The sequence below is a fragment of the Hydra viridissima genome, unplaced genomic scaffold, assembly GCF_058129835.1.
Source record: "Hydra viridissima isolate aposymbiotic clone 2 unplaced genomic scaffold, HvirCarnegie_v1 scaffold_18, whole genome shotgun sequence".
Classification (NCBI taxonomy): Eukaryota; Metazoa; Cnidaria; class Hydrozoa; order Anthoathecata; family Hydridae; genus Hydra; species Hydra viridissima.
In genome coordinates this window covers 1,986,045-2,130,223 of record NW_028324317.1, presented here as the reverse complement: position 1 = coordinate 2,130,223, position 144,179 = coordinate 1,986,045, and the positions used below count along the sequence as shown (strand labels likewise).

The 144,179-nt window shown below is 29.6% G+C and overlaps 9 protein-coding genes, 1 long non-coding RNA gene, 2 other non-coding genes and 4 pseudogenes across 16 annotated transcripts in view; 11 read left to right on the top strand and 5 right to left on the bottom strand.

Moving 5' to 3' along the window:
- The first annotated feature begins 9,465 nt into the window (after positions 1 to 9,465).
- Positions 9,466 to 9,537, top strand: Trnae-uuc (transfer RNA glutamic acid (anticodon UUC)). The gene has a single exon. It is a non-coding gene; the product is annotated as a tRNA-Glu (tRNA).
- A 4,165-nt stretch (positions 9,538 to 13,702) lies between these two features.
- On the top strand, positions 13,703 to 19,516 carry LOC149876807 (dymeclin-like). Its single transcript, XM_090074945.1, has 17 exons — positions 13,703 to 13,945; positions 14,175 to 14,227; positions 15,001 to 15,097; positions 15,200 to 15,324; positions 15,506 to 15,572; positions 15,867 to 15,992; positions 16,103 to 16,203; positions 16,306 to 16,488; positions 16,605 to 16,674; positions 17,069 to 17,171; positions 17,463 to 17,588; positions 17,666 to 17,779; positions 18,013 to 18,107; positions 18,354 to 18,426; positions 18,656 to 18,838; positions 18,992 to 19,108; positions 19,199 to 19,516. Exons 1-17 carry the CDS (start codon positions 13,806 to 13,808, stop codon positions 19,343 to 19,345), a joined length of 1,920 nt encoding a protein of 639 aa, XP_089931071.1. The 5' UTR covers positions 13,703 to 13,805; the 3' UTR covers positions 19,346 to 19,516.
- Positions 19,517 to 23,292: 3,776 nt separating this feature from the next.
- On the top strand, positions 23,293 to 36,298 carry LOC145181948 (uncharacterized). Of its 2 annotated transcripts, XM_090074896.1 has the most exons (17): positions 23,293 to 23,525; positions 23,960 to 24,062; positions 24,635 to 24,693; positions 27,345 to 27,435; positions 28,605 to 28,667; positions 29,439 to 29,518; positions 29,854 to 29,926; positions 30,016 to 30,108; positions 30,193 to 30,399; positions 31,297 to 31,637; positions 31,879 to 31,977; positions 32,167 to 32,215; positions 32,473 to 32,555; positions 32,697 to 32,804; positions 32,935 to 33,095; positions 33,191 to 33,340; positions 33,424 to 36,298. In XM_090074896.1, exons 1-17 carry the CDS (start codon positions 23,398 to 23,400, stop codon positions 36,117 to 36,119), a joined length of 4,584 nt encoding a protein of 1,527 aa, XP_089931022.1. In that variant the 5' UTR covers positions 23,293 to 23,397; the 3' UTR covers positions 36,120 to 36,298. The 2 variants fall into 2 exon arrangements, with proteins under 2 accessions (XP_089931022.1, XP_089931023.1); XM_090074897.1 differs by lacking the exons at positions 23,293 to 23,525; positions 23,960 to 24,062; positions 24,635 to 24,693 and adding an exon at positions 26,048 to 26,168.
- A 484-nt stretch (positions 36,299 to 36,782) lies between these two features.
- On the top strand, positions 36,783 to 37,632 carry LOC145181963 (uncharacterized). The gene is made up of 3 exons (XM_080057177.2): positions 36,783 to 36,991; positions 37,119 to 37,224; positions 37,386 to 37,632. Exons 1-3 carry the CDS (start codon positions 36,891 to 36,893, stop codon positions 37,533 to 37,535), a joined length of 357 nt encoding a protein of 118 aa, XP_079913303.2. The 5' UTR covers positions 36,783 to 36,890; the 3' UTR covers positions 37,536 to 37,632.
- A 5,258-nt stretch (positions 37,633 to 42,890) lies between these two features.
- LOC145181013 (uncharacterized) lies at positions 42,891 to 48,594 on the bottom strand. Its single transcript, XM_090074916.1, has 15 exons — positions 48,358 to 48,594; positions 46,988 to 47,321; positions 46,257 to 46,347; positions 46,045 to 46,111; positions 45,357 to 45,708; positions 45,037 to 45,107; positions 44,835 to 44,920; positions 44,628 to 44,676; positions 44,484 to 44,535; positions 44,197 to 44,318; positions 43,995 to 44,055; positions 43,808 to 43,881; positions 43,506 to 43,729; positions 43,290 to 43,381; positions 42,891 to 43,144 (listed from the first exon to the last, which is right to left on the bottom strand). Exons 1-15 carry the CDS (start codon positions 48,436 to 48,438, stop codon positions 43,137 to 43,139), a joined length of 1,764 nt encoding a protein of 587 aa, XP_089931042.1. The 5' UTR covers positions 48,439 to 48,594; the 3' UTR covers positions 42,891 to 43,136.
- A 2,172-nt stretch (positions 48,595 to 50,766) lies between these two features.
- Positions 50,767 to 57,299, bottom strand: LOC145181951 (uncharacterized). 4 transcript variants are annotated; one of them, XM_090074900.1, is made up of 6 exons: positions 56,925 to 57,299; positions 56,168 to 56,256; positions 55,737 to 55,911; positions 55,576 to 55,630; positions 55,239 to 55,493; positions 51,433 to 54,944 (listed from the first exon to the last, which is right to left on the bottom strand). In XM_090074900.1, the coding sequence occupies exons 4-6, from the start codon at positions 55,601 to 55,603 to the stop codon at positions 51,694 to 51,696; spliced, it is 3,534 nt and encodes a 1,177-aa protein (XP_089931026.1). In that variant the 5' UTR covers positions 55,604 to 55,630; positions 55,737 to 55,911; positions 56,168 to 56,256; positions 56,925 to 57,299; the 3' UTR covers positions 51,433 to 51,693. The 4 variants fall into 4 exon arrangements, 3 of the variants coding, with proteins under 3 accessions (XP_089931026.1, XP_089931024.1, XP_089931027.1); XR_016448452.1 differs by lacking the exons at positions 56,168 to 56,256; positions 56,925 to 57,299 and adding an exon at positions 50,767 to 51,363 and having other exon boundaries at positions 51,619 to 54,944; positions 55,737 to 56,123; XM_090074898.1 differs by lacking the exon at positions 56,168 to 56,256.
- An 8,486-nt stretch (positions 57,300 to 65,785) lies between these two features.
- LOC145181140 (uncharacterized) lies at positions 65,786 to 70,894 on the top strand. The gene is made up of 3 exons (XM_080056152.2): positions 65,786 to 69,250; positions 69,593 to 70,052; positions 70,332 to 70,894. Exons 1-3 carry the CDS (start codon positions 65,886 to 65,888, stop codon positions 70,812 to 70,814), a joined length of 4,308 nt encoding a protein of 1,435 aa, XP_079912278.2. The 5' UTR covers positions 65,786 to 65,885; the 3' UTR covers positions 70,815 to 70,894.
- A 527-nt stretch (positions 70,895 to 71,421) lies between these two features.
- On the bottom strand, positions 71,422 to 71,493 carry Trnad-guc (transfer RNA aspartic acid (anticodon GUC)). Its single transcript has one exon. It is a non-coding gene; the product is annotated as a tRNA-Asp (tRNA).
- A 10,244-nt stretch (positions 71,494 to 81,737) lies between these two features.
- Positions 81,738 to 82,949, top strand: LOC149876805 (uncharacterized). Its single transcript, XR_016448572.1, has 4 exons — positions 81,738 to 81,774; positions 82,306 to 82,396; positions 82,705 to 82,750; positions 82,815 to 82,949. It is a non-coding gene; the product is annotated as an uncharacterized LOC149876805 (long non-coding RNA).
- Positions 82,950 to 86,238: 3,289 nt separating this feature from the next.
- LOC149876800 (uncharacterized) lies at positions 86,239 to 128,209 on the bottom strand. Its single transcript, XM_090075128.1, has 7 exons — positions 127,915 to 128,209; positions 120,610 to 120,660; positions 108,437 to 108,467; positions 108,070 to 108,350; positions 89,335 to 92,545; positions 88,627 to 88,673; positions 86,239 to 86,934 (listed from the first exon to the last, which is right to left on the bottom strand). The coding sequence occupies exons 1-7, from the start codon at positions 128,198 to 128,200 to the stop codon at positions 86,696 to 86,698; spliced, it is 4,146 nt and encodes a 1,381-aa protein (XP_089931254.1). The 5' UTR covers positions 128,201 to 128,209; the 3' UTR covers positions 86,239 to 86,695.
- Positions 94,232 to 95,149, top strand: LOC149876804 (uncharacterized; annotated as a pseudogene).
- LOC149876803 (uncharacterized) lies at positions 95,331 to 98,797 on the bottom strand (annotated as a pseudogene).
- On the top strand, positions 99,838 to 101,546 carry LOC149876802 (uncharacterized; annotated as a pseudogene).
- Positions 101,569 to 106,063, top strand: LOC149876801 (uncharacterized; annotated as a pseudogene).
- A 5,450-nt stretch (positions 128,210 to 133,659) lies between the features above and the next one.
- On the top strand, positions 133,660 to 136,511 carry LOC149876799 (uncharacterized). The gene is made up of 4 exons (XM_090075121.1): positions 133,660 to 133,752; positions 134,141 to 134,306; positions 134,508 to 134,933; positions 135,157 to 136,511. Exons 2-4 carry the CDS (start codon positions 134,150 to 134,152, stop codon positions 136,509 to 136,511), a joined length of 1,938 nt encoding a protein of 645 aa, XP_089931247.1. The 5' UTR covers positions 133,660 to 133,752; positions 134,141 to 134,149.
- A 6,690-nt stretch (positions 136,512 to 143,201) lies between these two features.
- LOC149876798 (uncharacterized) overlaps positions 143,202 to 144,179 on the top strand; it is a 1,961-nt gene continuing 983 nt past the window's right edge. Inside the window, exon 1 of the mRNA XM_090075017.1 lies at positions 143,202 to 144,179. This exon is cut by the window's right edge and continues 760 nt beyond it. Coding sequence (XP_089931143.1) covers positions 143,228 to 144,179 — 952 coding nt within the window. The 5' untranslated portion in view covers positions 143,202 to 143,227.

Sequence of the window (144,179 nt, the reverse complement as noted above, 5' to 3'; positions counted from 1 at the left end):
TTTTTCTTTCGTACCGTTCGAAACCTAATGCCGTTCGATTTCCGATTCTTTAAAATACACCAAACCAGCACTCTTGTAAACTGTCGGTTTTACCGAACTTAAGGGGGGTGCGCCGATTACATCATCGCCCATAATTATAAGTTTCGATTAAATAGTGTTTTATGCATAACACAGTTGTTTACCAAAAAGTAAAGTGAATAATGCATATAATTCATATTCTTCTATAAAAGTACTTACTCTAAAGAGGAAACAAAAGTTGTAAGAGTATTTGTTTTGACAGCTTGTGACATAACTAAAATGCAACATTTATAATAGTAGTTCAAATTAAAGACAAAACAGTTGCTTTAAACGTATAAATGCTTGGAAAAGTCATCAAAGTTGTTAAGAATTAAATTTTTTTAAACATTACAACGTAGCATATAAAGATATTTCTTAGCGTACACTTTAGTTTATTCACATTTTTTAATAGAGATATCAATATCATGATTTTTGGCATAGAGGATGGAGGAAAAACAATAATGGCCGCAAGTTTAAAAGAAGGTGATTTAATTTAGTTGAATATATTATATATATATATATATATATATATATATATATATATATATATATATTCATGCAAAATCATATTTGAACATACCATGGTTTCTTTTATTGTAAATTTAAAAGTTAGTATGACCCCTGGAAGATTTCTATTGGGGCATTGGTGCACTACTAAGCCTTGTTCTACCGGTTTGAAAGTCACTTTTATTGATAATGATGTTGATGATGATGTTGATGATCATGATAATGATAATAATGATGATGATCATGATGATCATGATGATCATCATGATGATGATCATGATCATGATCATGATCATCATCATCATCATGATCATCATGATGATGATGATCATGATCATCATGATCATGATGATCATCATCATGATCATCATGATCATAATTATCATCATCATCATCATAATAATAATAATAAATTTTGTAAAAGCAATAAACAAAAGATGCTTACATTTCTTTGGAAAAATCTAAAGTTTATCTTCTTTCCTTTTTCTTTTCAGTTGGTTTCTTCTTTTTCTCTAATTTATATTAAGAATAAAGTTTATATTGAGAGTAAAGAGAAGTTGTATATAATTATATTGAAACTAAAGTTTATATTGATATATTAATTACATCTATTATTTTGAATAAACATCCAAGAAGTGAAGACTCAGTGCAAGAGAGGTTTAATTTTCATATGAAAATAAATTGAAAAAAGTGATGTATATACGCATATTATTCTATTGTATAATACCTTCTATCGCACCTCCACCGGTTTATTCTTACTGCGACTCTTCTCACTATTTTCAACAGCTATGATAAATGTTGCGTATTAGTTATTATAATTGCTGGCAAAGCTAACACACTGAAAACTTTTGTCTTATCTTAGAACAAAGAACTTTTATAGAAGAATGTAAATTTTATACATTAATCACTTTACTTTTTGGTAAACAACTGTCTCATGGATAAATAGCTTGTATGCAAAGTATACAGTATATTGCTAGATTGTTCAAACAATAATGACGCAGAAACATATAATAATACTATAAAACAAGCAAAGTAATACGTTTTTTACCATTTCTCAAAATCTCTCTTCTCTATTCAACTTTTCTATTCTTTCTCTATTAAACTTTTTCTTTTCTTTCTATATTCAACTTTTTGCTATTTAACTTTTTAAACAAATAACAACCAATTTGATGGCAACTTTGTTTGACGTTATGTTCGTTTGTAAGTAACTGATTACTGTAAACTGTTGATAGCTCGATATGGATGAAGCAGTAAAAAGGAAATTTTTATTTTTAATATCCTCATGTTTCCTAAAGTGGACGGCATTTTAGCAATCTTGATGGCATTGCAAATACAAATGTTCTCCGTCCTTGGAAGCATGAGGATATTATTTATCCATATAACAAAACTCCGATGGCAAACAAGATTTCAGGAACATGATTTTTCTTTTTGTAAAAAAAATAACGTTGATGATGATGATGGTGATGATGATGATGATGGTGATGATGATGATGATGATGATGATGATCATCATCATCATCATCATCATCATCATCATCATCATCATCATCACCATCATCATCATTTACAATTTTCATATTGCATTTGATGGAAATAAGAAAATCATTACTTTTAATTATTTTCACGAAATGCTTTTGATTTTTTCCATTTGCTGGCCTTTTTTGCTTTTAAATATTGCTAGCCCGTCGTCACGATATAGCTCGAAATCTTCTCTTTTATAATGTTGCGAAAGTTGAAATAATAGAAAGATTCCTACTAATTCACATAAATTGAAGTTAAAAACAAATTTAAAAAATTGAAGTATATTTCTATATTTTATATTACTTTTCCAACAGTCAATCCATTGAAAGCAACTTCTCATTAATTTGAACAGCTTTTTTAAATGTTGCATATTAGTAATGCTAATAGCTCTCAAAACTAACACTTTTAAGACTTACATGTTTTATCCTTGAGCAAACAATTTTCATAGAAGAGTATATATTATATACATTATTTACTTTACTTTTTGGTAAACAGCTGTCTGGTGCATAAATAGCTCGTATGCAAATTATGTATAGCTAGATTAAACAAAACAAAAATGACGCAGGTGTAAAGCTAGATTAACCATTAAAGGACGGGGAAAAAAGCTACGCTAAGGACGGCTGGGGTGTTAAACTACCACATCTCAAAAACTAACTTTTTGCAAATATCTTTGTATTTTTATTAAAGTTAATTGTTTAACTAGCACCAGCAATCGTTTTTCTGTGAGTTTAAAAAAAACAAACCATTAAAACATTTTTCTCCCAAATAAGACAACTCTTACTCACAATCTTGTTATGAGCCTTGCAAACTGAATGATTGCATGAAACACATTGCATCGCAAGTTTTTCTGTCACTTACATTAGGACAGATATAAAATCTTTTAATCAGCTGTCTTTGTATTGATCGCGCTGGTTGCTGTTGGTGTAAAAGATTACTATTTGCAGCTATTTTTAAAGAAAACTTTTAGGTAATTCTTTTTAAAATTCTATTTTTTTAGCCCCATTTTAAAAATTTGAATGAATCAGCTAACAACAATTCGAAGCATTTCTGGTGTTATAAAAAGTTTAAAAGAAGTATCCACACTCATACCACGAATTTGAGCTGCAAGCTGTTTTGGGCCACTAGGTTTTCAAATAATATTTTGTGTACGTGGTTGAGTAGCACCTACCACTGGAAATGAACTCCTTACTTCCTTACCATTCTTTGAAACCGTATTTTGATCTAAAGTTTGATTATCATGATCACTTTCTTGTCATTGTCATCAGAAATAATAGAATCTTCTTCATAATCTAAGTCATCATTTGAGTCATCACTTGAAGATATTCTTTTTTAACATTCTCTTTAGCAACGAAAAGATCCGCACGAGAGTCCAAAATTGCTGATCTACTTGTAGGCCTCTCCAGCACGGAGTTTCATCGCTTGGATGAACACGTGTCCAAGACGTTATGTTTATTTCTATTAAAATAGGAAACGAAATTAATAAAGCTAAAGAAAATCCCTATTAATTTAAAAAAGATGCTTATGATGATGATTGTTATGATGGTGATGATGACAATATTGGTGATGGTGATCTTCTGCTCTGAACTATTTTAAAATACCAAAGTGTTATCTTTCCTCTTTCAACTAGGATCATCATCACCATCATCATCATCATCGCCATAATTATTGCGTTTTGCATTTTGCAGCAGACTAAACTTGTTCTGTTTATTCTAAACATTTATTAACTGATCTTAAACATTTCTCGTATAACTATAAAAATGACGTTCACATCTTAGCTTAATTTATACATACTCTGCTCTTTCTATTTATTTTCGAAATGCCTTTACTCCTTTTTTCATGTATATCTCAAAATCAAAATGCTTATATATGTTTGTGTGCGCAAAAGCTAACCGATCACCGTAGATTTTTAGATGAATGCAATGTGGAGGTCGTAATCGTCAGATTTTTCTTTGGAAACTCTGAGGAATGAGTTAGTTTTTTACTTTTCCTTTAGCCAACAAAAGTATGAAAATACCTTTTTGCGCAACGCAGTAATTAGAAAATCTATACCCTCCGTTCATGCAAACGTTAAAAGATAGTCTAATCGAAGTATCTTAGCTTAAAATGATCAATTTTGTCGTTGGTATGGATGGGTATTGCTGTAAATGTTCAAAGATGCTGTTTTTTAACTTGAGTTTGTACGCTTTAAATTGTTATTTGATTGTTTTCTTATCCCAACATACAAAATTATCAATAGTAAGAAAATGGGTTTAAGATTATTACATCACGTGCTTAAAGCCATTTTATTAACAGTCGTGATAACAATAAACGGATCTCAAGTGATGCTTTTTTGGCTGTTTTTTCCATTTTCACACTCTCGCTGACTAGCTGATAGGAAGAATTAGTCTTTACTTCTATTTAACATATCCTAAATAAGTTTAATGAACAATATTCGTTTTAATTTGATAATCCTTAATCAAAAAAACCGGTTAATTTATTTGATGAATTGTTTTTTCATATCAATTAAACATGCTAGAAACTTTTTAAGACAAACGAGGCTAATATAACATACGATGGTGACGTCAATATAAGACATTTCTATCATCAAATTTCTTTCATTAAAAAACATCTAAAACATCTTGTCTCGCTTGTAGTTTCTATTACTTTTGATTTCTCTTTGTTTTTTCTTTACTGTTCTTGATCAAATATATTAACCATAAAACTAAAGGACTCTTTTTTAGTTATTTATGCTAAATATAGTTAGTTTTACGAGTGCAATAAGTTACTTTTTCGTGAAAACAGTTTTAATAAAATGAAAAATGACGGCGAAAAAGTATATTCGCAAAGATATTGTTCTTTCTGATATTTTGATGAAGTTTCTTCTCAATACTCCTAAGTACTAATAATTTATTACAACGTTTCTTGTAAATTGAGAAAATGTTATAAATTATCGTGTTTTAGTTTTGCTTGCAGATATAATTTTTATACCTTCCTCAATCTAAATTTTTATCACATAAACGTGATAACAAAAATTTGATTTAATTACATAGGATACATGCATGCAAGTTTTTAATTACATAGATACAGGCATCGAAGTTTTTAATTATATCAAAAGTTTCTATGCAGCTAAAAATAACACCCTATAAAGACCCTTTCCGTGTTTACGTTTTTAACAATCTTAAACACTGAAAGGGTCTTTGATTACATATGATAAGTATCTCTTGTTCTGGGTCCAAGAAGACCAAGAGTATAATTGATAAAAGGAGAAAAGTTGCATATTTTATTTGTGTTGGGGTAATTCCTATATTTGTAACAAGCTTTTTAGGTAGGAAACAAACCAAGATTTGTTTGAGAAAAAGCAATTGAGTTTACAATTCGAAATACGCAAATTTTACATAAACGATACTTACCAACAATGCTGGTTTGTTAAAATATTTTCTGCTGTGGCTACATTTTTTTTGTTTAACTTTTTATGAACTTATCTTTTAATATACTTTTTGAAGATATTAGAAAACATCGGAGTATTCACTACATTTTTTCTCAAGAGTATATGTAAGAGTAAGTTACCTTCTAAGCCTAGTTACACACCAAGTTACCTTCTAAGCCTAGTTGGAAAGTATTCAACCGTTTATTACCAAGGATGATACCTAGAAAGGAATTTATGCCAACATCTAGGATTAGAAAGTTTTGACTTGCAACAAATAGATTTGCAGTACGATACTTTGGCATCGAAATTATCCATTCAAAAGGTAAGTGACGTTTACCATCTTTACACTGTACCCACGAAATGCAATTTTAAACAACACAAGGAATCACGGATATTTATTCACTGTCCACTAACTGAAGTCTATGTTTTGAAACAAGAATTTCTACAATTAGGATATTTATCTCTAGACAAGACAAATGAATGACAATGACGAACAATATTTTTGTGTGAAATGCAATACTGAGGTTTCAAATGAGTTAATCGAATTTTGCATTTCACCTTTTTAAACTTAATTTTTCTCGAGGCACATTTTTTAGGTTTTAGCCCTGGCTACTCAGTGCCTATGCATTTTATTTTTAAGAAGATTTGCTTATTTTCTTTTTCTAATTATCACATTACGTTTTCCAGATTTTTATTAAACTGTAAGAGGCAGCATATTTTAATTGTACTTTAAAGAAATTTATTGAACGTATATGTAATTGAAAGTATATGTAATTGAAAGTAAATGTAAATTGGAAGTATATGCACGACGTTATAATATTGGAGTATTTAAGAATATACTTACACGGTTTAAAGCATTTGTTGAAAACGCGAATCAATGTCTACTCAAACATTCTCGAAGCCAACATGAATAGCAGACAGACAATGCCAACTTCAAATCTCAAAGTCTATAGGAATAGAATACAAATTATGCCAACTTCAAATCTCAAAGTCTAGATGAATAGAAGACAGATATTGTCAACTTCAAATCTCGAAAAGTTAGATCTTGATAATCAACACGATAAACAGTACACGCATACCACTTACATTTGAACTATTTTTGTAATCAAAAACCAAGTGACGATTCTTTTCGAAAAACGAGAAAACTTTTTTACCCAACTCAAACATATAACATTCGATCGAAGAAAAGAACGAGTCAACCAAAACACCAGGAGGACACCCATGTTCAATTACATGCAAAATGAATAAGTCTCACCATTAATGTTTAAAACTGTTTTCGCAAACACGACTAAAAATACAATTATATGAGTTTAATTAGTAAAGTTCTCGAAAGTTCTGTAGCTATTCTGAGACAAAGACTAATCAACTAGACTAATCAAAAAGAAAACGTGTAAAACCTGTTTTAGAATACCATGACTCAGAAGTTGAAACAAAAGTACTAAACGAACTTGAAGAAAAAGAAATCTATTGTCTATACGAGAATTCAAAATAATATCTGCGGACAGATAGAAAAAGAATGGTTGAAAAATTCTTACGGGGTTTTTGGGAGATTTTTAAGGTTTTTATTTCAGATCATTTTAGGGGAGATTTGATGAAGTGTTTCATTTTAAAGAGAGTTTTTGAAGATGTATTAAGAAAGAGTTTTAAGAGATTTTGAGTGATTCTCTTTATGAGAGAAAAAGATTTAAGAGACTTTAAAGAGGATTTTATGAAAAAAAGAGTTCTAAGAGATTTTAAGAAGAATTTTGAAGATTTAAAGAGAGTTTCATGAGAAGAATTTATGGAAATTCTATAGAGAACCTTATGAGAAGATTTGGTAAGCAAAGATATTTGAGTGACTTTAAATATGCGTTATTATCTGTATTAATGTATTGTTATTTGTATTAGTTAATATTAAGAGAATATATATATATTGATGAGAAGTAGTTGAGAATATTTATTAAGAAAAATAAATAAGAGAAGAAAAACCAGTAGTAAGTATTTTTATTTTTGATTACATTTCAATTGAGGCAATATTATTATTATTACTACATGCGTCAATAATTGTTATTGAGAAATCTGATGCTCTTACCGCGCTTCTACCATACCTGCGCTACACACTGACAGTTCTACCTCGCCCTATCATCTTCTATCATATCTGCCCACCTCTCAGACTTAAATCATCACACAGAATCACAAGTATCTTCACACAGTATCATCACACATCACACAGAATCACAAGTATCATCACACAAGTATCATCACACATCACACAGAATCACAAGTATCAAATAAATCATATAAAACCCCGCCCTCACATTTCTTAGTTTGCAAAAGGTAGTTTATCCATTTAAAACCATACAATCAACAACGTCAAAGAATATTTTGTGCCACTATCTGTTCGATTTCCTGTCCGAGCCGTAGAGACTTTAAAGCATATCAGTTTTATCAACTCTTTCCATAATTAAATATGGTTTTAGTCTCTGATGGCTACAGTACATCTGACAGTTAGTTGTGTGCTATATTGGGTATTGCCTACTGTTGTTTTCTCTGTGCCATGGAAATGGAACAATAACGTAACCAGCATATTGTCTTTGCAGCCAAATAATACTAAATCATTGGGTGTCCTGAAGTCAAGAATCACCACTCTGAAGCTTTTTTCCTTTTTTAAGTTTGTAGGAAGATCATTTCTATTTCAGTTGATTGTTCCACCCGTAGAAACACCGTTGTTTAATAAATGCTCCAATAGAGGGATACAGGTAAAGTAATTGTCAAAAAACTACTTATACCCTTTTTTTTCTAGCTCTTGGCTCATACCACTGATCCACCTAACCCAAAGAAGATATCAAATTTTGAAATGTAGCCATTTACATCAGTCCTAGTCATTATCTTCTCTGTAATAATAGAAACAGTTCTTTGACGCTGATGAATATACAAGTTTGTCTGAAAGAGAATCGACTCAATCGTATTTTTATAAAAAACCTTGAAAAAGAAGCTTTCTGGCGTGGTACAATCGCTAAAATATTCTTTAATGGGTCCTGAAATGTTTTCCTGCAAAGACAAGAAAGAGTGAAAAAATAATAAAAAAAAGTGTTACCTTAATAAAGTAAAAACTGAAATTTTAAAATATTAAAAGCATAAAAAGTTGAAATCTACCTCCATCTCATGTGAAATTCCCTTATGGTCTTATTAACATCTCTCTTTCTCCAATGATAGTTACTGACAGGCCTTTGATTTACTGATGAAATATCTTCAGACATTACTGATAGACCAGCTTACAACTGTTTGTTGTTAAAATTGAACTCAAAAATCAAATGCAGCACAAACAGATGCAATCAAAAAGGAAATGGCTTAATGTTTTAAAACCGTTAAAGGGAAGTTTAAGAAGTAAAAACTGAAGTTTTAGCAAATTAAAAAAGTGACGGGTACTTGCAAGTCCCTTCAATAAAGAAAGGGTTAATGTTATCCTTTAAAATAAAAAAAGATTTAAGTGGCCTATAAAAACTACCAGAAGTCTCCTACCTCTAGTAAAAATTGCCAATTTAATACTATTCTATAAATTATAACTTGATATTATAATTATAATTTGCTAATTTAATATTACACTATAATCTATGAAAAATTGTTAAGTGAAAACTATTTATTATATCATTAAGGACGTGCAAAATTGTATACCTTATTTTCTAATAGCAGTACCTAGTTTTTGTTGTCAATCAAGAATTTAAATGCATTTTTTATTCGTTACTAAAGTCTTTTAACGTAAAAATTTCCGAAGCATTTAAATTATCAAAAAAAGGGGAATCATTAAATGAAACAGCAAAATAATATTCATCATAACTAGAACAATAAAGTTGTTGAATAAAATGCTTTTTGCTTGTTGTAGACGGATTCAGTGTTCGACCCAACAAAAGCACTCTTTTTAAGTTAGTTATTTTATAAAAATAAGTTTAATTTAAAAGTAAAATAAACTTTAAATAATTTCTTCATAAATAACATCCCGCATGGTCTAGTGGCTAGGATTTCTGGTTTTCACCCAGGCGGCCGGGGTTCGATTCCCCGTGCGGGAGAAGTCATTTTATTCACTTTAATAGAGAAAGAAGTATTCTTTTTATTATTTCTTTCTTTCATCATATTTTCAAAACTATTATATAAGTTTGTGTAAAGCAACATCATCATAAGTATCACAAGCAATGTGTCAACGATTAGGCTAAACCAATCTGCAAAAACGAAGAGATGTTACAAAACTAAAAATTTAAAGTTATTTTAGAAGTTTTTTGTATAAAAGGTTATCCATAAATCTATAAAAAATGCTCTTAAAAGCTCGCGAAGAAACTCTATCTTTTACAATAGTATCCTTTGAAAATAATGCAAACTTCTTTTCGGAACTCCTTTCCAGTTAGACAGTAAAGCATAAAGTTTGAAGACGAATTAAAAACTATACCCAACAATCCAAAGTCATATAGCTGATCGAGAATCAGCCAATCACCTAAACTTTGGTTCTTAAACCCCATTATCCAAAAACACTGTGCAGCGCATTGCCACATAAGGAAAATCAGAAAACAGAAGGACACGGTGAGAAGTATGACCGTCATTTGCTTCTCTTGAAAAGGGCTTCCTCTTCTGTTTTTTTCACGCCTTCTTTGACAAAGTCGGAAAATCGTGGCCGTGTTCAATATGATAATCAGTATAAACGGAGCAACTAAGAGAAACATGCAGTGCACTCCGAAGTCATAAATATGGAACATCGTCATGTGTTGGTTGTGGTGTTCCTTAAGAACAGTTTCGTTATTTGTATTGCTGGGTAGAAAGATAAAGCGAGGAATATTCACGACAAATGAAAATAAAAAAACCACAACAATGAGTGCATAGGTTTTCTTAAGACTGTTGAGAACCTTTGAGCGAAGAGGAAGCAGTACAGCAATAAAACGATTTAATGTTATGCATGTTACCGTCCAAACGCTGGCTGTTAAAAAAAAGTAGAACATGGGAAATCCAAAATAACTATAGAATGGCATATAACAGGACTCAATTATGTTTGGTTTTAGCGTCTGCAAGACCTCTGTGCATAAAAATAAGAGCAGCAAACAAATATCTGTAACAGCAAGCACGATTAAATATACCCCTGCACTTTTTCTTACATCACATCTCTTTCTGTTTATCCGCTTCCAAACAACAGTTGAGAGTATGTTTCCTATCAGTCCAAGAATCGAGATACTCGCTCCAATATAAACAATGCAAATGTGATGGAGATCTATGCCACTATAAGTTTCTTCTTCTAAAAACTTATATAAATGAAGCATTATTTTCAGCTATAGAATCCAAGCAACTTTTTAAATTTTATGTGAACCCATAGTTTTGCTTTACTTTTTATTATTATGTAAAGAATGTTTCAATTGAAATTACATAACGCGACCAACAAATAAAACAATCATCGCAATCGGAAGTCAAATCGACAGTAATTTGTTCCAGATTGAAAGGTTTTTAAAAAATTCGTGGCTAATTTTAAATATTAACTTCCTTTAGCTGCAATAGCAACAATAACAACGACGTCGTTGCGCAAAGGATACGTCGTTGTGCATGTAGATAAAAATCTCAAATTGTATTCAAAAGAAAAGTTGTTAATTATTTGTTTCTTCTTGTTCAGAATCAATCGAGTCAAGAACCATGAACTAAGCAAAGCAAGAATTGACATCTAGTCTCCATTTAGTTTTTTTTTTTTTGTATCAAAATAAAAAAAATAAGACTTCTTCAAAGAATTTATTTTCGTTGACAAACTTGCATAAACATTTTATTTAACCTTAAGCTTACTTTAAAAAAGCATCCTTGTCTCAATTTTTCTCTTATGATTAAGTAAATAGAGTGTCTCAGAGTCAAACATAAAATTTTCATCAGAACTTGATTAGCAATTTTCTGTTGATAGAAAATCATGTTCAATCGGACGTAAAGGAAGGATTTCTTCCTCATCTAATTGCAAAAAACAAAGTTGAAGGAGTATCCATTAAGGGAGGGAGGGGGGCGATTCTCCATCTGAGTCATTTAGGGGGTGAAACTGGGCGTAATTTTAACAATACCTAATAAACAAACTTTTACTTAAAAGCGCAAAGATAAAATGTTTAACCATTATTCTTTAATTTTGAAAAGTTCAAAAAACATATGAATTAGCATGTAACTTCTAAGTACACTATCAAAGCAATGCAATAAATTGTTTTTTTATAATGTAAGCGATACAGTCGGAAGGGTACCTAATAAGGTGCTAAAACTCTTTCTCACCCCGATAATTTACTGAAATTTATTTCAGCTGTAAACTTGCTTACTATCAGGTTTCCATCAGATGTGTAAATGGATGTTGGTGTCATCAAGAGAAAGTTAATGTTGCTTGTTATAGAATAGTGTGGTGCTCATTCCTATTAACTTATTTTGAGGAGTTTGTAAAGCTATTCTGTGCCTCTTTGTATAATTTACTTTCCCAATAGTGCATAAAACCTGTTATAGTGTGCTTGCAACTTAATAGTCTAATATGTTCATAAATATACAAAAATTAATAGGTTAATTTGGCTAGATAATAAAAATATTTAAGATCTGATTATACTTGTTCCAAAAAATGTGATTTCTTTTGAAGTAATTTTATTCTATATTCTTTTTATGTGTAAAATACTGACATAATTAACTAAACATTAATCATAGTCAAGGTGTCTGGAACTTGGGTGCATTAAAATTTTTTTTTTGTCTATTAAAATTTATTAATTATAATGTTAAAAAGTTACAAAAATATAAGTTTACTAAAATATAAAGCTTTCTCTAAATAAAAGAATTTTCTCAATACTTTTTAACTCATTTGTCTCTGAGTAATTTATCTAGAGATAGCTTTGAAATTGATGTTAAAAAGATAGTCATTAGAAGATAGAAATTTCTATCAGAAGTTTCTATAAAAGGTTGTGTTGATGTAAACAGTTAAGGAGTATGTAAATTCACAACAGAAAGAGCTGTCTATACACAAGGCCTTCTAGCTTCTTTTGTTTAAAAAAAGATATATTACTAAACCAACATTGAAAGTTATCTGCTGTTTACAAAAATCAAGATTTAGTTTTGTAATAATTTCTTTTCAATAAATAAAATTTTTTTTCTTTTTTAAAAAAATAAAAAGTCACTGCTCAAATTTTAAAATTTGCGATATTAAATATACTGTAAAAAGATAATTAAGAAAGTATAGTAGTGAAAGAATCATGTTTTCATTCCGTTCTAAATATTTAGTAAGTGCAAATTTAATAAAGTGGCTATAAATTGGTTATCACCTAACAGTTGGTGGCTGTTAATCTATTAATTAGTTATAGTATTACTTAAAATAAACTTGTTATATCTAAAAATTGTTTTTCTGCTTACTCTGATTTCATAGTTTCCAAACCTTTTTATTTTACTAACCTAAACATTAGCTATCCTAGACATGAGGAAAAAAAGTTTATGTGTATTATGGTTTATGATGCATATTATAGTTTATAGTATTATGGTTTATGATGCATACACTTCATTATATATTTTCTTTAACATTTATTTCAGTGCTAACAAAAAATACAATATAAGTGCTAATTAGTACAACAAGAAATACGAATAACATACACATGCCAACAACATTTACATTTTTGTTAGCATATGTGTATATTTTATTCGTGTATGTTATTAACATATGTGTATATGTTATTTGTACATGTTAAAACGTGATCAACTTTTTTGCGATGAAAAGTAGGACAAATAAAGTTTTTAAAAAGTATCATAAAAGAAACATTTACCTGATTGCACAAAAATAATTACATACTTATAATACACTGAAAGTTTATGTGTTAATTCAATTTTTCAATATATATTTAACAAATAATACACTGAAATATGATAATAAAATAAAATTCTGTTCTTTCAGTTACTTAAATTTATGAAATTGTTAAATATGAGTAATTGAAGTATTTCTTATAACCAAGGTTACAGGATTAAAGATCAGCAGTTTGTGCTGTGTTTACAGCTTGCTTACAACTTATGACTTTAAAACTTAAAACAGTTTAAACTTAAAGTTTACTATTGGTATCAGATAAAAATATGTAAGAACCATGTAAAAAAACATATTTGTAATGTTTTATATTGTAATTATGCTTACACTATTTGAGGGAGGACAACACTTACAAAAGAAGGTCTGTTTTCCTAGGAGTATTTATGTTATTTTTATATGTATGGTTTTTTTGACCAGTTACAAAAAAATAGACCAGGCTAGTTACCAAAAAATTTTAATTAAAAACAAAGTTTTCCATAGCATTAAAAAAGTTCCTCTGGAAATTTATTATGAATAAGAATGGGAATAAAGCAATCATCATTAGAAAACTTGGATTCCAACAAATTCCTTGGACAATTTGCTGGGGATCAACAGATTTTACGAGAAGATATGTTTTGGGATGAATTCACACAATTTTCTCTATTTATACCACTTGAGAAGTAAATCTTTTTTTTACAGTTTTAAATAGATATTTTTATTTATATACTTATAAACATAAAATATCTTTGAAACTATTTATTATCTTTACATTGTCTTAGTATTTTCTATCTATTATATTATATTCTATTATCTTATCTTCTATTTTATTCTATTATCTTATCTTCTATCTATTATCTTCTATCTATTATCTGTTATCTTCTATCATTATCTTAAGTAACTTCTATTTAGAGATGCATTAAAGTCATTTAAAAAAAATGTGGAAGAGTTATGCAAAAAATTGTGTAAGTTTTGCAATAGTTGATTACTTTCTTGAGCCCTATTGAAAATAGTTTCTTTGCAATAATCAACTACTTGATCCATTTAATCCTTTAAATAGTCTTTTTTTATTTTTAATATTGGTCTCCTTGAAAATGTCTAATAAAAATTGTATTAGGAATTTATTGATACAAAAATTAAAATTATTCTTCAAGCAACAAAATTATTGTTAATGTCTTGATTAACCTATTTAGCAAACAACAACTTAAAAATTTTGCTATTGCAATCATTTCAATGTCATCTAATTATTAATGTCATCTCAAAGTAAGAACACACATCATCTTGATTTTTTGCTCACTGAAGAAATTGTGATTCATGTTGACTTAAATTTTTTTTTATTTTAATTCAACATTTAGAAATATTTATACTCAATGCATAAGAGATGTTTTTGGTTTTTTAATTAATGATAATAATAATAATAAAAAGTAATTGGAAATAATATAAATAATATAATAGTTGGTGCATTCTACCTTTAAGTTTTTATGGAGGGTTTTATAAATTTTTATGAAAACTGATAAAAAATCAAGAGCGTGCGTTCTTACTTAAAGGTGACTATATATTTGTTAAATATTTATTGCATTTATTAGTTGCATTTATTTATCACATTTTTTTCATTAGAATTTGTTGCATTTTTTGTTATTGTGAAAGATTTTAAAATTGCAAAATTGTTTTCTGATATGGCATGGTGTAAGTATTGTTTTATTAACTTACTAATTAATTTTATTCCTCCACCATTAAGCAATAAACAGCAAAGCAAGTGGGAATTTTACAACGCTTGTCTGTATTGGTAATTACTGTGCACGTGAACTCATATCTAATACTAACAACACAATTAAGTAAGATTTAAATTTTTAATCAATGATTTCTTATTAATTTGTTATTAATTTTATTAATTTATTGAGATTATTAATTTTTGTTTTGTTTTGTTTTGTTTTTAGCTCGGAAGCCCTAAATAAATGTAGGAATGTTTTATTCATCATTCGTTGTTGTTGTGAATACTTTTCGGAGTATCTTTTAGAAGATGAGTTGATCAATTTATTCAACACCATGCCGCTTTTCGATGGTGTGTTGACAATATTAATTAATTACTGAATTATTAAATTGTTCATCTGTTTTAGTTAGAAATATATAAATTAATTGTTAATTTTTTTTTTTAATTATTTTTTCTTATATGGAAGTGTGTTTTACTTAAAATGTGCTTATTATGAATAAAATTATTTAATTAAAATTAAATTTGTATACAGATCAACCAACTGTTTTTGAGGAATATCTTTTAGTCTTATCTGAAGTCATTTCTTTCATGCCTGTAAAGTAAGTCAGTTACATTGTTTTATCTCATTTGATTCTTTAAGAAAGAAATTTATGAGCATGAACAAAACAAAACATTTTTGTATTTGCAGTTTTTGGTTTGCTCATATCTTTTCTTGATGTCACTGCATGTGGCTTTTTGATGTCACTAAAAATTCTTATTGAAATGATATTCAATAATTTCAACAAGAATTTTTTAAAAAAGTGTTTGATATAATCTTGTGCTTTTTTTTTTTGTGTTCAAATTTAAAAAACTTATAGTAATTTAAATTGACTTGGTTTTTCTCATCTTTATAGTCCATCTACATACCATATACATCTAGAATCAATTACATCCTTCCTTACTCTACTATCTTCACAGATGTTTCAATCCAAAACAAAAGATTCTAGCAAGATATTTTTGACTATGCTTCATAGTAAATGGTAAGTTTTTTAAACAAACATTAAAGTTAGTTACAAACCATTGATATAATATATCTATATGTATTTGTGTGTTTACATACATACATTGGTTATTTTAATGTTCTTCTTAGTTCGGCAAATGCAATATCAGTTGTTCAGGGCTGTTTACATAATTATATAAAAAATGATCCTCCACCTACAGATTTGCAGAGCATGGTTTCATGGGCTGCTTGTAAGTACATTTACTTCTAAAATTACGCAAAAAGAAAAAAAAGAAAACTGTGTTTTATTTAACTGTGTTTATCAAGCATCTAAAAAAAAGTTCTTCTTTCAGCTGGCATCTGGTCCATGTTCTCAAGTAGCAGCCAACCAAATGATTCAAGCAATTTACTTCTTTATCCTCTAGCAAATAATAGCTTCTTTCTTCTTTTATTATTATCATTCAATTCTTCAAAAGATCACAATGTGTACAGAAAAGCTCTTCTCAATTGTAAACCAGGAAAAACCTCTGGTGGTGGTTAGTGCATAATTTTTGATTATTAGGTTTTAAAAATGACAATAAACTCTCTAAATTATTTGAAATATTCATCTGATTTTTAACAAATTATTTGTTTCAATCATTTATTTTTTTAGATGAAGAAATTTCAACCAATGAGTGTTCATTTACTCTTAATTTCAATAGACTATTTTTAACTTTTGCAAGGTAAGTTATAATTGATAAATATTAAAAAGCATTAAATTTGTATTTTTAAGGAAATCTGTTGCTGTAATGGCAAGAATAGATATCCTGAATATATTTTTTTAGTTTAAAAGAGGAATTATTAAGCTAAATTACTGCATAAGGATTATAACTTAAAAGACCAATCATAAATTATCATAATTATAATAATCTGTGAAACCTGTGCTTGAGGACTAATTTAGTCTAGTTTTTGTGATTTTTATGTAAATTACTTAAGAAGTTAAAGTCTATTGATCTCCCTCCTCTGACAATTATCCCTCTGATGTTCTTTTAAGTTCTCTGACTCCATTCTCTTCTGAAAAATAATATGATTTGGAGTTTTTCTCATAAGATTATTTTTTATAACATTATTTTTTAGGGACCTTCATATGGAACAGACAGTTTTATTGTTGTATATTATGCTGCATAAGAACAAATCTTTTGTTAAACATTTGTTGCGCCAGAAAGACCTGGAGAGTGTGGTATGTGATGTAATTGGTGAAATATTAAAATGACTGAGTGACGGCTTTGTGGCAGGTCAACTAACTACACTCATCAGACTAACTTTTTGATCAATGTCTTTAAGTTAGGGATCAGACTTAAATTACATCAAGTTTAAAGACATTGATCCTGGAAGAAATCAAACGGATTAGTGTGAAAAAAAACGCAGAGAGAGCAAAAATTCTTACTTCAGAAAACATTTATGTTTTCAGTACATTGCAAGTTTGAATATGCTGTGAGTTATTTTTCAAGGTTTTTTTTCTGTTTTCTAGGTCTTGCCTTTACTAAAAGTATTGTATCACGCTGAGAAGAGCAACGCACACGGCATCTACATGGTGCTGATTTGTATCCTCATTTTTACACAAGAAAGTACTTTTAACAGCGCCGTTCATAAAAAGGTTTTTATTGGTTGATTAACTTCTATGATCTTGTTAATTTTAATTTATTGGAACGTTCATTTCCAGTCCTTTTTTAGAATGTGGTGGATCTATCTTGGTATAAGGAAAAAAAATTGTCTGGAATTAGTCTGGGTAGTTCCATGGTGCTTATTATATTGCGTACTATCCAATTCAATATGGCAAAAATGAGAGTGAGTTTTTTCTTTTCATTATTAATAGAGTTTTCATCAAATGTTGTTCTGTAAAGTCTGTGGTAAATTTGTAATTTTTTTAATTTGAGATAAAAATTTTAAAAAATCGTATTTCTCTTCCATTTTTATTGTTTACTGCTATTTTATTTTTTTTATGTTCAATCGAATAGCTTTTTTTTCTCTCATCGTTTTAATTTTTTTATTTTAATTTTTTTTTTTTTCATTTTATTTAGGATAAGTATCTGCATACAAACTGTTTAGCAGCATTGGCCAACATGGCGAGCAACTTCACAAACTTACATCCTGTTGCTGCACAAAAGCTAACCATGTCAGTTTAATTAGCTCATGTTTCTGGTGCTGTTCGGCGTTCAGTTTTTTTATTGCGCTATTTTTTTTTTTATTTTTTTTTGTACATTTAAGCATTGTTCGGTATTTTGCGGTAATCGCTTAAAAGTGGCGTTCGAAATTTGAAAAAATAAGTAATAAATTTTTAGCCTGAATTTTAGAAAGTGATTAAATTAACTTTTAATTTTTTAATACTTACAAAAAAAAAATTTTTTTTCTTTTTTTGCAGCCTACTTGAACAGCTCATTAAAAAACTCTCCAAGTTGTCGGTTCAACCCATCAAAGGAGCTCAACCTGATGAAGTAATTTAGATCACACCTCATTATTGTGTGCAGCATTTAAAAGTTAATGAACCCCTTTTGAGGTTGTTAAATTCTGAAACCTAATCTACGGTTGTTAAATCTCATGAACTTGCGTTCGTTTATTAAGCTAGAACTTTCCCATAGATTAAAATTTCTTTGAATTAAAATTTCTGTCATTCATTTTTGTTTTATAAACGAACTTGGGTTCGTTTATAACATTTTTCTTTAGGTTTCAGACGTTGAAGTTGTTGAGGAAATCATTTACATGTTGCTGGAAATTCTCAACGCATGCTTGTTTGCTAATATAGAGGACAGTTCGAATCTCATACTTTCTTTACTTCGAAACAAAGAACTGTTTGATCAGTTAAGAGCGAAGCCTAAGTTCCAAAACATCGTTCAAAATATTGATGTGGTAATTTGCATTTGTTCGTGTATGTTTTAATCTAAGAAATGATGCGCGTTTGCTATATCTTGTCAAAAAACATTGGAAAAATGTTTCGGTGTGCCGTATGTTTTGTCCATTCTTTGCATTTTTTCAAATTATTTGCCTTTCTGTTTGCGTTAGATATTTGCTTACTTCGGGAAGCATGTTGACGAGAGAGCAGAATCCGGAGAAAGTCCTGATGATATTTTAATTGCTATAAAAGAGTCTTCTAAACTTTTTCCTAAAGAGAAAATGACGGTCAGGACAAATATTTAAGTCACATTTTTATGTTTACTATAATTAGTAACAAGAGTTGTTGTTTTTTTTTTAATTTGTTATTTGTTTTAGAAATTTCCTGCGTTGATGTTCCGATATTTGGAAGAGGAGTCGGCTGAAGAGTTTTTTGTTCCGTATATTTGGTCTATAGTTTATAAACAATCATTTTTTTATTGGAATCGTGATCGTATATTGCTTTTTTCTACGAACTCTTTATGATAAAATTTGAAATCCTCATTTCACTGTATGCTATTCGATAATATGCTCCACCCACAGATTTCTAACTCGGCACTCGGTTTTTCTCAACGAGACTTCCTGTTCCATTAAAAGCATTTCCATTGAGAGTCTTTGAATATTGTAAATTTTCAGTAAATTATATTTAATTGCTTACTTCTTCTTTTTTTTTTTTTTTTTTTTTTTTTTTTTTTTTTTTTTTTCATACTTCTGAATACATAATTTCGTTTATTTAAAATATAAATTTATAATGCGCTGTTTTTATGACAATGATTTATTTCTATTTCTAACTGCGGTATTTTAAGTGCTTTTTATTGGTTCTTTTTTCCTGCTATTAAAAGTGAACGCTTGAGTGAGTTGCCTTTTAAGGCTCATGTTTTACGGTTTACCTTATACGTGAACTTGTAATAAAATATCGCTAAGGAACTTTACGTAAACACGATAGCCTACAAAAACGTAAAAACAATTCATCACTATATCTTTTAATTGTTTCAAAAATTAAAACGCACAACTTTCTTTTGTCACAGTAATATTACAAATATTAAGCTGAAAATGTTTATATAAGAAAAACCTCCGCGAGCAAATTTTTGACTTTCGCAAGAAGTTAATGCCACTAAAAGTAAAAATTTATAATTTAAAAATATGAAACATTTTTAATGCAATAATTCCAAAAGTTCGTTTCTGAACATTTTTAAAAATGCTCTGTATAGTAGAAAGGGTAAGATCGGTGGATTGCGAAATTAGATTTTATCACCAAGCTAAATTCATTCTTTCAAAAGCGGATAAAATTCCATGTCGCAATATTTCTAGTAGTCAAGTCGCGGGCTTTTGTAATGACGCAAGATCGCTATGTTTTTTTGTTTGTTTGTTTGTTATAAGAAACATTTTCCTTCTGTGTTCCAAAATGCATTCTGGAGGAATGAGTCCGACTTTATACTGTTGTAAAGATTTTTGTGTGTTAATAAAATCTTTTTTTTTTTCCCCTAACTTTTCTGACGGACTAAAGAGATGTAGGGAGTTTTGTCACGTGATTTTTGTACCAACACACCTGGTAACAAGTGAATTTCTCTGTCACGGTAAAGGTTACTTAGTAACCGATTTGCCTGATTGAGATTAACGTTAAGTCATGCGATAATAAATGTTGAGCCCAGCGTACGGAGTTTAGTCACGTGGCTTTTATCTAAAAAAAAAAACATCGCTGTTTTTGAAAAACTTAAACCAAAAAACGGAAAATATGATTTTATGTTGGTGCCAAAGAATTAAAACCCTCCTATGAAAATCAATAATATATATGTTTTGGTGTTGCTTTTTTTTTTTTTTTTTTTTTTTTTTTTTCCCATAAAAGAATATGGAACATCTATGCGAAAACGACCTTTTATTTTTTCTGCAACTATTTATTTATTTAGTGCTTTGTAAAGTTTGTCTCGTTTTATTTAGGCTCGTAAGAGCAATCCAAGTCATCTGCTGGTTTCTTAGTTTAAAACATTCTTCCTCACGTTGAAATTTTAAAATTTTTTTAAACGTAATTCAATATAAATATACGTTGATGTGATTGATATTTCTAGCTGAAATTTTTTGTTACTTCTAGTAGAGTTTTTAAATAAATTTGTTAGCACCGCAAAAAAAAAAAAAAGAAAGAAAGGTACCCAAAAGTATTGTTTTCTTATTTTTAATTTTTGGTGTCAAAAGTTTAACAAGATACTTCAAGCAAATATTTCTTAAAAGGTCCAAATACTAGAAATATTAAAACACCCCTTTAGAACTAAATAAACTGCTGAAGTGGTTGTAACCATTTTTAAAATAATATATCTTAAGGAATGCAATCTATTTAAAATAAACAAGTTTAAGTTGGCTGAATAAATTGCCTAAATTTCCTAAGGCCATTTTTTCTTTATAAAATTTTTATTTTTAAACTTCTTGCTGTTTGCTTCATGCTTTAGCTGTTTCTGAAGACGTTCTTTTGGTCAGTGGTTATAAGAATTCTCCTCACGTTTTGTTTTTACTCTTTTAAATACATTTTCCACACATGGTTATAAAGATGTTTCAACACACAATTATGAAAATGTTTACACTGACGCAATTTTAACTCAAATTAATAATGCTGAAGTCAAAATATTGCTAAAAAATCTCTTCATTAAGTGCTCGTTTCTAAATGTTAAATTGTGAAGCAAAGAAATGATTTTTACTTTCATAAAAATTTTGTTTGCAGTTTACAAGCCGAGATTCCGAATTTATGTGATTCGTCAAACGCATCTTAAAGTCGTCTATTGTTATAGCAATCTATTGTTACGATAAATTGATGATAAATCTTTTTGAAGAACAAATAATTTAAAAAACTTAAGAACCCTGAATGAATTTATTTAAAACTCAATTAACGCCATTTTTTTTTTTTTTTAATTGAAGTTATCAAGTGTTAAAAACTTTCTTAGCATTTTTCGTGCCACTCAAGATCCCTGAAATTTCAACATGACTAATATACCGAAAATGTAAAGCTACCAAAGGAAAAATTATTACGTAGATAAAAAATTAACTCCATTATAAAGCGTGTTGTATGTAAACAACATAAAGCTTTCGTCAGTGAAATGCAAAGAGTAAATGTAGAAATGTGCAACTAATTTATTTTCCATGACTTTAAGTTGAAATAAATGAGAGCTTGAAAATCAAATTACCATGATAAATCAAATTTGATGGTTGTTTTCCCTTTAAAGAAATAGAATTGTATATTATTAGTTCGATTGTCTTACAGTTTAAGAGTAATATTATTTACAGATTTCTCCAGAGAGAATCAGATTTTGGGTTTTTATATGTACAAACTTATTTGATGCAAATAAAGCTTGTTAGTTTAGCAATATCCTTCAAATACATGTCTGTCAGATTTATGTTACAGCAGAATGCATAAAGATTTTTTAAAAGTTCTTGTGATGTTTATGTGTGTACAGCATTCTTGATGCTTTTAAAAAACCAAGCTCCTAAAGTACTGTACTTACGTATGTTCTTAAACTATGGACTAAAATTTTTTTGTTCAGGTTGGACAAAAAAGTTGACATTTAAGCTAAAAAATTGTTTTTTTGCTAAATTTCAGTTGTTAACTGTAACAACTGAATGTTAGCAAAACAAATTTTAAATACTTTTCAAGTGTGCACTGAAAACTTCATCTTTAAAATTAAGGCTGATAGATTTTATCCATAGAGTATCAATTCTTAATGTTAGGAAATGTTGTTAAAGTAGCATAAAAATAAATAAGATAAAGAATATTAGTGTAATAAAAGATTTGATCATTACTTCTACTTTCATTTAAATATTGTAAATGGTGTTGTAAATATTTATTCATGAAATTTTAAGCTTTGAGTTAAACTTTTTGTTAAATAATTTAAGGAAAAATGGATCTGGGTATTAGAATATATTTTTTATGTTAAAGATTGCTGTGTGCAGGGGAGGGAAAGAGGTACAGGGCTTTAAGTCATGTTTTATATGCCCTTTGATTGAATAATACAATCTTATCTCACAATGCTAATAAAAAATTTCTAATATTGTGTATATTTTTTGAGGCTTTTCCTTTTTTTTGACTTCTTTAAATTGTGATATATTTAAAAGTATTTGAAAAAAAGAATCTTAACTTTTGTAATAGTCAATGTAATAGTTCAGATCACATTATTACTTCAAACATAATTTGCAGCATTGTGACATTACTTTGTAAATTATGTGGTATTTTTAGGCATAATTTTCATAAATATTTTTAATTCTTGTTGATTGTTTGGACAATCTTTGTTTTTGTTTGGTGTTGTTAAATTTTACCTTACTTATTTTATAAATAAATGTGGTTTTTAATGTTGATTCAAATTATGAATAACACAAATTTAAAAATTTTTAAATTGAAAAATATTAGTGGTATGAAAAGTAATAATAACTGCAACAATTAACTTTTTCTTTTTTTTAAGTCTATAATGAATTACAAAATATAAGTATTTTATATGACATCAAGTCAATTATCACATCTTTGGTATGTAAATCTCATAAAATAAAATCTGAGCATCATAATGAAGGTGCTTTCGCAGAATGCAGTAAGTGAACCAAAGATGGACTATTGTGAAAACCATAAAAGTGTCCTTGATGATGGACTTGACAGCCAAGAAATTAGCAATATACGAGATGTGAATTGGACAAGGTATGTCTAAATATATTTTATGTAATTTGTTCAATATGTTAATAACTTCAAATTAAGGAAATCATCTACCATTCATATGAGTATTTGATAGATCCAGTATTACTGTTTGAATAATTAAATGAAATTGTTTGTATTTTAAAAATATTTTCAATAAATGATTTTTTAAATATTTTTATTATTCTATTATTGTTTTCCAATGTATACTGCCTTTCTATTATCTGTAAATCTGTTTTAATAATATGGTTACCAGACAGTTTTTAAATTAATCCATCATACTCTTAGTGAAAACTAACTAGAAAAAATAGTATATCTTTTGTTAAAGTATTAAAGTGTTTATCTGTGTGTATGCATGCATATGTGTGTATATTACAATATATGTTATACATATATAATTATATCTTCTTTAATTTAAAGTAATTTTTTAATGTACACAGTGTCAACAAGAAGCTAATGCGGCTAGCTGTAGATTCACGCATGAACTCTAAACGACAAAGCTATTTGCATGATGATGATACCCCTCTACTTAGTAACTCTAAGGTTTAAACATATTAAAGTTTATTTCATATAAAACTTTATGTGTCTTATAAAGTCTGTTGTTCATGGGTATATGCATTTAAATATATCATAAGAATGCTTGTAATAAATAATTTCACTTTTATATTTATATACTTAAATCCCATTTCTTGTATGCGAATATTTGGGAATTTTTGAAATTTTAAAAATCCAATCATTTAAAATCGTGAGGTCAGAAATTGGACTTTGAATGGAAATTTTTTTGTTGCTTTGGTTACTTTCAATACATTGTAATAATTTTTAATCTATAATTTTACTTGTTTAAATCTAAGAAATTTCTCTCATGAGTAATAGTTAATTGTTTTAATTGTTAATTGTTTTGTAATAATGGTATGGGAATGGGAATTTGAGGAAACAGGAGTAAAAATATAAATCTTTGTATAGGAGGGAATGGGTAATTGAATTATTTTTATTGTAAGAAATGGAAATGAAATGCGACAAAAAGTATCATTCTTGTTAAGCTTCTTTATTTCACTTTTTTATGTTTTTTTGTCTTATGTTCAATGACCATAAGATTTTAACAATTAATGTTTTAGTGTAAGTTCACAGATTCTTTGAAAGAGCAGCCTCAAGTATCCATCTTGTCCATTACACAGTAAGTTCTCACTTTTTTTTTACATATACATATAAATTCATATATATATATATATATATATATATATATATATATATATATATATATATATATATATATATATATAATATATATGTATATTATATATATATTATATATATATATAATATGTATATATACATATACATACATATATATATGTATATATATGTATATATATACTTATATATACATATATATGTATATATGTATATATATACATATATATATATGTATATATATGTATATATATACACACATACATATGTATACATATACATGTATGTATAAATATCTATTTGATGTATATATGTATGTGTATAAATATTTATGCATGTATATATACATATGTATATATATGTATGTGTATGTATGTATGTATGTATGTATGTATGTATGTATGTATGTATGTATGTATGTATGTATGTATGTATGTATGTGTGTATGTATGTATGTATGTATTTATATATGTATGGATCTTTGCAGTTGGGTATTAGCTTCTTTTTTTTTGTGTTATTGAAATTATAACAAATTTTTAATGAATTTATTAACAACAAAGAATTTATAATGAATTTAATAAACGAATTTAAAGAACTATATTTAATGAAGGAGGTTTTTTTTGCATTAACTTCTATAGGCATTTATAAAAAGAATAAATCATTTGTTGGTTTTTCTTTAAAATTATGATAAGGATCTGAATTGGACAACAAGATTATATTTTGAATAATTTATGAGATATTTTTAAATTTATATTTGAAATTATTGCTGTTAAAACAAAAGTTCAAAATTTTTTTACAAGTTTTTTTTTTTATTTCTAATAAATGAAAAGTCCACTAAGAACTCCAAATTAAAGATGGGTTTCTTGATTATTTTTTTTTATAATAGAGATTTTATTATACAGTTTTGTGAAAAAATGGCGTTGAATGACAATTTTGCAATTCTTCAGTCATAATCTAAGAACAAATATTGCCACTCATTGTTTATAAAAAGTTTTTATGAGGTTTAAAGTATCAAGTTTTACTTCATTTGACATCTTTTTAAACATTTTTTTCATTAAAAGTATATGGAAAATTTTATTATTATTTATTAGTGTTCTTTGCATAAATGATAGTTTAGCTTATTTCAATACTTTGTGAAAAATTAATATTTATGTTTAAAATATTTCTAAAAGTTAGTAACATTGTTGAAGCTAGTGTTATTTGAAAGAAAAAAAATTTTTTTTTTGCAATGAAATTTTTTCATAAAAAAATCAGCAGTTTTTATTTGAGTGTAAGTTGCAGTTGCCCAATATGAATATATGAATAGATGGTGTAAATGTTAAATATTATAAATATTAAAGATGGTAGATCGTAAATATTAAAGATGATAGGCATAAAGAATACCATGAAAGTTTCCTTCAATTTTTGGTACAGAAAAAAAAAACTTACAACAGAAAATACGTTTGAAGATCATTTGAGGTGAGCAGAAAACTGTAAGATGCACTTTTAAAATTTGCAGCATATCTTTTATAGATAGAAGACTTTTATATGGAAATAACACAATCCTTACAAGTGGGAAATATTTGCAATCTGAATTTGCATCAACATTGTTTCAAAGATTTAATATAATTTAGTATAATCTAGTATAATTTAGTATAATTTAGTATAATTGCTACAAATGTAATTAAGTTACAGATTTTCTTCATATTTTCTATTATAATGGATAAAATTAGAATTAGATTAAAATTAAAATTAGAAAGATAAAAAAATTTTGTGTTTTTGAAGTAAATACAAAAGTTTTAGATTTTTAGTCAATTTAACATTATAAGCTCAAATTTTATATTGCAATAAAAAAAATAGTTTAAAAGTGACATCCAAACAAACTTTTTTAACCTGCTTGGTACTGGATAAAATGTGTATGTAATACACAGATTCACAGGTGTTTTTTTAGCCACAAATGTTTGTGTCAATATGTAAATGTTTACTAATAAATGGCATGTACAGTCATAGTACTTTTCATATGGTATGGTCCAACCATACATGTATGGTTATTATTTGTTGTTGTTGTTGTTGTTCTTATTCTATATTATTCTTTTTCTTCTTATCGTTTTTGTTATTATTGTTATTTATTATTATTATCATTATTATTATTATTATTATTATTATTATTATTATTATTATTATTATTATTATTATTATTATTATTATTATTTATTATTATTATTATTATTATTATTTATTATTATTATTATCATTATTATTATTATTATTATTATTATTATTATTATTATTATTATTATTATTATTATTATTATTATTATTATTATTATTATTATTATTATTATTATCATTATTATTATTATTATTATTATTATTATTATTATTATTATTATTATTATTATTTATTATTATTATTTATTATTATTATTATTTGCATTTTACACAGTAAAATAAAGTTAACAAGTTAACATCCTGCTTTGACTTGATTGTTCAATGTGCTTTTTTCTCATCTTTTCTATGAGAAATATATGATTCAAAATATCTGTGAAAAATATTTTTCATTTTTTCAAATCAAACTTTGTGCTAAAATTCTTAAAATTTTTTGCAAATTTTTTTGTTTATAAAACAAGAATTTAAATGCCTGATTTTTTTCAGGAACATTGGTGGTCAGGATTCTCGCTTTCCTCGCATAGAAGAAATGTCACATTTCCATTACAGTAATGTTGATTTTGGCGGCACTATTACAGTATGTAATTATCCTTTTGTAAATTCATGCCCATGAAATTCATTTCTCATTTATTCAATTTTTTATGTGATGTGAATCACATAAAAAATTGAATAAATATAAAAAAAAATGACATTTTAAAAATCAATATCACTGTGTTTCTAGTTATATTGTTTAGAATTTTTATTAAGTGTTAATTTTTAAGATAAAAATAATTTTCATTTGTGCAGTCCATTTTATTGTTGCATTAATCAGATTATAGGTGACATTTTTGTTTTAACAATTGTGAAGTTTTTTCATACCTGATAAGCAATTAAATATTTACTCAGCTAATTAGTCAATAAACAGTTCATTGAGATTAAAGGAAAAAACTTTTAAAGGGACACTTTTTTTTAAAAGGTTTTAAACAATAAAAATGAAATGTGAAAAACTGCACTTCATATAGAAAGGTTTGATATTATTACATGTAAATGTGGGTTCCTATTTCTTATTCATTTGATGAATGACTTGAGTGCAAAATCCAATAATAAAGTACAATTATAATACAAAAATGGAAATGTTTTAAGGAGGTTTTTCTTTTATGAATGTGTTTTTAAAAAAACACATGCTTTTTAAATAGTTAGATGCTTTATAAATAATACTTTAAAAAACATTTAGAATTATTTCTTTAGTTTTTACTCTTTTACTGTTTTTTTCTGATAGCACAATTAACTCCTTGTTGAATATAAGTGGAACTATATTTTCCTTAATTGCATTTTAGTATATAATTAGTTCTTAACATATATTTAATATACTTTAATTACATTTTAGTATTTAATTACTTCTTAACATATATTTAGTATACTTTAATTCAATTATTCTTTAATTGTAACTTCCTTCTTAGTATCCTTAGTAAAGATTTTTAATTTTTGGAAGAAAATCAAAATAAAATTCTAAATCTTTTTATTTAAGAAACTTTTTTTTTTTTTTTTAAATTATTGTATTGAAATTTACATTAGCATATAGTGGATATCAGTAGATATTTTTTGTAGTTTTAAAATACTATACATAGCTGTAATTAATTGAAATTTAATAAAATCATTATTTTAAATCCATAAAGTGCAATCTTATAATCATTATATTTACAATCTTAAGTTAACTTCAGTTAAATTTTGTTTTGTTTTGAAATGTGTTTTTTAAAAAATATTTAGATCAGTCTGGACATAGACCAAAGTACACAGCTGTCTAGTTTTGGATCGTGGCAAATATTTGCAGTATGTTCTATTGTTATTTTTTTATTTTTTGTTTGTATATTTAGGAATTTTTTTACATGTTTGGCCAAATATAGTTTGTATTAGACTTTCAAATAGTTATGATTGAAATTCCGGATTTGTTTTTTTAGCGGCATTTTTTAAAAAGAAATATTTATATACACACATATATGTATCTGTGTATGTATGTATGTATGTATGTATGTATGTATGTATGTATGTATGTATGTATGTATGTATGTATGTATGTATGTATGTATGTATGTATGTATGTATGTATGTATGTATGTATGTTGCATTTACTAACATGATTATCTAGACATAGTTAAGTAAAGGTGGTCATTTATCATCAGTATTTAAAAAATAAAATTTTTATAAAAGATTAGCTTATGTGTTTATTAATTTCTTCTGCCAATATTTATTTGATTGAAAGAGAAAAAACAATATTTTTGGCATTCAAAATTACAAAACTTATTAATAACAAATAAAAGTGTCAAAATTCAATAAACAATCCTCTCTTATATAATTATGAAATAAGTGCATATTTTTCATTTTTTTGCTTGAGCTAGTTCAATTCTGATTATTATAATTATACAAAAAGTGTTGACACTTGTATAAACTCAAAAGTGTGCATTTCTTGAGTTAATTTGAGCATGAGCATTAAGAGGCTGAGGAAACAAGCTTTTAAATAGATTTCAAAGATTTAAAAAAAAAAAACAACACATTTTTATTCTTTGCTGAATAAAAAAAACTCCAATTCTATTTTGCTTTTAGGTTGAAGTAGTTAGCAAAGAATCGTGGACTTTGAAACGAAGTTATGATGATTTTGTTGGTTTAGATCGGCAGTTACACAGGTTTCTTTTACTTTTTTTTTTTTTTACATATATGCATTAAAATGGGTAATTTTCATTAAAGTTAAAGTACTAGAAATTACAGTGTATATCAAAAAATTATAACTACCTAACTGTTTTTTTTTTTTGATACTAGTTTAACATTAATAACTTCCAACTTTTTTTACATTTTTTTTGAGATGGGTAACCAGTTTAACACAATAAAAGAAACTTATATTGTCATGATAAAAATTTTTATTGTGATTTGTAGGAACTTTTTACTCTGTTATAATAATCCAAATATAATATAAATGTTGCATAAAATTTTCATTTATTCGAGCTCAAATAATCCTTTTAAGGTGTCTTTATGACAGAAGATACAGTAAGTTGCCACCTTTAAAAGAACTAGAAGACGGCGAGTCTGCATCATTTGTAAGTAAAAAGTATTAAAATCAAGTACTTGTATCTTGTAACAGTTTTTCAAACCTAACTTTTTTTTAAAATATTTTTTGTTCTTAAAGGAAATGGTGCAATTACTTCAAACCTATGTGAGACGTTTTTCAGATGTGTCAGGAAACAATATAAACTGTGGGCCAGTTTTAAATTGGCTAGAGGTTTTTTTTTTTTTTTTTTTTTTACTTATTTTACTTCTATATTTTGTTATTTTTATGTTTTTTTAAAAAAATGTTTTTTAATAGCTTGATAACCATGGGAATCACCTTGTTGTCATGGAAGCTGATGATTCTGCATTAAATGTTCCAGCAATAGCAGCTGGGCGAGTTATCAAGCGTTATCAAGCTCAAGCACCTGATGAAATGACATTGGATGTTGGTGAGTTTTTATCCATTATTGATATGCCTCATGTTGAAGAAACAATATGGTGGAGAGGAAAAAAAGGTTTTGAGGTAAATAAAATGTTTATAAAATTTTAAAATAAAACCTAGAGTTTAATCTATAGATGTTTAAACTTATAATTATATTAGAATTTCCGAACCCTAAAAGTTATATAACTGTTTTCTGAGTTAGCAATAATGTCTGGTTTCCAATAAGCTCATTTTTTTGTTTAAGTGTTAACACAGTTGGCTACACAGCAGGCCCAAAAATCTCTCTGTCTTAATATTTCATTTGCCAAATAGGTGCAAAACTGAAACAAAAAAACCAGTGGCTTTGTGATTAATTGTTAAATTTTTCCTATTCCTTTATTAATTTTTATCACTGATTATTTTTAAAATTAATTATTTACAATATAAAATAAAAAAATCAATTCTACTATTTATATGTCCGACATTTTTTTAATGCTTAAATAATTATTGAAAAATATTTAAAAATATATATATTCATTAACCATGATCACAATACTATCACTTTTTCTACCAACAATATATATATATATATATATATATATATATATATATATATATATATATATATATATATATATATATATATATATATATATATATATATATATGTATATATATATATATATATATGTATATATATATGAATATATATATATATATATATGTATATATATATATGTATATATATATGTATATATGTATATATGTATGTATATATATGTATATATATATAATATATATATATATATATATATATATATATATATATATATATATATATATATATATATATATATATATATATGTATATATATATATATTGTTGGTAGAAAAAGTGATAGTATTGTGATATATATATATATACATATATACATATATACATATATACATATATATGTTAATGGTGTTAGGATTTTTGTAACAATAATTCATTAACAGGTTGGATTTTTTCCATCTAATTGCATCGAAGTTCTTGGTGAAAAAGATGTCAATGATAAAATTATCTCTCGCCTTCAATCTAAACCGGTGATCAAACGCCGTGGAAAGTTAGTTAGTTTTCTTCGTTTTTTTTTCAAATCACGTCCTAGTAAAGATGAACTTATGCAGCATGGCATTCTGCGTGAACGTGTTTTTGGATGTGATCTCGGAGAGTATTTAGCTCTAACCGGGCGTGATATCCCTATTGTTTTACAAATGTGTTCTGATGTGATTGAGGAGCATGGAATTGTTGATGGAATTTACAGATTATCAGGGATTACATCAAATATCCTTAAGTTGAGGTGAAACAATTTTTAAAAGATGCTGATGATTATATAGATTATAATTATTATTTGATACTTATATATTTATTATCTGTCAATATTTTTAATATTCATGTCTATTAGAGTATTAGAAAACAGATCATGTGATTCACTATGTGATATTATTTTTAAAAATTATTTCATTTCATTATGTGATAAAAAAAAAAAAGATAAGAAAGTAATAAGAAAAAACAATTTGGTTATCTTTTTTTATTTTAAGGGTTGCATTTGACAGTGAAGAGGAACCACCAAATTTGAATGATTCAAAATTCCTAAATGATATACATTGTATATCATCCCTTCTGAAAACTTACTTTAGGTAGTACCTTGTGACAACTGTTAACTTTTTTTCAAGTTTTTATTTTATTTTATATATGTATGTATGTATGTATGTATGTATGTATGTATGTATGTATGTATGTATGTATGTATGTATGTATGTATGTATGTATGTATGTATGTATGTATGTATGTATGTATGTATGGTATGTATGTATGTATATTGTAGGGAGTTACCAAATCCACTTTTTACATATGAACTTTATGCAAAGTTTGTTGTAAGTGTTAACTTTTGATATTTATATACTTTTTCAATTATACTTGGAAAAAACTATTTTTTTAAACCTTTTATTCCTTTTTATATGTTTTTATTCCTTGTTTATGTTTTCATTTCTATACATTTACTCTGTTGTTAAGGGATATTTAAAAGCAGTTTCTCCAAACTTTATCTATACTTTTTTTTTTTTTTTTTTTTTTTTTTAAATGGCCAAATTTGCTATACGATTCTCTCAATTTTTTGGATCAAATTCTTTAGGCTGCTATAAATAAAGAGGATGAAACTGAGAAAACAGTCGCTTTTCATCATGTAATCCAAAGACTTCCTCCTCCCCATTACAGGTAATTACAGGTATTGTTACAGGTATTGTTAAAGGTAAATATTAACAATTGGAACTCTTATGTCAATAGAATAATCAGCTTTTATAACGAACTTTAGACCAACGTTTTGGATTTTGTACCTCAATTAGTTTTTTTGTGTAGGACCATGCACTATTTGTTTCGACATTTGAATTTTTGTGCACAGCGTTGTAAGGAGACAAATATGACGGCAAAAAACTTGGCCATTGTTTGGGCTCCTAATTTGCTTAGGTGAGCCAAATATGTTTTCCTCATTTAAAGAAGATACTTTAAAAGTAGATATTTTAAAAATCTTATGTAACATATGCTCGTCGTGTGTACTTTTTTTTTCGTTGCTATTCTTTTGCTTAATTTTCATCAGATTAAACGTTGACGACTCAGTTGCTGCTTTGGCTGAGTTTCGCACTCAAGCAATCATAGTAGAATACATGATTCAAAACGTGGACGTTTTCTTTGATAAAAATATCGCCTCTGCTGCTATCGCTTATTACCCTGAGAATGAAGAGCAGGATCAACCAGATGGTTAATTATTAATATTTTCTGGATTCGAATATCACTTTAGTTGTAGACTTCAATTCGTGTTGTTGTTTTACTCAAGTTAATTTTTTTTTTTTCAGAACCTCGCAAATCTATTTCTGGATCGGTTTCCCGCATTTTCCAAGCAAATGCCGTCGCAAAGTTGATTTCGTTGGAAGAAGCACGCGAACGTGTACGCACTGTAAATGTTCGCAAACCGTCGTATTCTCCATCAACTGGGAGCTGCTCGTGTAAGTTTTCATTCGCTTTTCGTTTGTCGTATTGTTATCAAATGCAGCACATTTTTAACACAAAACTTTTTTAACCGTTTTAGCTTCTAACAGTACTTTTCCTAAATTCCATTCAACTGTGCAGCCTCGAAGCGTGGCTGCTTCACCAATATCCCCTCTGCCCACTCTATTATCTCTTGAAGAGGCTCAGGCTCGAAGTAAAGCTGTGTTTTTAACAAATCAACGATTTTCAGCAGACGTTGCCGCGCTTCAAACCCCCAACATTACAATGTCTCCTAAACGAAGTCGCAAGTGGCTCGGGTTGTTTTCGCGTGCTAAATCAACTAGTCCGAGTCAATCAGTGGAAAAAGTAAAACATCCCAATGTATACAAGTTGATCAGCTCTCCTCAACGTTCACTAAGTGAGGTAGATATTCACGATCTTCGTAAAAAACAGATAGAGCATCCTTCTCTACAATATACAGCTTCAGTGGATAACCTGCAAAAAAAGGAAAAAGTACCGGATGTTAAACAGCGTCAAAGGGCATCTTTACAATCTATCTCGGTAGATCACTCTTCTGTAAACGATTTAATGAAAGGAGATTTTTGTTCCAAAGAAAGTGATGATGACGATTCTTCGATCATGTCAGCTATAGAAGTTGTTAGTAAGAAGTACCTTGGAGTTTCTGGTTCTGACCTAATTGCTAATAGTGATTTACCAAAAACAGCTTTTAATAAGCACGATTTGTCCGAAAATTCCACTGTTGTCGACTCAAAAGTATCCGAACCTAAAGTTAGACTCTTTAAAAGCGTTTCCATTCAGTCTGAAGATAATGTATTAGAAAAGAACAAGTATACGAATACTTTAGATGTCGTCACTCAAGAAAAGAATGATCAGCGAGTATCTCCTGAGCGGAAACATCGATCGTTTACATATACTAACGATGATAATTTACCGATCAAAAAAACACGTTCTCTTTCACCTGGGGAAAATAAATTATTATTTAACAACGGTTCTTCAAAGAGGGGAAGTTTAGAATGTAGCTCCATCGATAAGATCGATGGCGAATTAAAAACCAATCACTCAAACGATCAACCAACTTCAAGAGTTTCTTTGTCATATCGAGAAAATAAATCTCCTTTGAGAACACTTTCGCCTTTGTTCTACCAACATAATGTACACGTGGATTCATCGATCGAACTTTCAGAAAATCTTCAACCTACCGTAGACTTAAGTTGTTCTACGACATCAAAGACGTTTGGAAGTGCTTTTCAACTAGTAGCTTCCCCTCGTTCTCCAACTGCAGATGTTTCCACTTCAAACGGTGCTAGTTTTCAATATGGTAACGAGAAAATACAGCAAAGTGCGGCTTTGTCTCACCCACCTAATGTCTCAGTGATTCATCCTTTATTAGCAAACAGAAAATCCAGTTCTGCTAGTAAGTCGCGGTCCAACTCACTTCACTCTTCGAGAACTTCGTTAAATGATCTACAAGAAAATAAACTTGAAACGCATATACCAAAAACTCCCTCAAACGCTGAACAACCAATTCAGACTGTTAACTCATCGGTTCAAAAAACAGCAGATGGCGTCATTAGCAGCGATTTAAGAAGCCTGAGAACGATTTCTTTAGACTCTCAATCGTATATTACAAAAAAAAACGAGTTATCCAAAAAATCTTTAACCAATTTTGATGAAAAACCAGTGACTCATCTAAATAATCAGCTTAATCTTGGTGTATATAGACCCTTGATCGAGTCGTCTGACAATTCGCAAAAAGAACACTCGGTCAACAAGCAAAGTGTACTGGTGAGGTCTACTGAAGAGAGAATGAAGCAAAACAACACTAATATTAGGCAAGATCCTTTAAATGGTATTACACTTGTTAAAGCAAGATATATTGACAATAACCAAACTCAAAGCAATCCGGAGAATTTCAATCCAATTTCAAGACCAACTGAATCCTCAAAAAGTAATCTCATCAACGGTCCGTCTAGTCTTATCAGTAAAACAGGGCAATCGAGATCGACGTATGTTAAAGAACTCACGAACGAGATTAATAAAATATCAGCAGCTGCGTCTAATGACGTCAGAGATTCTCATTTAAAAACGAAAAGCTTAAGCAGCGTCGATGTGACGCAATATTCTCACAATTTTAACACCAAATCCTATCAAAAATTCTCTAACCCCCTGAAAAACGAATCTAAAAATGGGATAGACAAAAGACATTCCAGCTATGACCTTGATATTACAGACTATGGACCCGTTCACCGAACGTTTTCTTTAATACAACAAAGTAAAAATCTTGAAGAAAAGAGCAGAGGATCTTTAACTTCCACGGACTACCGTTTAAAAAACAATAGTGAAACGTCTGTTTTGTTGCCAATGAACTCTGACCTAAGATCTACGTCCAGTAGGTCTGAGTCTCCCGAAAATTCAAATAATTCGAACTTTGTAACGCCTGTTACACACCCTTTAAAGTCTTTTTCCAAAGAACACTCTTCAAATCCAGTCCAAAGAAATTTTTGGGACTCAAAAATGATAACTAATACGAGCGTTTATAACAAAAGACCATCATCCGAGTATATTGCTTCAAATAACGCTCATTTAACATCGTTTCGAACTCCTCTCAAGTCACTATCGACTCGTCAGTTACTTGACAACGATAATGGTCAGCGAATCGGAAACTTTCAATTGACATTGAAAGACGGAAGCAGTCGTAGGTCACGCCCATTGTCAATGCACGATAAGATTGACCACATGCATCACGACAGCCACCTGAAGTATGAAATGGTGTGATTTCTTTTAGTATCAAAAATTCCAAAGTAATACAACAGTTTAAAACTTGAAATGGAAAAAAAAACATTTTTTAAGGTTCTTTGAAAAAAACATTTGCGTTTCTTTTCAAGTTTTATAAATATGTCGATATATCTGTGTTTCTATACCTGATATCAAAGTAAACGTGCATGTATATATATAAGTTATGTGTATATATATATATATATACACATATAGGTATACATATGTATATTTATGCGTTTGTGTGGATGAAAAATAATTTTTTACATTTTCTAAAAGAAATCAAATGTTTAAGTGTTAAATTTTTATTTAAAAAGAAATTTTTTTTGAAATTATTTATTAACGTTTTTCTAATTTTTTCCTGGTAACTTAATGACTTTAGATCATATTTTTTGTTGTTGTCGTTTTGTTTGAGGCCACTTTCTTAACGAAAGCCTGTCTGCGGTTCGTTCTGCTCAATCGTTTCAGCAATTCATTTTAAAATTAAGTGCGCTGTAAAAACGATGAAGTTCAGCACAAAGTTTCTTTAAGCTGAAAAAAACTCGATTACTTTTCGCTTAAGTACTTATTAAGGTGAAAGTAATATTTTGATTGGTAACTTGGATAAATTATTTTGTCTGCAGTTGTTATTTGCAATTTGGGTTCTTAGTAGGGTTTTTCTAATTTTTTAATTTTTCTTTATCTACTGTGTGTTTAACAATTATGATGTACGAAGTTGCCTTTCCAAGCTTGCCTTATTAAACGTAAAAGAAACATGTCGGTTGCCTGACAATGGCTTTGGTGTTCGGGATTGGGAGCGGTTTGTTCGCATTGTGCTTTATCTGGTTTTTTGGCATGGCTGCTTGTTTGTTTTTATCAAGATCAGGAAAAGGGTGAGTTTTCGTGTTGCGCAAATTTTCGTCCGTTACGTCCGTAATGATAATTTATTTTACTAATTTCTTTTTGCTCTTTTATGAAGATCTTAAATCTGTTTTATTTCAACGTTTTTATCTTTTATAGCATTGGATCATTTGGTATCGTTCTTCTCCTTGTTTTAATTACTGTGACGTTGGTTCTTTTTCCCAGGAAGGGTCTTAATGAAGTGGATGCTGTTCCGAAGAGCGAGGTATTTTCTTTTTTAAAGTTCTCTCTCGCATGTCTCCTCGATGTTCCGTAAATTTCCACCGCTGTTTCCTAGTTTCGTTGGATCTAGTGCCAATATCTTGCTTACTTGTCATTATTATCGGCTTATTTCAATTTTTTAAAGCAGTTTGTTTTTGCTTTTAGAAGCTTGATATGATTACCATACCTAGAGTGGTGTATGCTATATTTATCATACTGTTTGTTTTAATTGCAATGGTTGCTTATTTCTTGGACCACGTCCTCATGCAAAATGTGGCAATGGCAGTAAAGAATAAGAAGACATTTACATTTTAAGATGTTCAATGACCACGGTTTTGATTTTACTAATAAAGTTCCAGGATTTAAAGAAGAACCGTAAAATTTAAAAAAGAAACGATTTTCCTTTCAAAAATCTGTTTGCAATTTTTTTTTTCGTAAGTAGAAATAAGTGCATGACTCATTCTTTTGTCCAGATCTCTGAACAATATGCGTTAAAAGCGCGATCTCAAAACAAAATCTTATTCTTATATGACTTTCAATAAGATGTGCATTCATTAAAATGCCCAAAATAACTGTTAATTCATTCCTAATTAGCCATCACTGGAACCTTTCAACTTTACATTACTTCACACGAGTATAACTTTGTTAGTAAAAGATAACCCAGAACGATAAATAAAACATAATTGAACAATTTAAATTTTTACTTGACAGTATTTCTCAATACAAAGCAATCGCTGAATATTTTTAAAATCCTTAATTATCTAAGCTTTGTATGCATTTCCTACATTTTATTCACATTTCTTCAATACCGATACAATACCAATACAATTAATGAACTATTTTAGTAGTCGCATCCTGCAGCGAGCTATTACGACCAGTTTTAAATGAAGTCGGAAGAGAAAATAATTGAACGGTCATTAAAATCTCATCACAAAGATCGTGAGAATCTTGCTTTAAAACAATTGTTAGAATATAATTGCATTTAAACATTATCTCGGTAATTTTCGTGCTCTTGTTATATGAAATTTTTAAAGGGAATGTTAAAAATAAAGAATACCAAACTGATGGCAACAAATCTGTGTTATATTTTCAAATTTAACTAGCGAGATAATTCCAAATTTTCCGCGATAAAATGTCACGTGACAAAACTCCCTATCCAAATTGCTAAATTTAAAAATCACTTCAAAAAAAACTGCTCTATTTTATCTTCAAAAAAAAAAAAATAATAAAGTTTGCTAAAAATGCAATGCCACAAAAATAGGTAGAAAAAACTGTTAAAAATTTAAGAACAAAACTGAGTTTACGGGGTCCACGCTAGAAAAGCAGTTTCAAATGCAAACCCAAATTGAGAACTGTGAAAAGTATTCTCTTTATTCTGGGTAAACAATTAACAGGTGCATCGAGAAAGTTGACTAAGTAAGCAACGAAAACTTAGACTTCATTTCTATTTCAAAAAATTTCAAAACTGAAAGTTAATGAAACTGCGGTTTGCGGTGGTTCCTGCACATAAAATGAAAAATTTAAACTTCTGACTTCAAATTTTTTAACTTTTTTATGTTTGGATAACTTTTCACATCAAGTTTTTCTAAATAAAAATCCAATGCAGCAAAAGCATGATAAAATATATGTAAAATGTTAAGTGAATTTAAATCTTCAGAACTAATTTAAGTTTACAACTCAATAAGTGGTTTTAAAAAAAAAAAGCATGAAAATGTTTTTTTTTTTTAAACATTAGAATAGAATTTCATTTCTTTGCTTCTGAAGCACTAGTTGCTATAGTAACGCATTTTTTCTACATTTAAAATTAACATTTAATTAAAAGAAAAAGAAAAGGTTTACACTAAAAAAACTTTGAAATTTTATTTTCGATTTCTTTTTTTCAACAAACTACGGTTTATTTTGAAGTTAATTATGTAATACAATATTAGTTTTTCTGAATGAATAATATTTATATATTACACCATGTAACAACATTTTTGTTTATGTTAATTTTTTAATGTTTCTTACATAATTTTTGTATGCTGATTTCAGTGGTACCATTGGTTTTTCTCTATCATCAAGATTTCCTGAGAAAAAGCATAAAGTATATTTCGGAGTTTTCGTATATGTGTAATGCAATTAAAACATTATATATATATGCTGATTTTAACTATATTCGTGTGTTTATTTTCAGTTTAACTAATTACAACTGTTACATGAAGTGGTGAATATGTCTAGTAGATCCTGCAAGCTTTGTCCTGACTCATTCTGTTATGTTTGTGGTTACTATATTAGTCCAACACAAGCTAAACATAAGATTGTCAGTGGTACAAAATTCTTTACTGCATATCATGCTTATTTTGGCATGGCTATGGGAGATCAGGACAAATCGTGGGCACCACACTACAGTTGTGGTAGCTGCAGATCAACTCTGGAAGGATGGCTGCGTGGAATCCGAAAGTCAATGCCCTTTGCGATTCCGAGAATATGGAGAGAACCGACGAACCATCATGATGACTGCTTTTTCTGCATTGTTGACATTTCAAAGTATAAAAAACCGAAAGATAGGCTGACTCTAGTTTATCCAAGTACACCATCTTCTATTGGACCAGTTCCACACAGTGATGAATTGCCTGTTCCTACTCCACCTCAATCCGAAGAAGCAGCTGCATATCATTCTGAAGTAGACTCACCGGATGAACTCAATGATGACTGTGATTTCAGGGAACCGAATGATTCACCTCATTTCCCTATCCAACAAGAACTTGATGACTTAGTACGAGATTTAGGTCTCACTAAATCAAATGCAGAACTTCTGACATCACGTTTGAAAGAATGGAATTTATTAGATCCAAGCTGCAGAACCTCGAAATACCGAAAAAGACATGAAACATTCGCATACTTTTATGTAGTATCAGAATCACTGTGCTATTGTCATGACGTTCGTGGTCTTTTCAATGACATTGGCATTGTTCACAATCCTGAAGAGTGGAGATTATTCATTGACAGCTCAACAAGAAGTCTAAAGGCAGTTTTGCTCCATAACGGAAACCGATTTCCTTCGATTCCAGTTGCTCATTCCGTTCATCTAAAGGAAGACTATAAGAACGTGAAGTTGTTGCTTGAGAAAATCAACTACGACAGTTACAAGTGGGATGTATGTGGAGACTTTAAGATGCTAGCATTTCTTCTCGGTCTGCAAGGAGGATACACAAAGTACTCGTGTTTTCTTTGTTTATGGGATAGCAGGGCTGCAAACCAGCACTTCACAAGACGTGAGTGGCCAGTGAGAGAACATTTACAGCCTGGTTCGCACAATGTTATTAATCAATCTCTGATACCTGTTGAAAAGATCTTACTACCACCCCTTCACATTAAACTTGGTCTTATCAAACAATTTGTCAAAGCATTAAACCCAGATAGTGCAGCATTCCAGCATATTCGGCAGATGTTTCCAAAGGTGTCAGATGCAAAAATTTCAGCAGGTATATTCGTTGGTCCACAGATTAAAGTTATGTTGGCATGTAAGGAGCTTGAGGACAAAATGTCTGCTGTTGAAAAAGAAGCATGGACTGCATTTAGACATGTTGTTCATAGCTTTTTAGGCAACAATAAGAGTGATAACTACAAAGAGATAGTGGAAAACTTAATTGTACGGTACGCAGATATGAAATGCAGAATGTCAATAAAGCTGCATTACCTGCATTCACACTTGGAATTTTTCAGACCAAATTTGGGTGATGTGAGTGAAGAGCACGGGGAACGTTTCCATCAGGATATTCTTGCAATGGAGAAAAGATACCAGGGCAGATGGGATGCAGCTATGATGGGTGACTACATCTGGTGTTTGATACGCGATGACGAGAAACTTCATAAAAGAAAACCTCGTTCTACTGTTCACTTTTAGTGTTTTTTGAGATTGTGAGAGACTGTTACAATACAATATAATGTAACATGATTGCAAAACGATTTATATTAATTATATGTTTAATTGATTTTTTTTTTTTTTACGACCAAACGATTGATGCAATAAAAAATCCAATGTCATATTCAGACTCAGCATACTCAAATTAATTAAGAAACATCAAAAAACTTTGATAAACAGAAATTTTTTTTTTTTTTGTTACATTGTGTTATTATATTTATGTAATATTTATGTATTATTTATTATATTTTTTCGTTATTTATTAATGGTAAAATATCCACGATTCTGTAATGTAAATTTTTACAGGAGGGCGAAAACAAAATATTCAACAGAGCTTCATGAAATAGAGAATTTATAAGCATTATAAGAAATAGGTCGCACATTTGAGAACAGAGTGCACATTACTTACAAATAATACTATTTATAACAAAAACTCATAATTATGCGAATGAATGAATACAAATAAATGAGTCGGACAAAAAATTTCCTTTATTTGCTTACCGTTTCTGCGATGTTTCAGCTAAGTTATGATATAATTTTTTTGCCTTTTTTTTAAAAAAATCTAAAAACTAAATAATGGCTGCTATTTATCCCAGAAACTAGATAGAAATAAATTAGAGAGTTAGAGGGTGAAGCTTTGATCTTTAAAAACTAGTTCCACGTGTTTTTATGTCTGTAAAAATATTTTCCGTATTAAAGTTACTGATCTTCATAAAACTTTTATAACAAAATGAACAATTAAAAAAAAACAATCGTTTCATGTTTGAATAATTGATACACACCACGCGGTGTGTGTTTATAGCATTATTTTTTTGCATTCATATTGTGTTTTAAGATAAACTACAGACTTATTTATCTTGTATACAAATACAGAATTATTAATCTGAGCATTGATTGGTTGACTTTATCAAAATGAAATCTAATTTCAATGAATGGGAGTAAAATAATTAATTGGTTGAAAACTTTGGAGGGAAAATAGGATTTATGATAAGTCTATAATACGAAAGAACAAAACGAATAAAGATAAAGCGTAAATAGCTTTTGCAAAGATAAAGTGTTAATGAAACCTTTTCAAATATTGTCAAAGAGCATATATGTATATGTATACACACACACACACACACTCAAATAAATATATAGAATTTAGATAATCGAAAGAGATAAAATTAAATTAAGGAACCATGTTATAAAAATGCTTCAGCTGTAGAGTGCGGCTGAGAAAAATTTCGCTTAAAATAGAGCCGTAACCCAGAATTTCGGCGCATATTAAGTGGTCTTATCTATATTTCCACGATATGACTATATTTCCACGATAAATCTTATTTTGAAGGACAATTATCACGCGTGGGTGCTGAAAAGTTCTCTTTAATGTGCAGGTGTTCGAGCAGTAAAAAAGTAAAAACAGTATGCGCGGAAGAACTGGAATGCAGCATTTTTGTTACGCAATTATGGTTTAGTATTAGCGCTTTGACTGCTAAGAATTAACCAGTCAATATCTTAGAAATAACAAAAGAAGGAAGACACATTATTGAAAGAGTTAGATTTTTATTACTACGATTTATTCATTTTATTTTTGAAAGTCGCTTAAATTTATACAAACATGCCCCCTGTTTTATTAATAAACTTTGATCTTAAATTACTAATTATTTATTTTTTAGCAATTAAAGACCAATTAATTACTGGAATAATAACAAGTGAAGCCAATCATGCAGAAAAGTATTCTTAACAAATTGGTCATTTCTTCTCGCAATTAAAACGACAGCAAGACCGATAATCGTGAAGGAATTTATTCTCAGCACAAATGGTACATAGGTGTTTATAAACAAAATATCAAATCATTTCGTAATGTAAATGTTTGAAGAATATGGAAAAATTAAGATAAAATTATTTCTAGTAACCCAAAGGAAAAATAACTTTTTCGTTTAGAAAGATTACTTGCAAACTACTATATATTTTCGGCCATCTTAAATACAGAAGTTTAATAGAGACTTTGATTGTTCGAATGCATTTCGCTAACAAGCTGAAATAAATATGAAAGTAATAAATGTTAATAGGATTTTATAAAAATTTGGTAAAATATTTAGAAGCGATCAGATTGGTAAAAAAAAAAAAAAAAAAAAAAACTTAATAAGAATAAAATACATAAAATGAAGAAAAAAACCTACCTGAAAGTGCCACGCCTGCAAAATACTTCACGTCGATATCAGAATCTTGGTTAAGCTGTGTCAAACATGGCTTGATCGTTCCATTAACAACCCTGATGGTAAATCAAACATTTTATAATATTCTTAATTAAAAAAAAAAAACAACAAATAAAGACATCAGAAATTATTGAAAAACACAAAAGTAAAAAAATATACGAGAAAAGCATAAAAACGCACGTCGTATCAGTGGTTGGGGCAATCTTTTGTAAAGTTTTAGCAACATTGAAGCGAACATTTGCAACACTGTCTTTAGCTAAGCTAAGGACTGTTGGCAATATAAGCTTGCATGTTACGTCAGGTTCGCACACTTCAATCATAGTATTTATAGCAAACAAAGTCGTCATACGATGAAGATAATTGGTGTCCTTTGACATAGCAAGGACTTTAGGAATGACATTACTCTGAAACATGAGTGAAAATATTTTAATCATAGATCATTTAATAACATAAATGAGTTTTGATATGAAAACAAAAATTACTTGGGCCCACTCCAGACCAAATTTTTCCACCAGCTTCTTTAGATTGAGAGCAGCAGCTTCACGGATTGCATAAACTATCGAAAGACAATATAAAAAGATAAAATTTACAAATACAAAAAAAAAAAAAAGAAAAAAATGGATATTCAAAATATAACATGGACCAGTAAAATTAAGAAAATAAAATTACCATGATCAACCAACCAGCTCATACACAACGCACTAAGCTTTTCATCAAAAAACTGCATTCCCTGTTATCAAAAGAAATCAATATTTTAAATGTCAGGAAATAGATATTACCTCGGTGTAGTGTTTTAGAAAGAATCACTAAACTCTATAAAAAGATCTTAAATTAGAAAATAAAAATTAAAAAAACAATAAAAACCTCATACCAGTTGCCCAGCTAACAAAGGCATATATTCAATAATGGCAAGCCGAACTCTCCATTTTGGGTCTTCAGCAAGTTCCATAATGGCAGGAAGTAGAGATTGTGAAAGTTGATGAATTCCGATAACTAAATAATTAAAGTCCTGATGTAAAACTTTCAGATCCAGTAGAATTAACTTTGTAATTAATAGAATGTAAATAGTATCTCCAATTTTTTCTAAGTAAAGAAAACAGCACATAATAAAATCAATAGTTTAAAATTTGATGTAAGCAATAAAAAAAGGATTTTGACCTTGGTTGACATTATCTAAGTTTGAGATGATGTTTAAGCGAACATCAGGAAACTAAAAAAAAAAAAATCTAAAGTAATGCAAATACACTTCAATGCAAATGATAAAAGACCTGTTTATTGTTTTGTGAAACTATGACTCCTCACCTCATCCTTCAGCATGGTCAAAAAGAGAGGCAACAGGTGCTCAATAGTACTAAAACAATAAAATAATAATAATAAATTTTACAACTTTTTAAGATTTAAGATTTTTAAGATTTTCTAAAAGATTTTTATAAGATTTTTAAAGATTTCTAATTATGGAAATTTTATGTTTTACACTCCAAACGCTTATATCATTTAAAAAAATCATACTTGTCTTTTCCTAGCATTGGAGCAAGACCCATAATAACACCAGCCAACGCTGACTTCACATGCATGTTGGGATCGATGACCAAATCCTTTAAATATAAAAAGATTTCTTGAACATACAAAAAAATGACAAAAAAGTCATCATAAACTTTAAAACTAAAAGAAGAATTATAATAAAACTAAAAATTATGCTAAAAATTGTCACCTTTACACAAGGAAGCAAAGTCATCATAATAGATTGCTCACGAATATCTTCTGGAAGGTTTTCACAGAACTCTTTAACACAAAACAAAAATAAGTTTTAAAGATTTTTATGAGATAAGTTGGTCAAACTACTTATACATGCTATAATTTTCTTTAACTAATATATATCTTTTCATTCCACACTGCAGAACTTTGTATGAGGTAAAACTTAGGTCAAATCAGCTTTCAGTTTGATGTCTATAACTGATTAGCTATATACAAAACTGTTCCATGTCAGCCAAACAAACAAGTTATTACACTTGATTGTAGAGTAAAAAATACCTTTAACTTTATGTGCAGCTGCTGTTTTAACTTCTGCTTCACAGTCTTTCAAGAGTGATGCATAAGCAGGTACTAGTTCTTGTTTATTGATTTCTGGTCCAACAGCTTTCTGCAGTTCTACTATTTTATCAGCAACCATGTACCTGACACGCCAGGATTTATCCTGAGCTGCATTTCTTAGTGATGGCAAAATAAGAGTTTCAATATCAGAAGGAGACAATACCTCGGCAATGCCTACACAAGCTTCTACAGCAAGAAGTCGAACAGAATCTTGATCATCATTTGCAAGATTTGTAAATGAAGGAATCAATTCTGACTTGACATATTCTACTTCAACAGTCTTGACAAATTCCTTTAAAGAAAAAAAATTATTAATTATAAAGTGCAATCATTTTGATTAACACTATTACAAGAAAAATCACAAAACATGAAAATAAATTTGCAACAAAATGTGAAAACAAGAAGCTTAAATTAAATCAAAAACATGTTAAAAAGTGAAACTAGGGATGATGCAATAGATGATAAAATTGTTGCTCTGAGAACCAGAAAAAAATTATTTTTTTGCACTTAAAAGTTGTTTTATTTAACTTAAAAGCATAGATAGTTGGTCAAATGTTGGTTGCCACAAACAGGAATAAAAAAAACCATGATTTAACAGAGAAGCTCAATATTTTTTAACAATACATACACCAAGTTTTCCAGCAGCTGCCCTTCTGACCATTGGAGTATCATCGCAACATAGGTTTTTGAAAGCACTAGATAAAAGAAATTTCATATAGTTGGTAAAGATAGGTAGTAAAAATATTTCTAACAAAGTTTTGTTACCAAACACTTATTGGATTGGCAATGATGAATCTAAAGACCTGAAAAGTAAACAGGAAATGATATAAAATTAAAAACCTCCGAAGCTCTGTTTTTGTACTAGTTGCAACACGAGGATAGCAGCAAGCAAATAACCCGCATGCTGATGTTCGAGATGTAAACCAGTCTCCTTAAAAAAAGAAAAATAAGAACTTTATAAATCTTTAATGAAAAGCTGCTGAAGTAAACCATACAGAAAATAGCCCCTCAGCAATTTCCCTTATAATAAATACCCCAGAAAATGCTCCTCTTTTAAACTAACAAAGAGGTACTAAAAAATTTTAAGATAACAATCTCTGCAATATTTATTTTATCATATTTTTTAACAATTGTAAGCTAATTTTTTAAACAGCTATTCAAACTTCCTCTAAAAATTTGGAAGAAGAGTGTAAACAAAGATGATTTAAATTCTAACATATTTTCACTCAATAAATAATATTTTCATGTTTTGTTTGTTTATTGTCTGGCTCAAGTTCTATAAATTATCAGGATTGTAAATTTTTTTTACCTTTTTGAGTTTTGAGAATTTTGAAGAATAAAAATCTAGATACAATATGCAAAAACTGAAAATTTTTGAGTTCAAAACCTGATTATCTCACTTTAAGCTGAAATTCTCATGGGGAATGATTTCAATCAGTTCTGTAATATACAATTTATCATTTTTTATTTAAAAATACGGATTCACCAAATAATTCAGCAGTCGATCTCAATTTTAAAATTGAAAAAATAGAGTAATTTGAAAACTTTGATTAACTTGATAACTTTAATACCTTGTGCAAGTCTTTTAAGCAGAGGAACATAATAACTTTCAAGATCAGCTGATGAATGATCTGCAGCAACTTGCCGTAATGAGTCAACAGCTTTATCACGTACTACTGTCTCTTCAACTGTTGCAAGACTTTCTAATGGGGGTAGTAAGCAATTGACAAATTCAGGGCCACCTACAAGGGGAGTGAATGTTGCAAGTTGCTCTGCTAAAGCCAGCAAAACTTCGTCTTCATCATAAATTGTATCAGTTAAAAATGGTATTAGTTCACTTCTTGTACGCTCTACTCCCAGAGCAAGAGCAATTGTAGATAACTTTTTAATCGAGTTAAGACGCAGCTAAAAAAGTAATGAAATGAATTTAGCTCATTTTCTTATCACTTAGAAAAATTTTAATAACTTTACTTAGACTTTTGCCATAGCTTATGACACATCCTTATATACAAATGTTGATAGTTCACATATAGCTTGATGTGCAAGATACTAACAATAGTCAAACAACCTTTTTAATGCTTTAGAAATAGAAACAGGAAAAACCAGACATTAACTTACATTTTCATAGAAGACATAGAAACATATATAAAATAAACATGAAAAAGCATTTATAACTTTAAGAGTAACTTTTAAAGTTACTTGTATATTAAACCACAAATTTTAAAATGATAAAAACTGTTGCATTCAAACCCTGAGAATTCAGAGCTAGTTAAGCAGATTACTAAAAAAAAATTTAATTCGGATTGTTTTAACTGCAATATTCTTGTAAGGCTATTTGTGAAAACTGACACAATTTATGTCAATTTTATAAGCACTAAAAACATATATATTTTTTTATCACTGCTGAGATAAATTTTTCTAAATTCTTTGAAATTGGAAAAATTTGTTTACTAGATTAAAGCATTATTATTTTTTAAAAAAGTAGCTATGAGTTTCTTCTTTTAAGTAAAATTGTATATTTTATTTAAAAGGAATGACAAAGTTATGTAATAAAATTAAAATTAAACACATTTTAACCTTGAAAGTTACTTATCTATTCATTTTTCAAAGCTAAAGATTATATTTTTAAAAAAAAACTTTCAAACTCTTGTAATTAATCACTTTGGTGAAATATTTACAAAACAACAAAAAAAAAAAAAAATAAGTGATGAAAAATGTTACATAATAAGATAGAATATAAAAGATTGCATAAAATCTATAAAGAAGTTTGCATATTCGTTTAGAAAACATTCAAGCGTACCAAATTAAAGAAAAAATTTTGAAACGAAATATAGATACAAAAAATATTTCTAAAAAAATTCAAGTTGAAATTTTCATTGACCTCTAAATAAAATATAAATATCTCTATGAATATAAACAAAAAATGTAGAAATATATAAACCTGAACATCTTCGTTCCTTAGTTCATCAATCAGAACAGCTATTGGGTAAAGTGAATCGTCTTTATTTTCGTTTGTAGACATTTTCCTGAGTTGATAAGCCCTTCGTGATATTTTCTATATTGTTTTAATGGCCGATTAGCAGTATTTTCGAAGTTTTAATCAGCGCATGCGCATTAGTCATCGCAACTTCTTTCTAAAGGCGGAACACCGCTGGTGTTGCGCGTGGGAAATGAATATATCGTATAGAAGGTTTCACTAAATATATAAATAAATAATCTTTTTATACACACTCACGAAGAAAAATCTTTTTAAATATGGAGCTAGCGTCAGCATCATTGAATAGTTATTAGAGTATTTTCAAATTTAGTATCTTCTATGGAAACCTTTTAAAAAAATGACAAGGTACGGTCATGTCGACAAAAATATAGGCATTGAAACATCAATCACATTGAAGTCCATTTGGGTATTTGATGCGTTAAAGAAAGTAACTTTCTTAGTGAAATGTAAAAATTCAAGACATATTTCATCTACTGTTTCAAGTTTCATTTTGATTATCATCATCGTCGTTTTTGGTATTCCTTCCCCTGAACAGGACTTAATGACGAGATTTACCAGCATGCAACTTCAAGAACATTTTAAGTTCAGAAAGTATAACAGCAAGGTTAAAGTTTATTGCTTAAAACCAACAGACTCGTGAAAACATGATTCAGCCTTGATCAGGTTCAGTACCGTACCCCCCCCTCCCTCAATACAATATACTTGGACGCCACTCTTCCTCCACCTGAATAGGATACTTTTGGCGCTTCACTTCAAAATACCGAGATAAATCAACAAAATTTGATTTCATGTTACCATCTTAAGTTTTATAAATTAATAAAGATCAGAAATTTATTACCAAACACAAAACATATTTTTAAATGGCTTCTTCTTATTCGAGTTTTTGTGGTGTTCAGATGATTGCTGAGCGTTACATTAAGTCCGTCATCTAACTTGAACTTGATCTAACCTTGCTTTATTTTTGTTAAATCGAACTTGCAGCTTCCTATTCGAATGTTGACGAACGCACCTTTGTAAAGGGATGAGAACAGAGATACTTATCGAAACATTTTTTGCAGACGTCGGCACTGCACCTGATATCAGTTATAATGCCCATCTTTTAATGCCCATTGATAGTTATTAACTTGTAATGTTATTTTAATAGTTATTAACTTGTAATTATTTAAACAGTTATTAATAAAATTTTTAGGAGTGAATATAGAAATGTTGGAAATATTTTAGATTTCAATACTAAAATAAACTCTTTTTTGTTTGTTTGCGGCTGAGCAGACCAATTGGATAACTTTATGCAAATTAGTTGTAAGGACAAATATTATTTGGGTGGTCTACCAGTGTAATGTAATTAAAATATAGCTCTTTGAATACATTCAGTATTTTTTAAGTCAATATAAGAAAATATCAAAAACGTTATTATCACAATTTACCTAAATGCAATGATATATTATATATACTAAGTAATAGAATTCTATTCAGACCAATGATATATTATATATACTAGATGTCTAACTTCGATCCGAAAAATGAAGCCGTAGAAGCCATTTCTAATTCGGGCAAAAACATGCATTTTTAACTTTTATTTCGCACGTCGGATATAGCTTTTGCCCTTATTACAAATGGCGGATTCAATTTGTAAACAAAAAAAACGGCTTCACTTTTCGTCTAATAAATTCCCGCAAGCTAGACATCTAGTATATATAATATATCATTTCCTAAATATAAGAAAGGAAAATGTAAATTTGTTAAGAATACTGAAGAACAGTTGGGTTAAATTATAATTTGTTACAGATATATTATATTTTGCCAGTTAAATCATATTTTTGCTAGTTTTAGTTTACCAGACGCCTGGTAAAAATACAAGCATCTCTGGTTTATATCTTATACATTTTTCTTTATTTTGAATGACTTTTAAAAAATGGGATCTCAAAAAGACAGCTGCTTAGTTAAAGATACAACTTCAATGAACTTAACTTATCTCCATAAGATTATCCTCTTAATAAAACATAAAAAAGTATCATTGTGTTTTATATAAATGACAACAAAATCGAACTCGCTTAGTTTGACAAGACGGAGCTAAAACCAAATTGAGTGCTAGATTTTTGCACAAGTTTTCATTTTGTGCTACGCCAAGTTGGCACAAACCTCCTTTAACTCAATCTGATTTATGAATACATTAACAATAAAACAACAAAATCTGAGACTACCAGTCTTTAATAAATTTGTTATTATCAAGCTTATTAAATATATTCTGTATTTCGATTGGTTTTGGGATTTTCAAGTGTTTAAAAGGGCATGCACTATCGTTAAAAGATAAACGTAAAATACTGAAAGTTCACGCAAGATTAAAAACGCTACTTTAAACACGTCAAAATTTTATTTGTCGCCCAAATTTTTAACTGTAAAATAATGCGTACATTCACTTTAACCATAAATGACAAGTAACTTTTCTATATTCATTCACAAAATATACTAAGTATGGTGAATTTAACATGGCTTAAGCATTTAAAGATACTAAGAAACGTTGATGGACGGGAAAACTTATGTTGAAGAAGAATAATCGTTGTTGAAGAAAAATGTACTCTTATTTAAGGATGGAAGAGGGGGTGTTAAAAAACCAAGAAGCCTAACGTGAACTAAAGTAGCATCAGCAACACCACGAATATTGAAATTTATCAAATTATGGTGAAAAACTCAAGTCTGTTGATGAGAAACGGACATTCGTACACTTACCATCCTTGATATTTAGCGTGGGAAGTTAATTCGCTAAATAGTGAAGCTTTTTTGTGAAAAAACATAAGCGTTGCTAACTGTAAGACGTCTTTTAAGCGTTGCGAACTGTAAGACGTCTTTTAAGCGTTGCTAACTGTAAGACGTCTTTTAAGCGTTGCTAACTGTAAAACGTCTTTTAAGCGTTGCTAACTGTAAGACGTCTTTTAAGGAAAACATTTAGCACTAAAATAACAAGTGAAAGTAAATTTGTGAAAGTTTTTGTAAAACCACAACAAAAAAATAAACAGAAAATTTTACGCGACCGAAAACTTTCTTATTTAGTAGTATGCATCTCATACTTGAATCCGATTTATCAATCAAATTTACAAGATTTTGATCAAACTAATAGTCATAATAATTGAAACTTTAAATAAAATAGGTTTGTTTTTCTTCCTGAAGCGAATTTATAACACACATATATAAATATATTCATGTTACTTTTTGTAATAGTAACGACAGATCATTGATTTTTACTTCTTCAGTTTGCACTTCATCAACTTCAGAATATATTTCTCAATCTTCATTGTAATTTACCATTGCCCGTGTACAGAGTGCCACATTATTTTTTGTAACCAGTGTTGATGGATGAGTGGCTCCTAGAACTTCGGTTTGTAATTCATAAACCTGAGAATAAATTTCTAAAGCTTCATTAACTTTTCCCATTTCTTCCAAACAGAGCGCCATGTTATTTTTTGTTGCTAATGTTGATGGATGATTTATTCCTAAAATTTCTGTTTGCTTCTTATCAACGTGAGAATAAATTTCCAGAGCTTCGTTAAACTTTCTAGTTATTAGCAAACAGTTTGCCATGCTATCTTTTGTATTCAATGTTGCTGGATGGTTGATTCCTAGAATTTCGGTTTGTGTTTTATCAACTTGAGATATTATCTCTGCAGCTTCATAAACTTTTCGCATATTTATCAAACAATTCGCCATGTTAAATTTTGTACGTAATGTTGATGGATGATTAATTCCTATAATTTCAGTTTGCAATTTCTCAACATCAGAGTAATATTCTAAAGCATCATTATATTTTCCCATAGATTGAAAGCAATATGCAATATTACATTTTGTCTTCAATGTTGATGGATGATTGAGTCCTAGAATTTCAGTTTGCATTTTGTTGACGTAATAATAAATTTCTAACGCTTCATTATATTTTCCCAGTTCATGTAAGCAGAGCGCCATGTTATGTTTTGAGGTCAATGTTAATGGATGATTGTTTCCGAAAATATCAGTTCGTAATTTATCAACCTCAAAATTTATATCTAGCGCTTCATTATACTTTCCCATTTCCTGCAAACAGTTTGCCATATTATGTCTTGTCGTTAATGTTGATGGATTACTGATTCCTAAAGATTCAGTTTGTCTTTTACAAACTTTAGAATATAATTCTACAGCGTCATCATATTTCCCCATTACTTGCAAACAGTTTGCCATATTAAGTTTCGTTCTCAATGTTGAGGGATGGTTAATCCCTAAAATTTCTGTTTGTGTTTTATTAACTTGAGAATAAATCTCTAAGGATTCATTAAAAATTCCCATCTCTTTCAAGCAAATCGCCATATTATTTTTTGTAGTCAAAGTAGATGGATGACTTATTCCTAAAATATCAATTTTTTTTTCATCAACTTGGTAATAAATTTCTAAAGCTTCTTTACATTTTCCCATTTCACACAAGCAGTTTGCTATATCGTTTTTTGTACCCACTGTTAATGGGTGGTTGATTCCTAAAATGTCAGTACGTGCTTTATCAACTTGATAATAAATTTCTAAAGCTTCGTTATATTTTCCCAACTCTATCAAGCAGTTTGCCATAATATGTTTTGTGCGCAATGTTGAAGGATGATTAATTCCTACACTTCCTATTTGGATTTTGTCAACCTGAGAACATTTTTCTAAAGCTTCGGTATACTGTCCCATTTCAAACAAACAGCATGCCGCATTAGTGTTTGTAATTAATGTTGATGGATGATTGATCCCTAAAATATCAGTTTGTACTTTATCAATTTGACAATAAATTTCTATTGCATCATTATATTTTCCCATTTCTTGCAAACAGAGTGCTATGTTGTTTTTTGTACCCAATGTTGATGGATGATTGATTCCCAAAATATCAGTTTGAATTTTATCAATTTGATAATAAATATCTATAGCTTCGTTATATTTTCCCATTTCTTGCAAACAAAGTGCCATATTGTTTTTTGTAGCTAATGTTGATAGATGATTGATTCCCAAAATATCAATTTGTATTTTATCAACTTGATAATAAATTTCTAAAGCCTCATCATACTTTCCCATTTGTTGCAAACAGCTTGCCATATTATCTTTTGTAGCTAATGTTGATAGATGATTGATTTCTAAAAATTCAGAAAACATTTTCTCGGTTTGAGAATAAATTTCTAAGGCTTCGTTATATTTTCCCATTTTCTGCAAACAGTTTGCCATGCTATTTTTTGCATCAATAGCTCTGTTATCTCTTGCTCCGTAATTTTCAGTACAAAAACTTTGAATGGAATTAAGAATGTCTACTGCTTCTTCAAACAGACCTTTATTTGTTAAAAAGCGTTGTATGTTATCACTTTGTTGATCGAACGCCTCAGACATTTTTCGTTTGTTTGCATGAAACATGCGGAGAAAATGGTTGTAGAAGTGTTTTCCATAATTAATGTGGTCGTTTGCATCTTTGAGCTGTATCTTTAGGAAATTAATAACACTGTGTTTACAAATTTCTATAACATTTTTCTGATTTTGAAAATACTTACATGCCAATTGCGTAATTTCATGCATTGAGAATCTGTCGTTGTCTTTGTCAAAATGATCAAGCAAAGAATAACTAAGAAATAATTGAACTGTATGATTTATAAACACTTCATTATTGTTCAGGTATTTTGAAATATCATTGATAAATTGTTTTGCAATGTTTTGACCATCGCAATATGACAAATGGTTTAAAATTTCTAATGATTTTTCATGAGATTTATGTAATTTTTTCAAAACTAGATTAATTGAAGTTATTGCAGATTTTGTTTCTTCTTCAGTGACAAAATACTCATCAAGTATTTCTACAGGATAGGATCGAAAGAGGTCTAAATAATCTTGCAAAGAAATGTTATTGTTGTTTATATAGAGAATAGCTTGATTAAGGGCAAGTGGATGATATTGAAGCACTTGGGTTATTTCTTTAAGTTTTTCGTCATTGCTTGTTTTAAAATTTTTTTTCATGAAAAGAAAGGCATCTTGATGTGAGAATGGATTAATCTGTATTTGATATGCATTGGCAGACCATGATTTCCATTGTGATGTCACCAATGTAAATGAATTTGGTTTGTTTGACACATACTTGTTGAAACTTTTAACACTTTCATCATCAACATTGTCAAAAATAAATAATGTTTTTTCTCCTTTAAAATAGTTATGAACTTTTTCAATAACTACATTAATATTGAATTCATCTTCATTTGAGTCTTTTATACTTAACCCTAAAATCTGACAAAGATTTATCATGGAGGTTTGTATTTTGTTAAATGCTGCATCTAACCATACTAAGCTTTCAAAGAACTTATTATAAATTGCTGCATACTTTTTGGCAAGTTGTGTTTTTCCAACACCAGACATTCCAGTTAACACCAAAAACGATTTTTCTGAATCATCCAATTCAATATTAATAAAATACTCATGAATTTGATGAAGTTCATTGTCGCGTGCAAAGAAAGTATTTAATGGCGGTCGGATACCAAAGGTTGAGTGTCTGGATATTAATTCTTAAAAAATTATATATGATAAATATCAGCACAGTGTGACACTACTACTAAGAATGTATATATGTATGTATGTATGTATGTATGTATGTATGTATGTATGTATGTATGTATGTATGTATGTATGTATGTATGTATGTATGTATGTATGTATGTATGTGTGTATCCATTAATTAGAAAAATAAACAAGGAAAATGTTTAATTCAAATAAAAGTCAAAATGAAATTGTTTAAGGGAATACTTTTGCTAAGGAAAAAAGATTTTGAATAAAAAATGCAAAACTTTCAAAAAACCTACTTCGCTCACAGTCATATACTAAGTCCTTTCGCTGGCAAAAGACTAATCCAACTTTCATATCACGCCATGTTTTTAAAGGATTATCTTTACGCCACTGGTTTAATACTTGAAAAGTTTGTTCTCGTGTTGTTGAAAATTCTTTTTCTGAACAGTTAATAGCAAGCTCATCAATTGAAAGACAATGAGCAAATTGTTTCCAATGATAAGTTAACTTATCTGCCAAGGTTGTAAATACATCTTGAGGAAATTTTATTACTAAAAGTTAAAAGATTCTACTTGCTAAATTTTCTAAAATTCTTTTTAAAACAAGATTTAAATATATAAAATATTTAGTTACCCTTGATGTCATCAAACTCATTCTCCATGATGATGTAATCTTCAGCAACAGGTAACTGGAAAAAAAGATTGTTCATTATTCTTACAATGGTTCTATTATTTATAATGGCTCTATTGATTTCTAAAAAAAAAAAAGAGAAGACAAGCAAAAAAATCACCAACAAGTTTATTTTGTGCTCCAGTGTTTTATTTCTGATAACATTCTTTTATTTCTTGTGAGGTAGTTGTAAATTTCTTTTTCTTTTTTGTGGGTTTGTTACATGCTGTTGATTAACATGTGAACAGCTGCTTGAACTGAACCAATGTGAACTCTATTTTTCATGAACTTATCAAAAAGCTAAATGATTAAAAAAATAAACTTAGTTAAGAAGCCATAAATGAAACTATTAAACCGCAATGCATCACAAAAATCTATTGCTTTGTCAAACAAGAAACTACCAAACAAGATTTACTATATGGAGAATGGTCAATCAAAATCAAAGAATGAATTGATCCACTGAACAGTACTTTTTTTTTGGCTATATATAGGGTGTAATGAGCAATTTAATAGAAAATAGTATTATTTTTACAAATATTTATACAGAGCCCAATACTTTTGGATTTAAACTTCTGCTAGGAATAGTTACTCTTGATGAAATGTAAACTTTGTACATCCAAAGCACTAAAAGCAAACCATTTTGTTCTAAATACAAGGACTTTAAAAAAGCAGCAAACTTTTTTAAACTTCAAAACAGCAAACGTTTTTAAACTTCAAATTTTCATAAATTTATACATTTGTTTAAAGTAATGAAAAAAATTTAAAATAATGAAAATTTTTTTTCTGCACTGAAAACGCACAAAAAGAGATCAAAATTATTAAAGAACAAAAAAGCCTATAAAAAGAAATTATGACTTACAATAATAGTATTAACATAAACAATAAAAATAACAATAACATTAATAATAATCATAATATAATAAGTTAATAACAACAACAACAACAACAATAATAATAATAATAATAATAATAATAATAATAATAATAATAGTAATAATAATAAGAATAATAAAAATAATGCTAGTAGTAGTAGTAGTAGTAGTAGTAGTAGTAGTAGTAGTAGTAGTAGTAGTAGTAGTAGTAGTAGTAGTAGTAGCAGTAGTAGTAGCAGTAATAATACCACAAAAAAAGGGACTTGTACAAATTAATTACAAACTACTTATTTAAAAAACATAATACAATATACAGGGTGTCCACAAAGTCTCTTTACAATTTTTGAAAAATTTATTTCAAAAGCAGTTTATAACATCTAAACAAGATTGGTTTTATTTTAATATGTTTTTATTAAAGTTTTTTAACTCTATTTAATAGACCTCTATATGGGCACCATTTGTTGCATGAAGGACATCAAGTCAGTAGTCTAATTTCTTGCATGTTTGCTGTAGCATTTATCCATCAATAATGGCAATGGGATTAAAAACCTTTTTGTGGAGGACCTCGTGCACTGTTGAACATGGTAGTTATAACTCTCTGGCAGCAGTGTAGATGATATATAAAATATAAAAATCAAAATATAACCTATATATTGTATAAAATATAACCTATATATTTGTATATATATATATACAAAATATAACCTATAAAATATCAGTTTTCCAATTTCTCTACCTTATAAATTTGAATAATGTAGTATTGTAGATTTCAAAAATAAGTAATGTTTATATGTTTCTTAGTAAAAAAATGAGCAAAAATGTCAGTCATAAGAATATGCTTTTGTGATGATAACTCGTGTGTCTTGAATGTTTTAAAGACATTTTTTTTTCTAGTTTTCTTAATAAGTTTTTCAGCTTTGAACAAGGATATCTTTTTCACTACTTGGAGATTATACCTAAAATATTTGCAGACTAATCAGGTTACTGTGAAGGGGTTCGACAAAAATAAATTTTTACAGTTTGCTGTTCTTGAAATATTGATATTGACAGCACAAATTAATTTTATCCAATTTCATGGGCTACTTCTTCAAACATGCAGAAATATTTAAGATAAACTCCAACAGCAATGTACAGAGTTGGTAAAAAAAAACCCAGGTATGCTTATGTGTTATAATTTTAAAAAATTAAATTAACTTTTAGTGATGTTGTACAGCAAAGAAATTATCACGAGTTAAAAGTTGAGTTAAATGAGAAAAATAATTTTACCTGATCTAGAGCACCTTCAAAAGTGGTTTTGTTATGACATTATTGAAATTTTTACATCTTTCTTGAGACCCCAATTTTTCATAAATCTATGAAATCGGTATAAATAATATTATATATATATATATATATATATATATATATATATATATATATATATATATATATATATATATATATATATATATATATACAGACTATAAAGTGATATATATATATAGACTATAGTTATATATATATATAGAATATAAAGTAATATATATATAGACTATAAAGTAATATATATAGACCATAAATTAATATATGTATAGACTATAAAGCAATACATGTATAGACTATAAAGTTATATATATATATATATATATATATATATATATATATATATATATATATATATATATATATATATATATATATATATATATATATATATATATATAACCTGTTTCTCTGATACCTCATTCTTTATAGATCTTCTTTTTGTTCTTGAAATCTTTTCATGGTCTTTCAAATCTTTTCGACTCTGTAGTCCTTTGCCTCAAAAACTTTGAAAACGATAGTATTTTCTTTACTGTTTAGATTTAAAGTATTTATAATCTGGTAGCTCATCTTAAAACTTCCTCCACCATAATCTCCTTCAATTTTAACTTGAATACCTTTTTCAGGACTTATGATGGAAAAGACCATTACAGTTGCATAAAAACAAAAATATAAATAATTTGGCAACTTTCAACGATACACAAATTATATAAATCCTATTTTAGTGCTGTAAGCTACACTAGCAGTTTTAAAAATTGTTTTAATGAAAGAGGTATGTCATTTGCAAATTCAAATATGCTACATTTGCTAAACTCATTTTTTTCTAAAGATTTTAATTTTTGCTTAGGTAACTTTAGACCTAGTGGATCAAGATGTCTGAGAATATGTGTTATTAGATCTTTTACATAACTCCCTAGCAAACACACAACGTTGAAACAACGTTGATCAACGTCGATCAACGTTATTTCAACGTTGTTTCAACGTTCTGTGATTGCTGGGTCCAAGATGCTAGATTTATTTCAAACTTTCCATTCTCTTCTTTGTAAAAGGTGAAAGGAGTATTTTCATCACATTTTCATTTCCAGACCATTTTCACAGGTTTCAGCAACTATTTTGAGAATACGAGTTTATAAACAACGCTAACTTTTTGAGTTATAGCACTTGTACATAGTTTAGAACCAGCCAACAGCTGTGCAATATTGTCATCACTTGTAAGCCGTCAACGTAAAGTAAAAAAATTAGATGCTCAGTAAAACTTGCTTTGTTATGTTGTATATAGACTAAATTTCAGTGTTAAAAAAAAATCTGGAAATTATACGATCAGATTTTATTTTATATATAAAATTCTCAGTTTTATTTTTATCGACAAGCTGCATTTTCAGTTCTTTATATTTGCGCGCAATTAAGTTTCAAGGTTTTTTAAGACATAAGTATACTTTGCTTATAATAAACTATTCCAATTTATATATTTTTTAAAGAAGATTTCTATTTGTAAAATTATTTGAGAAAATGTTAGCACTTCAACAACTGAGAAATCATAAATTCTTTTAATGTTTGCATTGCTTTCGATTTCTATTTTTGGAGCATGCGGATAATAACATAACGCTGTTTCGCTTTATGTAAACGGCTGTGGTTCAAAAAAGCTGACAATCACTTTGGTTTCAAAAGTGATCTGGAATGGCAGCTTCATCAATTTTGAAAAAGAGCCTGAGACAAGAAAAACCATAATTTTATCTGATAACGTACAACAGAATAATGAAAATTGGTCTCCTAGCCATATTTTAGAAAATGTGCAAATTATAGCCGATGTGGATATTTTGATTATGATATTGCATCGGTAACCGAACATAAACAGGTTGTTTCAGTTTAAAAACAGCAACAGAAACCGTAAATTGAAAAAGTTTTAAAAAAATGCCTCAAACAAAGTTGTTAAAAATGGAATTGTATCGAAAATCCGAACAGCGGAATAATCTTGAAATAGCTCAAAAGAGAATAATATCGAAAAGGGACTTGCCGGAATAATATCGAAATTGTGAAAAAGGGAATAGTATCGAAAACTTAAAAAAACGGAATTAGATCGAAATTGTGAAAAAAGGAACAATATCGAAAAGGGACACCATTGTAGATATGCTAACTTCGCGTAAAGTTGATGCGATATTTAGGTGAAAAGTTAGGAAATATTCATCGAACTCTTAAATAAGTTTCTCATTGAAAAGTAACTTAGTATCAGAAGTTTCTTAAGATTTCCCCTTTGTACTAGTTTATTTATATATATATAAAAAAAGAGTGTGATCAGCAAATCACTCTTTCGATGTTAATCATTTAGGGCCTGTTTATATGGAAAGCGGGCTGGCTTGTTTGCCGAGCCAGCCCGTTTGCCGAGATATCGACATCATCAATATTTTAACTTAATTTTATTTTGCGTTTATATGAATAAATGAGCTAACCCGGATAACGAGATCTCACTGTTTTTTGCCGAGATCTCGGCAAACGGGCTGGTTAATTTCTTATATAAACTTGTACGCATGCGTACAAACTCTTACATTTTTTAAATTTGAAATCTTCCGTGTAAAATAATAAATATAATAATAAAACTGGCAACTTCCGTGTACTTAAAGTTTTAGTTGTTTTTCTTTTATAATTTACCAAAGATCCAGTATCTTTTAAGTAATATAAAGTAATAGCTACTTTTTTATCTGCTAATAGAGCTCTGAAGTTAGGCGAAAAACGGTCAGGAGATAAATAAGGGCTTAACTCTGAAACCAGATTCATGAAAAAAAACCGTGAAAGCCTAAAATTTGTTTTCCATACATCAATGGGAGCTACACCAGTTATTATATTATGCCACCATGAATCAGTTCTGCCAGTTTTAAACCAGCAACTAAGATTTTTTCTTTTAAGGCGCCTCTCTCTTGCTTGTTTCATCTTTTGAAGTCATTGTGATCGTTTTCGTAAAAGAATAATATTTAAAAAATTGTCAAATTTAAATTTGTGAAGCTTTTATAATACAATTAAGCTTTTAAGAAGCATTATATGTGTTATAATACCAGTTAAACATATTGTTAAATTGTTGTGTTTTTTTGTCGCTAGCCGCCATCTTTAAAGTTATTATTTTACCGATAAAGAGACCAGCTGTTGTGTCAGATACAATCGGACACAACATCTACATTGTAGATGTTGTGTCAGATTGTATCTGACACAACATCTACAATGTAGATGTTGTGTCAGATACAATCATTTTTATGGCTGGCCACAGCTCATACTCATCTAGCACATGCTTTATCCCATTATATATTGTTTCACTTTTTCCATTCATCATTTCCAGAACAGCAAGCCTAACCTCTCTATTTTCATTTTTCAAAATAACTACTTGATGTTCCATTTTCTTTATTTGTTTTCCATCAAAGTGCAAAGACCACTTTTCATTTTTTAGGTTTTCCATATAATTTGCTTTCAACTTTTCTCCTTCTTTCATAACACCTTTGTAGATACCACTTTGCGTTGGAGTATGAATAGAAATACCACTTTCTGAAAGAGTTTTACAGACTTTACGTGCTTTTTTAGTACTAATCTTAGCAGAAATCACTAAATTTACTGCTGAATTTGTTTTTTGTTTTTTAGATGATGATGAAGGACCTTCAGCTTCAATATCACTGCTGGAACACTGCTCTTCACTTTCTGAAGGTTCTCCTTCACTAGCTGATTCAACAAAATCTTGTCCTTGACTGATGGACATTTGTTTCTTTATCAACACTAATTTTCTTGGATGAATACCTTCAGCATCTTTAATTGTGGTACAATATCCAGCTCTTCCATTTGTTGACTTTTGAAGACAATAAAATTCTTTATCTTCCTGACACAACCATTCACCTTTCTCATCGGTTATGTCAAACAATCGTGTAAAATTTTGAGTTCCGGGTTTTCGACTATCTTTGTCAAGTTTTTTTATTCCCCATGTAACCACTCATGGTTACATGGGGAATAAAAAATTCTTAAATTTTTTTTTTAGTCATACCCCTAATAAACAGGCCCTAAAACAAGTTTTCGATCTTATTCCGTTTTTATTGTTTTCGATATTGTTCCGCATTTGTGAATTTCGATAAAAAAAAATTTTCGATATTAATCTGAAAATCAAATTTTCGATCTTAATCATTAAAATGGGTTTCGGTCAGTTATTTTTCGATATTAATCATTTTTTCGACCAGTTAATTTTCGATACTATTACGCTTTCCCATGAAAAAATATTCTCAAAATATATATTGATACCGTTAAATTTTTTAATTGCAAGAAAACACTTTTTAAAACCCTGAAAAACCAACAATATAAAACCTACTTAAAAAAAAAAAAAAAAGGCAATTTAAATTGCGTACTGTTCGATGTCGAATTTTATGATGATTAATTATCTGAAAAAAAAAGTCAAAAATTAGCAATACTTCGTAAGATATCTCAAATACAGTACTTTTCTGCATAATTAAAATGTTTACCAAATTCCGAACAGATTTTGGAATGCACTTTTTTTTTGCAAGTTAGCGTTTTTACGCGCAAGTAATTAACAACAATATTTAACAATAGTATTTTAACGACGTTAACTTAGAAACTAACAAACTCTTTTAACCTTTTTATTGAATTTCTAAACGTCTTGTTTATCTTAACGTTTTGTTGACAAAAAAAAAGCTTCCTATTTGATTAATGGGGAAGCATTCGCTAAGGCTGCAACCGACCTGATACTAATAACTGAGATTTCTTCTGGTTAACTGACAGAAACAGGCAGTGGCTGTGAAGGTTTTCTTTTAACTGATTACAAAAAAATAATGGAAGACAGGATCTAATAAATAGATAATGCACACTCTGCACCAACACAATGTTATACCCTTACATTAAAATAAAAGTAATTTTAAATCTTAAAAATCTTTTTACCTTACTCTAAGCTAGAGGTCTACGCTAGCATAAATTATTTACTTTATTAAATTGAATGCCATTTTTTGGGATTTGATTTGTACGTTCGGAATTAGGAACACATGTTCCTAATTCCGAACGAAAACTTTACTTTTTAAATTTAAAAATTAACAATATTTTTATAATAAATATACTTGTTGCTTACTATGGTTCGACTCAGTTTAGGTTCCAGTTTATTTCTTTAAAAAAATTAGTATTAAATTCAAAAAGTAAGCGGAGTTATTCTACTTTAAGTACGATTTTGTTCGGAATTAGGGAAATCTACAGTCTATTTGTAACTCTCTTTGTCTATTTGTAGTTGCAAAAATTTATTTCTAATACTTTTCCAGTTTTTTAGTAATCCAACATAATAACTTTCTTTATTCTCACGATGTGGAAACCACATTATTTCACCTTATTTATAAAACTAATGAAATAAGGTGGTTTTCACGATGTGGAAACCACCTTATTTCACATTAGTTTTAAAGGAAACCATACTTCGATTCACGTTTTTTGTTTTAATGTCGTTTTGTGAACGTTTGTTGAGCATAAAGCGTATTGAACAATTTTTAAAGTGAAGTGAGTTAATCGTAAAACGAAATCGATTTACTCTCGAACGTAGAAACGCGTAGATTAAGGTGTTTTAAAATACTTTGATGGATAACTGTTAACTATGACATTCTATAATATCACTTCATATTGATATGATTTTTAAAATACTTTGATGGATAACTGTTAACTATGACATTCTATGATCACTTCATATTGATATGATTTTTGATCAGCTTAATAATTTTATGATTTCGATCATTTTTTCAATTTATGTCTCAAAGAAAGTTTTTCAACAACATACAACATAAAACTTGAGGTTTTGGTGAAAAGAGAAAAAATGTGCTAAAGTGCTGCTTGCCTTCCCTTTCATTCTCCTTCATAAAGTAATAAAAAAAAAAAAAAAAAAAGAAATTCCCAAATATTTCATAAATATAAAACACAAATAAATCCCCTTTAATTTCTATGATTTTTGCAGTTTTCCCTCAGCATTCATTAACACAAAAAAAGAAATGCGCTGTAGAATTTCCGACCGACAAAATCGTCGCAAGATAAAATTAAATTTTAAGTTAATATTTAAGCGGAAGTACGTTGTGAAATTCCCAAGCTTGAATAAACATTTGACAAACGCCAACGCTCTACTAATTATTGTGCTAATTATAGACTGATTGATGACATCAAATTTTATTATTGCGGTTATACTTAAAATTTAATTGCAATGTACAAAGGTACATTCTAATTAAATTTTTTCAGCGCAACCAAGTTGTTTATTGTGTTAAAGTTGTAATTATTGCTTTGATTGGGCATATGTCCAGTGTCACATGAATGATATATTGGTTAGCCAATCAAGAGGTGAAAATGTGTTTATTTTTTAAATGTAAGAACACTCTTCTGATTAAAAAAAAAAATGCTTGTATAGAAACAAAACTTGTTCAAAATGTTCTGAAAAAAGTGGTTAAATCATTGCCAAACTGTGAGGGAAAAACCTTTCGTCAGTTGGATAAACAAAATGAAGCGATTGAAATTTGTAACCAATCAATCATGCAAATAAGTCACAATTGTTTTAGAATAAAGTAATTTTGTCGAATGAAAGGAATTTTTGAAAAATTTTCTTTTAAACGTTAAGTCAACTGTGGCACAAAGCAAAACATGTATAACGCCTGAGCCGAAAAAATTAACAACAATAGTTGAATGTGGAGAGGTTTCCATAATAGTATATATATATATATATATACATATATATACATATATATATATATATATATATACATATATATATGTATATATATATACATATATATATATGTATATATATATATATATATATATATATATATATATATATATATATATATATATATATATATATATATATATACATATATATACATATAACACAAAAAATATAATTTTCTTTAACAACAGTTAATGTTTATAAACTATTTTTTTTAAAGTTGTAATTATTTTCTAAATTATCTAATATATAACATACTATTTAATGTAAGTAAACTTAAACAAAAATTGAAACAAAAAATTTTTGATTGAATAACAAGACATCAAAACGGGTTTGAGCAATTTCATGTCTTGCTATACATGAGTCTCTTATAGATTGAAACCAAATTTCAGTCAGTATTGCACAACTAATGGTCGTTAATTTAAGATTATAAATAAGGAAATTTCCATCTGGAAGTTAGTGTTTAGTTTGCATTATTTTCCGACCCAAATGTCAAACTCAAACTATAAGCAGAAACTAATTATCAGCAAAGTTGACCCAACTAATTGATTCAACTGGTTTCGTCATGTAGTAAAACTATAGTCTTTCGCATGAACATTTTGAAGGCATTTCCATAGGAATCTTTGTCAAGTTTTTTTCATAAATAATCCACTTTGACTAGTAACACGTAAAGTTTCACCGTCATGATTTATTTCTTTTCTAAATTTTTTCAATTTTTCCATTTTTCCATTCCGACTTGCCTTAGACAAGTTCAGAATGGAAAAATGTTTTAAGTAGATTTCGACTTTCTTTAGACCGTTCGTCCACGAACATTTAAAACCCGCTCTTTCTTACTGTCATATTGCTCCAAGAACTATTGAAGGGTAAAGGTAGATTTGTAAAAAAACTGGTCTTCTATTTTGAATTTGCACAAAGTATTCCTTTAATTACAGTTATATCTAACTTACGATACCAGAAAACATTAATTTTTGTAATTGCATCTTAATTTAAGGACTGCGTTAATCACAAAAAAAAATTTGGCTTAAAGAAGATCATTTCAATACTTTTTAGAATCACTTACAAAAAAAATAGAACTTAATGATTATTTTTAAGATTAAAAAAGAAATCTGACACATCTTCAGTAAATACAATTTCATTGACATTAAAAGATCCAATGACTTAAAAAAACTTTATCAAGCTTCATACTCGCATTCTGCACCTCATTAAAATGTTTACGAATACTTTCACACTTGATTGCGTAAAAAACTTTGGATATAAACTATACACAATCAATACTATAAGAAATGTTTGTGATTTGGCATATGAAATCATTGTTTGTCTTTATCACACGAAGCTTAAGAACTCAAGTTGGTTAATGGTTAGGAAGCAAATTGTGAAAAGAGATGGCATTTTCGCAGGTTGTTTTGTATGTCTGGGTTCTTTTTTCATCATATGTCTTAATTGAAAGTAATTCTCTTAACGTTTCCGAATCTATACTTGATGCTTGCGAATCATCGGGTTGTGTTTGTGAAATATTACATTACCAAAACAAAATCTTTAATATCAGTTGGTCTGAGTTAAAACTAAAATGTAATTCATTCAAAGAACTCCAATCGTTTTCGAATAAACCAAAAACAATGACCTACAGTGGGGAATATGAAATGCTGGGTTTTGATGCAACTTTAACCAACGTGTTACCACGCGAAGTTCAAGATATAACCGAAGGGTATTTTAGTGAAGAAAAGAAGGTTTTTCAGGTAATAGAAGCTGTTGTTAACGAGCAGCTTGTAAGCAGAGTAATGAGTGATTGCAACAAAACAGACGAAACAGAGGATTCTGTATGCTTCAACACAACAGAAAATGACGATTTAAAATATATAACGCGGTTAGAAATTACAGGAAACAAGCTAAAGCAGTTCGGAACGGAGCAAAACCCTATATTACAACTTTTTCCAAGCTTACAAGAGCTAAAAATAAATACAAGTGCTGAAACGATAGAAATACATTTGGTTGAACTCTCGTACTTGCACTACTTTTACATCTACGTTAAAAAAATTGTTAAGTTGTATTGTGCTTTTGATAGTGAACTTTGCCTCTCTAATCCAAAAGGATTAAATAGATTTGAGATATACTTTGAAAACCCTGATGGAAGTGACCTGCAAGTTTTTGGAAAGTTGAAATTCCCCGCGAACATTGACAACTTAACAATAGACTACAACTACAAAAAAATAATACCGAGTCCAACTATAGAATTTCCAACTGCAGCTAAGGATAAGGATAAAAATATTCAAAACAACATATTCAAAAATATTGTGTTTCAAAACTTAACTTTGAACGTCCCTCCAACCCCCAAACATATTTTTAGGCTAAAAGACTATTCTGGAATCAAAGTTCGCAACCAATTTACTTTAAGAGGCGATAATGAAGACGTTTATCCCTTGTTACCAGAGGTTTATGATCTTGGCTTACAATACCCATTAGTTTTAGATCTTCATCCATATAAGGAACAGATCCCATTTGTTAATGTGTTGGACAGCAGTCTTGAGAAATCACAATTTGCAGCGTGTGAATACGGGGAAAAACTATTAAAGCACGCGCATTTAAACGAATATGAAAAAGAGGAACTTCTGATTATCCGTAGTTTCCATTTGACACTCTCGCAAATAATTGGTATAACAAAGAATTACAACACAACAAAATGTTTTCGAGTTTATACATATAATATTGATGTTGATGAGGATCCAAGCAAGGCTTACTTTAATCGTTTTAGCAATACATATGTAAAAGTTGAAATATACTACATCAAGATTGGAACTTCAAACCATAGTCTCCTTGGAACCCATACCTTCCACGTGATTCAAGGAAACCAAAATTCCAAAGTTCCATATCGATCGAATCTTATTTCTCTGCAATTCATCAGCATGAAAAATCGTCATAATGCAGATCCAATATTTATGAGGGCGGCTGCCACCTGCTTAATTATGAACATCGGCTCTTATCATAAAATTGCACCTGACAGCTTGTTTCATAATGACGATCAGCTTTCAACGTGGTATGATGTTATCCAAGAATCACGTGATTTTAATAAATCTTTATACTCAGAGTTAGAGATATCTCGCACTCAGACTGCAGTTAAATATTTAGAGGAATACATCCTGTGGAGCGATAACAAGAACACAAAAGTAACGCGTGTGCCTTTGTTATCCTTACAAGTGTTAAGTCAAAACATCCAAATCTTAGCCCAAGCCGGTCGAGATATCAGAGATAAATCAAGACATTTAGAGTCAATTGCCAGTTTGAAAAAGATCCAAAATATGACAGAAGCAAGTTTCAAGGAAACTCTACAATCAATCGGAAAAGCAAAAATTGCAATTTTAAAAGCATCAAAAGAAAAGTCACAATCTCTCGGGGATATAGAGCTGAGAAAACAAGGTGATATAGATAAACAGAGGAATGATAGTGAAGATTTTATCAACCATTTGAAAAACGAATTTTCAGCAATCTCAAAAGAAGTTGAAACAGAATCTAAAAACTTCAAAAATGGTGTCATTCTTGCTACTTCGCTGGCCGTTGCCGAAGCAGCAGCAGAAGCAGTTAATTGTATTGTTGGAATCTTCACTGGCGGGTTTAATCCGGCAAAAGCATTGAATTCTGCACGGAAGGCTGGCAAGTTAGCTAAAATCATTCCTAAACTCATGAAAATAATGAAAACCATAAGAAGTTTAATTCAAAACCGACAACTTCTGGGAACAATATTTCAAAAGGTAAAAAAAGCGTGGAAAGCAATGCCTACAAAATTATCCGCATTTTTCACACGACAAAAAATTATGTTGAAAGATTGGTTGCAAGCTAAGCACACTGTTTTAGATAAGAAGTCCACTAGAGATGTTGAGAGAATTAAAGCGTTTGTTAAAATAAGCAGCACACTGTTAAATACCACACCTGAAATGGTTAAAAATACGGTTTCATATCTTAAAGCAGAGCGAACAGTTCGAATAGGTTTTGACCCTGGTAATCCCCTTCAACACCTGGCAACAGAACAAGAAACTGCTGAACAATTCAAAGATCCATCGGCAAATGAAGCAGTAGAGACCAGTTCAAAGTTGAATGCTGTAGATGTTTATAAATGGACAATAGCAAAAGAACACGTAACTGGGATGATTGATACCACTCTATCAGATGACGTACCTGAAGCTACGGCCTACAGAACTGCTCTCTTAAAGCTTATAACGACTGGAGAAACGCAAACACAGGCATCTCTAAATCAAGCTGCACTCGAGACAAGCTTTTCTCTCTCTAGATATGCGTGGGGATTGTACTTTAACGAGAGTGTTTTTACAGAAATGGAAATTGCAAAAACAGAAGACGAATTGCAAGAGCTTGAAAATGATGGTTCAGTAGTTTTAGAGAGAAGTTGGGTGGTAAATAATCGTTCAGCAATAGATTTAGATATTGAATGGGAGAAACTTGCAATCAAACTTGAGCTTGTTCGGCTAAACGAAGAATACTGCAACGCCTTTTTTTATTTCCATCTTGAAAAGTGCCACGAAGGTCTACTCATCAACCCTTCTGATGACCTTGAGAAAATTTTATACATTCAAAACATGCTTCTTTACCAATCCAACCAAAAACTTAACGAGATGTTTCCCCCTCCACAAACCTTCAATGATCTTACAATTACGATCGAGAAACCAAAACATTGTCATTGCATCAAATACTTCCTAAACATAACGATAGCATCAAATACAACTGCTGAAGAACGAATCAGGTTGTAAAAATTTGATAAACTGTTGTTGCATGTATAATAGCAGAACATATTTTCATTGTGCTTACTGATAAAAGATGATCTTATCTTATCGCGCTTTTCTCTTCTCTGATAAACTAAAGGCAGCGTTTTGTAAAAGCTGCATTCAATAATTTACTTAAATATAAGCCTTACTAGAATTAATCTAACTTTTGAAACTTTAAATAATTCCATAAGGGCCATTGTAATAATAGTTAAAAAAATTTTCTGTGCCTGCGAAGTATAATTTAAAGCTTTTCCTTCTAAAACTTAATGAATCTTGTTTTATTGATAGAGTATATATTTATGATTACATTTATTCAATAGGTTAATCGATCAAATGCATAGTGATTCAAAAAAATGTCTTGAAGATGATGGTGTGGACTATCAAAAATCAAACTTAACTGAGCATAATACAACCAATAACATTTTGATGAAATGCACTGACAACCCCATTGAAAATGTCAAGAAAAGCGAGGAATTTATTTACAAAGTTGACATTAATTCATCGTATTTCTCAGGACGCGATCGTGTTCGTATCGATGAAGTAAAAGTCATTTTTAAAGGCGCCACTACAGCTAATGGAATTGTTACAATTTATGCTCAATCCACTGGTATTTCTGAGGATCGGTACAAAGGCCGTAATTTCAAATTTATCGGTGATAGGTGGATTCGTATGCTGTCGTATTACTCAAAAAGTGCTGTTAACAAATTTGCCGTTAAAAAGATAAAGCAAACTAAACAAAAGAAGAACAATAGAAAACAACCGAACTATGAGAATGATCAGGTGATTTGAATTGCTTCTTAACAAAATTAAATAGATTAAATTTTCACAGCTCACAATACTAAATTACTTACAATAAAGCCTTTTACTTTTAATTTGACTTAATCAGATAACAGTGAACATAAAAGAAACCCTGAAATCCTGATCATAAAAGAACCCCTAACCGGCTTCATATTACTCAAATTAAGTTGCAAGATTTCTAGAAAGAGAAACTTTTTCTTATTTCTATTTCTACATTTTCTTGAAGTTGAATAATATGCATAAAAATTCACTTGCTCTTAGGTTACGTTCATCGATGCTGGAAACGTCCATAAAAGCTTTGAAGGACTTTTTAGAGCTCCGACCGTATTTACAACATGGTCATTCTTCATTCCGAAAAGCTCAAATCCTGGTCTCAATCTTACGGGGCTAGAGAAAATCGAACTTAAATTTTCCGGCAGTTTTATTACAACCGGCTACGCAAGTGCAGTAATCCAAAGTGGCGATCAAAAAAATAGCCAAAACACCACGGAAGTGCAAAGCACTAATGGAGAGAAAATCAAGGAAGATGAGAAAAATGGAGCTAAGCCTGGGGATTCCACAGAAACATTTACACAGAATGAAAGAGACATTGAAAAAAAGAATTCAACATTTTATTTCAACGCCAAGAAAAACACGAAGGGACTAAAAAATTCTAGAAAGCGAAAACAAAAACATAGGAACAAACGTTTAAAGCATAAAACAAGAGGAAGCAAAGCTAAAAAAAGTCATGCAAAGATTCACTAGCAATAAGTTGTTTCATTGTAGATGAAGAAAATCTTTTTGAAAAATATTATTTGAGCGTCGTGGGATGCGATACTTTGAAACTACATTTTGTTTTAGTACACATTGTTTTTATTATGAATTACTTTTTATTACCGCGTTTGTTTACGTTTTTGGCTGCTGCTTTGGTAAAAAGAGCAAACTAAAACAAACGTAAGTTTAAAAATAAACTCATGAAGTTGGTATTTGAAACAACGATAAATTTGAATAAACCACCAAGTTAACCAAAAGTTAAATGACCACTTCAAAAAAATAAACTATTTTATTCTAATTTAGTTTAAGTTTCTTCTAAAAATGTTTGTGTAAAACTTCTCAATACATCAGTTAACTGATATCATAAACTTTATGATAAAGTTGAAAAAGGGTTGGTTTACCACTTTCGATGGATCAAAATTTGTACTTAGCGTTGGGCATTGCTGTTTTGATATCATCAATTAAAATCATCTGTAAAACATTCTTTACTAACTATTATAAAACTAAGTAGTATTTCAATTATGTAATATATAAGCTGAATTTAAATTTTTTTTAGTCAAAAAGTTACTCGTTATAAATGAAATTACTAAAAGATTCCCTCCCCGGCGGGGAATCGAACCCCGGTCTCCCGCGTGACAGGCGGGGATACTTACCACTATACTACCGAGGATATATTTATTATGAAAATTTTTTAAAATATATATAATTAAAATAACGTCTTCTTCTTTTTTTCTTTTTTTAAATCTAATTTAAATTAAAGAACGTCGTTGAACTATTAATTATAATTGGTTTTCATTATGCTACCCTGATAAAAACCCAGAAAGCTTTTTATTTACGTCTCCTTTGAATTAACTTTCTTTCAGAATTGGAAAACTTTTTCCATCATAACCCGTTTGTAAATAACAATTATATTTCTTGTAATACGTGTAATAGAATAACCTTATAGAAAATCATTGATAAAGCAATCCAGGACAATATCCTATCAACCTTTGGTATTCTGCAGGGGTTGAACTTCTTTAAGAATTTCCATTAAAGTATTTTTTTGTCTCGGAAACTATTTTTCCATCTTAAAACTGAGCACGTTGAGATAAACATCTGCCTAAAAAAAGATACGAAAAAAGAAAGTCAGCTCTTCAGTTTTTAACTCAATTTTTATGACTTAAGGACAACGTTTTCTTTAATCTTCGTTTGGATTATTAGGATTTTATTTTTTCTTTAGATTTGATGTTTATGCTTCTTACTCAATAATAACCTCTCGTAACACCTGTAAAACTCTTGGCCAAAATGTCTTCTTGTTTTAGATTTATTCTCAACTTTCTAAAATCCTTTTCTTTCTCTTAGAAAATCTTGTTTTTCTTCTTCTTCTACCTTTTCACCTTCGTTCTTCTCTTTCTGTTATTTTTTCCTTTTCCCTTCTATCTCTTTGAAAAATATCCTAAACTTTCTCCTCTTTTCTTTTACTAATTGTTCGCAGATGTTTCCTAAATTAAATAACGTTTTAGCAAGGGCATAGACGATAATTTATCTGACATTTTTTCCCGTGAACTTTGGGAAGTCAGACGAGAAAACTTTGGTTATTTTTAAAAAATGAATAATGGCGAAATATAATAACGGTTCGCAAGTTTAAGGACGGGGGTAATAAACCTTTTTAAAAATCAATTATTAAAAATCAACTATTTTCAACCAATTATCAACTATTTTGCCAAATATAAATATACGTCGAATATATTTTGTAAACCCGTATTTTATACTTTCAAATTAATATTTTTCAGGGCCTGTTGGTTGGCAAACAAAACAATCTATGCCATTGCTGAGAGCTATTAAAGCTTCTTTTTGGTAATCCTTCAAAGATTTAATAAAAAATAAATTACAAACTATTTTAAAAGCATACTCTAAATTACCCTTTTCGTTTGTCATATTGTAGGTATGTGTGCAAAATTTTTAAACTATTCAAATATTTAATTATTATACATCTTTGTAAAGAGCTTTAAATCAGTATTACGATGGTGAAAATTTCATAACAAACTAATGATTCCACTAAAAGTTATGCCCATTTAAGTGACAAAAATTCATTATAAGGAATGCTTAAGAAAACTGCAACCAACCTAAAAAATTAGCGTTCGGCTTACGGTGCTTTTATAATTGAACTTCATTGTTTAGTTTATAGCGCATTACTTTGCCTCGGTTATATTTTTATTCAACTAATAACAGAATATGGTTTTTTTTGTGTGTGTTTGTGTGTAAATCACGTTTTGAATACTTTAAAAAATCACCATTATTTTAAATAAAGTTTCATTTTTCTAAAAAAACAATTTTTTAATGAATAAAAAAGTCAAATACACAAAATGCTCATAATTGTGAATCCCCCCCCCAACCTCTACAACAGAAGAATATTTGGTACCTTTACTGCGTGGAAAAATAGAATATGAGCGTGTCATTATTTTTTAATGAAATTTGGCAGGTACATAGAAAATAGATATATAAAATTGATCCAAAAGTTAGAAAAAAAACCCATCACTCCTTCAATGTCAATTCACTTCCAGAACAGGAATGAAGTTTTCAATAGCAATGAAATCACTAAAAAAGTTAGTAAGTGCAAAAAAAAAGCAAATTACAGTAAACTAACAACACTCTACTTTTAAAATATTATCTAAGTCAATATAAAATTCCAAAAAAAAGACGAGAAAAATCCATCCATACGACACCTACCTCGAGCACGCGGTGAAAAAATGGTCACAGATTTTATCTTTAGAATCGGTGCCGTAAATCGCAGATACGCACGTACCTACATATTGCTTCTGAATAGTACTGATAATTTAATTAACTAAATTTTGGCGCAATGTTTAATAAACCCCCCGAAACGTTACGATATTTCATTAAGATCAAAGAAAAGCCGAAGGAACATATTTGTTCCAAAGTTTTCTCATCTGACTTCCCAAAGTTCACGGGAAAAAAAAGTCAGACGAATTATCCTCTAGCAAGGGCAATGAATTTTATCTTCAAGCTCGTTTAGTATTTTTGTTACGACTTCTAAGTCATGGTTCGCTAAAGAAGGTTTTGACAGTTATCTTTTAATTAACTTTTGTCTATGTTCTTGATTTGTTGGTAAAATTCATATTTACAAAACTGTCGCAAGTCTTACTAATTGAAATATTATCATTCGTCATGTAAATACAATTTAACTCCCGGTCCCGGTTTTTTATTGATAAAAAAAAAATCAAAAATCTCAATTTTATGGCTGAATCATTTTTCATAAAATAGTGTGCATCTTGGATGACGGCTTTCTCTCACTTTTCATCGTTCAAATAAATAATTTATTTAAGTCAAGTACAAATTCAAATCTATGATTATCATTTCTTTCCTTTTCCATCCTCTCTTTAGTGCGCATGAGTTTCAAACTGCTAAAGCATAATTACAAATCCTGACATCAAAGCAATGGTAACTAACTGGTAATAAACATGTTTTGCAGCGTTAACGCAAAGCCGTTATTCTAAGAGTTTATGAAGCGTCAATAAAATATTCCATAATTGACAGAAATTCATAATTAATGTAAGCTGTTTTTTTTTTTTTTTTTAACTAATTTAAAACAAATCGTGCAAAAATGGCGCTCGCCATCTTTTTAAGTAATGGTAAATATATTACCACAAAATATTTAGGTTACATTTTGCTCAACTTTCGAGCGGGCGCGCATTATATTTTAATACAAGCGGGGGCGCGCCTTAAATTTTACATTTTACAGATTACAGCAAATATTTATTATTTTCTTCAGATTTAGAGCTACTTTACACTAATTAAAGTAAGTAAAGTAAGAACAATATTTCAATGAAAAAAGTCAATGAACTCATTTATAAAACAAATATTAAATGCACCTATATCAAACATGTATCGCAAGAAAATGCTTTGTATTTATTAGGATTGGATTCACTATTTCTTTTCACATTATCAACACACACAGAGAGTGACGCTTACATGTAAATGTCGGGCATTTGTGGGGATTCATTGACGCTGAGGTTTTCTTCCATTCTCTTGCGCACGGACGACATTTACTAAAACTTTGAGCCAACCGCTCAACCGCTTCTTCTCGAACTCGTATCTTAGGCACTCCTGCACACATCTGATGGCATGTTCTGAAGGTTCGCTCGGAAAGTCAGGTGTTTTTTCATAAGGGAATGTGCTAATTGTTTCACAAACAGCCTTCTGTGCAATATTATGTCATACTGGTGAGCGAAAGAATATTAAATTTTTGAATTGTTTCCACATGTTCATAATATTCATAATATATACATTCAGGATATTCTAGAATATAAAAAAAGACTATAAAAAACTACAATAGGACATCGTCTAATTATTCTTGAAACAGAAAATGTCGAGCGCATTTTACATAAATACAATTCCACCGATAGTCGTGCGCCGTGAGCCTTATTAACATGACATTCCATTCACAAATTTTTACAATATAAAAGCAAAAGATGCCCAATTACGTAGTCAATAGGAAGAATAGATAAGGATTGCATTTAAAATTATATATGTATAAACCAATAAATATAAAAAATAGAATTAAGAATTAGATTTAAAATTAAGAAATTTTTCAGCAGTGCGTTTGTTTGAAGATTAGCAAATTTCATCTCTTTTGTCTCATTGAGTAAGAAACGTTTTTAAACTGTGGTTACAAAACCAAAGTTTTTGTCAATATTTTCAAAAATACTATTTTTTCATGAATGAAAAAAAAAAATTCTTCGCAATGCGCACTTAAAATATTACATTTAATAGCGTAAGACAAAATTGTTGTGACGCAGTGTAATCGAACGTTGACACGTTCGTAAACGTAAACACATGAGCCAAAAACTTTGATTCACGTGTTTACGTTTGTTTTTTATGTTTATTAGGTTTATTAAATTAGCCGATAATGCTAAATATTCCTCAAAGAAGGTCAAACAGATTAACAAAATTTAAGAATTATTCCTGTTAATTGCGTTTTAAAAAAGTCTATTTGGTTCAATATTGGCTGCATCAAAGAGTACATTTTTTCTGGGAATCGAAACTGTACCTTTGTGATATCTAAAACATGTTGTTAAAATATTTTAAGGATACTTTGAAATTCCAAAGTCTTTTACAACTTTTGAGTTGTTAATAAATTCAAATTTTCAAATATGTTTTGCTAAGGATTTTGAAATAAACCTCATTTTCTATATTAAGTGGAAACTCCAGAATCAAAATGCTTAATCAAGCTAGAGATCTCTGGAATCTTGAAATCACAGAAATCATAATGGGAAAAAGAAATTGTGTTTCTACTTTAAATTTCTTCTTTACATTTTTTTTTTGCATTTCTTCTTTAAGTTTCTTCTCTAGAATTCTTTTTTAAATATATTCTTTTATAATTGCTCTTAAATTTCTTCTTTTTATTTTATCTTTATTATTCTTCTTTTAATTTCAACTTTATTTTTCTTCTTTAAAATTTTTCTTCAATTCTTCGAAATTTCTCTCTTAATTTATTTTTCAAATATTTTTTTACATTTCTTCTTTAAACTTCCTTTTTAATTTTCTTCTTTAAGTTTCTTCAAATTTTTTCTTCCAGTTCTTAGGACAAACTTCTTTAAACGTCTTTTTTACAATTCTTCTTTAAGTCTCTTCTCTAAAATTCTTCTTTAACTTTTTCTCTAACACTTTTTCAAGTATCTTTTATCAATTTCATCTTTAATTTTTTTTCCGCTTAGTTTTGACATTTAATTCTTCTTTAAATTTCTTTGTTTTGGAATTTTTTATTTAACATTATGAAGTAAACTTTTCATTCATATTTAATTCATAAATTTTATTTTTAAAGCGCCATTGTCATTAGCAACATCTTCAGATCTCCCCCAAAGGTTTTTGAATCATTCAGAATAAGGATGATACTGCTACTATCATTCTATAAACTTAAGAGAAATGTGCCTGTAAGATTGCAATCTTGCAACTTCTATCAATAACTTCATTAATTCTATTTGCTATTCCTGTATGACTTCTTGTTTTTATGAAATATTACAAACATTCTTAGATAATTATCTTTCATCATAACACTTACAAACCAAAACAATATAGTTTTTTTGTAGGTTTTTTTGCATTTATTGATTTTGATAGATTTTGGTATTTATCTATTTGATAGATTTTTTTTTAAGTCACTAAAAGTTGAAAAGTCAAAAATGTAAGCACAGTTTTTTTGCATCTTTATCACAAACTTTTCCCAATTTAATTTTTCACTTCATTCACCACTTACACTAAATTTCAATATCACATTAAAGACCAATCTGTTATCATGTCACCATTTTTTATTATCAACACCACCATATTTTAAACTCCTAAAATCTTATGAAGTCGTTAAAAATTACAAAAAACTTTTTTCCGTAGAATTTTACCGAAAATTTTTGAAAATCGTTTGAAAGTAAAATTTAAAACTCTTTTCATTTTAGTATTTTTATTCTATGTTAGTTTTCAACTATTCCTGATTATCTATTACTATACTGTCTATTTTAGTGTAACGTAAAGACAGTATGATATTTAAAGTTTCGGTGCGACAGTTTTAATTACAGACATCCTTTTCATGCCTTAATCGCAGCAAATGTATAAATGATTAATATCATTTACACATTTGTTGCTACAAATTTCAATAAAACATTTTAATAACAGAAATATCGAAAATTACAAGCCAATTTAAATGCTCCTTAGAGAAAGTTGAACGGTGAAAGTTCTTTGCTTTCTTCAGCACAGTGAAAGAGCTTTTAGCTGTTGCCAATGTTGCAGGTAAAATAAGATATATGTGCAATTTAACAGAAATGTTTAGGAAGATTGAGAGAAACCCAAGTTCAAGCATCTCCTATGGAATATACCCATTTCGGAATGATTAGTTTCTTAAACGATTCCCTTAAAATGTGTTTTGCGTATCTGTCACAAAACTGATTGTCAGCAGAGAAAAGGTCTTCATTACTCAAAATATTGAGTTACAATTGAAATCCAAAGAGGGTGCAGATGTCTCAGTGAGTTGAATTAACACTGAAGGCCAAACACTAAGAGAGCAAACAGATCTAAGGGATTAAATGACTGTCTCTACAACCAATATGAACTCTTTAGCAGAACAAGACAATGGAACTATAGACAAAAACAATGCTACCCAAATGTAAAATGTTATTCTTTAAACAAGGATTTTTTACGTATGTGTATATGTAATAAATACTTGAATAAGTTAAAATAAAAATTAACAAATAGAAACAATGTGAATTTAAAGGAATATTAAAGAGATTACATTATCATGTGGAAGATCAAAAACATTAAAAGAAGGTTTAGATTCAGATTTTGATGTTGTCATGATTGCTGTTCTACGGCTCAATGATTCCGGTATTAAATCAAACCAAGATGTCATGAAGCTAGACTTCAGGATTTAGAATTTGGATTTTTTCTCTTATATTCCTTTTCAAAACAAGTAACATTGAACAGACTCTTTTTATTATTGTTTGAATTACAACATAACTCAAGCTTATTGAAATAACATTAATATTTTGTCAACTTAAAACTAAAGATAGTAAAAAAACTTTGAATTGATTATCTCCAGTTAGATAATTTTGACTTGATTGACTTATTGTATTGTACAATTTAGAAACAATAAAAACTGACGTTACTCTAAAAAAAAAAAATTTATATGTATTATTTAATGGCTTTTAACACCACAATACTGTGATTGTTTCATTGCGGTTCAACAAAGATCAACAAAGTTAAGCAAAATCAGCAAGTTTGATTAAAGGCGGGAATATTCTCGACTCTTCTTTCGCAGCCGTTGCCGTCCGCCTCCCCAAAATACTGAAATCTCACATTGAAAATGCGTTTTATAATATTAATTGCCAAATTTTGAGTATTTAATCAAAATTATGACTGTCAGAAACTGACTTTTTTTCAAAAACTATTGAAGTAATATAAGAAATTTTATAATTACACTAAAAAAAAAGAAGACCCAGACAGCCTCCCGTTAGTGGCCCAATGCTTGAACAGTTTCACTTACGACAACGGCGCGATGGCGTCATTTAATGATGGCCCAGAATCAAACCGGGCAATGGGCCAGTGTTGCTAGCCAGCAATGATCCTGAATCATTATCCAGCATTCTTCCGTTATCGGATACCAGCACTGACCCGTTACTTTTAACCAATATAAATTAGCACGTTATTATCAGCCATTTCTGGAGAAAATGTGATATCGCACAAAAGGTAAACGCATAAATAAGTATTTTTTGAAAATTATTCCCATTCAAATCGACATTAATAATTTTTAATATTACAAATACTGTTGATAGTTTGAAGTAGTACTATTTATTCTACGAGTTTTTTCAATTTTCTCGAGCTTTTCGTCCATCATTTCGATCTCTTAAAAGCTGAAAATATCTCTTCAGCTATCACTCAACCTCTTTGCTTGATGCTCCTGAGGTTAAAGGATTTATTTATATAGCGCCTAAACACAAAATTAAACTTTAATGTATGACTACATTGTATACATAATATATCTACAATGTATTATATATATATATATATATATATATATATATATATATATATATATATATATATATATATACAGTGCTCGAAGTGGGAAAAAAAAGGTAGTGGGATGGTTTTTAATATTTTCTAATCACCATCCCACCTATCCTAAAATTATAGATTTCTTATTTTGTGTAGATTAAATAAAGGAACTATAAATCCCTAGAGTATTCCTATAGTAAAAAGCCTATATTAAAAAAACAACTTGAGGTCCGTTATGTTCTTAAGAGACTGTCACCGTAAAATATTGAGTTGAGTTTCACCTCAAACGTCATTAAGCAATCAAAAAACAATGATATATTTAAACATTTTATTTTTAAACAAGTCTTATTTTTTTGTATTTACCAATTTTTTAAATAATTGAAAAAAAATTCGGTCAGAATATCTTCCAAAATGTTTCACTTTCATTTATAGACTTTAATGCCGGCGCTTCACAATTCCTAAAATTAGCATCACGATGTCCTTTCCCAAACCACTTAATGACATAATCCTTTGGATCGAAATGCGTAATTGGTGGACCTACTAATGAAATGAACATTAAACTCGACACAGTTTTTATTAACAAAGAGTTTCGCAAGGAAGATAAGATTATATTCATAGTAGAAAAAGAACGCTGTGTTTATATTCATAGTAGAAAAAGATACTGTGTGTTTAATATTATTTTTTGTTTTTCTAAGAGCGAAACTTCTAATTTACGTTGTTGTTGTTTTTATTTCTTTTGTATTATTATTTTTATTGTTATTTAAGTAATAAAATGGGTAAAATTCCACTACTGGAGTGTAAAAAAGTTATCGTGCTTCATGAAGAAGGTTATTCTCAACGACAAATTGTCCAAAAAACAAAATATTCAAAGATAGCCATTAGAGAAATTATAAAAAAATTTAAAAACGCGGGATCTCTTGAGGATGAAGTTCGAAGTGGAAAACCTCCAAAGCTAACAAAACATGACAAAGTATTTTAAAAATGTGTCTCTGCGAAATCGGAAAAAAAACTCCAGTGAGCTAGCCCAAGACATTCAGGCTGCGACTGGGACAAATGTTTCCTCATCTTGCATTCGACGACATTTGCTAAAAGCTGGGTTATCACCCTGATTGTCTACATCCAACAAACAAGCATGGGGGAGGTTCTGTTTTAGTTTGGGGTTGTATTTTATCATCTGGAGTAGGTGATTTAATCAGAACTGATGGCAAACTGAGAGGAGAACAGAATAAAGAAATTTTAAGACATTATGCAATACCCGAGAAAAAAAAACCGGCTAATACTACTAGGAATCTGTTTAACTTCCTGCTAATACGGCTAATCCTAGTAAGTTTTCGCTTAATACGGCTAAACTTATTAAGTTTCCCATTAGTCATGACTAATGAAATTCATAAACGTCATCTGCAGGTGACGTTTATGAATTTCCTGCTAATCCTAGTAAGTTCCTACTAAGTACCTACTAGGATTAAACGAAATACTTAGTAAGTTCCTAGTAAGTTTTCGAGAATAAAACAAGAATAAAAACGATTTTTTAAATGTTATACGCCATCTTTTATTTATTCAAGCGGAAGTCAAGTCAGCTCTGAAACAGCTTTTTCAGATTCATTAGTTTGAGTAATTTTTGTAATCCTATAGTGGAAAAGCTCAAGAACATTTGGGGACGATTGCGTGGCTTGCTATTTAATTGATGATTTGTTTGTTAATGATTTATAATGTGGTTTTAAATGTTAATTTTAACTCGATATAAATTCTAGCATTTTCTGTATCTTTCTAGCACCTTCTGTAGTACAAATTCTATCATTTTCTGATTTATAATAATACGTATGGTGACGTGTTTTTTTATTTCTGATTTTTTTCTTGTCTTTATTTATGATTTTATATTGTTTACAATCTAACTCTTTCTTTTTACTGAACAGTCTCTCTCTCTCTCTCTCTCTCTCTCTCTCTCTCTCTCTCTCTCTATATATATATATATATATATATATATATATATATATATAGATATAGATATATATAGATATAGATATAGATATATAGATATGTATGTATATATAGACATTAAAAATTGATCAACATTAAAATCACTTTCTTGCAGAATATATTTTACTGGTAAATATAGCATTATTTTTATTTTTTTCCCTTGTTAAAACAAACTATAAAATTATTGAATATTGTTATATTTTATATCAAATTATACTTTAGTTTTACATTTACTTAACATTAGAATTTTTGTTGTAAATGTCATAATATATATTTGAGAACTAAACATAATGTAAATATGTATATATATATATATATATATATATATATATATATATATATATATATATATATATATATATATATATATATATATATATATATATACATATTTACATTATGTTTAGTTCTCAAACCATGTACAATCAATCAATTTCAGGTAACTTTTTTTTTTTTTCTGTTTCTTTATATGTAATGTACTTATGCATAATTATTCATTAATCATATTGAATTTAAATGAGGAACTAGTAATGTTTTGAGTGTATGTATATGCATATACATATATATATGAGTGTATGTATATACATAACATAAATATATGTATATACATACACTCATATATATATGTAAATAATGTTTTGAGTGTATGTATATACATATACATAAATATTTTTATTTTTGATACAATTATTAAATGTTTTTGGATAACTGTAAATAAAACTTTCCTTTTTTTTAAAATTAAATTGATTGAAAAAGTTCATAATTTAAACTGAATTTTTATTTTAAACATTTTTGTTTTTTAATAGCATTTACATTTTGTGATTTAAATAATATTAAGTAAAGAAAAGATAATGAAAAGCTATTCAAAATTCCAAAATTAGGTTAAATAAGTTCTTTTATTATAAAATATATTTTATTACAATTATATCAAGTTACAATAATATTTTTAAATATTTCATTATAAATACAGGTATGGTCGAATAAAAGACGAAGACAGTTGAGATTATCTGAGTGGAATTTAATTGGCCCCTGTAAAAAATTTTCATACCTACAGTTATGTAGTAAGTTATTCGTTGGTCATGACCATTGTTCATTTTACTTTTTTAAAAGATAGGTAAACAACCTAACAACTTTTTTTTTGTAATTTGTTAAAGCTGGTTTTCAAATAAGTGTCTACTGCAATTTTCACTTACATAAATTTTTTTAAAAAAACAACCCTAACAATCTAATTATGTAATGTTTAAAACCCAAATATAATGTGTGTGTGTGTGTGTGTGTGTGTGTGTGTGTGTGTGTGTGTATGTGTGTGTGTGTGTGTGTGTGTGTGTGTGTGTGTGTGTGTATACACTTATATTTTTAATTTATATAGCTATGGAGAAATGATAATGAAACCTTTTCATCATTCTAAAATTATGGTGAGTTAAAAATGCGTTTTTATTGGAAAATATATGTTATTAAATTTTTAAAATTTCGTTATAGATACAATTATAAAAGATCAAGACAAATCTTATGGGTGCAATTATTCCACTGGCACCTGCGAAATTACCAAAAGAACTGACCATTGCTATTTATTGTATTTTTCTAAATGTTCAAGTTAAACAACCTAACACTTTATTATTTGTTATTTATATTGTTGTTTTATAAAAAAGCGTCCTCATTGCTAAGGCAACTAGTTAAATTAGATTTGTTGGGTTATTTTTTCAAGAATTATCTATGTTTAAGTAAGATTTGAAAAATAATTATTTTTACATTTTTACTTAAACATACATATTTCTTGAAAAATAACCCTGCTAATGTGAATATGAAATCTTTACTCAAATAATTCAATAAAACCTAAATAAAATATGAAATTAAATGAAAAAACTATTAACTAATCTATTAACTAAAACTATAGTTTTAGTTAATAGTTAAGTTAATAGTTTTTTTAGTTAATTTCATATTAGGATTAGCGAGTTTTAGTAGGAAACTTAGTAGGATTAGCAAGATTTAGTATACTAAAACTTGCTAATCCTACTAAGTTTCCTACTAAAACTTGCTAATCCTACTAAGTTTCCTACTAAAACTTGCTAATCCTACTAAGTTCCTAGTAAGTACTCGTTAGGAACTTACTAAGTTTTAGAAGGAAACTTATTAAGTACTTAACAGGATTAGCCGGTTTTTTTTTCTCGGGTACCATCTGGAATGAGACTAATTGGTATTAATTTCATTCTACAGCAAGACAATGATCCCAAACATTGTTTCCGAGGGGCCAAAAAATATTTACAGGACATGCGTGAGGAGCGAGTTCTCGAAGTAATGAACTGGCCTCCTCAAAGTCCAGATTTGAACATTATTGAACATGTTTGGGATTATTTGGATATAAAAAGGCTGAATATAACCCCAAAAATATCAAAGAATGCTTTCGAATATTAAAAAGAGAGTGGTACAATATTCCACCAAATTTCGTTACAAATTTATATGAATCAATTCCCAGGAGATTCGCTTCTGTGATCAACGCAAAAGACGGACATACGAAGTAATAATTGTTTTGGTATCTAGATATTTTTGTTTATAATATGTCTATAAACCTGATTTTTTTTTACTTCATAAGTCCTTCATATTTTTACGATAAAATCGTGGGTTACTCACAGTATTGTATATATACATATATATATATATATATATATATATATATATATATATATATATATATATATATATATATATATATATATATATATATATATATATATGTATATGTTTTAAAAAGAGATAAAGATTTTTTCTAATCCAAACTTTTTAAATTTCTTTCAAAGCAAGCTTATTATTTGGTCAAGATTAATTAGTGATCTTTTCTATACTGCAACCTATCACCTTTGAAATCATATTCCAAACAATCCCCTTAACTGTTGAGCCACTCTGAAAATTGACCAAAAGTTGCCCACTGACATTTCATAACAATTGTTTAAAAAACAGAGAAAGTTAAGAAGTATATTAAAAATAAAAGCATCGAACACAATATAATAAGTGACAGTAGAGAATATATCAGAAAATTAAATGACAAAAATGGCATACATCAAACCGACAAAAACTTTCCTGACAACCTAGTATTATAGCATAGAAACAAAGGTTTAATCTTCCATATTTTTAAAAATAAAATCACAATGGCTTCATGATTGAATATAATTTTATATATTTAAAATATCTCGAGTTTCACAAAGTTATTAAGATAAATTAAGTTTTAATAAAAACGTTTTTTATGGTGGTGGCTGCAAATTAACATTTGTAAATGAATCGCTTTTGTTAAAAAGCAAAAAAAGTTTTACACAGTTTTATATTGTTTGAAGATGGGCACAATGATTCGAGTTAAAACGGAGTTTCTAACTGTATCCATAACAACGAAATAAACTAGCAAACATCAGAGTTTCTGTTAAAGGTGCGTAAATCAATACTTGTTTTTTGTAAAAAGGCCAAGAGACAACTTGACATACCAGATGAACCTAGGCGTTTTAATTGTATAAACCTAGGTCTAAATAGGCAAATCTAAAGTTGACTCTCGCCTATTTAACAAGAAATCTGTTTTTTTTTGGGGCAGAGCCTCTTACCCGAGACATTCCTCGGATGTCCCTCTCTGTAGCACTCATTCTGGAGTTTATTTGACTAATAAACATTGTTTTTTGGTTTATTAACTGTTAATGGAAGAGTTAAGTCAAAATTCTCTGAAAAGAAAAAGTCTACTCTGCGGAGAAAGCTAAAGTAATAGCTAAAGTAACAGGCATTAAGAAGATGATGAACTATATCACAGTTTAACATTAAGAGTTCTACAACTCTATAAACTGAAGCAAAAATTGCTGATAGTGACATTGATCCAGAATTGAGTGATGATAATTTGCTATCATAATAATAGTTTTTTATGTCGCTTGCTGTTTTTTTGCCTTGAAATATTTACTAAATGTGTTGCACTCATAAATTAAACTACTATGAACTTTAAAAACTTAATTTATTACTTTCATTCAAATTGTTTAATTTATTCATTTAAAAATTTTTGTTAAAAAGGTGATTTTTTAGACTTTTTTTTCCATTTAATCGCTTAAAAAGTTTTTGTTGTACAAAACTTTATGAAACTTTAACAATATTATAAATCAGCAACTTTTACTCTCAAATTAATTTTCTGAAATTTTTTAAAAAGTTTTCTTAATATGAAGTTTTTTTTATTTCTTAGAAAATTTTTATTTTATGACTTACGCGCTATCAACAAAAACTGATTCAAATGTTGTGTTGATTTTTATACAATTTTTTATACTTGAGGTTTTGTATGGACTTTAATTGTTGTTTTCAATAATGCTTTGTTTATTACTTTATTTTTAATTGGCTACTGACAATAATTTAAGAGCTCAGTTTATATATATGGTTACTTTATTGTGCCGATGATTTTTTTGGTTTGTTGAAACTTTTAGTTTTAAATATTAACATGTCAATATACAATATAGTATAATACACTATAGCATAATATAGTAAATATATAATATTACACAATACGATATAATGCAATTCAATACAATATAAAATAAAAATTTAAATATTATTATAATTTCGGAAAAAAAACTCAGCTATTAGTAGATTGATGAAGGAATATAATTGCACTGGTAAAAATATCTTTTATATACAACAGAAACTTTAGACAACTTTCTAAATTTCTAAACTTCATTTTAAAAATTGTTAAGGGTGCGAAAAATTTGTAATATGGTTGGTGGCTGAAAAATATTTATGACTAGTTTTGTTTTAAGACTACTCTTACAAAGTTTTTGGATAAAGGGGTTTTCAGTTAGTATTTATTTGCCTTTTCAATGACATTAAACGCTGTGTCATTTCATACATCGCGTACTCGTCGTTGTCTTGTTCTAGACGATCAAGAAACGAATAATTTACATTCTTATTGCGCGATTTATCAAATATTCTAAATATACATTAATATTCCTAAAGAGTATCTAAATTGTCCTGCAAAAAAGCGCTGTCGTTGTTTATATAAAAGATAGCCTGATTGATATCCGAGCTTTTTGTTTATTTATTTAAGTTTTTCGTCACCGTTTGTTTTAATACTTGTTAACGTGAAAAGAAAAGCATCTTGATGCGAGAAAAGATTAATGTGCAAATTATCAACATTGACAAACCATGTTTTCGATTGCGATGTAACCCAAGTAAAAGGGTTTTGTTTATTTGAGACCGATTTTTTTAAATTCTTAGTGCTTTCATTATCCACGTTGTAAATAATGGATAATGTTTGGTCTCTTCCAAAATAGTCGTCCTTTTATAGAAACTTCTTCCATACCAAACGGATCGCCTTGAGAATCTCTTACTTTAAACCCTAATAGCTGACAGAGCTAATCATAGAAACTCGTATTTTGTTGAATGCAGCATCCATTCCACACAACTCTTTGAAAACGCTCGTCATTTGCTGCAAGTTGAGTAGTTCCTACTCCAGACATTCCAATTAAAACTGTAATTAATTTACCCGAATCGTTTGTTTCGCAAACAGGTTTGTAAATTTCATCGAATTCATTGTTACGTGAAATTAATTCTATTGTCGATGATAAGACATCGAAAGTTGAGCGTGGAGATACTAAAATACAAATTTTCTTATTATTAAAGCAATAAGATTGTTGAAGAGTGTTTTAAAAATTACTTTTATAACTTCTGTATTTGTTTTTACTATTAAGAGCACAAGAGCATTAGAAAACAATTTGTATGTTCAAAAGGTCAATAGTTTGCTTATATTTTTTATATCATGTTAATGACATAAAAAAACGTTTTACTTACATTTCATTATTATATCAACCGACATGTCACATTTATTAGTCAATCGGCCCATAGCCCTGATCTAGACTAATGCGACAGGAGGGTGTTGGAAGGTCGGAAAAATTCTCTCCGAACACATGGTTTTACGTGTGCCGAAGAAATAAAGGAAGCAGCGTTGCAGTGGTTCTGGTTACTACCAGCTAATCGATTTGAAATAAAACTAAAACTTTTGTATAGAAATAACACGCTTTCTCATGTTAATATTACGTAATAAAAAAAATATTCATAAACTTTTAACACTTTTTGAGCCAGATATATTAATGATTGTTGAGATTTTTTTAAACTTTTTGAGCAAAATATATCAATCATTAGGATATTCAAAGCGATGGTTTCATTAACAGCTTTAAGAAAACAAATTTAATTGTTGTAAATAAAGTTGTTGCCCTTGATTCATCTGAACTGCTTTTTAAATGGTCCCCCTTTAACTATGAAAAACCCACTATTAGCGGTATGAAAAAACTCAAAATGAGAAGCTATTTAAATTACCTAAAGTTAAATTTCATTATAAGTAAGCAGCTTATTTTAATTATTTTATTTATAAAGGTTTTAAAGAAGGGTAAATTCAAGGAATTTAAAAATAAATTATAATGAATGATAAAACCTATTGCAAACTCAACTCTTTGACGTTCCCAGACCAGAAATTTAATACAGTCCTGAAAGAATGAAGCCTAGTATTTTCCTAAAAGCAAAGTTGATAAATTTGCCTCGAAAGTTATGGTTTGGTGAAGTTTACATGAAAAAAATGTTTAAAAAACGACTCATGCCTATGATCAGAAAACATGGTGATCCACCTGTCTTCTGGCCTGATCTTGCACATTGCCATTAGTCTAAAAGTGTAATCAAATGATATCAATAAATTGCGTAAATTTTGACCCAAAAAAACATGAATCCAGCAACTTTGTTCAATTGAAAAGTTTTAGATAAATATAAAATGTGAGCTGCAAAAGAAGGGTAAAAATGCAGCAGGCATCAATCAGTTCTATCAAATTTGGAGTGTTGCATAATGAGTTCACGAAAACTGCTGTCCAAAATCTCATACAAGGTATCTGCATTTAATTGAAAAAAATGTTATCAACTCAAAGATGATAATTTCTAAAAGCTTTACAGTATTTCGAGATAAATTTGCATTAAAACAATTAAAAGATTATTTCATGGGTCATTATCATTGCGGACGTTCTTTACAACTGTAAATGTGGAAAACCTTTGCATTACAATTTGAGTTCGTTTTTTTACATCTAAATATAATTTTTCTAAAAATATGTTCTAAAGTTCTGGACAGTATATATGTGCATAGTTTTCACAAAAACTAACATATTGGCATCTACTCATCCGGTTAAAGTTCATAGAAACTTTAAACCATTCACTGAAGTCTGATGTTATCTATTTAAATTCTCAGTTATTAAATTATGATGGAATTACCATAAAGAGTTTTTTACAAAAAGATAAAGATACTTACTTATCTTTTCGTTAAATGTAAACGGTTTAGAAGCCATTTCATCATATCTAAAAGTATTAGCAAAATATGTATAGTTGGTTTTTATAATCACTGACTTAAACATGGATTCTTTCAATTATATCCGCTGAACAATTATTGCGCACATTTCAATAGTTACACCGACACAACGCCTGAAAGTACGCGGTTTAGTCATACGTTAATCCGAAAGATTTTAAAATCGAAATAAAAACAAATATCGATGACAAAATACTTTCTTTTTTTTACTTTATTTTTTCTGCATTTCACGGTTTTTTCAATTTCTGTTTTAAATTGACATTTTTGAACTTTGAACTTTCATATTACGATACAGACTCGCTAAGATTTCTACATGTAATTATTGTTGCCTTGTTTGCTTTTACTGCTTTTAAATGCTTTTTGTGCGTTGACTTATCGCGTGATAATAAAAACTTATCAGGAGGAGCAGCGTCTTCGTTAACATTCCTCAAAAACCGTTGAGGAAGTAACGACCAACGCTGATATTTCCAACAAGATGTAATTCATATTTAATGCACCTCAGCAGTTTAAAGAAAATTCATTTCAAAATGAATAAAAACGGTTTTTGATGAAAAACTAGCATTCTAAAATGGAGAAAAAAAAAAAAAAAAAAAAATGTACCTCAAAAAATCGCTTTGAGGACATTTTTTCCCGTTTATGAAAAAAATCACTTACATTAATTTATTCTTATCGTCAACTTTAAAACTTTCGTTCTGAATGTATTCGAAGAAATTCATTTCAGCTCCAAGGTCTTTAAAATCATCACATTGATCATTGATACTCACAACCTGTTTTGTTTTTAGTTTGCATAGCTCTTTTTGATCATTACAGACTTCAACGTGGATTTTTCGAAGTAAATCTTCTGACCAATTATTTTGCACATCTTTATCAGCAACACTATTTTGGGATGCTGTACTTTCTGCAGGTAAAATCAGCATATTTAAATATGAACTATTTCTTGCACAAACATCTACAATAATATATTCCTCAAAAATCTTTTCAGCTCCAAGGGCTTTAAACTCGTCACATTGATCATTAATAATCACAACCTGTTCTTTTATTAGTTTGTATAGCTCTTTTTGATCATTACTGACTTCAACGTTGATCTCTCGAACCAAGTCTTCTGACCAATTATTTTGCACATCTTTATCAGTAACACTATTTTGGGATGCTATACTTATTGCAGGTAAAACCAGCAATAGTAAAGATAAATTACTTCTAGCACAAACATCTACAAAGACATATTCCTCGAAAACCTTTTCAGCCCTAAGGGCTTTAAACTCATCACATTGATCATTTATACTCACAACCTGTTCTTTTTGTTTGAATAGTTCTTTTTGATTATAACTGACATTAACGTGGATCTTTCGAATTAAGTCTTTATTTGACCAATCATTTAGTACATCCTCAACAGTTGCAATCTTTTGGGATGCTATATTTTTTGAAGGTAAAACCAGCAATATTAAATATGAATTACTCCTTGCACAAACATCTACAATGACATGTCTGAGATAATGGTCTTCTGGTTTCACAAAGACAATAACAACTTCTGATTCAACTCCACACATGGCTCTGCTGTCAGTTACAAGCACATTTTGTTTAGTTTGTTTTATATCTTCTAAGATTTTCATTTTTTCATGGATTCCTGGTGATTTTATTTGTAAATGTGGTGCATAAACTATTGGCTTATAATTTTTAATAATATCTACTGCATAAGCGGCCAACTTGACTTCTTCCATATCGTTACATATAATAACAGTACCCTTACCTTTTTTAAAACATATCTTATCCAATAAAACTGACAAAATCTTAGCTGATCTTTCTTCTTCCCAGTTCAGAGAAGGAAGATATATCATTATAGGTTTGTTACCTTCAATTGAGTGCCCAGCAACACCGGGTTTAAACACATATTTAGTTTCCATATAATTCAATGATTCAATAACATTTAGACGTTTTGACAACTTTGCCGCTTGATCCCAATCATCATCATAATAATAACTTGTTGGATCATTATCTTTTAGTACGTTTCTAGATGCAACCTGATCTAAATTATCCTCATAATCACTTGTCAAATAATTATCTTTTAGTATCTGCTCAGATGCAGCTTGAGCTAAATTGTTATCATAATTACTTTTTAAATCATTATCATTCAGTCTTTTTCCGGATGGGTAACTTTTTTGCGTTGAAAATTGTGTGATGTTGTTTTCTAATGGTTTAGTAATTTTTGATACTTCTTCAGTAATAGTTGTTCCTTGTAGGTGCAAAATAGTGTTGTCTTGAACACTAGCACAAACTGATTCCTCTTTTTCATGCTTTAATTTTAACCTTTTATGGTCATGATAGCAAACTGTGCTTGACTTCATAATATTGTCTTGTGCAGACTCAATTAGTAATTGGACAAGTCTCGTAACTCTCATTGAGAATTTAAGAGCAATTTCCTTCATACCTAACTTTTCTTCATCGAAACAATTATGTTTCATTTGCTGTTTTTGACCATAGTTGTTTATAGATCGATTCTTCTCAATGCTTTTAGGTATAAATACCACTGTAGAGTCCTTTAAACTAGATGAAAATAGCTTCTTTAACTGATTTGCATCATTTTCTTCAACATATTCACCAGAGAGTTCATCAAGTACAAAGTTTACTGTATTACTACCATTTACAGTAGTGGTGCCATAATATTCCAGTAATTCAGGGAGAGAAATGTTTTTTGTTGTTGATATATTTTGCTTCTTACACATATCTCGCCATAAATAAAGTAAGTTGTTGCAAACAATAGTAACATTACTCTCTCCAGTTTTTATAGTATCAACAAATTTTCTCATCTCACATTCGAATAACGAAAAGTGATCGCAGCATATGTAATATAAAGTGGTGGGGTTCTTTGCTTTCTTATAGAGTCTTTTAACAATCTCTTTTCCAACTATAGACTTTCCAGAGCCGAATCCTCCAGTGATGATTTTTTTAAGACTACTATCGCCTATTGCATTCATTTGTTCACGGTTTAGAAAAATTGATTTAATCTGATTTGTAATATTTGAACCAAGATAGCTGTTCTTACGTTCAGCAATAATTAACATGGTTAAACCGATAAGTTGCTTAAAAAGTGTTTCATTTTTTGTGTTTTTGGTTTTCTTTGAGCAGTAATCAAAAAATTTACCACGCCACCAGGTGAGCAATGTGTCATCCGATTTAAGTTCATCTTTGCATATAAATAAAACATCAAACAATTTAAAGTTGCAAGAAAACTGGAGAGCAAGGGTTTCTTTTAATTTCTCTCGTTCAACTGATGGACAAGCTACCACTCCCAATACAGTCAAGGCTTCATTTTCAATTATTGGTCTGTTGAGAGACACAAAGTATTTGACATCAGTTGAGCAGTTTTGAGATTCTTGTTCGATGCTATCTGCTGAAGAAGCAACACGTACAATGAAAATCAGATTAAATTCAGAGTAAAATATTACAACTCTATTTCTGTTAATGTAATCTTGAATGTCATATTTTAATAAACTTAAATGGTGAAATAAGTCATATTTGGCCAAAGCAGCACGAACACCATTTTTATGCTCTTTTTCAAACATTAGAGTAAACAATTGGGAAATGTATTTGGCATCTATTTCTTCTTTTTGCACTATTTCTTCAATAAAGGGAGGAAAACAAATAACTTGTTTTTGATCGTAAAAGTTTCTTTCAAGATATTCCATCGCAAACTCTTCAATAGATTTATCTTTTGATATTTTAGATTCGGGACTGAGTTCTTCTCTCCAATCCAAATTATCTTGATCTGATGGATGTTTGGGTTTTACCCATGGAAAACCATTGTTGAAATACGGAACAGGTGTTACGATGCGTAACTGCTTAAATGTCATTTTATAGTGACATTTTCCTTAAGAAAATAAAATATAAAAGTAAAAGAAATTCAGAGCAAATACTTTCTTTAACACTTGTTTTAAAATTTGTTTTAATCAAATAATAAAACACTGTGGAAAAAAGAACCGCCAGGTTTTGTTTGGTGGCACTCAAACGAAAAATTTTTTTATAAGTGTATATTCCTAATAATTTCAGAAAAAAAACTTTCTGAAATCATATTGTATTGCTAAAATATTTTAATTAGACATAAATGATTTTTAAAGCTGTAAAAAAATTCTTAATTTTCCGCTGGTTCTTGAATTTCTTATATATTGTTTTTAGTATGAAATATACTATTTTTATTTCTTCTAGGAGGTAATGCAGTTTATTTTGAAATTGATTTTCATTTTAAAATATTTGTAAAACTTTACATAAATGTTTGCGAAAAATAATTACAGTTGACTAGAATTTAATAACAGTCGACTTAACATAAAAATAGATAGGATAACCCTTTATATCTTATTATAGACAAGATGTTTAATGATTTTTACATTTCCCTATTCATTAATCTTACTACACTACTTTCACTTCATTTATTTAGGTGGAGTGGACACTCTTTTAAGAAATATCAGCAACGCCTATCTCCCTCTTAAAGATTACGTAATGCAAAATAGTGTGCAAAAGTTTAGAAACACCAATTTTTTTTTCAGTTTTTAATGCATAACTTTTCACAAACATTCTTAAACCAGCTAAAATTTTTAGTAAATGCTTTGGTTTTGAAACATCGTAAAGTTGGAACTGCAGGCTTTTTAAGGTATTATAGACACTACAGGGTTGCCAAAAAGTTTCCAGACATAGTAAAACTACATTTTCTCAGTCTCATTAAAAGATAGGGGAGACCAGGGCTAGTTGGCTACAGGGGTAAGTTGACCCACCGCGTTCAAAATCAGATTTTTCTGAAATTCACATGGAACCTTCTTACTTAACTAATTCATCTTTCAGTGTAGTATCAGGGCTATGAGTGCTTGCACATAGAAGTTATAACGATTTTTTTGTTTTTGTAACTATATTACTTTTTCAATTTTAAAAAGCAATAGCATTAGCTACAAGTAAACTGGAATAGATTTAGGTGTTGTATGGTTCACTCTAAAGCTTGGTTTGTAGGAATGTCGTACAACAGTTGCACAACAACTTTGTTTTATAATGGAAACATATTCTAGTGTAAGTTGCACAACTTAACGTCGGTTGTACAACAAATTTTATGTTGTACAACTGCAGTTGTGAGTTTTGAAAAAAATCTATTTCTGCAACAGTATTTTGTTTTTTGTGCAAAACGCGCAGCTTATTTTGTTAATGGAAACCACACAATAACTGTTGTACAACAATAAAGTTTACAAAATATCGCCATTGCGAGGAATTATTTTAACCTTCCCTGAGACACTTATGAGTCATTGCTTCTTTATGAACTTGACAATATTTTTCCCATCTGAATGCGAATCATTTACAAACTCCACTCCACTTTAATCAATTTACAAACTCTACTCCCCTTTTACACAGAAGTACAACCGCCTCATTTTAACACATTAAATACATTAAGACCATACATGCATTAACAACTACATACATTAGGACCTACACACTTTAGCACGTACATACATTACCACCTACACACACGCTAATTGCATCTTAAAGACGTTATTCACAACACCATAATTTACAAAGCATGGCGACGGCTCCATCTTGTGTGTTAGAAAAAATCTCTAATGCAGATTTTATGAACGAAGTTCAAAAGTTTCCAATTTTGTATGACAAGTTTGATAAGGAATTTAAAGACAAATGGAAAAAGAAAAATGCATGGGAAGAAATTGGTCGTCTGTCAAACTTATCTACAAACCAGGCGGAAGAAAAATATAAAAGCATTCGAAGTAGTTATGGAAGGTGGCTGAAATCAAAAAGAAATATCCCATCAGGTTCTGGAAGGAATTCAGTTCCACCTCAGTTTCTTCAACTTGATTGGCTAAATACTTTTATAGAACATCGTGAAACAACATCGAATATTTGTTCAACCTCTGATTCCAGATTAGAAACAACGAATTTGGAGGAAAACGTTGAGGTGGTTTGTGAGCAAGTTGAAGATATTCATCATCAATTGAACAAGGAGCTAGATAATCATTTATCTGAAGATGTGACTGAAAAAAACGATTATATAAATTCTTGTGTGCAAGTAGATTCAAGTGAATCGACAATTCATACTTCATAACAAAACTAAAAGAAAAAGAAAAAAATTAGATTCTGATGATTTACTTGACAAAACTTTAGTAAAAACATTAGAAAAGATTAACTCCAATATTGAGAATCCGACTGAAGAAGAGAAGGATGAAGATTATTTATTTATGAAATCATTAATTCCACAGCTAAAGCGATTAAACAACTATTCTAAAGCATTGGCTAAAGTTCAAATACAAGCACTTCTTCTCAAATTAGAGTTTCCAGATAAAGATGAAACAATCTAGCCTCTCTGTTTAACCTATTAATGTGAATAAAAAATGTAAATATTACAGTCTAGCTTACTATTTTGTTTAACCAACTGATGTGAAAAACTACACATTTTAAATAAAATCATGGAGGTATAACATAAGTCTTTTATAAACTTTTAAGTAACTATTGGGGCATATCTAAAATTTAAAATAATAAAAAAGTATTGCTTTGTTAAATATATCATATTGTCATTCAAAAGAAAGTTTATTAAAGTATGTTACATATACTCTAGTTATTAACCGGATTGTGGCCACATGATTCACACAATGGCAATTGGACTATGTTCAGTCCAATTGCCACGAAAGGCTTCCTTCACATGAATTAAAATAATCTTTAAAAGTGTTTCTTATTGCAATTGCATCAAAAACAGATCTATTACTTTTTGATTTTGAGAAATTAAGCAAACATGCTTGATCCTGTAATTCTTTTCTCGAATCTCCTTGAATAACAATTCCTGAATTACTTTCACTATCAACAAAACCAGGTGGGATATAATGTGCTCCGTCTGTTAAACGCAAATAGTTGTGAAGACAGACAGTAGCCTTTATTATATTTTCCACTTTCGATGGTTTTGCTTTAATTGGAGATTTGTGAATTCTCCATCTAGCAGCTAAAATTTCAAAACTATTTTTAATTGTTCTCCGTGCTCTTGATAGGCGATAATTAAAAACTGCACTTAAACCATGGTTAATGAAACCATACCCAGGTAAAAACGGTAAGGTTTTTACCTGGGTATGGTTTCATTAACCATGGTTTACGTGCAAATATATCATCTCCAACAAGGGCTGGTGGAACTTTAGGATCAGTTTCAGAAATTTCTGGTAAATGAAAATTTCCCTCATTAAATGCTCTACTTATGGAAGGGATAATGATGCTGCATTTAAAATGGCAGCATCATTATCCCTTCCATAAGCCCCAATGTCAACCATTGTAAAACAATATTTAGCATCACAAATGGCTAATAAAATCATGCTGTAAAATCCTTTGTAGTTGTAAAAAGAAGAACCTGATTTTGCAGGAGCCTCAATGCGTACATGCTTTCCATCAATAGCTCCTATACATTGTGGAAAGTTCCAATTCTGATTAAACTCTTTAATGATGTTTTGCCATTCTTTTATGTCATTTGAGGCTCTTAGAAATATTTTTTTAAGAACTTCCCATATAGCACAACAAGTTTCCCATATAGCACAACAAGTTTCTTCGATTATATTACTAACTGTAGCTCTGCCAACTTTTTGTTAATGAAGATCCGATTAATGACAAAAGGTGTTCAAGTCTGTCAGGAGACATTATTAAGTACCGATAAAAAAATTCCCTATCAAATAGCATCCTTTCTTGCACCAAAGAACTAAACGCACCTTGCTGAACGCGATTTTTAAATAGTTCTCTAACCCAAAACATATGCTTTCTTTTCTTTACGCTTTTTCGACGTTTTAAAATTAAGTGTAACAAAAAGTCGATAATGTAGAGTGAGAATTTTTTTTATGACAGCCATTTTTTGTTTGTTTACACTGTTTATTATGAAAGATTTTTGCGCTAATTCAATGCAATGGAAACATAACGTTGCACAACAATTTACCGCACAACAAATCAAACGAATGTTGCACGATTGTTGTACGATATTTCTACAACTATTGGAAACCAAGCTTAACCAGTCACATTTTGGTTTTCTCAATATTTCGGATTTTTGGGGATTTATTAGCCATTTTGTGTGCAAAAAGCTTTTGGAGTTAGTTGGCACAATGATCGCTGGGATAGTTGGCAACATGTGCCAACTTACAACATTTCACATTATTCACTTAAGTTATATAACACTACAGATCTACAGACATGCGAAATTATAAAAAAAAGTAGACAGACCTGTAAATTCTAAAAATGTTACAAAAAATGCTGTTGATGCTATTTTTATAGAGGGAAAGTCTATTTGATTGACTTAAGGGCAATAAAAGTTAATGTCAAAAAATATTGTTGGATAAAAATCATCAAAACCTTTCATATAAAAGATGCGCTTGAAATATATGCTCAATGTTGCTAAACTTGTCTCTTTTTATATGGTGTGCCAACTTACCCTGAGAGTATAGGCAACTTACCCCGGGGCGGGGTAAGTTGGCACATATTTTTTTCTTTTTTGGAGGCCCTTTTTGAGCCACCATAAATTTTTTTTTTTAATGAATGACACTTGAACATGCTTGCCAAATTCATATTCTTTTGAAGTGCATTTTGATATCCTCAAAAAAGTTCACCCAGAAATGCAGAGCTCAAAAACTAAAACTGTAGCCAACTAGCCCTGGTCTCCCCTATGTACCTGATTTTACTGCCTGTAATTAACAATAAACACACTTAGTAACAACATAATTTAGTAACAACGAAAACTAAAACACATCAGACAATATTTCTGAATCGAATTGTAACTTAAAGCATACACAGAAAGGTTGACTAAGCAAGATATTACAGTATCGGACAAAACATGGTGGACAAACTCAAATTTAGAACAAAAGTTGATCAAAAACTAAAAAAAACTAGTAAAACAATTGAACATATTATTTTTTATGTAGTTTATTATGTTGTTAACAAAACTTAAAACTTTTAAATCATACTAAAAATTACTAAAAACGTTTTAAAACACATTTTCCCTAACAAACTACATTTTTCTTTGGACAAAACAAGGTGGACATTCAAAAAATCGACTGAAAATTCAAAAAAATTCAAAAATTAACTTATCATTTTTCAAAAAACTTCAAAAGTTAACTTAATATTTGGTAGGACCTCCTTTACTTTTAATTACTTTTTTCATTCTTCGGGGCATAGACACAATTAATGAGTCAACAATTTTCATATCAATCTCTCGCCAGGTCTTCTCGATTTGTTCAAATAATTCCTCACTGGTCTTCACATTTGCACGCTCAATCTTATTGTCAATTATTTCCCACAAATTTTCGATGGGATTCAAGTCAGAGCTTTGTGCAGGCCACTCCATTATGGTGATATTCTTGTCCTTGAACCATTGTTTTACAATTTTTGACATATGTTTGGGATCATTGTCCTGTTGAAAAATCCATTTTAGGGGCATCTCCCATTCAGCATGTGGTAACATAACATCTTTCATTGTATCTTTGTAAACAAAGCGGTCCATAATTCCATCAATTTTGTGAATAGGACCAGTTCCTAGTGCTGATAAACATCCCCAAACCATAGCAGACGTTCCATGCTTAACACTCTTCTTGGTATATTTAGTATTGAATCTGGTGTTCTTTGGTCTCCAGACTCGCTTCTTGCCGTCGCTTCCAAAATGGTTATATTTTGATTCATCACTAAAAATGTTTTTCCACTGGTCTGCAGTCCAATTTTGGTGTGCTTTGGCAAACGCAAGTCTTAGCTTTCTTTTTTTAAAGGAAGTTAGCGGTTTCTTGGCAGGCATTCGAGAAAACAATTTTGCTTCGTTAGCTCTTCGTCGCACAGTGCGATTAGAGATTTGTAGTTCAAGTTTTTCGGTTAATTTTGTGGATGACAAAGATGAATCTTTTTTAAGCTCTTTAACAATTATTCCATCTAGTCTTTGTGATGTTTTTCTAGGACGTCCGCCCCGATGGTTTGTTTTATAGCAGTCACGAGATCCATATGATTTGACAGTTTTGCTTACAGTCGACTTAGCTATATTATATTTTCTACAAATTTCAGCTTGACGTTTTCCGCTTTTAAAATCTTTAATAATATTTTCACGTAAAACACTTCCTAATTTGTCGTAAGCCATTTTAAGTTGCAATTTACCCCATATATCACGAGTTAAATCTATTTTTAGTTTAATTGAAAAAATAATTGGCCAGACGTCCCAAAATCTATTTTATTATTTTAGAGTAATGTTAGGATAAAAGTGAAAACAAAAGAATGCGGTAAATTGAATAAAGACAATAAAATCTTATAAAAAAAAGCTTCGTTTTGATTTGTCCACCTTGTTTTGTCCAGGGAAAAATGTAGTTTGTTGAGAAAAATGTGTTATAAATTTTTTTTGTGATTCTTAGTATGATTCAAACGTTTTAAATTTTGTTAAGAACATAATAAACTATTTAAAAATTAATATATACAATTGTTTTACTAGTTCTTTTTAGCTTTTGATCATTTTTTGTTCTAAATTTGAGTTTGTCCACCATGTTTTGTCCGATACTGTAGTTATTATCTTGCTTTCGATTTAAAATGTGGGAATGGGCTAAAACTCCATTTGTTGATTAGCTTTGTTTCCCTGCTAGGTAAATTTTTGTTAGATATCTAGTGAGGGTTCAATGATTTGCTTGATAAAATCAATAAGTGTTACTCAATTAGGTTACCAGGGTTAGAGAATGGGATGGAAACAGCTTAAACAAACTATAAGAAAACTTGGATGCTCTTGAAGCAAATGTTAGAACCATCTCAAGTTCAATTCCAATTGTTCAGTGTTAAAAAAACTTATGGAATATAACTAATTGTCGTTTTTCTAGCAAGATACAACCTGGCTTCAAAAAAGCAATAAGAAATCAAAAGAAATCTTTTGTTTTGGCACAAGAAGTTGTAGTAAAATTAGATAAAAAAAAAAAAAAGTAAATACAACATGCCCTATGCGCACATCACCAGTGATTTAGTACTGCTTAGTGGTGATTGAGTGACGATCACCAGCGACCGCAACTCAATCACCACTCGGTCGCCGCAAATTATTGACGTAAAATTCAAATATTTTGATGAGATTTTGTCAGAGATGATTCAATGCACATTTAATAGTGATTGTTTAGCGTGATCAATAACACAAAATTTAAGTTAAATATGGGAGAAAACAAGCGCAAGAACTATATGAAAAATTACATGAGATATTATAGAAACTTTAAAAAATTATTTAATGCTAATAAAGAAGAGGTTAGTGTTAAAAATGATACCAACTCTGTTTCTTTTGTGTCTTGTGTACTACCATCTAAGGGTATGGGTAATTTTAAATGTTTTGAAGAAGATGAAAAAGAAGGACTAGGTGATAAAGAAAATGATAAAGAAGAACAAGATGATAAAGAAGATGATAAAGAAGATGATAAAGAAGAAGAACAAGATGATGAAGAAGAAGACTGAGAAAAAATTGATCAATTAGAAAATGGGGTTTCTCAATACGTTAAGACTCAAAATTTTCTTCATAAATGGGCTGTTCAAAATGATATTAAGTCTAAACCATTAAATGAGCTATTAATACATTTGAACTCTTTCATAAAAGAAACTTCTAAAAGTGGAACAACTTTAAAAAACTCTTTAAGAAGTGTGAGAGTTGAAAACCTTGCTGGAGGTGATTTTGTTTATGTTTCTATAAAAATTGCACTAAGTAATTATGTAAAATGCTTTGGAAAACCGTCAGAATTTACTCTTATTATAAATGTTGATAGCACTCAAATATAAAATAGTAAAAAAAATGTGGCCTATATTATGTACTGTAAACCAACAAGGTCCATATACAATTGCTCTATGGTATGGTGAAGGAAAACCTACTGTTCTAGGAGATTACCTTAAAGAATTTGTTGCTGGACTAAAAGCCCTTTTTTTGGATGAATATGAAGACTTAAAGATGGGGATTAAGGCATTTGTATGTGATGCACCAGTAAAAGCATTTTTAAAATGTATAAAATCTCATAGTGGCTATGACAGCTGTGAAAGATGTAAAGAACATGGTGAATATCATAAAGGCATTAGATTAATAGGTACTAATTCTTTAATACGAGATGATAAAAAATTTAAGGAAAATTATTATTCAGAGCACCAGATTGGAAAATTACCATTATCAGAACTTGGAATCCCAATGGTGACCGGATTTATACTTGATTATATACATTTAGTTTGCCTGGGTGTTACAAAAAGGCTTTTGAAAAAATTATATTAACACTTTAGATTCTTCTGTACAAAGCAAAATTTCTTCAGAATTACTTGAAATATTAAAATGTATACCATCAGACTTTCAAGGTTGGTCAAGACTTTTGGAAGAATTTTCAGATTTTAAAGCAACAGAAATTCATTTTTTCTTATTATATGCAGGAATTGTTATCATGAAAGGCAAAATACCACATGATGAGTATAAATTTTTATTGGCTTTATCAGTTCCTATGCACATTCTTTTATCTGAAGCAATGGTTAAAGATTACTCGATGGTTTGTTATTCTAAGGATTTGTTAAGATGGTTTTCAAAAGTATCAATTTTTTTTAATGGGCCATTGTTTGCATCATGTAATGTGCACATTTAGCTGATTAAAATTCATTTAGCTGATGATGTTGTAAACCAAAAAGTATCATTAAATAATTGAATCCTTTTGAAAATTACCTTGAAAAAAAAAAAAAAAAAAAAAAAAAATTTATAGTGGTAGGTATACAGTTACTCATATGAATTTCCTTTTAAAAACATGTTTTTTGTTTTAGACAGTTTTTCTGAATGTGAACTTGTTCCATCAGCAGATGATACAAATGAAGACATTGAAGATAATGAAAATCTGTCAAAACAAATATAGTCAATTTGTTTTACCGTATTTCATGAGCGATACTGATGATTTTGGTTTGAGTTGTTTAAATTACTTGTTATTGTATGAGATTTTTTTTCTTAATAAAACAAATCAGATTTGTCTATTGATTATCATAGATGATGATGTTGCTTCCCATCAACAAAAAATACATAAATTAGTTTGCAGCAGTGATGAAGAGCCAGAGACCATTATAGACAAATTTCTATTACTGCCACCAACAATATAGAAATCTTTTTAATTTTATCATACAACACTGCTCAAAAATTTAGCACACATTAGATTTAAGTTGCGTTTTTTTCTTTAAAAATGAAATAAAAGTAAAAAATAAGAAACTTAAAGTTTTTTAAAAAACCAAAACATATTTATTTGTCTTTTTTAATTACATTAAGAGAAAAAAAAATAAAAAAATTAAAAAAAACAAGTGTCTATGATTAAAAATCTTTAATCAAAGTAAGTATATAAAAAAAAAGTTCGAAAAAAGCTGCTCATAAGTTTAGCACAGCTGGATTTAAGTTTGCTTTAATAGCAAGATCAATTATGTCCACCTTTGTTCTTCATGCATAGTTCATATCTTCTTTTAATCGAGTTAAAAAGTTTTCGGTAATAATCAGTCGATAGGCTGTAGAACGACTCTTTCAAACTTTCCTTAAGATGTTCAGCTGATGTTATGGGAGCTTTAGTGAGTTTGCGGTCCAGTATAGTCCATACATTTTCGAAACTGCCACTCTGACTCATTGCTAAAAAAGATGTCTCTAGTCGGGATTAAATGATTTTCAAGCGTTTCGATATATTTATGCTGATCCATAAGACCATCGTATAAGTAGCAGAGACCTGGGCCATCATAAGTGATGCAACCCCATACGCCTACCGAACCTCCACCACCTTGTAGTTGTGGCACAATGAAGCGACTATGAAACATCTCATTATAGTGCCTTCGGATAATCACTCTGTTTTTTCGGTTAATAACTGTAAAGTTGGATTTGTCACTAAATATTCTTCTCCTTAGTTCATAATTAGTCATTTTCAAAATAGCTCTACAAAATTTGATATGTTTTAACCGATCAGTTGGTTTAAGCAGTGGTTTTCTGGCAGCAACTTAGCAACAAAGTTTTCGATTAATCAATCTTCTATTTACAGTTTGTCTTGAGATATGATTTTTTAAAGCCAAGTTCCTTTCTTGTGCAATCTCTTTGGCTGAGTATTTAGAGTTTTTTCTTGCAATTATATGGATACAATTATCATCGGTGATACATGTTATTCTTAGCCGTCCAGATCGGTTTTTGTGTGCAGTAGCACCGGTTTTTTCAAACTTCTGAATTGTTTTGAGTACACATGATTGAAATACAGACTTAAGAGTTCGAGCTATTTCAGAACTGTTGAAACCACCAAGATGTAGTCTTACAATACTCTGTTTTATTTCAGAGCTAATTGATTTTTTTCCCATTTCATTGGTCAAATTGTGGACAAAATTTAAGCGAAAAATACCAAGTTTATTTCAAATGAGGTAATACATACTATGGATATCTTAGAAACTTTTGTTCAGTTATTATGTAAAAAAGGAAAGTTAAATTTAGATTTTAGTAAAAATTTGACGTCAAAAAGTAAAAAGCGGCAGTTAAAAGACAATAGGAGTGCAAGTGTGCTAATTTTATGAGCGGCTTTTTTACACCACTTTAAGTAGCGGTCTCTGTTTAAGTTAAAAATAGATGGTTAAAATAAAATAATTTTTTTTCTATTTTTTTTTCCTATATAAGGTTTGTTTTAATTAACTGTAAATAAAAAAAATAGAAAAGGCATAAGAAGTTTACCGCCTAAAAATTCAATTAAAAGAAGAAAAATGAAACTTAAATCTAATGTGTGCTAAATTTTTGAGCAGCATTGTATTTAGTCATTTATCAGTTCTTGTTATGTTTTTACTTATGTTGCATACAAATATTTTTGTCCCAGTGAAAATTTTGAAAATTGTAACCTTAATTGTCTGCGATAATATTTTTAAAAGTATAACAAGTAATGCAATTAGAAACTCAACGCAAGTCAAGAATGATAAAAAGGTCAAGTGTATTATTATGTAACTAAGACTTTTTTTTGGAAAGTTGCAATTCACATCTCAAGTATGTCTGGTATGTTTCATGGTGTGCACTCTTGCAGATTTTTTAAGACAAACTCTTACAAGTAGAAAAATTATTTTTTTGATAAATTGAATTTTTATTTTTCATCAAAGTGCCTTCAAATCTGTCTTCAATTACAAGGAAGAGGCATAAAGTTAAATTGCAGCTCGAAGAAGAATGTCAAACTTAAGTACCACAGTCTAAATCTGATTTCCAGCAGCAATAGTACAGTTTTAATCTTTAAATATATTAGTTATTAATTTCTCTCTAAATCTCTCTCTATCTACCTACCTATATATGAATGAACTAAATGTGTTATTGCAGGTTGCAGCAGTAAATCTTTGGATATTCATGACATAAATAACACTTCTATTTTATAACAAAATGGTATGTTAGCTATCTTCAATATTTACTTAAAGCTTTTATTGTAAGCTGTTATTTATTGATAAGATAATATTTAGAAAAAAAAAACAAAAAAAACTAAGGTGTGCAGTCAGGAATTTACTGCTAATGGATGCATTTTCTATAACCATTTTGCTAGGACCATTTAATTTTGAAATATAAATAGAATATAATAAAACTTAAATATATAGAAACAATTTGATGTGCTATAAAAGTAAAATATTATAAACAAAGAAATAACCTGTTTTGTTACAGTAATCAAAGTGGAGTTATTTCTTAACTTATTACCATAAAAATTAATAATTTTAAAGTAATAAATAAAGAAAATATTAAATCCAAAGGTGCAACTGTAGCGCAAATCTAGCTACAACAGTTACCTACACTTCTGTATTTGATTAAGGACTTATTTAATGTTATGTGTTTAACTCTAGTCTTTTATTCAACCGCTTAAAAATGATAAGATAAAAATGTTATTTACTTACAAGAAATGTTTTAATAAACTTTATTAACATAAAACACTTGTCACATAAAAATGTTTTACTTATAGTTTTCCAGAAAAATGTGATGGAAATTTTAAAAAATATAAAAAGAGAGTTTGACAAGGTTAAGCGAAACCAAAAAGATTTTATGGGCAAGTTTTCAGGATTTCAACATGCAGAGTCAGATGTTGGTAAAAAATTTGTTCTGGTTACTATCAACAATGTCAAAGATTTGGGAAAGTTAGACACTCAATTGAAAGACAAAAATCTATATTTGCAGATGGTAAGTTATGTTATCAATCAGCTCATTCGTTCTTGTTTTACTGTTTAGTTGTCCAAAACACTCACAAGTATATTTCATCAAACTTGGTGAAAAAAATTGAGAAGTATTCAAAGAACTTTTGACAGTTTTCTTGAACAATGATCCTCCATTTGTCATATTAGATCCGATAGTGGGTCAAAAAATTTATAGTAATAAGGGTCTAAAAAATTTAAATGATAAGTGTGAAAGACCAGTGGCTGATACAGAGTTACAAATTATTTACAACACTGTATCAGACAGTGTTTCTTATTTAAATTTTTATTTAAATCAAAATTTTTCTAATCTTTTCGAAAAATAGTTTAAAACATTTTTTGAAGTCACTTTTACACACCATTCTTATTAACATAATTTAGTAACTATTACTTTTGTACTGCTGCAAGTGTGACAGGTAGTATGTGATGCATTTATGTATCACACTCAATGTTCACTGTTGAGTTGGCAGAGTATTTAACTAAATATTGAAAAGTAAATGTTATTTTCAGTGATGGATCCTAGAGTTCCCAGTGGGGGTAGAGATGATCCCAGGAAACATAAAAGTTTGAATTCCTAAAAAAAACTAGTCAATTTTTCTTTTAACTTCTCAAGGCATCAATTTCTCATTGGCATAGTTACTTTACTTGCTATTTTCAAGTTACTTTGTTTGCTATTCTCATGTTTTAGATAATCTGGTGGAAGGGGGATGCATGCTCCTAAATCCTTACTGATTAATGACTATTATAAAGTTAATTGTAAGTATATTTTATATATTATATAATTATAAGCAAGAAACTATTATTAGAGGTGGCAGTTTTAGCCTGTGCTTGTGGCAATCACCCCCAAAAAATATATACGAGGCAATGAATAAACTAATGACAAAAGATGTTGCCTCATAATATAATATTAAAGGCACTTCTCAGAAGAACAATTTTTGTATGGAGTTCAAAAATATTTATTCAGCCGTTAAAGGTATAAACAAAGTAAGTATTTTAATAAAGCAGTTTAAGAAATGTAACCGAATCATGTTTCAAATAAAAAGATATTTCAATTCTACATTTTTGAGGTTCAGTTTATTTTTTAGAGGCAGTCAAGAGTCAGTATCTCGACTCCAAAGATATTCAACTCCACAGTTTTATTGGAGATTGGTTATGTCAAGCTGTAGTGTTAAGTATCCGCACTGAGAAAAAAAGAACTGAAAATCATAATAAAACGTTATAAAAAATTCGTTCTTATCTGTTTGTCTTTTACTATTTTTTTGTAACCACGTTAAAGAAATATGGCTTTGTAATTTTAAGATAAGAATTGCAATACCCTTGGTATTGTTTTTAATTTCAATTTAAAAATAGACTTCCAACTTCTGTTTATTGGTGTATGATGCATTCACTACTAATCTGTTTGGCGCCTAGATATTTTTTATCAGTGATTGACAGTGGCAGTAAAAATTATAACCATTTTAATTATTCTTTTTATAGGAAAATGCCATTAGAAATCAATAATGAGCAAGATTTACAGATAATCAGTGATAAATACTCAATCATAACTAAATCACTAGTGAACTGGTGTTAAATCAATGGTGATTATCACTGCTTATCCACTAGTGACAAGCAACCACTCAATCACTGGAGGTCAAAAGTTTACAGATACACCAGTGAATACTCAAATACTACTAACAGTAAATGTTAAATCACTACTAAATTACCGGTGACATGCGCATAGGGTGATAAGACAACATTTAGTGTTATGTGCCAGATGTGTAACACAACCACCAAGGGCTAGGGAACTTTGCCAAATAATGTGGAGAAAGTGGTCAAATAAAATTTTAAACAAGCATAATCAAAGTTTTTTGCTCGCGGCAAGCTAATTTACCCAATCAAATTTAATTATGAAAAATCATAATAACACAAAATATCAGTGAGGAATTCACCATAATTTACTAAATAATTTTTGTTTATTAAGTCTTTAAGTTTTTAGGATTTTGAAATGTTTCCTCCTTCAGCTTTGATCACCGTCTTCAGACGATGCCTGAACCTCTTGCAAGTGTACTTGATATACTCGATGGCTGGAGTGCTTTGCCTGACAGATCAAATTGGTGTATTCTGGGACTTCCTCAATTTTAGGGTAGAGAGGTATTTGTTTGCCCTGCTTTTATGAGCCTGATCCACAGTGAAATACCATTTTTTTTGTATTTTTAAGAGAAAAATATCTGTACCAGAATTACCAGTGTTTTTCTCTTGAAAATACAAAGAAGCTTGTTACTTTTTGAAGCCACAATGTTTTAAAATATCGAATTTAAAGAAGCATTTATTTTCTCTCGGTTTGGTTCAAAGGTGCTCATGGATAATTCTCCTAATGGTCTTCTCCAAAACATTAATCTCTTACCATCGATCTCATGATCTTGAGTGGATTCCAGCCCAAACCTGCATGGAAAGTCATGAGCACTTCTTCTTCAAAAATTTCTTCTTCCATTGTTTCATGAGAGGTAATCACAAAAAATAATATTAAAGTTCTATTAGATACCGGTTGTGGTTACCAGAGATAAAAAAATTCAGAAATATTAAGCTATATCACACAACCTAAATTGAAAAAAACGTTTGGGTAGGATGGCGATCTGTAAGCAGTAAAAGAGACAAATCGAGCATCCAGATTATGGAAGACTACTACCAGTAGTTGTTGACTTTTATTGAAAAGAATTCGATATTGTTTTCACAAATTTGATTTTCTAGTTACATTAAAGCATACAGTTTCACAAGCACTTGAATCCATTTCAGGACAACATAAATAGAAAGAGGAAATTTATTACGTTAAAAACTTAGTAACAAAATTATGTAAATTGCTGTTTTAATTTCAATAATCTACTACATATTAAAAAAAGAAAAATTTAGTCCCCAAGATCTTAAATGGGTCTAGACCCCTCAAAATTACCCCTTTGCTCTGTTTTTGACCCTAAGCAGTTTTTTTAGATCTTAAAAAACACATCTTTCTAAATCTGTAAGATATTTAGTCTTCAAAAGATTTTGTTTGAATGCCACAACATCAAACTTGAAGGTCTAACATCTTATTCATTAAGTCTTAATAACATCAATCACATACTCTTATAACATTCAGTCAATCAATAGAAAAAAATGAATTATTAAATCTATTTGGAAATTGTAAAATTGATTCACATTCATTTTAAACTTCTCTTATGTTATTGTTTTTGAAAATTAAAAAAAAGAATTGCATACCTGAAATTAATACCTTTTCACAAAAAATGGGTCTGTCTTGAAATGAAAACTTGAAATCTGTTTTAACTGTGCAACTTAAGTTCTCAATTTTGACTAGCATTAAATCCTCCCTTTTCTCTGAGAAATAAAAATTTGACCTGTTACTTTCATAACATTTTTTAAATTTCACATTTTCCCATCGGTCTCCAGCACTAGGTTTAAATTCCACTTTTGTGAGCTCTTCGGTGCTTTTCTGTAAATTCAATTTGAATACACAGCCTTCAGGAATATTTCTTTTAACTCTAAATTAAACATAACTTTCATATTTTTTTGAAATTTTCAATTTTCTTTTGCATAAAAAAAGTTGTCCAATTGGAAGAATAGTTACCTCTCATTTCCTTCATTATGCAACATTTTGTCTAAAGAAATTGAAACAGTTTACAATCAAATTACTTTGAGCAGAAAGCAAAAAAACAAATGCACATTCTCGCAGAAAAATATTTACTTTAACGGAACTTAAGTAACATCTTCAGCTTACATTTTGAAATATTTTTTTTGCTAATTGCTACTTTTATGAAAAAAAAAGAAAAAAAAAAAAAAAGAAAAAAGAAAATGGTTTTTGAAAAGCTCGTTTTCTTCTTCTCAACTCTAAGGTAGACCCTACATTAGATTTAAAAAAATAATTTTGTAATGCTTATTGCAAGTGCCAGTAAAATAGATTTAAACTACACAACACTCTAAAATCACAAAAAAATACTTTTTTAGAGTGATTATTACAATGACTTATGAAACTATGATTAATAAAACTGAAAGTTTCTTTTACTTTGTGTGAAGGAAAATGTTTTCAGGAACAAAACTACAAACTTGATGTGTTTTTTTGAATTAATTTACATTTCTTTTGATTTTGCACAACCCTCTGATCTTTTAAATTTGAAAGCTTTCTTTTTATATTTTGATTATTGCTTTTGAATCTCTAACTTTCTTGTGGGTTCTCTAAGAAAATAATTTTTTTAGCATGTTGTTAATACTAACATAAAATATTGAACTCAAGTTCAGCATATAAGCTTGAAGAACAATGACAATGTAATCTCTTAAATATTCCTTTCAATAGATCTTGTTTCTAATTGCTAATTTTTATTTTAAAAACATTAAAATATTTACTATATATGCACATACGTAAAACATGCTAGTGTAGAGAATAACATTTATCATTTATTAACAAGAATAGCAAAACAAAGAAATACCAAATTTTCTATAAAACTGACATTTCATAAAACTATTATAGTTAAGATAAACTTTTTACTGGTCTAAGTGTAAAAGTGGCTCATTTAATAATTGTTGAAAGACAAAATTTTATTTAATACTGAAGGGATACTTTTCCACACTTCTACCTTTTTATTAAACCAATTTTTTTAGCCAGGAGTAATATTGTACTTTCTAAAATAGCTTCTCTTGTAAATTCTTGCAAAATTCAAATTAAATTTTTTTCCCATTTGAAATAGAAAACTTTTATCAAAAGCACGATATTTCTCAAATATTTATCGTAAGTTATTACCTTTTTTTCATTCAAAGACAAAACTATGTATTAAAGTTTTATTTTGCTTCAAAAATTAGATGCTCTTACTGACCAAGTAAATGTCTATCAGTTATCATCACCTTATATTCTGTTGCACTGTGAATGAATTGTTTATTTGTGGACATTCATGCTCATGTGTTTGTATTCTTGCTAAGACAATTACGATTTTGACCTTCACAGTTATCAAGAAATTTTGCAAAAAACATGAACTACTCACAAAGATGTTAGAGCCTGCTGCAAATTCATTTTAATCATTCATTGCATAGCAGAGTATTTGTGTACACAGCAGAAAAACAACAATTGTTCATTAGTGATTTAAAGGTTTTCAGTTACAAGTACATAATTCACACAAAGACAATTCTACTCACCAAAATGTATTTATAAATCATTTTGAAACTTACTTTTAGTTTAATTTACTAACAAATTTTAATAGAAGCTTGTATAGAATTTCTTATATACTTTGATTTTGAAAAATGCATAAATAACTTGATATCATTTAGCTAACAACATGGTTTTTTATTTTTTAACCTCTAAATGTTCCGTATTTTAGAATTCTTTTTTTAAACTGAAAGCAAATTCGTAACAACAATCAATCAGAGACAATATCTCTGATTAGTTTCTACAAAAAAAAACATTTTTCTTCAAGCTTATATGCTGAACTTGAGTTCAATATTTTATGTTAGTATTAACAACATGCTAAAAAAATTATTTTCTTAGAGAACCCACAAGAAAGTTAGAGATTCAAAAGCAATATTATTCAAAATCTAATAAAGCATTTACTTGTCTTTCACTATTTTTTAAATTTTCATTTCTTCACTTTTGATGATGTAATAATAAGTTAAAAATTAGTTACTTTATATTCAAATAATGTTAATCATTTAATCAATGAAATCAAACTAGAATAATTTTAAAGAGACATCAGCCGCATTTATAATAGGAGAGAAAGAGAGAAATGTAAAAAAATAATACAACTTTATTTTGCCAGAATAACTTCATTCAATTAAGATATAAATGACTTAATTTAAAAATATCATGAGCAATAAATACAAATAAGGATATCAACAACAAAAGTAATAATCAAACCATTGCTAATAATAATAACAAAAGTAATGGTAGTAATAATAATAAAAACAATAATAATGATAGTAAAATTAGTAATAAAAGCTATAATACCAAAATAAATAACAATAATATAAGCAATAAAAATAATAATATTAAAGATAACAACAACAACAAAAACAGCAAAATTAAAAATGTTAACAATAATAAAAATAGTGAAAATAATATAAAACTAACAAAAATTGTGTAGAAGGGTATAGAAAGAAGGAGGAGAACGTAGTTAGATTGGCTATAGCAGATGTAAATACAGTAGATATAACTTCTCTGATGAGTGTTACTATTTTAGGGCTGTGTATCAGTTGCACTTTTAGAAATCATAAAGAGAGCGATGCACATTATTACAACTTTTGAAAAACTTTCTTTAAAAAACCGTTAGAACTTTTAAAAGAACCTTAATGAATGGGGCAGTTTTTGTAAAATGCATTTTTTGAGGTTGATAAATTTGTTTAAAAATTACTTTGAAAATAGTTTGATAACTATTAACTCTCGTACTATGATAAACAAAAACAAAGAATTTGATTCCGCATATGGGTATTGGTAAAAAGAGAGTTTTATTGGACCATGGCATTTGTCCCATTCATTAAGAACTACTCATTGAATGGGACAAAAAAAATTATTGAATGGGACAAATCTAAAAAATTAATAAAAGAAGAGAGGTCCTAAGTAAGTTTCAAGGTAGTCAAGCAGTAAGGGTAGTTTCTACAATTAGGGAACCCGAAAAAGCTATAAATATAGCAAAATGTCTGCAAATATTGACAAACCTAAAATAATTTTATTAAAAAATATATGTATATTAAAAATAAATTAAAAACACGAATAATTGTTTTTAGTAAAACAAAAAGCGTTGTTTAAATGCTTAGATATAATACCCAGTAATGACACATTTCCAATAGGGAAATGAGTCATTGCCTACAGCATCCCTATGCTAAATTATAAATTAGAAATAAATAAACAATTTTATACCATATAAAGTATCTAGTTTACTTTCAAAAAACTCAATAACAAAGTATCTTATTAGATATTTAAAAAATTCATTTTATTTATGTTTAACCAAAATACAAAAATCAACAATTATTGTTTGTTGCAAAGTACATGAAATAAAAACCAATAAATCAAAGAAAGTGTAGAAGATATTAACAGTCAAATTCACATAGTTCGCATTCATAATAACGCTTCTTGCTGTTATTATTACAATTACCACATATCCACCATTGACAAGTAAAACACTGAATCCAAGCAGGCCCAAAAACCAAATATATGCAAATGCAAATATTTAAATACAAACATTAAATATATAATTAAAATACACACAGATATACACACACATATATATGTATGTATATGTATAATACATATACATACATATAGTATATGATATACATACATATGTGTGTGTGTGTGTGTGTGACTAGATATACATAAATGTATATAAATACAATAAATAACTACAAAACAGGAATTATAAGTAAGTGTGTGTATCTATACATATATATATACATATATATATACATATATATATATATATACATATATATATGTATATATATGTAATATATATAATATATATATCTAATATTCGCTATCTTTTTAATACTCAATCAACACATATCTAATTAAACATTTATACATATTTATACATATTATAAATATCATACATCAACATATCTAATTAAATATTTAAAATTAATTTTATTTAATAAACTATTGATCGACTCAACTTTAAAGAATACTAAATAAAAGATTTTAATAGAGATTTAGTTCTCTCAACTCTGAATATAATATTGAATTTTAGCTAATGCATTGGTCACACTTGAACCATATTCTAACATCAAATCAAAACGTATTTAAAAATAAAATTATGTGTGACCATAACTAAGTTGCCGAAATATATTTTTCTGCTTTTTTCACATCAGGCCATTTGGAAAAGTCCCATTCAATAATCAATACTTTGTCCCATTCAATATTCTATATTCACAAATGACAGGACAGGCTAAAAACAGTAATACCTAACCGCTAATGTTTTACAAATTTAAAAAGTAGAGGCATTTGGGTGTTTAAAAATGGAGTTTCATTTTCCATAACTTTAGTAATCGCTGCAAAATCAGACACAGAAAATTGTTTATAAAAATTACTTATTGTTCTTCAAAACACAATAACATCCAATCCCATTATGTTTAGACCATAATAGAAATAAAGATTTGGTCTGTTGAATGGTTGTATCAAACACTTCTCACCACAGAAGTCTGGATAGCCAACCGTAGATGCTTCTATGCAAATTTGGTTTTGTCCCATTCAATAATTGTCCCATTCATTAAGGTTCTCCCCTAATTTAAATCTAGACTCACGACATCTTTGTTTGATTTAATACCACAAATATTTAGCTGTGGAACAGGAATCAGAGCAATATCAAAGTCTAAATCTAATTATAATGCTTCTCTTTGAATGAAAAATAATTTTTTAATGTTTAGTGAAGAATGTGAAAGAAATTTGATTTAAATTGAACAATAAAATGATGTCTTAAAAAACAAATGCTTAGAGTGCTTTTTTTAAATCGAGTGAATGATAGAGTTTTCAGGATTTAACAGACAAATTTTATCTGTTTTTGTTGAATAACTTAACATTTCAGATATTTCTTTTGGTTTTTCACATACCTCTGATCTTCTACATTTGAAAGTCTTCTTAAACTTTTTTGAATCTGTCCCTTGGCTCGCTTTTTTCAATGTTCCATTAGCTTTCCTTTACGGTATTATAGATTAATTTGACAAAAACTAAACATCACTTGATAATGCGATAGTTATTTGTGGTGATGGAACTAGCCTAAATACTGGTAAGAGCTATCAAATGGGACATACTTACTGATTACATTCTTTGAGTCTATGCTCCATTATAACATTTTATAAAATTGGAGCTCCAATCCAATATGAGGGCAAAACACTTGTGATGCTTAAGTCAGTTCTTACATTTTTGTTCTGAAAGTCGTCCACTTGTAGTTGATATATGTATTCAGAGAAATACATATTTTAGCTACATCCAGAAAATGTCTTGCTAATGTTGGTTGATGATCAAATAGTATTTAGAGAAGTGGCAGCTAGAAGAATTAATTTTTCATTACTTTTGTAGAATTCACATCATGGCAATCCCCTTTTGGAAATTCTACAGAATTCCCAAAAGGGGATTGCTGGATGATGCTGGATGATTGCTATGACGCTGGCAGCAAAATACATAATGGATTGCTATGATGTATTTTGCTTCAATACAACCTACAAAAGCTACATTTTGGTTTGAGATATAGAAGTCATTCAGACAAATTCTTGTTGCAAAAGTCTTCACTCTTTTTATGGGATTTTTTAAGTTTGCCTAAAGTTTATCTTTTTGAACAGCTCTCAAAAACATACAGATGTTTAGGCAAATTGAATTTTGAAAACAGCTACCAAGATATTAATATACCTTTTGTGATAATTTATTGAAGTGCTATGGGACTGGTTTTATTTGATTCTGAAATCTGCACAACCAAGGATGTTGAGATTACTTTCTTACCCAAATTTTTAAAATGTATTTAAGCCTTAAGCAATAAGGTCATTAGGATCAAAAATCTTTGTTTGAGCAGTTTAGGAACAAATATTGATATTTTTCAGTTGAGCGAATGCAGTAATTGTGATCTAGGATCATGGACATCGTTGTGATTTTTTTCTGCTATCCCAAATCAAGACAATAACATGAGAATTGTATCTGCAATCCTTGAGTGATTTCTCCATAGCTAGAATCATGTCAATGAAGACAGTCAACATTTTTAACTGTTCCAACATGTTTGATATCAATGGATAGCAGTTTATAAAATCAATTTAAAGTGAAGTAGCATTTTCCTTCAAGACTTTAATACAGTAGAGATTATATTTAAACTTTCTGAAGGGTTCTTGAACATCCTGAGTTTTTGTGACAATCAGTGTTAGCCGCACTTATCTTCAATCTATTTATCAATAAATTCATAGTTATTTTAAACTTTTTAGCACTTTCAGAGTTCTTAATTGATCACAAATAAAATCTATCCACAAGTGAAAAATGTAAAAGGCTTTCAAAAAAATTCTTTTAATAGGTGTTCCCTCAAAAATGGAACTTCAATAAAATATTGAAAACCATGCATATATTTTTTTTTTAAAAAAAAAAAATCAAACTGAGTCCATCAATTCTTCTCAAAAAGAAAAACTGAAATTTATTATTTCTTAAAACACATTTAAGTGGTGACACCATAAATGAACTATGAAGATAAAGAGGAAAATGGTTTTTTTAAAAAATCTTTAAAAAATCTTTTACTTCAACATAAAGAAGCCTTCAACCATTAGTAAAACTTATTGAAATTTTCTAGCACCAAATTGTTAAGTATTAAGAAAATTAAAAAACTTAATATGATAAACTGGCGTTGAATAGAGGAAGAGTGTAGTTTCCAGGAAAACTATTGAAAAATGTAACTAATATCAAAGTTGGTACATTGAACTGGATATCTCTTGTCTTCATTAAATTTGAATTATAAAGTTAAGCTTTATCCTGAAAACATTTTCCTTCTTTAGCTGGTTGTAAGTTAAAGTTATATTGCTGACATTATATCGCAAATATATTATTCAAAAAGTTCTTCAACACTAAAAAATGTTCATTTAGAAAAATTATATTTGCGTCAATAGCACATTTTTTTCTTGCATCATTAGATTGACTGACTATGATAACTTTCACCTCCTTTTTTCCAATTATGATAATTATAGGATAAATCTTTGGAATTATGTTAAAAACCATCAAGATTTAGTCCTTATCGATATAGGCCAACTCATAAGTGGCTCCCAGTGAGTTGCTTGCTGGATAGGCTTGCAGAATTAAATTTTGCATAATATAGCCTTCACAGTCCCAATTAATGATAGAACTCTAGAATTGGCATGAAATTTGTGGAAGTTTATCAGCTGTGACCATTATTGGGCACAGAACGACTCTTTTTTGCCTAGAATCAGTTTGAGAACTCTCAAAAACTCTGAGATTCAATCAGGTTTATAAAGTTTTAGATGTTTTGACAACGCAACATACAGTGAGAATAGAACTTAATTGTACAAAGTAATTTTTGCAATTTATTTTCCTAAAACTTGCTCTTATCTTGATTAATAATGAAAATAACTGAACCAATTTTTTTAAAATTTATTAGAGCTATTTCTTATTTATAATTAATCAGTAAAAATATTAGAAAATGTGTTTGTTATACAATTTTTGATTTTTTACTTGAACAGGTATTAAATTGCGTGCAGAAAAATTAATTGTACATAACGGTTTATTTATTTGTTATGAATGTTTATGGTTTTTTTAATATATAAAATATCAATTTTATTATTGAATTTATATTTTTAGAATATTATTTTCAGTAATTAATAACATTTTTGATAAAAAAAAAAGTCATTAAAAACACTGTTCATCAAACATTATGGCACCCAAAGGTAAATATTTAAATACTACTCAACAAAAGCTGGTTATAGACTTGGTTAAACAAGGAAATGATTTGCTATATTTTTTGTACTTTCAAACCGATTTTTTTAATTATTCTTAAAATTTCTCAATCATCTCATAAGGTTGCCTTCAGCTTTCGTCCTCATCCAGTACAAATATTAAACATTTCATATTGTTTTTATTTATTTACAATGGCTCATACTGTGGTAAATGGAATATTTGTAAGTTCTTTAACTTTTCTATAAAAAAAAACAAGTTAAACAAGGATTTTTGCGCAAAGGACACTGTGCCAATTGCATCGATGTGATTGGAGTAGCGCCCTTTGATCATCATCCAAATCATCTGAAAAACTTAATAGGAAACACAATTTCACTAACATCAAAAAGAAATCGCATTCATAAAGCAGGGTTCAGTGAATGTATAGGTTGGAAAAAACCGTTTTTAACAAAAAATCATATGAAAAGAAGATTGAATTTTGCAAAAAAGTATTATTTAATGCCAGCATCATTTTGGAAAAAAGTTCTTTGGTCTGATGAATCCAAGTTTAATTTTAAAAAAGCTGATGGTGCACAGAGAGTTTGGCGAAAGAGGGGTGAAGCATTTGTTTTGAGTTGCACGAGAGGAACAGTTAAACATGGTGGTGGAAGTGTAATGTTATGGGGTTGTATGGCATGGAATGGTGTTGGTAAACTAGAATTTATTGATGAAACTATGAATGATGATTTCTATAACAACATGTTAAAACAAAATTTAAAATCTTCTGCTAAAAAACTTAGATTGGGAAACAGTTTTTTGTTTCAACAAGAAAATGATCCCAAAATATACTGCTAAAAAAACTAACCTTTTTTGATGAAAATGGCATAAACATTTTAGAATGGCCTTCACAGAGCCCAGATTTGAATCCAATAGAGTATTTATGGACTTTATTAGATAAAAAAAATAGGTAATGAAGCATTTAGAAAAAAGAAGATTTGAAGAAAGCTATAGTTAAGTCATGGTCTAATATCAACAATAATCAAATCAAATGTCTAGTAGAATTAATTCTGAAACGCTTGTTAGATGTAATTAAAGCAAAAGGAGGACCAACTAAATATTAAAGTAAATTATTAAAATATAAAAACTTAAAACTGTGTATCAGTTATTTTAATAAACTGGCATTTTTTTTTAGCTTTTAACCTATAATGTTTTTCTTGTACAATTATTTTATGTGCTTTTTTTTTTATTCCCTTCATTTTGTTTCAAATTCTTAACCAGATAATTCAAAAGCATAAAGGCAAATTTAACAATTTTTTTTTAAAGGTTTTTTACCAAATGAATAATTGGAGAAAAAAAAAGTTCTTTATAATTAGTGCATGATACAGTATTTTATTCAAAGATGTTAATTTTATTGAAAAATTACATTGTACAATTAAATTCTGTTCTCACTGTGAACACTTAAAAAAGTTTACTAACTTTTTCATCACAAAGATAATTTAATAATGACTTTAGTCTAAGTGTTGAGTGAGTTTATTTAGTAATAGACGTAGTAAATCCCCTGTTATTTTATTGGGAAGACTGTTAAATGTCAATTGTCTCAAATACATCTATATCAAAGAAACCCTGGTTAGATTTTAGAAGTTAATTAACTATATTGTTTTGTAAAAACCAGAGAGACTGAATCAGTTTAAAGCTTTTTTCAAAAGCAAAAATTAACAATAATTAAGCACAATTAATAGAGAGATGCTTATTTAGGAGAACTGTTCCAAAAATATTGGGACATTAAAATCTACATAAAGCCTATTTTACTAAGATTTAAGAAATATCCAAACATTGGTAAAAACGTTTTACATCCATTTATCAAGATAATTGCTTAATTTCCAAGTTTTTTATAATTTCAAATTTTTATTTTTTATACTATTAATACTCTTGCCTCTTTTTTTCTTTAATGTTCTGCTTTACAAATCAATTGATTAAATGAAAAATTGAAAAAATATGAACCAAAAGTAAATTAAAAATATATTTTATCTAAATGGAATCTGATATTTATGTTAAGCTAGTATCTTAACTGCCATTAAATACAAACAAATACAAATAGTTTTTGGTACATAAACCTGAATTATGCGTTAGGGAAGCAAGGTATGAATACATTTTCTTTTTTATAGATCTAATATAGAATAATATTCATTTAAACTTTATTCTGTATAATACTTTCAAGCTCATTAAGTTCTACTAAAAAAAGGTAAAAAGAAAATTAGAAAATATTACTCAGAAGCATGTGTTTGTATATTAAGCTACTAACCAATTTTGCACTGTCACTTATCTGCAAACCAAATAAAAACAACTATAAGGGTTTAGCAAACCATATATACTGTGAGAAAAGTCATCAAATGACAGGAAAACTAATTAACTATTTCAGCTAAATTTCCCTAAAGTTCTTCGTCTTCACTGAGAAATAAAAAGTTGACATGTTCTCATAATCATTTTTATATTTCACATTGTTGCTTTTTATACTTTCTGATTGTCCTCTAGTACCATGTTTAAATTCCAAAATTGTGAGTTTTTCTGTGCTTGTCTGTAAATTCAACTTGATTACACAGCCTTCTAAAATATTTTTTTCAACTCTACATTAACCAAACTTTTCATACTTTTTTGATAATTTTAAAATCATTTTGAGTAAAATATGTTCTCCTGTTGCTTTTCTTAAATTCTTCTTGTCAAAAATCTAAAGCTAAAAAGATTAATTATAGCTTATCAACATTATTGAACAAGTGCCCAATGTTTTATCTTTCAATCATTTCCTTTATTAGGTACCATTTTGTCTAAAGAATAATTGAAACAGTTTAAAAACAAAATAATTTGAGCGGGAAAGGAAAAAATCAACGCAGAGTAACTTCAGGTAAATGTTGTCTTTTGCAACAGTTTATTATTATCTTGACTTCCGCTTACTTTTTGAAAAATTTTATTTTGCTAAGTGCAAGTTTTACAAAAAAATTACAACAAATAGAAAATTTAAAATTTCTGGTAAAATTCGTTTTTTGATTGCAAAGTTTTTTTTCATCCTTCTTCCATACTAAGTTAAAAATAATCATAGGAATAAAGACAAAAACTGTCATGTTTATTTTTTTTAAAAGTATTAATTACAAATCATGTTAGGAGTGTGGTAAGAAGGAGAAGGTCGTTGGATTTGTTACAGCAGATATGAAAACAGTAGATATAGCTACAATCTATCTGTCTAACTGCTTAAGAGTCTAACTGTTTAAGGGCTGTGCAACAGTTGCACTTTTAGAAACTATAACAAGAGCAATGATATTATTACAACTGTTGCAAAACAAAATTGACTTTATTGTATTAAAAATAAATACTGAAAGGCTGATTTTAGCAATTGCTAATAATGAATTGAAAATGTTTGGTGCATTTAATAAAAAGTTATTTTTATTGAGAGTGATACTAACACCTTTACGAAAGTCTAAGTTTGCTTTGCTTCCCAGAAATGTGATGAGATTGATAGTAAATTTGCAACTAAATTAGGCTTGAAAGCATCCAACAGGTTATCTGTTCCATTTAAGCATAATATACACTCTCTGTGAATGCGCAATGCTTATTAAAAGATAACACAAGAAATGTTAGGAAAAAAAATTTGAAAAAATTAACCAACATATGGACAAGTTACAAACTTCTCCCATTTTGTGTTTCCAGTCTTTTCAATATAACAAGTTAGTATTTTATCGGGTTTTTCATCTAATTGTATTTAATACCTAAACTAAGAGTGTACCATTTTGTACCAATTGATTCCACTAAGTGTATGAAATGGCTATTGCCAGCCTGTTTTGCAAAGATGTATGTATTTGTAAACTTTTTGAAATTTATAATAAATTTGAACTTTGTCATTTAAGGGCATATTCAAGCAAATATAATTACTTTTGCTTCTTCTTCTAATTATGGTTTTCATTTGACTGTCATTTATAAACATTAAATTGTAATAGCACAACAATTTAAAAAACTTATTTGCTAAATACAGTACAATCTCTCTAATTCTAATCACCTTAATTCGAAAGCCTCCATAACTCGATTAAATGTAAAGACACCATGAAATGTGCTTAAGAAGAGTCAACTTTCTATAATTTGAAAATCTCTCTAATTGGAACTTTTATTTTTCCCCATAAATTTTGAATTAGAGAGATTGTACTGTATTTTAATTATTATGCTGGGATTTCACACCATCACAGCTGATAAATAGCATAACATATCATAGTATTGCACTATAAATCTTATGTAAGTTTAGTTCTCAAATTAAACTCAAGCAATAACAGATTAATTTTTAGAATTAATCTGTTTTTGTATTTACAAGTATTGTGTATTTACAAGGTAAGCAACAATCTGTATTATATCAAAACATAAAAAAAAATTACCAGTAACATCTTCACTGATACTTGCACAGGAGTTCATTTTGTTTCTTCGTTCTGAAAATGTAAAAAATTAAAGCAATCAAGAACTTGAAAAACCCTTATATTAAATTATACTGTTTGTATAACTTATCTTCTCATATTATTTATTATATGTAGGGAAAGGAAACATTTAAGTTTTTTCTAAAACTGGTTTTTCGAATAAACCGTGGTTTTTAATGTTTTAAAAACCGGTTTTCCGGTTTTCTAGTGTATCTTTTTATAATATATATTTCAGGGGAACAACAGCAGCAAAAACATAAATATATATAGCAACAATGTCATATACGTACATTGAATACAATTGAGCAGCAAAAAAATAAGTCTTTTTAATGGTTAATTTTACGCTTCTTAAGACAATAAGCACGTAAAAAACATAAAGCATTGAGTGTTTCATCATTTAACCTTGACCTCAGTTTAGTGACAAATAGACCACTTGAAGAAAATGACCTTTCAGCCTCCACACTTGTTACTAGGATTGACTTCAAAGCCGTGTGCAACAAATCTAAGTTGCTTGTTTGTTTTTTTGTTTGCTCAAATACTGCCATTTCTTTGAACATTAGTTTGGAAGTTGATTCTATTTTTTGTTTCTTTGGTGAAACCCCTTTGACTGTCTCTCTAATGGAGAGCTCAAGCTCATCTGACAAGGAAGTAAATTGCTATACTTGTTCCTGACTAGTTTCATTCTATGACAAGTTTTCCTCATCTATAGACTCACCTATCTTTTGCTTAAACAAACTTGATGCAGTAGTAGCAATTGCATTTCTCTTTGGCATGGAATTTTCGAAAATATCATGAGTTGCTCCATTAATGACATTAGGATTTTTCAGATATTTAACTAAGTTTACTAATATAGCATTCCTCCTCTCAGTGACTCTTTTAGTAAATGAGTCAACTAGCTCTTGACTAAAGGTGTTTTTCTGACATTTTAGCTGTTTGAAAATGAACTTCAGATGAGAGCAAGTTCGAATTTCTTCTGCAAAGTGCTTCAGCACCAACCTTGATTGGTTCTAAAGCATTTATTAGATTTTGTAAGGTGGTAAATTCAGACTCAGAAATCAAAATGTCGCTTGATAACTCAATCAGTGACATTTGAATACATTTCTTAAGGGTAACAAATCTTGAAATCATATCTAGTAAACTGTTCCAATGTGTCTTAGAGTCTAAGATTAGCTGCAGCTCCTTTTTAAACTCAGACTGAACATGCTTTTGCAGAATCATGTCATTTTTAACTGGAGACTTTCGAAACAGTCTGACACATTTTCTGACCTTGTTGATGAGTTCTGTGACATCCTCCCTGATCATTGGAAGAGCTGATGCACCTGCTTCTGCTAAAACTTCTAATCCTCCTTTCTCATCGTTGTCATCAACTTCTTGGTCCTCCTCTAGAATAGTGACTTGCTCAGGTGTGCCATTATCTTCTTTCCTAGATTGTTTATATAGAACATCACAGACAGCCAAGTAGATTCCATGTGCGAGGCAGAGCTGGTAAAATTGAGCTACCAAATTTTTTCATTACAGCAGCTCCATCTGTGGTTACTGCAACAATATCACAGGCAAAACGTAGCCCAAATTCTTTCAGTTTCTCGTCAACAATTACACAACATTTCTCTGCTGGCATAGACCCATGTACCCAGATCATTCCAAGGTTCCAATAATCACCTTCCATATGAACATTTATGTTCATATATCTTCTGTTTCTGGATGAAGTATACTCATCAAGGGTTGAGCTAAATTTGTGACTAACAAGCTTCTTTTCTGCAAATTGCTGCTGATATGTTTTCTTGATATCTTCATAATGTTTCATCAGCAGAGTCTTAATCGATTTAGCATCCTTGGGCAATTTGTATCCTTGTGTCTCTAGAGCTGTTCTCAAGCGTTGACTAGTCGAGAAAACACAAAAGGGAAACCCATCACATAAAATAAGCTCAGGCAAAACAACATCAACAAGATCCTTTGTCTTAAAAAACGAATCAATAGGTTTGATGACTTCGAGTTTCCTCTCAGGAGTAACAACTGCAGCAAATGCGATGTTGTGCTTTGTCCTCAGGTGATTCCTCATGGAGCTTGTGGTTCCTCCTTTGCACTTAATTTCTTGGTTACAGAGCTTGCACTTGGCCAATTCAAGCTCTTTTGGGTGCAAAAAGTGCTTCCAAACTGATGTGTTATCCTTGTGGACTTCAGAAAACGATATTTTTGTTTTTGTGAAAATTTGTTTCACTTTTTTACCTCACAAATTGCAGTAACTTACTGTTAAAGTTCAATTGGAAGCAAATTTAATGTTTTCATTTATTTTCTTGAGCAACTTCACATCAAGAAAAGTGGTTTAGAATTGCCAAATAACCAAGTAAAATTTGTACAAAAGATATACAGTATAATCTCTCTAATTTGAATCTCTTTAGTTTGAAAATCTCCATAATTCAAAAATGGAAACTGTGATCAATTATTTTGTAAAACATTGCAACAAAGAAGCAGCCAATAATTAGCAATTTGATATCTAAAAATTGATTTGGTTTAGCTAAATTGCTAATTAATAAGGTAAATTCCTTGTGGCATACTATTAAACTGTCTGATGAGTTAAAAGTTGATTTTGTGATCTTTAAAAAATGTAAAAAGAATATTGCGTTAATCTAACAATACTTTGGATTAAAATTTCAGTAATATTGTTGTAAAAACGGTAGCAAAATACTGAAAACAACTTAAAAATTTGCAACACCAATTAGATTTTATTCACAAATAAACTTGCAAAAGCAACTTGTGAAGTAATTCAAAATAAAGGAGGAAATGAAAATTAATAAAAAACAAAAGTTTTTAAATCTTATCATCTGTTTAATGATAACAGCAACAGCAACAGCAATAACATAAATAATAATAATAATAATAATAATAATAATAATAATAATAATAATAATAATAATAATAATAATAATAATAATAATAATAATAATAATAGTAATAATAATAATAAGTACAAAAACAAATATACTACTGTTGTAATGTTGATAGAAATAATAGTATTAAAAACAATAATAATAATAAAAAACAAAATATCATCATCATCATCATCATCATCATCATCATCATCATCATCATCATCATCATCATCATCATCATCATCATCATCATCATCATCATCATCATCATCATCATCATCATCATCATCATCATCATCATCATCATCATCATCATCATCATCATCATCATCATCATCATCATCATAATTATCTGTATTATAGTTGTTAATATTCTTCTTCTTTTTTATATTGCCTTTTTTATTGATGTTATCATTTTAAATATAACAATAATTACAAAAATAAAAAAAACAACATATTAGTTATATTTATAATAGTGATAAAAAAAAATGATAACATCAATAAAAAAGGCAATATAAAAAAGAAGAAGAATATTAACAACTATAATACAGATAATTATGATGATGATGATGATGATGATGATGATGATGATGATGATGATGATGATGATGATGATGATGATGATGAATAAAAATAATAACAAAATCAATAATAATAATAGATAAATGATGATAATAATATAAATATAATAATAATAATAATAATAATAATAATAATAATAATAATAATAATAATAATAATAATAATAATAATAATAATAACAATACTAATAATAACAACAACAACAACAACAACAACAACAACAACAACAATAATAATGATAATATTAATAATAATGATAATAATAACAATGATAATAATAATAACAGAAATAAAGATAGCAATAATAACAGCCTTAACAAAAATAAAATAACAAATAAGAATAATTATACGAATAATAATATAAATAAGACTAATAATAGTATAAGACTAATAATAATAATATAAGCAAGACTGCTACTAATAATATTTTAAATAAGACTACTAATGATAGTAATATAAATATCAATACTTCTTATAATAATATAAGACAAATAATAATTATAATAAAAACAAGACCAATAGTAATAATGTAAACAAGACTACTACTAAAAGTAATATAAATAAAACTACTAACAATAATAGTACAAATAACACTAACAATAATAAAATGTCTTTTATTAATAGAAATACTAATGATGCTAGAAGCAAAAAAATTAGTAATAACAAATAAAATAATAAAAAAGGTAATGCTGATAACTTCAATTCCTTTATTAAATATTTCATTTTTAGATTTCATAATTATTATTCATACATTTATGAGATAGGTTTATACTTATTTCTATGGTGATATTCTACAATTGCAAAATTAAACACAAAATTAAATTTTAAAATTATAAAACATAAAATTTTGGTTTGTTGCATAAGTATACTATTATTAAAACTAATTTTCAAGACAAATAAGCTTTAAACTGAGTAACTTCAGTTCTCATTTGAACTTATCTAAAGTTGAGCTATGTTGAAAAAATTTCAAGTTTAAAAAATCAAATGATTATAAAATAAAATATTAAAATGTAAGATTATAATCAAAAATATTTTTGCTCTATATAAATAACTTTGAAAGATTATGATTTGCTAATTTGGTTTTTTTTTTTGAGGATTAATTTATTTAAAATGGTAAATACAGCTATGCACAAAAAATTACTTGAGTTGGTAATTTCAATCAAACCTTTCAGGGATTTTCAACTAAAAAAAATCAGAAAAATGAATTTAATTAATCTTTTTATTTTTAAAAGAGCAATCAATTAGCAATACAATTAGCATTAATTGGTTAAAAAAAATTAATTAAAAAAAATTAAATAAATAATTATATAATTATAAAATGAGTTGCATAAAAGTTTGAGTTAAAGTTTAAAGCATAAAAAATTTTTAAAAAATGCAAATTTAATATTTAAAGCATTCTCCTTTGGCTTGATAGCAAAGAAGAATTCATCTTGCATTAATTCAACCAATTTCATACACATCTCATGAGGCAGTTTTAACCATTACTTGTTCAGAAGTTGCTTCAAATGTCAGTTGATTGAATTCGATGGTTTACCAATTGAGTGTCAATCCATGACCAAATACTTGCTAGTGGGTTGATATCTGGTGATCTAGGGCACCAAGGCAACAAATTGATTTTTTTTGTGTTATACTATGTGCTGGGTGTGCTGGAGCCCTGTCTTGCTGGAACATGTATTGCTTGGTTCTGCCAAACAATTGCCTTATTGATGGAATCAAATGTGTTTCAAGTGTGTTTTTATAGGTATATTGGTTGATACAGCCTTTATACAGCTCACAAATAACAAAGCCTTTGTGGGAAAAACATCCCCATATGCCTACTGAGCATTCAACACCTTGTTATCTTGCTTGTAAATAGCACTCGTAATAATTCTCAGTTGCAAATTTTTTAATGTATATTCTTCCTTTGCAGTTCACAATCTGAAAATTTGACTCATTGCTCCAAATCACTTTTGCCCAATCTTCAACTGCCCAATGCAAATGTTCTTTGCAACATTGTCATCCTCTGTGTTGATTCATGATTAATAGGATAGGCTTTCTTATTACAATGTAAGACCTAATACCTTTTTTTGCTAACATTTTTCTAACGAGTTCTCTGCTTACATTTCAATTAGCAAAAAGGATTGGTTGAATATTTCAGCTAGCATTTTGTTGCTGAGCCTAGGCTGTTCTCTACTGGTTCTAAATATGCTACTTTTGCTGCAGTCACTAAGCTTTGGCGGTCTTCCAGAACAAGGCATGTCAACAACTTTACCTGCCAGTTCCCAGAATTTCACAGTTTTTTGCAGGCAAAATTTAGAAACACCCATAAGTTTACTAATTTCAACGTTGTTATGATTCTTTGATTTGACCAGTCCAATAACTTGCTACTTGATGCTCTCTGACACTGTCTTTCTATCCATTTGCAAGCAAATTGAAACTTAAAATATTGCAGTTATTCTTTAGATAATTTTTAGCAATTAAAATATTTTTTTGTAATTTTAAAATTCTTTTTTCATTTAAGAATAATGAGTATTCACTATATTTATCATTTAAAGCAATAATTAAGCATAATAATTAGTTTTGAAGTATGAAAAAACTTTTATGTCATCAGTAAAATAGATTGTCTAAGGTTCAACATTTAATGTTTTATTTTACGGAAGTAGTGTAGTATGTGTGAATATTTTTTTTCATCTATTTTATCAATACAATCAATACAAACATGAATAGCAAAAAAAAGAAAAAGATAAACTTAAAATCTATATTCAATAAACTTTAATGTTAGAAAAACTAGCACAGCGTTATGAAAAAATTTTTTGTTATTATATCTCAATTAAACTTTTGTGCATAGCTGTATAATGGGTGCTAAAACCATCATTAAATAGATTATTATTTTATGAAAAGTATTTTTACCTCTATGTCAAAGCTTAGAAGTAAAAAGGATTTTCATAATAAAAAAATCCTTTCATATGAAACAAATTTAATTCAAATAAAATAAAAAATTATTTATATTGACTTCATGAACAAAATTGTATTCTTTTTTATAAAACCATCTGATCAACTGTCTAAAAGTAAAATTACAAAAAATATACTCATAAAAGTACACGTGAATGTTCAGTTTAAAAAATAACTTGAAACTTTTAGAAGTCAACTTTAGATTTTTTTTGCATGTGGAAGAGCGAGAAAAAATTCAATAAGAATTGAAAGCTAAGTGACTTAACCAATGTGTCTTACGCCTAAAGAAGAAATCATTAAAAAAATAATAATGAAGTTTAAACTTAATTTTGAAATCTCTGCCTATGGTTGTTTCCAAAATCTAAAACCAGCAAATTATACAGTTGAGATTTCCTCAATTATGTTAATAATGGAAGAAAAGTAAGAAGGTGCAACAATTAGTTATATTAAGTCAGATATTGACACAGAACTTCATATCTTGCTTACAACAACTCACCTGCCATGACTTCGGGAGGAGGGTTCTTAAGTGATTCTATCTTATACTCAAATGAAATACCTTGAAAGTATATTTAATACAAAAGAACCTTAACAAATCTTTAATTATACTTTATTTTAGTAAGTCATATTATAAATTTACATTTATCATCAACAATAGCAAAGCAAATATCTTAAACAAAGCAGATTCTTTAAAAAATCAAGTACTTCAAATCATTTTAATTTGATTTTGAAAATGTTATAACTTATAGGATGAATTATCAACAATATTTCTGGCTAAAGTAAAACAAACTAAACTTTCATGAAACATTTGTTATACAGCTTCTAACTGAGAAATTAAAAACCTATCATTACTTAAATTATTTTAGTTAAAAAACAAATCAGGCCATACTCATCTTTTTTTCTATCCAAGTTTTCAAGTCAGCTCTTCCTGCTTGGCGCAACCCTTTTGTTAAGTCATCTAGAGTAGATGTTTCCTGGTTTCTCCACTGGCATAACATTCTGTATGCTTTCTCACCAACTTTCGTTTGCTCATGGTCAATAATATCCAGTTCAGAATCTTCTACAGATAAACAACGCCCTATATTCAACCAGTTTACCCCAATCTTTTTACTTAACTTTAACATAAACTTTGAATTGGAAAGAATGTCGTCCATTATGCATTGGTGTTTTAACATTATTATTTTTCTTAAAAGAAGATTAGCATTATTAAAAATAACTTTAGTTGGAATAGATTTTGTTGATATTGTGTTTATCAACACAATATGTTTTATAAAAACACTTGAATGAAAAAAAAAAAAAATGAAATACAAGTGCAAAGTAAAAATAAATCACACAAACTGATATAAAATTATAAAAAATTCATTGGGCACAATATTCAAAACATATAACAACTAATTCATGCATTACAGAATGGAACAATATAACTCTATAATTTTACTTAAATTTCTAATTTTTTTAAGTTTATATACTTTTGAAAATATACTACTTGCATTGCAATATGAAAAAGTCATGTATGGCCTCACATTGAGTTTAGCTGATAAGATTTTTTTTTCAAGCTTTCTGTGAAGTTCAGTTTGAGCCTGCAAAGTTAAAAAAGCTGATCCATCAGATTGCACATAAAATTCCAACTGTCGTAAAATACGGTTATCGTGGATAGTTATAATGCCAACCTAGCTGACCCAAGAACGCCGCTTATATGGTCATAGTGCGCCAATAAAAACATGTGTTTTTATTGGCACACTATGACGTCAAAATTTGGTGCAAATATGACGTCAAAATTTGGTGCAAATATGACGTCAAAATTTGGTTCAAATGTTGCCTATAGTTACAACAAACTTTGGATAAAATTTCAGTCTGATTGGTTAACTGGTTACGGATTTATGGCGGTTTCAGTTTGAATTTTGTTAGTTTTTTGCGACTTATACCTTAAAACGTTACCGATTACTGCGATATTCGGTATTTTCAAAATAATGGTTACATGAGTGTTCTACTGTGTAATACAAACAATTTTTATTATAATTGCATAATTGCTACATGTACCGTTTTCATTTTATAGACCAAAATATTGATTTGCTATTTAAAGCGTGGTTTGGCTTGGCTTATGCATAGCGTGAAAATCTCAGCATTTCCTAAGGTATAAACAACTTCCAATGTGCGAATAAACCCTAAAAAAAAGTGTAAAACCTTGTCAAAAGTCTTCCAGTTGGTAAAACAAAAAAATTACGTCTCAGTTAACAAATGTTTAACTCTTGAAACCTTCTTAAATACATTTACTTTCAAAATTAAGTGAAAAAATAACTAATTAGGCCCTTTTTTTAGCATTAAATAGCATCTGATTACAATTTAATACATTCTTCTTGATTTTCTCCACAAAAAACTTATTAACAAATAGTTCAATATAATCTTTTAGTACAAATAATCTACAATACTATTTTAAATGTCATATCAAAATTCATAATTCTTAGATTAACAACATTTAAGGATTAAGTTGGCTAAAATATTCATTATGAACTGTAAGCTATGATTTTCTGCTCCTTATCTTAAATAACTTAAAATGCTTCCAGTTCTTTTAAGATGCATACTCTTTAGATCAGTTATGCAGCACAACAATCTTTCTTTGTACTCTGGATTATTATTGTTTCGCTTGTACCTTGACAAATATTGATAAAAATCTTCATGAGCAGTTTAGACAGTTTGGGGGATCCTTTCTGAGTGATGAAATCCTTGATGTGGTAGAAGACTGTGTGGATTTTACGTGTCACGCTTGCACCAGTTATCATTAAGTAACACCTTTGAACTTTTCAATTCATTCAGCGAAGTAGGATGAATCCAAAGCAAGCCTTGACAACTAAACTGAAACTTTTAAATGCTTCAATCATATGAAAGATGTAGGGAACCAAGTTTATATAAGCAAGTTGCTGTAGCACATCCACATTTTTAATAAACTTTCTGCAGTCGTTTCTGTCAAACTGGCACCAATGACATGGGCAAATTTGAATGTGGAGGGCAGCTGGCCACTTATCAGCTTCTATCCATACAGTTTAAGGATCTTGAAAAGATGATTAACAACTCCTAAGAGGAGATGCAGTTCCATCGGTGGGATGATTTCCAAAATCAAAATATTGTCAGGCCCGCTAATGATTGGCTTTTGAATGACATTGCCAAACAGCTTTGAATTAGCAAAAACCCCGCCAGATTGCTGAAAAAAACTCGAGATTTGATTTGATTGAGCTCAATGTTCTCAAGTTTCCTAATTCTGCAAGACACTTAGATTTGACGTCACACCATATGCAAGGGTGCATACTTAAATGGGTTTGAAAACCACAAATTATGTTTGCAACTCTCATATCACAAGCCAAAATTTGTTTAAGTCCATTTGGATTAATCAGTGACCAGATTAGTTCAATATTGGATTGAGTTTCTGGAAAATCTTCTGATATAGCAACAAGAATTTTTCTTTTGACTCCAGTGTCTTTGCCAGCCCTTTGAGTGAGAGGCTGTTTTTGTGGCAGTGAGCTACTTTCATCCCTTAACGCAATATCAACAATGCTTAGACAAAACTTGAGAAAACCCTTGCCACCAACAACTACGAACTTAACAAAATAGCCACCAGAAATTTTGCGAGATTGAATAACATGATTCACAAGACTGGATTAATCATTGCAGTGAGCAACAACCCAAACTGTACTAGAAAATTCTGTCGACAAAAGTCTCTGCAGGTGAAGAATTCACTTAAGTGTTGACCTGCTCTTAGGAAATTCTTGTAAAATTTTGGCTCTACCGTATTGCTGCTTGATGTTTGGTTTAAAGTTTTGACCAGTTCTTTTAATCTGTTGTTTGATAGGCCCATATTTAATTGTACATTTACAAGAGCTGGAGTGGTCAATTTTGGAGCGCTTGATGGAGGCTGGGCACTACTTCAACCTGAAACCAAAACATAAATATTTTATATTTATAATAAACTTTGTTTAGAAAGTTTGGTAAAACTTTTAAATTATTCGTTTTTAAAGAGATTAGAAACTTTACAAAAACATATTTCCTGAAAGTCTCATTTCTTAATAGTCAATAGTTTTTTCAATATATGTATTTAAAAATTATTTAAGCAATTTTATTTAAATATTTACCGAGGGGTAATTGAAAGTGGAGGCCTGCCGGATCCAATAGCAAGTCGAATAGTTCCTTCAGGGATAATTCTTTATTGGAAATAACTCGATATGCAATTTGTTCGGCTGCTTTGGCATCATTTGCTGCTAAAGATTGATGGTTTTCCCTGTACTTTTTTTGAGAGCAATGGTGAAGCAAACCTTTTTCTAAAGGGCTGAAGCATGTGCTGCAACGCATACTTATTTCTTTCTCAATGGTAGCTTACTCTTCAAGAGGATGCTTTGGCAGATTAGGCAATCTGCCAAAGCATCCTCTTGAAGAGCAAGCTACCATTGAGAAAAGTTTGGCAGATTAGGCAATAACACATCGGGCCTCTTGTTTCAAGTGTCACTTGTATTGACTTGAAATCAAACAAAGTGGTGAGTGCAACTTCTTTCCCCTCTTGTTTCTTGCGCAAAGTTGTTCTGCACGAGTCCTTTTGGTACCCGAGAATCACTGATATTGCTCTTGGTTTTATACAGTAGGCATATTCGATCTGCTTGGAAAACAGTAAACTGTCTTTAACATTTTTTCAAACAGAACAAACACACAAACTTTCAATTTTCATCATGAACCTTTGGATGGTTTGGCATTGTGTTAATTCACTAAATCTAGCTTCACTAAATCATACTCTGCCTTTTACAAAGTTTAACTTGAATTTATATTGGATAACAATCCACTTAACATACTTACTATTAATAACATATTTATAACTATTTAAATTGATGATACTTGTTAACAATTATCAATGATACTTGTTGACAATGACTGTTATTAACATACTTATAATTATTTAAAATAATGATACTTGTCACACTTAATGCCAATTTAGATGAGATCTTATTTGATGAGACAGTCCTACAAATGATTTTTACTGCTCTTTAAAGGACTAATCTGGGCTTCTTAACATTTCTTTCTTCAAAAATTATTACACTTTTAGAAAACTTTTGATAGAGATTTTCTCTTTTTGTGCCTCCGCAATTATTTTTATAAAATTTTTACAAACTTTGTTTCAAAACAATCCTAATCAGTAAAGATTGATTTTCCTTAGACTTTTTAGCGGTCAGTTAACTTAGTTATCTAAATTTTTTATGTTAATTATCTAAGTTTATATAACAAATACTTGGTTTTCTCACAGTTTTCCTGTTTTAAGAGAAATAAATTTTTTTTTATTTTCTATGTAGGTATCCCTAGAAATGCTTCTCAATCAATTTTTAGCATTTTTATGCATTTTGGCAGTAGTGTATACACCCCTGAATAATTTTTTGATATTGGACTTTGAGCTGACCCGAGAGCGCCACCTATCTAGGGTGAAAGTAGACATAGTCCCACACCCAGGAATGTCAATTTTGAAATCAAGTAATGACGTCCGCGGAAATAAATTGGATTTGAAGTCAAAAATCATACTAAAAAAGGACTGGCAGGTGTAACATACAAAAATGCCTATAAATTTTTTTTTGGTAGTTTAGATATTACCCAAAATGGGCATGTATACTACCCATATGTGTGCCAAAATGTGTATAAAATTTCAGGCCAAAATATTGCTTACTTTTGAAATTATGGCAATTCCAGTTTTCAAAAACCTCACTTTTTGCCAATGTCACCATGTAAAGTTACCATCCATTGAGCCACTATCTAAGTTATCCAACAGGCAACACTACACTTTAGCCCTACAGGTTGTGGGCAACAACTTTTGTAACAAAAAGTTTTTTCTAAGACTTAGTGGTAGAGAACTATGTCAAGAAAATTTATCAAGTTAAGGGATTTTCCTTTATTAATATAACTCTTAAATCATAATAAAAAAATGAGTATAGCACCATAGTTGTCCATTTTTTCAAAAAAGTGCATAAAATAAAAGTTGTAGGGCTTAAAAAATTAGAGGCGGTCATTTTTATACACTTTCCATTAATTTTGTGTTCCACTTGGAGAAATTTTGACAACCTGTGATGTATTTCTAGTTTGGTAAACAAATCTTACTGTCTTACAAATATATGATTGATTTTTCTAGTCAGCTTGAAAAAAAAGTTAAATTCGGAACTGCTTAGGAATTTTGGACAGTTATTTAAGTTCAGTAATCTTATTAAGTAAAATTTCAATCAACTATTGAAATGACTAATGTTAGAAAATTTATCTCCATTCTTTTAAATTGCCAACGGCATTTTCAAGATTTACCTAGCTACGATTTTTAACAGAACTTCATGAAAGTAAAAAAGTATTTAAAATGACTTTAACATCTATTTTAATTCTATAAAAAAAATTTTAGGCATTATTGAAAATTTTGCAAAACCATGAAAATTGAAAAATTGACTTGTGTTCTTAACAAGTTGATCTCTGTTTACACTTTTGTTTTCCTTGAAAATTTTCACATTATTCTCAAAGAACTTATTAAGTAATAAGGTAAGAAACATTTGAAATTTAACATTAAAATGAACAGTGATACTTTCATATTTTTTAGTCAATTTTGTTATGTTGTTTTATAATGAAGGTGACTCCAAGATGTTGTTCACTAAGAGTTGCATTGTTTTGCCGTAAATTCAGTTGTCAAAGTATTTCGCTTAAATCACCGGCAATTTTCAAGATAAAGGTATGAAATTTTGACAGCAGTTTACGGGATAATAAAGAAACATATTTTATTTTATATATTTTTTTGTAGGACTTAGTTTTGGTCCAGTTTTATTACTTCCAATCTTATTGCTCTGTTAAGCACTTAAGTTTAACCCAAATTTGTACACTTCACAATTACTTTAAGTACATTAGTTATCCATATAAATCAAAGATTAGTATATTTAATTGTTTGCATTGTATACTATAAGTAAGTGAAAAAAAACTTTTTCATCAAATAAAAATCCCTTAGGGGCTAACAGAATGTTTAAAAGTTGCACTAAAATATTTATAATTATGCAAAGATTGATAGATTAGGTATTTCCTTGAAACTTTCTTTTATGTAAAATTAAAAAAAATATTTCTCTCAGCCAATCAAAATGCCGAACCACGCCAGAACTCATGAGGAAAATCAGAAAATTGTTTGCCTGATTTGTCTTAAAAAGTGCTCAAGACAACTGACAGCATTTATGTGGGAGCAAATCAGCAAAATCTATGGAGTCAGTTTTGATAAAGCTGATTCTCACATTCCTCAAGGTAATGTAGGGTTGATTTTAATTGTATGTATATAGGGAAATCAGTTTTATTGTGGTATTGCAATGAAATTAAAAAGCTTGCTTGCTTTTAATTGATTTATTTAAACTGCCTGTTCTCATAAAAACCACAGCTTTACTAGCAAAACCATTGAGGTACAGCAATATTTCTCTGACTTATGAAAATCATTTTTTTTGCTTAAAGGTATTTGTGAAGCCTGTAGAACAATGATGAGGCGTAAAGGTGAAGGGCAAGATATCACTCTTCCCCCTCTGTTTGACTTCACAACTATTTCTGTCAGAATAGAAACACGAGGTCATGTCTGTGATTGCCTCTGGTGTAAAATTGGACGATTACAAATGAATGAAAAGCATCCACTCGATGAGACAAAAGCTGAAGAAAAAAACACTCCTTTGAGATGCAATGATTGCCTTAGTCCAATTGGTAAAGGTTTAGCACACACCTGCAACCAGTTTACCTTTAGAGAGAACCTTAAGGGTTTGGCAGCCCGAGATGCAATGGCTGCCGAACAGATTGCTGCCACTGTAATCACAAACAAGGAAGCCCCACCCCATGGGACTGTTCGTCTTTCTAAGGCTTCTGGAGGTCATGCATTTCCCATTACGCCAGGTAATTAAAAATTTATTGCTATATATAGTACAGAGCTCACAACAAGTTATTATTGTTCAAAATTCACCATAATTGATTGTTTTTTTACTTGCAAATATCATCAGAATTTTAGTTTTTGAAGGAACTAAATAGAGGCTTTAGTTTTCAGCAACAAAAACTGTATTTAGAAGTAAGTTATCTAAAATATTCTAATCCTTTAAAAAAAAAGAAATTCCATTTTAAGGCCCAAGTGGAGCTTCCTCAAAACCTGCTTCTTCGTTTTTGACTACTCAAGACCTTGTGAATGTTCAACTGAATACTGGATTGTCCAATGTTGGCATCAAGAGATTGGTCAGTACAGTTAACCAAGCATCAGTTGGAAAACTAGTTGAGCCTAACTTTGCATCAAAGTTCCTAGCTGTTGGACAACAGCTCAGTGAGTTCTTCACACACACACAAATCAAGGGGTCAAGCACTAAAGGGGACTCTAGAGATTTTACAGTTGCTCACTGTAAGAGCTTGTCGGATCTTCTCAACAGAGTTCTTACCTCTCGGAATATTTCTTCTGAGCCCCTGGTCAAGCTTGGCATTGATGGAGGCAAGGGGTTTATGAAATTTTGTCTGACGATTGTTGAGAAGAGCTCTGCAGTAAATAAGGAATCTAGAAGTTCACCTGCTAAAAGATCCTTGACGCAGCGAGTTGCCAAAGACACTGGAGTGAAACGTCAGATGCTACTAGCTGTTGTTGAAGAGTTTCCAGAAACATATGAAAGTGTTCACCAAGTATGGGCACTTGTTGGTTGCGATGCTGTGAATCTTTTCATCGCATGCGATCTGAAATTGGCCAACATTCTCTGTGGCCTACAGGCTCACTCCAGCTCACACCCCTGTGCCTGGTGTGACATTGATGCAAACAACCTTGAAAATGCAGGAACATTTCGAACTTTGGGTTCCCTTAGGAAAAGTTTCGAATCTTTCAGGCGGTCTGGTGGAGTGCATGCCAAAGCTAAATTGACTGGCAATGTCATCCGTTACCCGATCATCAATGGACCAAATGACAAACTCATCTTGGACATCATTCCTCCCCCTGAGTTGTACCTTATTCTAGGTGTTGTCAACCTCCTTTACAAAATGCTTAAAGGTGTGTGGCCTGAAGCTGAGGCAAGGCCATCTTCCCTCAACATTGCTCAGAGTCCTTACCATGGTGGGCAGTTTGAAGGAAATGAGTGCCGAAAATTGCTAAAAAATGTGGACCGTCTTCAACAACTAGCAGAAGCTAACTCAGCATTCCAAGTTCTTGGCTTTGTGGATACACTTTGGAAGTTTGACAGCGTTGTTCGAGCTTGTTTTGGATCAGAACTGAGTTTAGATTATTTTGAAAAGATCCAACAATTCAAGACATCCTTCCTTGCACTTCCAAACTGCCATATAACTCCAAAGTTACATGTTGTGTTTCACCACATCAGTGACTTTATTGATCGCCAAAACTCCTCCCTTGGTCGCTTCAGTGAACAAGCCGTCGAAGCAGCCCATCAAGATTTCGGCCAACACAGCGCTTCAAGCGATCAATCACTCACCCTGATTACCCGGAAAAACTGACAAACTGCCTTGTTGATTACAACAGTAAACATCTTTAAACAAAATTTTTGAATCAATTATGAATCATTTTTGGTTTGATGGTCTTAATGAATTGTAGAAATTTTTCATCAATCATTTTTTTTTGCTGAAACCATATTTTGTTCTCTTAGTATTTTGAAACTTATTTAAAGGAATAAACTATTTGGAAAGTTTTCAATATAACTTTATAAGCCCAGAATCTTTTTTTTTTTCAAGCTGACTAGAAAAATCAATCATATATTTGTAAGACAGTAAGATTTGTTTACCAAACTAGAAATACATCACAGGTTGTCAAAATTTCTCCAAGTGAAACACAAAATTAATGGAAACTGTATAAAAATGACCCCCTCTAATTTTTTAAGCCCTACAACTTTTATTTTATGCACTTTTTTGAAAAAATGGACAACTATGGTGCTATACTCATTTTTTTATTATGATTTAAGAGTTATATTAATAAAGGAAAATCCCTTAATATATAAGGAAAAGCGGGTTCTGGGACAAGAGCACAAAACGCATGCACATCACGTCAATTTTTTTAATGAAAGTAGTGTCTAAAATGTATATTTTGATATGTTTGAAGGTGATTTTGATGAATTTTCAGTTTTAAAAAGTGTTCATCCTTTTAAAACCGGTTGTTAAGAAGACGTTGCTTAAAAATTCTTATTATGGAAGCGGCTTTATCATCAAAGTTTCCAAGATGTCGGCTTTATCATCAAAGTTTCCAAGATGGCGGCTTTATCATCAAACCTCAGCGATGTTTCGTTTTTTGTAGTGACCAATAGCGAATGTTCTGTGAGTGCCATCTTTCATTGGGATCCTTTTGTCATCGTTAGCGCTGAGTGCGACCTTGTTGATTTCTTCGGTGTATATGTCATGTTGATGGGACCGGAAAACGTTCATGGTGGCATGCTTTTCTTCCTTATTGATTAGACAGTCATAGTAGTCTTGATGAGTGTTTCTTTGACTTCGTATGGATCTAAACAGTGGAAATCACCACAAGGTGTTGATAATGCTTTGAAAGTCAAGACCTTCATTCAATGTTTTCAAGACGTAAAGACACAAGTGACCGCAATAAGAGGTATTACCAAACTGCACCCTTTCGCTGTTGTAATAAACGGGGCTTTTTAAGTAGTCAACCAGTTCGACGAGAGGAGGTTGAGCGTAAGAGTCAAAGCTGTACTTCTTATCACCTTCTTTGTACCAGCACATTCAATGAAACCCTCCAGTGCTTGAATCGCCAGTGTTTGCAATACCGCATTCTTTTCTTCTTGGTTTTTTCGGCAACTCATCTCTTACAAGAACTCCACGAAAGTTTTCTAATTTTAACTGTTTAGCAGCCTTTATCAGTTGAAAGTTGGTTAAGGCTTCGTTGGGTAAAACAATTCCTTCAACGTTAATCATTTTTAAAAATTTATTAAAAAGTTTAACTAGAGAATGGAGCCTAAAATGGGTATGCTATTGAAGGGTGAATTGGGACCGAGCAGTAAACCAGAACCAGAAATAAGAGTGGTTGCAAGCGTACCGAGCAAGGGGAGTAGTGCACCGATGAAACCTCCTGATGCTTCATGTCCTTTTCCAGTTTTAACAAAGAGTCCTTTTCCAGTTTTAACAAAGAGCCCATCGCCTTGAGTGTTTCCATTCCAAGGTTTTAAGAATAAGCCAGAGCCAAATTTGGTTATTTTTATTCCTTTTCCATCTTTGCTCAAGTAAAATGTTTTGGGTTTATTAGCTGTATGATTGACACCTCGTCCAGCGATAGAATCAACCATAGCTGAGCCGGCAGATGAAGCAAGTCCACCCAATAAACCTTTTGCAAGTACTGGAGCTGCACGAGAGGCAAGAGTTCCTAGTAAAGGTAAAAGAGCACCGATGAATCCACCTTCTACTTTTGCGTTGTGCATGAGTTGAGTTTTGCTGAGTTTGAGCGTGACACCTTTTCCAGCTTCGTAGGCTTTTCTAATTTGGTTGAGTTGCGCGTTAGTGACAGCAAGAACATGTTCGCCGTTCAAGTCTTGATGAGTGAGTTTTATGCTAGCAGTAGTTTTATCATGCATCGCTAATTTAATCTTGTCGGATTGGCCTTGCGAGATGTTGAGTTTGATGTTTTGATACATTTTATAGAGTTAAGAAATTTATTTATTTCACTTCTCGAATATGATAACGGATCGTGATAACCTCTCCACGAAAATCGACCAACTCTCCATTGTTATCAATGATGCGAGTAACCATGCGTGCAATTTCAGGAACTTGAACAGGAAGATACATCAAATGCATAGGTATTTCGGTGATTTTGCGACCGGGGTCAACTTTCGGGAAAAAGGAGTGGAGACAGTTTAATAGCTTACCATTAACGTAGTATGATCCGGTGATGTTATTAACAATTCTAATGGTGTTGATGCTTAAAATTTTAGCGATATGATCTGACTCGTATTCTGAATTGGAGTTTAATTTCTTTTTATTAAACCCTAAAACTGAAGCGATGCTGTTCTCCACGTCAAAGTCAATCAGATAATTCGCTCCAAGTTTAATGGTTGATTTTAAAGTATTAATGTTGATTCCGATTTGAAGATTGTTTGAAGAGTAATTTATTTTATTTGCGATGATATAGCTTCCGCGTTGAGCTGATTTTATTGTGTTTAAAATTGACCTTTGAATAAACTCATTGATGTCTTTAATTTCGTAGCTTCCGTCAGGGATGATAACGGTTTCCCAATGAGCACCATTGTTCATGCTGTATTTGAGTGAATTGTTTTTACTGTTTATGTTTGGAATGCTGTTATAGGTCTCAAGTCCAAGAAAAGCCATTTCGTATCTTTTTCCTTTCTCAAAAACGATTTAGTCTACAAAATCAGTTGTGATAACACTTGTTTTTCCATCATCGTCGATTATAACACCTGACATTTTTTACGGTGAGAAATTTTTTTAAATCATCTCATGATCAGTCGAGAAAATAAAAATCGTCCAACCCGTTTCGATATTTTCCATTATCTTTTTCAGAGGAGAGATCAATGACGACAAATCCACGAGGTTTAGACCAGCAATCTCTACAAAACTTTCTAAATTCTTTTATGTCCATATCACATGAGGCGTGTCTTTTATAAATTTCACCAACAGTTCCATCGTCTTGAGGGAATAGACAAATAAAATTGGCATTGGTTCTAATGGCATGTCCGTCAAGATCGAAAAAATGTTGAGCAAGGTAAAACATGTCGACGTTGGAGTGTCTTCCGTGCGTATAATATTTTTCACACATGCTTTGCTTTTCTCCTTTTAAACCGTCAAAGATCATCAGATTGTTTTTGGTTTTATCAAGTACGGAAGGGTCAGGCACGTCTTCTTCACTTTCGAAAAACTGACACTCTATGTTTTCAGATCCATGGAAATTTTGCAAATTTTTAGAAAGTTCATTAATCGCATCTTTAGGGTTTAAATTCAATTTTTTCATCTTGTTTTTATTAAGCAATTGGAGAATGATTTCTTTTGGAAGGTTATTTTCAAAGCCTTTTTTGAGTATTTTGTATTCGGGTTGGAAAAGGGATTTGCCAAAGACTTGCAAGTGATTATAATCCAGCCATCCAGGTCTTAATAACAGGTTTAACATCAATGTTGTTTTTCCGCAACCAGATTTTCCAACGATGAGTCCTCGAATATCTCTTGGAAAGAATTTGTTATGATTTCTTGTGCTTTCTTTATCATATGACAAATCAATAATGTCCATTTTTATGTTAAAAAAACTTATTTATATATGTTAAAATGTACTGCGTTAAATGCAAAAGAGAAACTGAAACCATTCACTTGAAAAAGGAGATGACAAAAAACAATAGACCTATGTTGAAAGGGACTTGCGACTCTTGCGGAACGACTAAATGCCAATTTATTTCTTCGCCTGCTACAAAAGGAGGTGACTTGGTCGAATCGATCAATAAACTATCGAGCAAAGTGAAGCTTCCATGGGCAAAATTTCCAGGAGAAATGCATATTCCAGGAATGAACTTTGCAGGACCGGGTACCAATTTGGGCAAAAGGCTCACATCCACCGACATGTATCAAGAGTGGAGCAAGCCGGTAGACAGAGTGGACAATGCAGCGTATCACCATGATTTAGCTTATAAATATTTAAACGACGTTAAAAGCAGAAATTTAGCAGATCAGATGATGCTTGAGGAGATGAATTCGATTCCCAATCCCACTCAAAGAGAGATTAACGAAAGAAAGATTATCGCTCCCATCATCAAAGCCAAAGCTTAATTCGGATTGGGTGTGAGTGATTTGAAATGGACTGACCAGCTTGCAGAGGAGCTTCATAAACCTGTCATTCATGTATGCTCCTCACAAGTTTTTTAGAAATGTTGCCTCAGCAGAAGTTCACAGTTTGGAATTGCAACTAAAATTTTTAGAAGAGAGGATTAGAGAGTTGGAAGAGAGAAGACCGAGTAACATTATTGTTTCTACGAAACCGTTGGATCATCCACCCTATTATAACGACAAAGGACAGTATGAGATTTTTGCTCAGAAAGACATTAAATTTGCTGCTCTCTCCCATACAACGATAGCTTTATCCATTGGGTTGAAGTTTGAGAAAGGTGTTGCAGTGCTGACATTAATGAACAAAATCACTGAGCAGTTGAATTATAGAAAGAACGAAGTCATTATTTCAGAGTCTTTAGATGAAGTCATTATGGACGTGAACAGCAACAGCAAACAGGACGTGATTGTTAAAAAGGGTGAAAAGCTCTGCACGATTACGCACATTGATTTAAATTAATCTTTCTTAATGAAAAAATGGAGATTCATCATGTAAAACTTTATCCAGTTCTTCCTTCTGCTCCTGTAGATGAAGGGCATCGTCTTCAGAAGATCGGCGAGATTCAGAAAGAAATAGAAACTGAAAAAGTGAAAAGAATGGCTTTGAGCAAAAAGTACCATCGCGTTTTCAGGATCATTTCGAATTTGGACAATACGATGCAGGGATTGTGCATAGCATTGGGTGCGACTGGAATAGGTCTTTTGTCAACGATTATTGCTAGTCCTGTAGCGATTGCGTGTGAAGGCGTGGCTATTGGAATGGGTTTTTTATCGATTGTTGGCAGTCAAGTGAACAAAAGAATGGCTTTAAAAGCGGAAAAGCATGAAAAGATAAAAGTATTGGCTGAGTCTAAATTGAACACGATCAGCGAGCACATTTACAAAGCGTTGGTGGATGGAAGAATAAGCGATTCAGAGTTTCAGTTGATTCTTGATGAGCTTCAAAAGTTTAAGACCTTGTTGGAGGAAATACGAACCAAAACTAAAAACGGAATAGATGAAGTGATGAAAGAAAACTTGATCCAAAAAGGTCGAGATGACGCGATTCAAGCGTTCAACAATATGTTTAAGAAATCATAGATTTCCCAGGATTCGAAGAATTTAAGAAAAATTAAGGATCAAACATTAATGAAGAAACCAACTTATGATTTTTTATTAACGTATTTTAAAAAGATGCCTTTTTTTAAAATATATGATGCTAATAAAAGGGACGAAATTGTGAGAGAAGTGAATGAGAGAAGAAAGGGGATTTATCAGAAAAGCATCAACGACAACATTTTAGATGCTGATTTTCAAGCTAATGTGAGCAAGCTGTTTAGACCGCTCATCGAAAGCAACGAAAAGATGCTCAAAGGATCCAAAATGCCTTTTGAAGTAAATAAAGTTGATGATAAAATGTTCATCGGTAAAATGGAGGTTGAAATGGATGGAGATGACATTATTGTTGGAGGTGAAAGGTATGAAAGAACAAAAGGTCTTTGGGATCTCATGACCAAGTTTGAAATACCGAGCGAGTATACGGATGAAGACTTGGAGAATTATGAAAAAATTTTAATGGACAGTGATGCTTTACGATCTGATACGCAACCACACAAACCGAAAGCTTCAAGAAGACCAAAGTATCAGAAACTTATTGCTCCTATTTGGGAAAAAATGGTGCGTATTGAAAAAGGGAAAAAAGGTCGTGGAGTAATTATTCTTCCGAGCGATCCAAATGCGTTGGTGGAAAAGCTTGAATTGAGTATTGCTTCCTGGCATGCTGGAAATACAGCATCGAGAAATGTAGCTGTAAGCATTTGCGATGAGTTGTTGAGACAAAAGGAAATTAATAACAGTGAATACAAAGCGATCATGAAGACGATAGATAAAATTTAGTGCGCACCATGGATCCAAAGGATTTAACGTCATGAGATCCCAAAGGATTTAACATGAAAGGATCTTAACGAAAAATGCTCATTGTGAACAAAAGAAGATATGTGAAAAAGAACGTTGTTGGAGGAGGTGGCATTGTAGACTTGATTAAAAATTTCATCAAAAGAGCAGCTGCTTCAAGTATGTCAAAAGCAACAATGACAATGCTTAAAAATGCTGCATCAAGCAAAACTGGACAAGAAGCGATTTCAGCTGCAAAATCTGCCGGTACAGAGTTGGCTCTTTCTGCCATTTCTGCTGCTAAAGATGTGGCTGTGGATAAAGGTAAAAAGACCATTGTGAAATTAAAGACTGGTTCATCCATTAGTAAAATGTCGAAACAGAATGCGATTCGAATCCAAGACTTGGTGAAGATGGGAAGAGGCATGAAAATCGCTTGAAGGATGAGTGTGAAATTATATAATGCGACATTGTAACCACGGATCATGAAAATGATCTAAAAAAAATTTTCTTTCTATAAAATGATAACTACCGATCGATTAAGACTGACTGATAAACCCGAGAATGACACTGGAATTGAAAAGTTGGATTTTTTCGAGTACCTTCCAACCAATCTTGATTTAAATTCTTCAGGAACGATCACTTTTGAGATTGACTGTCAATCCATTAAAACGCTACCATCAGAGGCTTACATTCTTATTGAAGGAGTGTTGAAAAAGAGTGATGGAACCTTTTATGAAGCCACAGACAAGATCGCCTTGGTGAATAATGCTTTGATGTATTTGTTCAACGACGTGACTTATGACTTGTCAGGAGAGCAAGTGGAAAGAGTAATTTATCCAGGTCATGCTACCACCATTCTTGGAATGTTAAAATACCCTTACGGATTTCAGATGACAGATGGCTTGAAGCAAATGTGGTTCATGGACATTTCAAATCTTGTTGAAAATGATGGGTTTAAAGTTAGACGAGACCATTTGTTTGCAGACACTACATCCGTTGGCGCTTTTTCGTGCAGGATCCCTTTAAGACACATTTTTGGTTTTTGTGAAACCTATGACAAAGTGGTGTACGGGTTTAGGCATACCATCACCTTCACCAAGAAAGAATGCGATGATGCGATTTACAGAGCGGAGAGCGCTAGTGCAGGAATGATCGATCTTAAAAAATTCAGGCTTTATATGCCACGCGTTGAATTGAGTGTTTCAAGAAATGCTGAATTCATGAGTTTGATCTCTCAAAAGATTCCCATTCAAGTAGCGTACAAGGCGAACAAATGCGAAAGACAGCTTATTCCTGCTGGTCAAACGGAATTCACTTGGTCGCTTGGAAGAATAACCGACAAAAGCGTTCCGATGTATATTTTGTTTGGACTTCAGACAAACAGACCATCCAGTCAAACTGTTAATCCGTCCATTTTTGACCATTGCGATATTAGCAATTTTTACGTGACCGTCAATGGAATAAAGTACC

Bases quoted from the DNA above. Each gene is read 5' to 3' on its own strand.
- LOC149876807 (XM_090074945.1), top strand. From the start codon at position 13,806: ATGGGAATAAAGCAATCATCATTAGAAAACTTGGATTCCAACAAATTC. The intron at 17,780-18,012 runs GTGAGTTTTTTC...CATTTTATTTAG, and splicing joins TCAATATGGCAAAAATGAGA to GATAAGTATCTGCATACAAA. The intron at 19,109-19,198 runs GTCAGGACAAAT...TATTTGTTTTAG, and splicing joins TTCCTAAAGAGAAAATGACG to AAATTTCCTGCGTTGATGTT.
- LOC145181948 (XM_090074896.1), top strand. From the start codon at position 23,398: ATGAAGGTGCTTTCGCAGAATGCAGTAAGTGAACCAAAGATGGACTAT. The intron at 28,668-29,438 runs GTATGTTCTATT...TTTTGCTTTTAG, and splicing joins GATCGTGGCAAATATTTGCA to GTTGAAGTAGTTAGCAAAGA. The intron at 32,556-32,696 runs GTAATTACAGGT...TTTTTTGTGTAG, and splicing joins CTTCCTCCTCCCCATTACAG to GACCATGCACTATTTGTTTC.
- LOC145181963 (XM_080057177.2), top strand. From the start codon at position 36,891: ATGGCTTTGGTGTTCGGGATTGGGAGCGGTTTGTTCGCATTGTGCTTT. The intron at 36,992-37,118 runs GTGAGTTTTCGT...TATCTTTTATAG, and splicing joins TTATCAAGATCAGGAAAAGG to CATTGGATCATTTGGTATCG. The intron at 37,225-37,385 runs GTATTTTCTTTT...TTTTGCTTTTAG, and splicing joins ATGCTGTTCCGAAGAGCGAG to AAGCTTGATATGATTACCAT.
- LOC145181013 (XM_090074916.1), bottom strand. From the start codon at position 48,438: ATGTCTACAAACGAAAATAAAGACGATTCACTTTACCCAATAGCTGTT. The intron at 46,112-46,256 runs GTTTTTAATTTT...TCTTTTATCTAG, and splicing joins ACAAAAACAGAGCTTCGGAG to TGCTTTCAAAAACCTATGTT. The intron at 43,882-43,994 runs GTAATTTTATTT...GTCTTTCGATAG, and splicing joins GAGCTGGTTGGTTGATCATG to TTTATGCAATCCGTGAAGCT.
- LOC145181951 (XM_090074900.1), bottom strand. From the start codon at position 55,603: ATGGAGAATGAGTTTGATGACATCAAGG. The intron at 55,494-55,575 runs GTAACTAAATAT...TTTAACTTTTAG, and splicing joins TGAGTTTGATGACATCAAGG to TAATAAAATTTCCTCAAGAT. The intron at 54,945-55,238 runs GTAGGTTTTTTG...TAATTTTTTAAG, and splicing joins AGTATATGACTGTGAGCGAA to AATTAATATCCAGACACTCA.
- LOC145181140 (XM_080056152.2), top strand. From the start codon at position 65,886: ATGGCATTTTCGCAGGTTGTTTTGTATGTCTGGGTTCTTTTTTCATCA. The intron at 69,251-69,592 runs GTTGTAAAAATT...TTTATTCAATAG, and splicing joins ACTGCTGAAGAACGAATCAG to GTTAATCGATCAAATGCATA. The intron at 70,053-70,331 runs GTGATTTGAATT...ACTTGCTCTTAG, and splicing joins CGAACTATGAGAATGATCAG to GTTACGTTCATCGATGCTGG.
- LOC149876800 (XM_090075128.1), bottom strand. From the start codon at position 128,200: ATGTTAAAACACCAATGCATAATGGACGACATTCTTTCCAATTCAAAG. The intron at 92,546-108,069 runs GTATGCAATTCT...TATTTTCTTAAG, and splicing joins TGAAAAGGTATTAATTTCAG to GAAAATGTCACTATAAAATG. The intron at 88,674-89,334 runs GTAAGTGATTTT...TAATACTTTTAG, and splicing joins GACGATAAGAATAAATTAAT to ATATGATGAAATGGCTTCTA.
- LOC149876799 (XM_090075121.1), top strand. From the start codon at position 134,150: ATGCCGAACCACGCCAGAACTCATGAGGAAAATCAGAAAATTGTTTGC. The intron at 134,307-134,507 runs GTAATGTAGGGT...TTTTGCTTAAAG, and splicing joins TGATTCTCACATTCCTCAAG to GTATTTGTGAAGCCTGTAGA. The intron at 134,934-135,156 runs GTAATTAAAAAT...TTCCATTTTAAG, and splicing joins TGCATTTCCCATTACGCCAG to GCCCAAGTGGAGCTTCCTCA.